The sequence below is a fragment of the Rhinolophus sinicus genome, linkage group LG15, assembly GCF_036562045.2.
Source record: "Rhinolophus sinicus isolate RSC01 linkage group LG15, ASM3656204v1, whole genome shotgun sequence".
Classification (NCBI taxonomy): domain Eukaryota; kingdom Metazoa; phylum Chordata; class Mammalia; order Chiroptera; family Rhinolophidae; genus Rhinolophus; species Rhinolophus sinicus.
In genome coordinates, this window is record NC_133764.1 from 37,787,548 (window position 1) to 37,896,028 (window position 108,481).

General features: G+C 52.5%; 1 protein-coding gene and 3 long non-coding RNA genes across 17 annotated transcripts; 1 reads left to right on the top strand and 3 right to left on the bottom strand.

The window, feature by feature from the left end:
- Positions 1-16,316: 16,316 nt before the first annotated feature.
- Positions 16,317-29,134, bottom strand: LOC109449337 (uncharacterized). Of its 3 annotated transcripts, none has more exons than XR_012492201.1 (7): positions 29,064-29,134; positions 28,917-28,987; positions 28,490-28,624; positions 27,427-28,346; positions 25,867-26,036; positions 25,410-25,493; positions 16,317-16,634 (listed from the first exon to the last, which is right to left on the bottom strand). It is a non-coding gene; the product is annotated as an uncharacterized LOC109449337 (long non-coding RNA). The 3 variants fall into 3 exon arrangements; XR_012492200.1 differs by having other exon boundaries at positions 25,396-25,493; XR_002137687.2 differs by lacking the exons at positions 16,317-16,634; positions 25,410-25,493 and having other exon boundaries at positions 25,507-26,036.
- A 3,012-nt stretch (positions 29,135-32,146) lies between these two features.
- LOC141568886 (uncharacterized) lies at positions 32,147-60,497 on the top strand. 11 transcript variants are annotated; one of them, XR_012492150.1, is made up of 6 exons: positions 32,147-32,520; positions 33,730-33,879; positions 34,390-34,444; positions 37,725-37,849; positions 45,993-46,183; positions 55,674-57,239. XR_012492150.1 is itself a non-coding variant. In XM_074319992.1 (6 exons), the coding sequence occupies exons 1-6, from the start codon at positions 32,281-32,283 to the stop codon at positions 40,571-40,573; spliced, it is 747 nt and encodes a 248-aa protein (XP_074176093.1). In that variant the 5' UTR covers positions 32,147-32,280; the 3' UTR covers positions 40,574-41,081. The 11 variants fall into 11 exon arrangements, 2 of the variants coding, with proteins under 2 accessions (XP_074176093.1, XP_074176094.1); XR_012492152.1 differs by lacking the exon at positions 55,674-57,239 and adding an exon at positions 46,299-49,409; XM_074319992.1 differs by lacking the exons at positions 34,390-34,444; positions 45,993-46,183; positions 55,674-57,239 and adding exons at positions 38,678-38,778; positions 40,283-40,406; positions 40,567-41,081.
- Positions 60,498-63,284: 2,787 nt separating this feature from the next.
- LOC141568906 (uncharacterized) lies at positions 63,285-87,010 on the bottom strand. 2 transcript variants are annotated; one of them, XR_012492207.1, is made up of 4 exons: positions 86,858-87,010; positions 69,987-70,345; positions 69,397-69,524; positions 63,285-69,214 (listed from the first exon to the last, which is right to left on the bottom strand). It is a non-coding gene; the product is annotated as an uncharacterized LOC141568906 (long non-coding RNA). The 2 variants fall into 2 exon arrangements; XR_012492208.1 differs by lacking the exon at positions 86,858-87,010 and adding an exon at positions 75,683-78,329.
- A 9,884-nt stretch (positions 87,011-96,894) lies between these two features.
- On the bottom strand, positions 96,895-99,864 carry LOC141568841 (uncharacterized). The gene is made up of 2 exons (XR_012492065.1): positions 99,732-99,864; positions 96,895-98,915 (listed from the first exon to the last, which is right to left on the bottom strand). It is a non-coding gene; the product is annotated as an uncharacterized LOC141568841 (long non-coding RNA).
- Between the last annotated feature and the right edge of the window lie 8,617 nt (positions 99,865-108,481).

Here is a 108,481-nt window from a genome sequence, read left to right on the forward strand (position 1 = left end):
TACAATGTGCAGTCCTTTGTGTCTATCTTTTTTCACTTCGTGCAATGCCTTGGAGATGCATCCGTGTGGCTGCGTGTAGCTGTTCATTTTCTCTTATCGCTGAGCAGTGTAGCAGTGTCTGAATATATGAGACTTTTTTACTCATTGGCCAGTTGATAGACACTTGGGTTAGTTCCAGTTTGGGGCCTTTTATGAATATTCACATACAAGTTTTCTGTGGGTGTGTATTTTCTCTTGGCGAATTGTTCCAGCACCATTTGTTGAAAAGATTATCCTTTCCCCTGTTGGATGTCTGGTACCTTTACTAAAAACCATTGCCCCTACGTACGGGGTCCGCTCCTGGGCTCGTCTCTATCACATGACCCCTATAGTTATCTCACGTCCATCCCACCCTGTCCTCATTGTGGCAGCTTTGGAATAAGTCTCACATAGGGAGTGTATGTCCTCAATTTTGTTCTTTTCCAAAAAAAAAATTTTTGTTATGCTAGCTATGTATCACTTCCATGTAAATTTTAGAATCAGCTTTTCACTTACTTTTTTTTTTTAAGGCCTGCTGAAGTTTTATTGGGATTTCTTTGAATCTATAGACCAATTTGGGCAGAATTGGGGAGTTTTGTGATAGGGGGCCTTCTGATCCAGGAATATGTTAGGTCTGTCTGTTTAGTTAGGCTTCTTTAATTTCTCACAACAAAATTCTGTTGTTTTCAGTGAATTAGGTATTGCTCCTTGTTTGTTCAATGTATTCCTCAGTATTTTGTTTTTAAAAGTTTTTGTAACTTATTTCTTAATTTTAATATTCAGTTTTTCACTGCAAGTATGTAGACATATAATTAATTTTTGTATATTTTTGTATGATGTGACCTTGCTAAACTCATTTATTTGGCTTAGTAGCTTTTTTGTACATGTCTAGGATTGTCTTCATAGGCAATTATGTCATCTGTAAAAAAAAAAAAATGAAGTTTCCATTTTTCTTTTCTAATCTATATGTCAGTCCTTTCTTTTATTTTTCTTGCTTTATGGCAGTGGCTAGGAGGGGATGGGGACGGGTGGAGTTCAGGGGCTTTCACTGGGTCTGTCCCCTCTACAATCGCTCTTACACCACAGGCCTAGAAACAGCTTGAAGGTCCCATCAGCTATCAAGAGTGTCCATTCCATTACACATTTGAGGACCAGAGAGATGGCCTGAGTGAGTCCACGGACCTTGGAGACCTGATTTAAGCTGGACGTGGCCAGGACTCCCTTGCTTATGTGAGCCCACATGCCATCGCTCTAACAGGAGGCAGTGGTCATGTATTGTCATCACCGTCATCATTGTGAATAGCTAACTGATGGGCACTTGTGTGCCTGGCATTACGGAGAGTTGGATGTGCACTATGTTTTCTATTCCTCGTGATTCTGTGCAACACCTTGCCCAGCGTCACATAGAAAGAAGGACCTGAACCCAGGCTGTGTGACTCTACTGACCATTCCAGTTCCAAGCATCATAGTAGCAATTCACACGTGCACAGGGCAGAATAACGCAGACAGTGTGGGGAGAGCAGCAGAGGGAAACGGGCATGGACCAGAGTCCAGCAGGAGTGCCCAGGTCTGTCCCATTAAACCACTGCAAAGGGAGCTGCTTGCTCCACGCAAAACGGGGCCTTGGGCACCTGGCCTCGTTCTGTAGACCTTAATCCAGCAGGTACTCTTTCCCACTCATTCTAAAACCTCTTGTTTCAGGCCTCACATCCAACTTCTCCCCATCCCTCCACCTGCTGTTCTGGCTAAGACTTTTTGTTCCTCTCCTAGACGATAATGTAAACCAGGGTCAGCATACCCTGAGTTTCCTGTGGCTACTATGCACCTGACGGTGGCACCAGTCAAGTGATCACAGCACTCTGGCCTCCTGAACCCTCCCAAGCCTTCTGGTCTTTCTCAGTAAAGGACTCAGGAAGTTTCTGGTGCTCATTCAGAATTGGCACAAGGGATGGAATTTGTGTTCCGTCCTGGTTCTAGCCTTCCCGTCTGGCTTTGCTGCTTTTGGTCATCCTGGGTGAATGTTTGGTCCAGTTCAGCCTGTGCCTTGGTGTGCTGCCATGATTGGGGCGTCCCTACCTGAGAGAGCCCTGAACAAAGTGGGTGCACGAGCTCTCCCTCCCCAAAGCCTGGCACAGTGGTCCTTTCAGAGACACAGTCTCTCTTGGTGTTATGTCTGCTTCCAGGGGTGACCCTGAAACCTGAAGAAGTCTGAGTTCTTTTCAATGTTTGAAAATGCCAATTGACAATCATAGTCTTGTGGGTCTGTCCTGAACCTCTACTTTAAACCTGCCCCCCGACTCCAATCTCCCTTACTTTGCTCAATCTGCCTCCATAGCATTTATAATCTTCTAACACACTGTCGACAGTATGCATATTTATTATATTTATTGTTCATTCTCTCCGCCCCCCCACCCCCTCTGGTACCTTGGTTTTGTCCCCTAACATACTCAAACCCCTCACACAGTGCCTGGCACTTAGGAGGTGCACAAAATCCTTAAGTGACCAGAGGTAACCACGCCTCTAAGTCAAAGCTCTTACGTCCCGGATTCTGCTTGGGGGCTGGAATCTATGCAGGTCCCTATGCCTTTGATTAATAAACCTGGGCAAACACATTCACAGTTACTTAACATATTCAGTTTTATTGGCAACGTATTTCAAACATTGCAGGGGGGCGGGCAGTGGGAGTGAGGACAATAATAGTTGGGACCACTAGCTCGGGAGCAGGACAGCAGCCAGCCCTGGCTTTGAGGCCCGTCCTGGGGCCCCACTTGCTAGCTGGAAGGCCTTCCACAGGTTCCGTCCCTCCTCACTTCCTTGTCTGTAAACAGGGATGACAGCCCTGCCCTCGGCACCTACAGAGGCCTTGTAAGGATTCAAGGAGCTAATCGGTGCCACAAGGTGTCAACTTTACAGAAAACTGTAAAGTCACTACATGTTAGTCAGCAGCGAAAAAACAATATCAAGGAAAGACTACGGATCGCGCTGCATTTGAAGCCAAACAAACTCTCCTTTAATGAACCTTGTAGCCCTGGGCAGGGTAGACTAATAATGATGCAAACACTCGGCCACGCCAGGCGCTGCGATGGGCATGGGGCAGGTAACACACGGAGGTTGTGGGGCCACAACAGTGCAGGGGGCCCAGTAAAGGTGTGTGAGTGAAATGCTTCCCCCCGAGCCTCGATGGATGTCCTCAGTTACAAACGCAGTGCTAAGAATGCCAATTGGACGTACACGGAAGTCCCTCTTCTCACAAAACGAGGAAGCAAGAAAGAGGGCAAGGCACAGGGACCTCGAGCTAACCAGACCTGAGTTCAGATCCTGCCCCACCACTTGACAGCTCCGTGCCTTTGGGCAAATGGCCACTGCTGGGCCTTCATTTCCTTGTCTGTCGGGCAAAGATGCAATGCCTGCAATGGTGGTTGGGGACCAGGCTCACAGCGGTGTCCTGGAATCCTCATCTCCATCCTCCTTTGAGAAATAAAACTGGCCAACGCCACTGGTCCTCTGAGGAGAGTGTGGCCTGTCACCTTGGGTCTCGCCGCTGTCACCTGGCAGCGTTGCCTGGAGCTCTACATGTTGTTCAAATTTTTCAAGTGTCAGGACTGGTCACCTCCATCCCCGACGAGGGCTCGTCAGCGGCCAGCCTGGGTGATTTCATTTGGAAATAGCACTGTTCCGACTTGTCAAACACCACAGCTCTTGCTGCTTTTGGCACACGCGGCCCAAGCTGCGAGTCTCCTGCCAAATACGCAATGCCCTCGTCAGAAGGCGTCTTTGTGCTCCTGTCTCCTGAGAACTGAGCAGCGAGTGAGTGGGGTGAGCCTTTCTCCCGTCGGAAAAGTACACAACGCACCCCCTGAGCGGCCCTGCCGTCTTTATCAACAAGGAGCCCTCTACAGCTGCTGACACAGCGCTTGGCTCGGCTCTCCAGCTCCAGTGTCTGCCATGAATCCTGCTGCCCTGCCAGGATTCTCTGAGTCAGTTGCCCACAGGGCTGCTGAACACCTTTCGGTGTTGGGGAGCCCTGGTTCCACTGGGAGAGGGTGCCCAGCATGCCCAAGAAGCTGGCAGCAGACTAAGCCCCCACCCCTGCTTGTGGACAGCCAGGCTGGCGATCCTGAGGTTCTGGGAACTTGAGTGGCTTGTCCTGAGTCGTACAGCCAGGACAGCACAGAGGAGGGGTCTGACCCCAGCGGTCTGCGTCCCAGGCTGCGCTTTAACCACCAGCCTGCCCAGCCTCCTCGTCCCACCTGTTAAAATTCCTCTTCCAACGAGAGCCAACCTTGTTGTTGAGAGCTCACGCTCTAACCAACTGAGTCATCTGGCCGGCCCTCTGGAAGCTCAGCGGCAGCTCGTTGTCCTCAATCAAACTAGTTGTGGAGGGCGCAGCTCACTGGCCCATGTGGGAATCGAACCAGCACCCGTGTTGTTCAGAGCTCGCGCTCTAACCAACTGAACTATCCGGCCGTCCCTCCCTCCCCTTCTTTATTACAGCAAACTGAACCGTGACAGATACAATGCCCAAGGGTCCCAGAGAAAGGGAACCTATCAAGCCCAGGGGCCGTCCCAACCAGACTGGGGTGCACGGCTCAGTGTCCAGCAGGCACGGGTCATGGCACAGAGCTGCAGGGACACTATGACACTAAAGGGTCGGTCCTACCACAACCTTTTCTATCCTAGTTATAGTCCTCACTGGTTGGCCTGGGAAAACAGCTGTGTTCCCAGGGCTTCCTGGAGCCTTCACCCCTCAGCTGGCAGAAGCAGCCTTGCCCACTCATGGCCTCTGCTACGCATTTACTGCCCTGGAGCTGGACAGTCAAAGTCCTAGACTCCAGAGTGTGATGGGCCTTCGCTTCTCTGAGTGATGCATCTAGAGCTCAATGCAAGGATAGTCTCTATTTTATTAGCCTGGGAAAGAAAAGAGAAAGGGGATCATGGCTGAGGTCCAGGATGGGTCCAGGGTCTCTTCATGGGAGGGTGGAGACATGCACATTTGTAGAAAGAGCACGGTGGAGAGAGAGAAGCAGGAAGGAGCATAACCAAGACCAATGACAGACGGGCTGATGGGGGAGTGCCTGGGAGGGGCTGGCAGCGTGGGGAACACACAGAGAAGCCGAGCTTTGCAAAGGGACGAACAGACTGCCCATCACTGGTTTTAGAAGCCTCTCGGAGCAGAGGTGCTCTCTAAGACCCTTATTGGCAGAGGAAGGAAAGCCCCCCTGATTTTCTCTCCACATTCCCTGTCCTCATGGGAACTTCTCGCCCCACCATCTCAGTGACTACTCCACCGCCTGCCTGCAGCCCAGCTCCACCCTTTCCACCTGCTCCTGGGTTCCCCCTTGCAGGCAGGTGTGCATGTAGGTGAGCTGTAGGGAAATCAGCACAAAAAGTGCAATCAGCACGGAAGCTGAGACTCCTGGGGGTGGGGGTGGGGATGGGGTGGGGTGGGGAGGAGAACCCTGAGTTGAATGGGGCAGGTCCTGGGTGGTCCAGGTCAAGGTGAAGCCCCCAGAGGTAAGTGGGGTCTGCTTTGCAGCATGAAAGGGAGGCCAGCGACAGGAACTCCACATCCAATTTAGCATCAAATGAAAGGCTTGGGCACACAGACGTGTGAATGCAGAACCTGGGGAGTAGCAGAATTCCGTGTGGGGCAGGTAGTCGGGGGCACTGCTGAGCCCCAGGCAGAATGGATGGGACAGGTCCTTCCCAGCCCAGAGTTCCAGTGACTTCTGCAGTCCACGTGTTCGATTGAGAAAACCTGGTTGCTTGGGTTGAACTTCAGACAGTGGCCCCACGTCCCACAAAATTGCTCCAGTAACATTGTGCTCAGAATGTGAAAGGGAGTCAGCAGGGCGTCTGTGCCGGCGTCCTGAGGCTCTGCGTTCATGGAGCCAGTCAGAACCCATTTGCTGTGGCTTTGATCAGCCTTGACTGGGAAACCTCTAGGAAAAAGCAAAAGCCCCCAAAAATCTCCGTTCCACGGAGTCAGTCCTTATTTCAATCAAGAAGCCTCAGTTTCATGTATTTATATTCAGGGCGGGGGAAGGGAGAGCTCTGGTTTTTCCTCTTAAAAATTAAGCTGCCAGATTGTCTCTCTGCATCGAAGACCGTTTTCCAAGGGGAGGGGATGGAAGGATGGAGGGGACCTGCTGAACCCCAGGGACCTGCGCTTGCAGGGCTAATCATTAATGGCTCCCCGTCTCCTGACCAAGGGAGACTTCCCCAAGATCCAGCTCCCCATGTGCAAGCCCTCTGCCCCTCCTCAGCTCCGGTTAGTGCTTGAGGCTGGGTCGCGGTAACCGGCCCCTTTGCATTGACCTGCCTGCCACCTGGGACAGGGCCTTTGCCTCCTGAGTGTCCTCCTCCCACAGAGTCCAGATTGGAACCCCCTTGACCTGTGCCTGCACCCTCCCCAGCCCTTTCTTCCCCTGGGCTCTTATGGGGGGGCAGGTGGAGGGTGCCTGCCCTTCCCCACTGCTCTGCCGCCCGCCCCGTTGTTATTGCTTGTGTTGATTTGCATGCCATTTTGCTTGTGGTCTCCATAGCAACAACTACCAAATGGCCTAAAGATAATCGAGGGGCTCCAGGGGCGGTGGGGGGAACCCAAAGAGGGGTTTTGACTGTTAACAATAAACACGGTGGTTCCACGGCACGCTTGGCACAGGCTGGCAGTTCCCCCACAGCCTCCTGGTCACTGCGGCCTCCTAGCGGCCCCCACCCAGGGGCCTGGTCCCTACCTTCCCGGGGGAGGGAGGCAGCCTCTGGAAAGGAGCAGCATGCGTGGCTCCAGAACAATGGAAAGAACTGAGGGAAGCAGAGGAGGCCAGGGAGGGGATGGGAGGGCCCACCAGGGGCACCCAGAGCCCAGAGCCCGCAGGGAGCCGCTCCACCTTAGGGTAAAAATCTCAGGCCAAACTGGTCTTGTTTCCATTGCCCGTCTTTGCCTCTCATCTCTCCATTTCCTTCCACCCTTCCCAGGCTCCTTTCTGCAAAAAAGACGAAGCGTTACTTCATGTCTCAGGGCCTAGCTTCTGGGTCCACAATCTGGAGAAATAATTTTCTAATTCCTTACATGTGTCCGGCTCGGAGCTGTTTACAAAATGCCTTCATAGCCACAAACCTCAAGCCTGGTGAGGCTGGAGGGCCAGGACTGGGTGTTGTCCCCACTTAAAGACGAGCACACTGAGCTCGGGGCTGAGGGGGGCAGGGGGAAGAGACGGGGGGCGCGGGTGGGGGGAAAGACCCGGCCACCCCTAGCCGTGTGCGTCTTTCCACACTGAACTGGAAATTCATTTCCTATTTTGAACACTTTACATTTGAGTTGGACTAGACTTACCCGGTTTTATTTATTTTCAGAGCATATTTCCAGATAATTTCTCACTTCCTATTCCCACAGCTCTGTGAGTTAAGGAGACCTACCCTGGACAGGGCTCCTGCCACCCCCTCAAACTCTGCGGGACTTGACCTTTGGCCCTGGCGCCTGGGGGATGTGGTGAGAGTGTGGTGGAGGGGAAAGAACCAGCCATAAAAAACAAAAGGCCAAAATAAAATGCATCGCTTGGGGAGCGGGAATAAACCCACACGCTGAGCATTCCCTTAACAGATTGCAAAAAACAAGGCCCTGGGAGGTTAAGCCAGTTTGTGGAGCATATGTGTGCACACTCACATACACACACAAACACGTCTGCACACACACAGACACATAAGCACAAGCACACAAACACACATGCACACAAAACACATACACAGAGTGTTTCTGTTGGGACCAGATATCACTAAAGGACAGGCCCCACCTGATGAAATCTTCCTACTACTTCCCCAGGGCCCTTGGCTCTCCCCTCGCTGTCTCCGGGATCACTCCCGCCCCACCCCCAACCAAGAGGAATTCTCAGGCTTATCACACTCAGTCTGGTAGTTAAAAGAAGTAACCATGTGAGGGGTGGGGGTTGGGGGGTCAGATTTTCAGGGCCCAGGCAGAGTTGATTATGAAGCAGGGACATGCAATGGGCCAAGCCAAGCCAGGCAGGCTTACTTCAGGGCAGGGGAAGGCAAACTGTGGCCTGCACGCCAAATCCAGCCCTCTGCCTGTTTTGTAAATAGTTATTGGGACACTGCATGCCCATTCGTTTGTGTGGAGTGTGCCGTGGCTGATGGGTTGCAGCAGAGACTGTGTGGCTTGCAAAGAACAGCTTTGTGACCCCTGCTTTAGGGGATTCGTCACAGGGATGTTCTCAGGTTCATTGTTTTCATTCCTGTACAACTGGGTCCTCTGGTTGTCCAATCACTATCTGTCAATCCTATCTGGGGAGAACCACTTACTTATTTAAGGAATGTTTATTGAACCTCTGCTATGTGCAGAGGTTCTAGAATAAGCCAGGATATACCTAGAAGGCAAACGTTGTTTTGTCCTCACCGGACTCACAGGATCCTAAGAGACTGTTACCAAAGACACAGCACAGGGTGGAATAGAGAAGGTGGCTGGTAGCCCAGTGCAGGCTGTGGCTGTGGCGGTGAAGGTCAGGAAAGGCTGGGAGAAGCTGGGAAAAGCTTTCTGATGGAAGTGACAAGGAGTTCAACCTCAAAGGACCACTAGCTAGCAACAGAGGAGAGTCTGAAGATACAGGACTCGGAAAGACACCCGGGTGCATTCAGTTTTGGAGTTTGAGGTGCTGGTGATATATCCAAGTGGATATGAACCCAACATCATTGCATGTATGAGGGTCCAGAATTCAGGAGAGAAAGTCTAGGATGACGATGTAGATTGGGGATCAGTAGTGAGAGGTTGGTGCAGTAGAGAGTGCTGCTTTCTCAGTGATAAAAGCCTTTAACTAACAGGTAGAAGCAGTCTCTTCCTTTGAGCAATCTTAGCACTTACCTTAAATATATTATGGCACTTTGCATTTCAATATGTATGTACCTGCTATCTCTCTCCATTAAACCGTAGCTTCCGAGACTTTGGCCATGATGGAGTAATCATTTACTCTCCTACCTTAACTAAGAATGACCAAATATATAAAACAACAGTTTTCAGACTGTGGACAACAGGCATCGTAGCAGACTGATCTCTGAGAGAGGAAAAGCAAATGAGGTGAGACCTCCAAGGGCCTCAGCTCATGACCTGGAGAGTTTCCAGGCCACAGTACAAGAAAGGGGGAAACACATAGCATCCAGCGAGCTCATTGAGTTACGGAAATAGTGTTGAGAGTTCGGGAAGGACAAGGCAGCTACAATTTGTGAGTAGAGCACTGGAATGGGGAGAGTTGCACACACACACACAAAGAACTCCAGGGATCTGTAGAGAATCCACCTGAAGCCTTTGGCTGAATACTGATCAGTGCCTGCCTGTGAAAAGATTATGAGGCCAGAGAAAAGGAAAAGTGCAAATGGAACAATCTCAGGAGCTCACAGGGGCCCAGGAATATTTTGTGAGTCCAATAGCCATTTGAAAGACTTCCTAATACAGGGAATATCAAACAGCATTCTCAGAAAGGTTTTGCTTCAGAAGAGGGTGCTAAATTAACCCTAGACTAAAGGCTGTTCTAAACTTGGGAAACAAAGCTTAAAAATAATCCTTGGAAAAAAATCAAGCTCTTTTCCAAGTAACTTAATATGAACCAGAAAAAGAGTCCAAAGGTACTTAAAGAAAGAAGCAATTAACAATGTCTGACATCCAATCAAAAATTATGAGACATGCTAAGAAGCAGGAAACAGGCCCCATAGCTAGGAAAAAAAGCAATTCATAGAAATAGACCCAGCAATTACACACCTAATGTATTTAGAAGGCAAGGATATTAAAGCAGCTACTATAAATGGAATTTATATGTTTAAGGGAGTAAAGGAAAACATGAGCAAGGTGGGGAGAAAAGTAGAAGATATCAATATCTGAGATGAAATACTCTAGATGGGATTAACAACAGATTAGTCACGGAAGAAAAGAATAGTAAACATAAATTCATAGGAATAGAAACTATTTAAAATGGAATTCAGAGAGAAAACTAATTAGAAAAAAATGAATAAAGCATCAGTGAGAAGCTGCAGGGTAACACCAAACAGTGTGCGATATGCATAATTGGGGTCCCAGAAGGAGCAGAGAGAGCGGAAAGGACATAAAAATTAGTTGAGAAAAATAAATGACCAAAAATTTCCAAAACTGAATGAAATCTATAAAATACAGAACACATGAAGAAAACCACACCAAGGCACATCATAATCAAATCGTAGAAAACCAGTGATTAAAAAAAAAATCTTAAAAGCAGCCGGAGAAAAAAGACACACGAAGTACACAGGATTAAACAGAAGGATGACTGCAGACTTCTCATCAGACACAATGCAAGCCAGAGGAGAGTGGAACAACATCTTTAAAGCACAGAAAAGAAAAAGAAATGCTGTCAACTTGAATTCTATACCCTGTGCAAATAGTTATGTTTTTATTTTTATATGAAGGTGAAATAATAACTTTTCCAGACATAAAAAGCTTAGAGAATTAACTACCAGCATACAAGCACTACAAGAAATTTTAGTGGAATTCCTTCAGGCAGAAGGAAAATGATCAGGTGGAAATCTACACGGAGGAATCAAAAACATCAGAAATGGAAAATAGATGCAAAATATAAAATAATAACAACTATTTTCTTATGTTTTAAATCCCTTTTAAAAATCATTGACTACTTAAAACAAAACAGTCACAGTGCATTGAAGGTTTGTTTATCACCTATGCTTTTGAAATTCATCCATGTTGCATGTAACCAATAGTTCACTATTTTTGTTGCTAAGTAGTATTCCATCCTATGAATATACTAGCATTTGTCCATTTACTAGTTGATGGAAGTTTGAGGTGTTTCCAGTTTGTGCTACAATAAATCAAGCTGCTATAAATATTCACATACAAAGCTTTGCGTGAGTGTATGTTTTTCCCCCCCTGGGTAATAACTGAGGAGTGGAACCGCCAGGTTATATGGTGATTGTGTGTTAACTTTATAAGAAACCACCAAATGGCAGCACCACTTTGCATTCCCCAGCAGTGCGTGAGAGTTGTTTCCCATTATCGCCTAAACTTGATATTATCACGCTTTTGAACTTTAGTCATTCTACCATGCGCATGATGTACTTGTATCATAGCTGGTTTAATGTTCTTGTCTCATTGTGGCTTTCATTTGCATTCCCATCTTTTCACACGCTTATTTGCCATTCATATATCTTCTTTGGTGAAGTGTCTGCTCAAATCTTTTCCACGTGTGTGGGGGAGGGAGTGTTTGTCTTCTTCCAACTGACTGTGCTCATACGCTGTGAGTTTCCACCAGTGTGGCCTGGATCTTCCTCCTCCGGGAAGTGCCTGCTGAGTGCTGGCCATGGGGACAGACTTCTCCCATCTGTTGCGTTGACAGGTGCAGGCAGGGAGAGGGGTGAGTTGACCTCCAAACAGCTGTCTTTGCTCTATGAGGAGTCCCATTCCCCCCTCCTCCCGCCCCCAGGACCTGGCATGTGGGCACTGCATTGGACACTTGGCACCGATGACCACTCGGCTTGCCAACTCCCACCCGCCTGCCTCCTCCCTCCTTAATTAACTCAGCAGCAGCAACTTTGTTTCCCTTTGCCAAGGTCAGTATCCTGGCATGCGCCAGCCCCGATGGAGTGGAGAGGAACAGGCCGGCACAGGCCTGGCATCGCTCTCTCGTTGGGGGGGCTCCCGATCCCACCATCCCTGCACTGCCCCCCTCCCACCTCAGGTCCCTGGGGAGCTGCTAGCTGGCTGCGTGACAGTCCCTGGGCTCAGGGATTTGCATGTTAGTCAAGTGGTGAGTTGAGTCACTGCTGGCTGTGTCCTGGCTCCCCCAGGACCAGGCTGCCTGAGAGATGTCTCCATCCCAGGAAGGCCTGGCAGTCAGCCCAGGGGGACGGGCTGAGTGGGAGCGGGAGCGGGAGGGGCCAGAGGCTCCTGGCCAGCTTGCGCCCTTCTCCTTCCCACTCTGCCCTCCACTCTCTGATGGGCAGAGAAGAGCTGAGCCTCCTCTCCAACTAATGGGGGGGGGGTTTCTCGGGGGTCCTTAGAGGTTTCCTACCAGCTCTGCCCAGCTAACCTCTGCTGCCCCTCCATACAAGGTCCTGCCATTGAGACATCTGGCTTCACCATCTTAGGCTCACCTGAGGGGGTGGGTAGACATGCAGAGTTCCAGGCCCCAAGCCCAGCTGTCCCACCCTGATATCTGGAACAGGCCTCGGAATCTACATTTAAACAATCCCCGAGTCTGGCGGTCCATGGGCCATGCTCTGGGAACCCCAGCCTAGATCTCCCAGCCAGGGAGTGACCAGGCTGGAAGAGACCCCTGTCTCAGCTCGGCCAGGCTCTGTGGTACAGACAGGTAAACAAAACCCAGACAGGTGAGGGACAACCCATGGGAGCAACTTAGAAGATGAAGAGAAGAAACAAGGCTCCTGGGTCTCCCCTTCTTCTCACAGCCAGGACAGAGTCCTGAGGTAGGAGGCACCCCAGGAGGAGTCATGTGGCCCCTCCCTGACCTTAAATGTCCAGAAGATGAGATGCCCTGCTTCGCCCCCCCCCACCCCCAAGGGATGATGTAGGGCAGCCATCTGACTTTGGCCCGTCCCAACCCTGCAGGTGACCTTTCCTGGCCCAGGCCCTGACTGGGTCCCGGAGGCCCTGCTCTAACAGGCACGTGCTCTCCAGGAGGCAGGGTTAGTGTGGATGGCAGGACCTCCCTTCCCCCACACCTCTTCACATGGCTCCTCCCTTGTCCCCTGAAATGGCCCCTGGTGGCTGTCTGCAAACTGGGGCTGAGTAATAAACACAATGGAGTACCTGACATCTGGAAGGTTCTCCAATATTTGTGGAAAGGGAAGGGGGGAGGAGGGAAGGGAGAGCGGGAGGGAGGAGCCATTTCGTAAAAAGCTGGTGGAGGACCAGAAAGAATACTGAGCTAAAAGAGAGAGGTCTCACATTTGGTTTTGCCCTGTCCTCAGCCAGCAGCGTAACCTTTGGCTTCTCTCTCTCTGGACCCTTTTGGGGACCCCTCCCTCCAGGCCTCAGCTTCTGCGCCTGTAAAGCATGGGGTGGGCCCAGATGTTCTGACATTAGCTTTGACATTGTAAGAGTCCAGCCTTCTTGCTGCCTGAGTCTCCTCTGGAAGTGGTGTTTACGGCGCCTGGGCCCCTCCCCAGCTCCCTAGGGGGCAGGAAGCTCCTGTGAACCATCCACCTCCCAGCCTCATGCAGGTGAGTCTCATTAATAACGACAGGAAAGGATGTCAGCCTGTGTCTGAATCCACCAGGGGCCCAGCAGCCTGCCATGCGCTTTGTCATAAAATATGTTGTCACCTGGGGAAGAATCATCACCGATGAAATATTTCAGGAGACAAAAACAAGAGGTGCATTGATTTTTCCACGAGGTCAGACAAGTTCTGGGAAGCCTCTTGTAACTCAGTTGTCACGGTATCTCTCCCTGAACATCCATTTAGCCGCGATGTCAGCAGCCTCTGACCCAGGTGGACACCCTTCCCCATCGCACGCTATTCTTTCCAGAGGCCAGAACCATCCCCTGGGCTTCCCAGATTCTGGGAACTAGGGGTGACCCGGATCCAGCAAAAATTTCTTCTCCAGATTCATCCAAACCGGCTTTGAGAAGAGTCTGCTCAGGTGTCTCCAGGACTCTGCTGACCAGCAAAGTTCGCCAGTTGTTAAGTTTGGAACATATGCAGAGAGACTGGCCAGATGCCCTGACCACCCCACCCCACCCCGTTTTTACTGGGGTTTCAGCACACAGGTATGGTTGTTAAATCATTGACTGTGAGATGAAACTCAATCTCCTGCACCCTCTCCCCTCGATGGACCTGGTGCTGGCCCAAAGTTCCAACCCTCTAATTGTGTGGTTGGTCTCTCTGGGGACCAGCTCCCATCCTGAAGTCATCTCATTAGCACAACAGACTTTCCTATCACTCAGAAAATTCCGAGAGCTTTTGAAGCCCTGTGCCAGGGACGGGACAAAACCCAGATATAATCTTGATTATACCACAGATGGGTTAGCGTTGTCACTTTACCAAGAATTGACTGAGGCTGAGAGAGTGAGGGATGGGCTCCCAGTCCAGGAGCTGGTCAGTGAAGGACGCAGAACCAGAGCTCAGACCTGTTGGGCGCCAAGTCTCTGAACTTACCCCTAAACTGTCCTATTGCCACCGTGTGAAGGAGAGTGTGAGAAACTCTCCCAAATGAGCAGTGATGAAAGCTTAATAAATACTCTGGACACCAAGTTCTCTACATACTGTGGGTATTATTCCCTTATCAGATCTGCGATTTGCACATAGCTTCTCCCATGGTATGCCTTTTTGCTCTGTTGATGTGTCTTCTGATATACAAAGGCTTGTAATTTTCATGAAGTCTAGTTTGTCTAGTTTTTCTTTTGTGGTCTGTGCCTTTGGCATCAGATCCAAAAATTAATTGCCAAGTCCATTGTTGGGAAGCTTTTGCCCTGTTTTCTTCCAAAAGTGTTATAGTCTTAAAACTTACATTTGGATCTCTGATCCATTGGGAGTTAATTTTTGCATATGGTGTTAGGTAAGGGTCCCACTTCATTCATTTGCATGAGGACAGCCAGTTGTCCCAGCACTATTTGTTGAAAAGACTGTCATTTCCCCATTGGATGGTCTTAGTGCCCTTGTGGAAAATCATTTGCCCATATGGGGAGGGCACTCTAGTGTATTCCATTGGTCTGCATGTCTGTCTTTATGCTGGTACCACACTGTTTTGATTACTGTAGCTTTATAGTAAGCTTTGAAGCTCAGTGGAGCTTCCCACTTGGATGTGCCAGGAGGGTGATACATTCTGGAAGTTTGTATCCAGGACCTTCCTAGACCTTGCCCTATGCATACCCTTTATGATAAAACTAATTGAAAGTACAGCATTGCCCTGAGCTCTGCGAGTCCTTATAGTGAATTGTCAAACCTAGAGGGTCAGAAGAACCCCTGAATTTGTAGACAGATGGTCAGACGTGAGGGTGGCGTGGGGACCCCTGGCTGGCTCTGAAGTGAGGACAGCCTTGTGAAGATCTCAGCCCTTCATTTGTGGGGGTCTGACGCTAACTCGGGGGTGGTGACTATCAGAACTAAGCTGAAGTCCCCCCAATTGGGATGGAAACAGAATATCCACATGAGGTTGTTGTAAAGAGTAAAGGAATAAATGGACAAAGTCAGCCGAGCCCCTTGCCCACACCCAAAACTCCACAGACGATAGCTCTTATATTTGATTATTTTAACAAATTTCTTCTCCCGCTTCAGCCAATTGAGAGCTGAGCACTAAGACCTGTCCTAGCATCTCAGTGACTACAAGGGCTTGACAGGGCCGAGTCACCTCTTAGTCCTCTGTCTCCCGTCTGTAATGTGATACCAGACAAGATGACATCTAAGGTGGCCTCAAGCTCTGAAATCTCACTCGGTGTGCCAAATTTTGTTTAAAAGTGTGCTTTTAAGTCTCAAAAGCGTCCCATTCCATGGTACTCTGGGCTTGCTCGTTAATAAAGAATTCTAGTTTAAGAAAGAGATCCATTCTGACGGAAAATCGTAATTGAATGGCCGTGCGTTCATCTTCTCTGTAACGGATGCTGCTGTTCAAACGGCAGGGGAGGCAGAAGCAGGGCCGTCCTCCAGGTGCGAGCTCACCCAAATTGCAGGCAAAGTACCTGGAAAATCCAATGTTACGCAGGTAGCTCCATTCTGAGAAGAGAAAGTGTCTGTTCTCACAGCCTTGAGATAGCCAGGCACCCAAGAAGCCAGGATCTGAGCAGAGCCCATCACTTGGGTCCACGGAGCCCAGCCTGACTTTCAAAGGCGGTGCAAATCGCCCAAGACTGAATTGGCCTCTGCTGAGTGTGTTAAATGTATTTCATCGCATTCTGATCCTTTTAAGTCCGTAACTGTGTGCTATTCAGACACAGAAGGCCTACGTGCTAGCTCCCCAGATGGTCCCTCACCCTCACGCTGTGTTGCGCCTCCTTTGCTGCCAGCCCCCAGCCAGGTCAGACCTTCCTCTTTCTCTTGTCTGGCTCCCTTGGGCCTGATGCCTCCAACTGTCCCTTGCTTCCGGTCCAGGTTCGTGTTTCCCTCGGAGGCCACTTCCCCGCACAGCCCCAGCTCTGACTTTCCCCGGACCAATCAAACATGGTTCTCTTAAGTTTCCCCACAGAAGATACAGGTTCTCACCTCCAGCAGCAGAATGCCAAGAAACAGGAAAGAAAAATGCGCCTGAGCAGGTGAAATTGGTATCACACAGTCACGTCCCGATGAGCCCCAAGCTCGCATGCCACTCGGTCTACTCACTTTATCGACTTACTCAGATAGTTTGAGTATAAACAGTTTGGTTTTACAATCCACAGCACGTGAATGACAGGGGGAGAGGGGAGAGCTGGGAGAGAGGACAGAAACAGCCACCAACAGCAAGAATTGAGAGCAGATGAGAGGGAGGAGGGAGTCAAAAAAATATATGAAAATTACTTGAGAAACCAAACACGACGTGTCTGGGACCATTCTGTGTAGGAGCAGAGAGTTTCTTACGATGCAGCCTCCCTGGGTAAGATGACGGAGTATGGTGAGTAATCTCCAGAGGCATAATTCCTGAAACATCAAGGAAAGGTTACGTGTGATTGGTCATTTAAGAAGGCATGAAAGCAGACCATGCTTTTTGGAGGTACGATGGCAAACTTGTAGTTAGTGGGAAATTCTTCAGCCTGGAGTAGCTACCTTCCCATGAGGGCTTCTTAAGAGCATTCCTGTGTTCGCTTGGTGGACACAAAATCCACCAAGAACTTGTTTCCTGAGCACCATCCACCTCCTAGGGTGGGCCCGCCTCGGCTCTTCCAGGATAGTGATAGTAAAGGTCTTTTCTGGCTATAGATGACCTCAGGGGCACTGGTGGTGGTGGTGGTGGTGGTGGTGCGGGGGGTGATTTAAAGATACACAAGGAGGGTCGGGTTCACAGAGCCACAGAATGGGGTGGGACCTGGAAATGCCTTCACCAGGCTCTAGGCCTTGTTCTAGGCCTGCCAGCAGCCAGCAGGAGGGGGATGGGTCGGGGTGGATACTCAAGCTCCAGAGAAGAGTGAAACTGCCCACGGGGGGACCAAGCCGAGCTTCTCACTTCACTCTGAAGCTCTGGGACTTTGAGTCTCTGAAACAGACCCAAAGCTTTTGGGGGTGACCTATACCTGAACCCAGCACAGGGACCGGCTAGAGAAAAACAGTCTGATGAAACCAGGACGGGCCATTGCCCTGCCCCTGGGAGAGTGAGTGAGGCCGTCTCCCATCTTGGCCGCAGCCTCACCCTCATTTTGTGTCTTCCTCCTACCCTCCAGCAACACTTCCTCCCTTGCTCCCCTCTTCTAAGCAGCCTCCCTTCCTCTCAGGCCTGGAATCTGCCCTGGCTTTGACCTCGTTGGCCTCTCGGCACCGGCCTCGCCCCACTCCATCCATGCTGCACCCCGAGAGGGCTGTGCTCTTCCTCCGCCTGTGGATCCGTAGCCAACCCCTCTGACAAACTCCCGCTCAACTTCCACTCCGTCTTAACCTTGTTTGGATCACGGACCATCATGAGAATCTGACGGACACCAGAGGCCAGAAAAGGGCCACATGCACAGCATTTCACGTGTGACCTTAGGGAGTCTCAGACTGCCCCAAAGTTCATCCCCGAAGCCCCTGGAGGTCTGTGGACCCAATCAAGGCCGAGAGTCCTGAATCCAGCTCAGAGGTCCTTTCCACAGGACGGTCTCTTTGGCCCGTTCCCTCATCTGCTAACTTTCATTGAGGGGCTGCTATGGGCCACGTCTTGGGGTCCCGTCTCCTCCAGGAGCTCTTGGCTCACGCCCTTATCATGGCATCTTCATCTGTACTGCACTTCAGATGTTCACATGACCATTTCCCCAGAGACGGCAAAGTCTTCCAGGCTCTCATGAAGGTGCGTCTAGGTCTTCACTCCCAGCACAGAGTCAGCACTCAACAAAAGTTTGTCAAGTGAGTGAAAGAAGGTGGTCAGGGAAGATGTCCTATCGGGATATTTGCAAGGCTAGTGCCTTGGAAGGAGTGATCCTTAAAAGGCCACGCCAGCACTTGGCCTGCCCACGACTCAGACACCAGTCGTCCTTAGAACCATGGAGGTCTGGCGCCTACGCCACCTTCATTTCTCACTTGTATGCTTTATACAAAAGTGTTCTTTATTATTGTTACCTCAGAGTGGATACGTAAATCATTTTCTCTTTATGTTACAGTGTGGCCAGGGAAATTGAGAATTTCCCCCACCTTTTAGCTGTTATTGTAATAATACCTTTGGAGGGTAACACGGCCCTTTTGCAAAGTTGACCTCATCCTAACCTCCGAACAGGTTTGTGAAATAAGTGGATAATGCCTCTTACCTCCACTGTTAAGACAGGGAACCGCAGCTCCCAAAGGTGAAATGACTTGCCCCGCATCTCATGGTCACTACGCAGCTGTCCCTACGGCCCCTGCTCAAGTTCAGGCAGCTCTCTGCCCACAGAAACCTGTGTCCTCTTTCCCTTTTTCTGCCCTGCCACCTTGAGGAACTGCTCATCCCATCCCCCCACCCTCGAGATCAGACCTCACCTGAGCTATTTCTGTGCATCGTTCCAACTCCAAGTTCAGCCACATCACTGTACGGAGTTTGAAATCAGCGATGGTGGGAGTATTTACACTGCGGAAATTGACAATGGTCTGGTGTCCACCCCTGGCCCTCTGTCCAGTTCCCTTTCCCCGCCCCTTTCCCCCAGCTGCTTCTGGTTAGTACCCTGAAGCTTTTTGTCTCTCAGAGAGAAATGCAATCTTTCCCGGAGCACCTTGGAGGAAGGGTGGTGCTGGGCTGTGTCAGGCATGGAGGGTGCTGCCGGCCCCAGGCAGAAAGCCCCTCTCTGGGAGGGGGCGGGAGTCGGGCGCCAGGACCTTAACCGTGATGAGCCCTGGAGCTCATTTTCCCCGGCTGGGCCTCCTTCAGAGCCTCCTTATAAATGCCAGTCAAGCCTCATGATGGTCTTCTTTCATTATTCAGCGAGGAGAAGGCAGATTAAAAATACATGATGGCATTTTCCAGGTCGGCTCACTCAGCATGGCAAGGGTGTTTATCAAGTGTCCTTGTTCCTGCTGTGACATTGGGGATATGAAGCTGGGCTCCCCGCCCTCTCAGCCGGCCCAGAGCCCTTCCGCCCCCCAGCTTCACTCGGACATCTGCTGTCTGGGATATGCAAGCCCGTCTCCTGCCAAAAGAGGCAAGTCCTTTGTGCTTTATTGAAAGAGACAGGATTTATTTTCATTTTCCTTTGCCTCCTGTGCTTTGAGGTTCCCTAAAGCCAGGGGATTCGGGCATAAGCAAAGAAATGAGATCCCCCATAAGAGTGGCTTTCTGGCTAATTGCCTGGGTGAGGATTAGCTGTGAATCCTCTCCTGCTTTGAAATCTACTTTCTCATTAGGCCTTTACTGATCCTCAGGTAGGACAATAATTGCCAGCCCCCCCTTTCATTTTAGGGACACTTCTAGGAATCTCGCCCTTTCTTTGTAGAGGCGTTCAGTGCAGGGGAAGGGAGAGGGGAGGCTATGCTACAGGACAGCCCCGTAGGTCGCCATGCTGGCTCTGTTCCCATCCCGGGCTCACCTTTGCCCCAGCCCTGCTCAGGCCTCCCTGACTGACAGACCCGACTCTGCTTCCCCTCCAAAGGCACTGGGAGGTGAAACAAAGGCCCCTTGTGCACAGGCAGGGGGGCCTGGAGAAGGTGTGGGTCTTCTGGAGCAGGGTTTCAGTCCTGGATACCCCATCTCTGTGTGCAGTGGGCTGGAGCCCACTCACATAAGCGCCAATCCTGCTCATCTCTTTCCAATTCCATGTTGAGTGATACAACGTTGGCAGCTTGATACTGGCTGTGGCGGGAGCCTTTGTACCACGGAAATGGGCAAACGCCACCATCGGGGCTTTTATTTTTCTGGAGAGCCAGTTGTTCAGGGTTTACCAGCACACCCCTCCTGTGTGTGCTGCCTCCCCAACCCGGGGCCAGGCAATCCAGCAGGGACTACAGGAAATGAGCTGCAATCCAGAAAAGCCAGTGGGTGCATGTGCTTTTCTAGGTAACAGAGCTGGGACCTAAATGCTCCTGACCGGCGAGCAGGCTTCTCTGTTTACCCCAACTGCTGTGAATGGGGCTCCTGAGTGAGGCTACATTAGAGCCCCCACTGCATGCAGAGGCCCCCGCGGGGGTGACACAGAGGACAGAGGCGAGGCCTGGAGAGACCTCTGTCTTCCCCCTTTGACCTCAGCTTTGGTCCAGGCTCTGTCCGTCACGAAAACGTGGTCTCTGCACTCGGGGTTTTGGAGCGTGAGGTGGAGGCTGTGATGGGGCACCTCTGCCAGTTGCTGCAGGTCCCACCTGGGGACATAGGGGCAGGATTACAGCATTTAGCTCCAGTTTCATCTTGCCCACCCTGGGCAGCCCAGGAAGGCTCAGCAGAGATTGGGACACACTCAGAAACTGGACCAGGCCAACTGGGCATCCAGGCCCCAAGAAGGAACAGGTAGTGTCTGGCTTTCCACCCGCTGTGGGCATACTGACCATGGAATTGTCCCACAGCAGCAAGTCACCAGCCACTTCCTGGACACAGCTGGCAGCCTGGTGCCAGGCCCGATGAGAGAACTTCCAAGGTTCCTTCCAATTAATAGAGGCTCTGGATTAGCTCCCAGGAGGGAGCAGCCCAGCAGAGTGACAACGTCTCTAACTGCCTCTGCCTGTCCCCCTCCAAATTAAAGGGACTCTAAAGTCCAATTATGGCAGGGAACACGTTACCTCTTTAAACCAGAGAGTCTGACTCTGCTCAAGGGATATTTGCAATTGCCTCCAGCCTCCCCTGAGCTAAAAAATTATATGCTTTTTCTCTTTGCTGAATTACCACATCCTCAGATTGGTGCTGAGGGGGTCCCTGCCGGAAAACCCAAGCGTCAACCTTCTTTGCAAACTCAGAGCCCATAATTGGTTTGGAAATACCGAGTGAATAGCTAAAAAGGCTTCAGGGGGATTAATGTCAAATAACGCGTCCCCTTGATGGCGTGGGGAGCCGTCGTGTGGGCATAGGTGGTGGCAGGCCCCATGAATTTCAGCTGTGTTGCAGAAATATCATTAGGACTCAGATTTGGGAGTCCCACTCTCAGAGCCCCAAACTAGCCTGCAAGGCCTACGGATGCTGTGCAGACAGCTTCCAGCCAGGCCCTCTCCCTTCCTCCAGAAGGGCTGGACCAGCCACAAGGGTGGGGACTCACGTGGCTCTTGGCAGGCCACACCTGCACCTGCCTCTGAGTGTCATTGGGCGGCTATTTCCTTTGCCCGCAGAGTATTCCCTAAGCGGAGTGTCTGTAAGCACACGGTTCTTTGTCGTCTCCCGCCTTGAGCTGGGGTCCACACATGCGCAGAAGAATGGGCTTCAGGTCAGACACTGGGAGGAGGCCTGCCTCAGCTGCTCGTCAGCCATGTGGCTCGAGGCAGATCGTTCTGAGCCTCAGTTTGCTCATTTGTCAAACCGGAAGAATGTTTCCAGTGAGTCCTTATGTGGGAGGATGAGATGATTCCTTAGACCTTCCCCCAAATCACCTAACCAAAGACCGTACTCTAGTAAAAGTTCGTTCTTCCTGATACTACAAAGTATAAACCCAAGCGGTTCAACTACAAAGGCATTCCTGCCGGTCTTTGGCTGGAGAACACTGACCCTAACAACCCTTCAGATGCTCAGTAGTCACATGTGGCTAGTAGACAGCACAGACGTGGAACAATTCCATCACTGTAGAAAGTTCTGTTGGGCATCACTGGTCTAAACCATCTGCTTGCAGACCATGGCTCTGCAGTTAACCAGCCGTGTGACCGTGGGCGCACCACGTGACCCCTCTGAGCTTTGTTTCCTCATCTGTAAAATGGGTACAATTGTTGTGAGGATTCCATGAAATAACACAGACTAAGCTCCTGACATTATGCCTGGTGTGGTGGTTTAATAACACACCCACAGAGCCTTTGACACTCCTCCTTTCAAGAGGTGGGATTTAATTTCCCTTTTCTTGAATGTGGCCTGAATGTAGTGACTCGCTCCTAACGAATAGAATATGGCAGAGGTGATGGCGTATGACTTACAAAACCAGGTCACGAAAGGCATTGTGACTTCCTCCTGGCCCTCCTCTTGGATCACTCACTCTGGAGGGAAGTTGGCCGCCATGTTGCGAGGACACTCAAGCAGCCTTAAGGAGGGGTCCACATGGTAGGGAACTGAGGCCTCCAGCCAACAGCCGGGTGAGTGAATAATCTTAGAAGCAGCTCCTTCTGCCCCAGTTAAACCTTCAGATGGCTGCAGCCATGGCTCACAGCTTGATAGCCTCGTGACAGACCTGGAGCCAGAACCACTCAGCTAAGGTGCTTGCAGATTCTTGACCCTCTGAAACTATGTGAGATAATAAATGTTTATTATTCTATTTTAAGCCACTAAGATTTGTTACACGGCAATAGGTAACTAATACACAGCGCCTACTGTAGAGCTTAATCACCGTTAGCCATTCTAGCCAACTGTCTACAGAGTTGGCCTAGAGGAAAAGAGCCCAGCTCCACCGGCCTGAGCAGCATGTTCTGCACAATAGCCCTCCTCATTGCAGAAGATGGACTTGGCCTCCTGGCCTTAGAAGTCAATCTGTGAATGCGGTCGATGTGGCCACTTTAAGTGTGGGCCTCTGAGTGGGGTTTTCTGACTTAACACAACAGCCAGCAAAGTAGTGAGTGCTGGCAAGTCAGGCGTCTGTGTGTCCAGGGCTTAGGACCAGTCCTTGGGCCCAGCCAACCTTGGGAGGCTCCTTCCAGCCCCACAGGGCCTTTCCAGTGGGACCTGCTGTCGCCCTGTGTCCACACTTCAGCCCAGAGCTGGCAGCAGGCTTCCTGGGGCCCGTGGCTGAATTCACACTTTGCAAGGAGAGGAACTATGAGGTTGGAATGGGAGAGGGAGGTCCGGTGTTCTCCAGCTTTGGCCGCAGCCCTTCCTGAGCTCCGCCCTCCCAAATTTTCACCAGTCCCAGCCTGGATCTCAGGCGCCATCACCTAGACGGCCTCCCTGCAGATTCCTGGGACACACCGAGTCCAGCCAGATGGACAATCAGAGACTGTGTGCCCTATGCCCACACCAGTCACGGACCTCAACCCCTCAGATTGAGCCAAAGTGCCCAGAACCTCTCCATGCACCACTGGGCTAGGACGCTAGAGGAAAGAAAAGAACACCTCCTACAATGAGAGGACAGGATGGGACCAGTGTGGCCCTCTGCCACGTGATTCTCAGAGAGCAGAGCATATCAATTCCTGAATTGATTGTACACACTGGTTCTCTCTCTCAGAGTCCCCCAGCTATGGAGGGAGGGTCATCCTGCCAGCAAGCACTTAACAAATTGGCCTGAAATGCCCCATCCTTGGCTCCCAGACCTCCAAGCTCCCGGGAGAGCCAAGAGGGGAAAGCCCAGAAGCCGGGCAAGCCAATTAATTGACGGTTAAGCCGGGTACTCAGAGGCAAGGCCCGTCCGTCCTCACTCTGCAGTAAGTGCACAGTCTAGAGGCTGCCACACACACACCAGGACCCTAATAGCTTTGCAAAGCAGGGGACCCTCTTTTGCAGTAAGTGAAAGTAAGCCGTCCACCCCAGGTTAACAATATATATTTATGAGATGTCGCCAGCTGCTCCTGTGTTTTCACATGTGTTTGTTAATGAAAGGTAACCTGAGGGTCAGGTTATTATGTAAATAACTGCTGTGGATTGGTGGTGGTAGAGGTGACCCCCCCCCCCAAAAGGAGCCGTCTCTGTAGTTTTCAGGAGGCGCTAATGAATATTGGATCCTGTCATTTGCCTGGCACTCAGGCCTCGCTTTACACAGCAAAGGGATAGAAAGGACAGGCCTGTCTCCATTTGAGCTCAAATGAGCCACTTCTCCCTCCCTTTCTGCATGACAGGAGTGAATTCACATGCCCCTGCCTCCTCCCTCCCTGCTCCGCCCTGAGCCTGCATGCATCCCCACACAGACAGGGGCCAGATGGGGACGCTGGCTGTAGGACCTTCTGGCTCTTTGCAGATGGCTGAGTAGAAATCACAAACTGTCTCCACCCAGCAGGCCTTAAAGCCATTAGCTTCATGCCTCTGGCCCAGAAACCATCATCCTGGGCCCCCCAGAAAAATAGAAACAAAAAGTTTAGCCAAGGAGGACAGTGGCCTTCCAGAGTCCATGCAGGAGGCTGACCACTGCATGGCAGACAGAGGTGGACAGAGGGAGCAGGTGAAGCCCCCGGCCCCCACTGGAAGGGTGGTGGGGCCACTGCAGGCCCCTGACACCCTCAGCCTACCTCAACAAGAGGCAGCCCGCCTCCTTGCACAGAGGCCAGGAGCAGTGCCAGGCCGTCCAGGGAGGGCCACCTGTGTGTGTCTGCCGTGAGCCACAGGAGCTGTGCGTCCAGGAAAGGCTGAGTGGAGGAAGCTGGCCTGTCGGAAGGTGGGCCAGCTAGCTGGCATTCATGGGGTTCCCAGCACCTCCTTCAAGCTGGAGCCCCACCAGCCCCTGCGTCACAGGCAGGCAGCAGCAGGTTACAACTGTGGCGGGCCCCTGCCTCCACCTCCCCACCCCCCACTGTCTGTGCAAAGCTCATTTAGAGCTCTGAGTAATGGAGTGTTGCCACTGGGATGTCTCCACAAACGCGATACTGCGATCCCCTAGACTTCCCCGGGTAAATAAAAGCTAAGTATAAATAATGGTCCCGTGTCGCCTACTGGTTCTGCCTTTGACTAGAGGGAACACACCGCAATGGTTGATTAAAAATAAATAAAATTAGGCCGTTCTAGTTCCTCCAAACAGAAAGCATGGCTCGCCTCTCTCTGGGTCGGCCTGAGATAGAGCAGCCCGGCCACCCTGGGAGCTCCCAGAGAGTTGGCGTGAGCTGGTTATGGCTGGTTTTACAGCCCCTGTATGATTTACACCCGCTCGCAGGCATGTAGCAGACAGATACATTTTTAACCACTAATTGTCATGTATATAGGGTCCTTGAGTGTCACAGAAACATCTCTCTAGAGGAAGGCGGATATTCCAGTGTTTTCTGTCAGGAGCAGGGGTGGTAAGAAGCAGGTAATTGGGGGTGGTTTGCAGGAGCCACCCCCATGAACCAAGAGGTCAGGGACACAAATAAGCCCAGCCTGGCCTTCCTCTGCTCCTTCTTGGACATGGTGACAAATGCCGATTGGGAGGCAGCCACTGTCACCCACCTTCCCCCACCACACCCTCCAGCCCGGCCTCTCCCACAGGAAGACCCTGGCACGGCTTTTTCAAAGTCGCACCTTTAGGAGCTGACCTCAGAGCAGGTACATGGCTCGTCCACGTGGCTGCCCTCACCAATGGGACGCAGACACCACCAGAAGGACGCAGCTTCCTTCCCCTGTAATGACAACGTGATGGTGTAATGGTAATAGAGCTGGCATTTATCACGCTTCCTACGCCAAGCGCTTTCCATGCATTGCCGCATTCGACCTCGGTCCCCCCCAACGCAGGCTCTGCTGGTGCGGCCACTTAATCAACGAGAAAAGAAGCTTTGGGGAAAAGAGAACTTGTCTAGAATCTCACTGCGAAGAAGTGTAAAAGCGTCTTCAGACTCACACCTTCCTTACACCAAAGCCTGTGCCTGGAGCCAGCCAAACCTGAAGCTCCCAGAAAGGAGGAATTCTCCCCAAGGCACTCAGCAGACACCCCAAAATGGTCCTGGAATGAGACGTTCAGTGTTTAGTCAGGGCACAGGTATTGCTTTTCCACACCTTACTTCTAAGTTCCAGATAACGTATGACATCCTCCACTTCCTTTCGACCTCGTGGCTGCCAATCCTGGCTCCCTTTCCTTTTGTTTTGGGGAAAGTTTGTTCCGTCTGTACAACAAGCTGTGCGAACTTGGACAGGTCACCTCACCTCGCAGGTCTCAGCCTTTCCCTCTGTAAGGCAAAGGGATCGTATGATGCTGATGACAGAAGATGCTGGGCTGGCTTCACGGGCTGAGGACTTGTGTCGCTGAGGGCCCATGTTCAGAGGGAGCCTGGGCTGGGTGAAAGCTCTGCTGTCACCGTCCTGAAATTCCCCACCATTTTTGAACAAGGGACCCATCATTTTCCCCTTGCGTGGGGCCTGCAAATTTTGTAGCCAGTCCTGGAGAGATGTTTTTAACAGTACAATTGAGATTATTGAGTGTTCGTACTATTTTGAGTTACTATTAGTGAGTTCTCTGTTACCGTGCACTGTCTGTGTCTTCCCAGAATTCACATGTGATGGTACTTGAAGGTGGGGCCTTTGGGAGGCGCTTTGGCCATGAGGGTGGAACCTTCCTTCGTACATGGAATCTGTGCTCTTATAAAAGAGACCCCAGAGAGCCCCCTCGCCCCAGCTACCCTGTGAGGACACAGGAGATGCCGTCTATGAACCAGGAAGAGAGCACTAAGTATGGAGTCACCTTGACCTTGGACTCCCAGCCTCCAGAACTGTGAGAAACAAATTTCTGGTATTTATAAGCCAGCTGGTCTATGGTCATTTGTTACAGCAGCACAAACAGACTAAGACATCTATGGATGTGTTCAAAACAACACTTCTTAGAGTAATACACATAGGGTTTGAAAAAATCAAAATGTATAAAACATTCAGTGTCCCAGGGCCGTGAGCCCCTCAAGGCTTCTAGCTCTATATCCGGCAGAACAGAGGTGAAAGGGGCAAGTGAGTGAATGAAGGAATCACAGACTGTTGGAGTGGCCTGAGTGTACATCTAAGCTCCATGGTTCTCAAACTCTGTTCCAGGAGCCCAGGGTGCGTGTTGGGTGGGGTGGGAGCTGGGTGTGCTGGAGGGGTCATGGTGAGGGAAGGTGCCAATCTCCTTCACTGCAATCAGAGAAGCTGTGGGGGTTTTGTCTATTTTGTGTATGGAGTTTCCAGCAAGAGTCGATTTGATAAAAGGGTACCACTGCAAATAATCAACTGCAACAAGCTGGCCCATTGTCCGACTTTGTAAATAAAGTTTTACTGGAACACAGCCATGTCCACTTTGTACGGATTTCCTATGGTGGCTTGTGCTATGCAACAGCACAGGCTACGAATTAACACAGAAGCTTTCTGGCTGCCAAAGCCTGAAATATTTATTATCTTGTTTTTTACAGACAAAGTGTGGACACCTTGATCTAGTCTAATCCTCCCATTTTATAGATGAGCCAACTGAGCCCCAGAGACATATTCAAGGCCTCAAGTTAAGACAACAGGAGAGCTGGGACTAAAACTCCAGTCCAGGGAATTCCTGTGCATAGAGATTTCCAAGAGCCACCCCCTCCACTCCTCACAGCTCACCTTCAGAAACAGCCAAGAAAAAGACCTAGTGTTGATCTTTTCCGAAAAAAAGTCTGCAGGTGTTCAACTCCAGCCCATTGTTGCCTCTCTCGTGAGTCTAGCTATACAGGAGGGCCATCTTCCATGGATGCGAGTAAGGCACAGGAAAGAGAGGAAGGGATAAGGCAGCACGTGGAAACCATCAGCCTCCCACTCCCCATCCCCCTCTTTCTCTTTCACATGGAAACAGCCTCAGTCTCTTGGGCTTGGAAATTGGATCTGCTGGGCCCTGCCTGTAAGCACAGGTGAGCAGGGGCTCAGGCATCATAAGTAATGAGCAGAGCGTGGATTTGCTGATGATGGAGAGACCTTCGGAGAAGTAAACCAACCAGAGGAAGAAGGAACCACATTTGCCCAACAACACAGATGATCAGAGTAAGCGGAGAGGACACGCCATTCACATCAGCACGGCGAATTGCATGCAAAGGGAACCTGTCAGCAAAACCAGAAAAGTAGTGCATGGTTTTAAGGAACATTGTGGATTGCCAAAGTCCACCAGCGTTTGTGCCCTGACGCCTGGGCAGACCAGGAGAAGGGATGGGTGTGCTGATGGGTGAGCAAACAGCACCGCTCTTGGGACAGAGTTGTGGACAGAGCTGTGTGGCATTGGACTAGTTACCAAGCCTCTCTGGGCATCGGTTTACTCATCTGTAGTATATATTTACCTCAAAGTGTTGTGGGCACAAGAAGTTACCATGGGCAGTTCGCTGCAAGGAATGGAAAACTTCAGTTCGAGTTAAAAGGGATACCTCTATCAGAAAGAATCATGATATAAAGTTTTCATAATCTGCTCTGAGGGAGCTCATCTTCCCATGGTCCATCCATTGCTGACATCTAGCACCTTCCTTACTCAGCTGGGCTCACCACCTGCAAGGTCATATCTGCACCAAAGGCAAAACACACCAGGCCCTCTCAGTACTGTGCCCCTCTGCTTCGCTGATTTCTTTGCCCAGAGTCTGCACCGGGCTGGGGAGCAGGCCCCGTCGGTCTCTCTCTCTCATGCTAGTCCCTCCTCCGGAAATACCTTTCCCTCCTCTGTCTGGCCCCAAACTGCACAAACTTCAAAACCCAGCACATCTGTCGTGTTCTGTGAAGTCTCCTTCAGCCTCCCTGTCTTCCCGTTTGCTGCATGCTGGCTGTGGGAGCGAGGATGCAGTCTCTGTGGGGACAGGGAACATTGTTTGGCCATCATTTTCACCCCACCACCCAGCACAGCCCTAAAAAGACCGGTGCCCAGTAAATATTTGTGGCATGCACAGATGGATAAATGGATGGACAGATGAACGGATGGGTAACCCACTAGAGTTAATTCTTAGCTCTGGCTGCCTGGCAAATGAGAGTAAGTCATCCCATCCCAAGGAGGTCCCGGGAACATTTGGGGGTCTCTCCTTCCATAGCCTCTCTGTCCCCATGCAGTGTCCTCCATTCCCCTGAAGACCATGGAAACTGACTTGACAACAGCCCAGAGGGACCTTGTCTCTTCAAGCTGCAGCTTTCAAAATCCTTCTCCCGTCATCAGAGCCTGCAAATAAAATAGTAACTATGCCTGGCAACCCCAGAGGATCAAAGGCAGCAAGAGAAAAACAAAATCAAATTACCCTGGAAGGCAGCAGCTCCTGGAAGAAATATGGCTTGTGAAACTGAAAGCCGAGAGACTGGAGCCTGGCCCCACCCCTCCTCTCCCACCCCCACCACCCGTCACTGGAGGTTTAGAGCAGGGATTACAAACTGCAGGGTGAAGGAGAAGCCAGCCCACGAAAGGCTTTGTTTGAGCCATACCGTGGTTTTTAATTTTAATATTTGAGTGCCGACATCGAAAATCATGCTTTCGTGTGAAAATCCAGCTTGTAAGTCCAACTCCTCCAGAAACACCAGATGCTCTGGGCGCCACCAGCACCACCCCCCTCCCCAGCCGTCATCTGGAGCTGAGCGGTCACTTCTCTGCACTGCGGCATTCTCCAGCTGATCCCAGGCCAGCTCATCCGTACCTGCCTGGCCCCTGAAGGTGGATGAATGTGCGACATTCACGGAAGCGCACACTCCCAAGGCACACACTTCCGAAGCTCCCAAATGTCCGGGCTTTGGAGGACTCTTCCTGGCCTTTCATAGGCTGGAGCCAACATGGCTTCTCTTCCGTCTGTCTTTCTCATGCATCGGAATTTTCCAGGAGACCCCAGACCAGGGTCAAGATGTCAATTCCATAATCTCTGTGATTTATCTGTCTACAGAGGGGAGGCCAGTGAGGGCAGCTGGGATTCCTTCCTGGCCTGTTCTCAGCTTTCAGACTCTGCTGATGCTGAGTTAGGGGCTGCTTGGGGACAAGTTGTGCCTCTGCAGTTTAAGGGACAAAAGGGAAACTGCAAGGGCCTCACTCAGCCACTACCCACTCCCGCAGGTGGACCAAGGGCCCCGCTTGCTCCCCCAACACTTGGCCTGCCTGTCCAACAGGCCAAAACCCACCAGCCCTGGACTCTGCTGATGGAAGACGAGTGGAGGGGAAGAGGGAGATGGCGAGAAGAGAGGAAATGTTGGGCATCCTCCCTGTTTGCACTTGGATAACGCGGTGGGGTTTGTGTGCAGGGAGGAGTGCGGTGCGCTGTTTGTTCTGGGAATGGTTAATCCTTGTTCAAATTTATATTCTGAATCTTTAATGCAACTCTGTCAAGGAAGTGTTGGCAGTGCCACTCCGACAGCTGGGCCTGACCTGCTCAGTAATTGACTCACAGTCGGGCAGGAGGACACAGGAGAGCAACTGCACGCCCACCCCCCACACTCACACTTCCGGGAACCCCTGGAACCTCCACCTTCCAGAAAGGTTGGCCCAGGGAGAGGAAGGCAGGAAAGCTGTGACGGACCATGCTGACCAGCTCTGTGTACAGAGACCGTGTTCTGCGACTCGATGTGGGGACCTCATTTTGCTCAGTTTGTTTACATGTGTTTGTTTTTTAAATAAGTGCCGGTGTTGGCTGGGAGTTGAGTAACCTCAAGCCCAGTTAAAGCAGTGTAGGCTGTGTGGACAGTTCAACCCCCACTTTCAGGGGAGGGGCAGTCTGTTCTCTGCAGACGCAGGAGAACAGAACAGCAGCCTGGCACCCTCTCAAAGCAGCCATCATAAATGTTTAACAACCAGCTCTACAAGGGGGGGAAAAAATCCCTGATTTGTCGCACTTGCCAATTCCTGTGGTGTAAATGCTCCCACCATAGCTGATTTCAAGCTACCGCTGTGAAGTCGCTAATCTGTGCAGACAGCTCCAGCACACCTCCAAAGCCTGGCACGCTGCTCTGAGCTTTCTTCTCTTTTCTGCTGAGCTGCAAACAGAAGCGATAGAAAACTTGGGACAATAAACAAGTAACGGAAACCTTTGTCTGCTAATGAAAGGGTAAGAGAACTGGCCAGTGGCCAAATGCAAAGATGAAACTAGCTGGGAGTCCCCCGCCCCCAAATACCAGCCCAAGGCAACAGGGCTGGAGGTGGCGGACAGAGCCCAGTCAAGGATGCTCGAGAGCCCCAGATGCAGGTGGGGGTGGGCCAAGGCACAGGGATCATTCTTGCAGGAGTGCAAAGCTGGTGGAAGCTCAGTTTCTTTATCTGTAAAATGGAGTGATCACATCACCCCCTGCAAAGTGCTATGAGAATTAAGTGAACATGTTGAATGTTTGAGGATTAACTAGAAAGTGCAGTTCTGGTGGATGAGACACCACCCAGCCAGGGACAGGGACACATCGGTCCCAGGCCATGGGCATCCACTCAAAGCTTGGAGAGTTTATCTCCAGCAAGAAGGGCAGGGAGGAAATCAGTCTTTGCACAGATGGGAGGACAGGAGGACCGAGACGTGCAAATACACAGAGGGAGTGGCTCTCTACAAGAGCAAATAAAACAGCAAAGACGTGTGGGACTGAAGAGCAGCACAGGTCCTCTGTGGGAGCTTTGTGACAGGCACTGCGCATCCTCACAGCCTGGGGCAAAGTCTTGACCACTTACTAGACCAGAATTTCCCAGACTGAGTTCCTTGGAAAACAGCGGTCTTCAATAGGGACCCACAAAAAGGGTTCCATGGCTGACACCAGCCTGCCTCCCGGCACGGCACAGCCTCTCCACCAGGCGCCCCAGCCCTTCTGAGTCTCAGAGGAGTGACGGGACTACTGGGACTTCTAATTCTCGCTAGAGTATGAATGGATGCTAGTGAATTAATGTATTGCCTTTCTCAGATATTACACTTTAAGTGGGGTCTCTCAGGGGCCTTGCCAGAAGGAACGAGAAGTTGGCAATATCAGGGAGGGTGACGCTCTGTGATGGGACCCAGTTTGGGGCAGAGTTTTCCTGATCACCTCCAAGTGTAACACCCAAGGATGTGGTCATGTTGGCCACCCAGGAAGCTGGCACTCACTTGCTCTCACTGTCGGTCCCAAGCAGAGGCTGGGGGAGAATTCCTTCTTACCCTCGGTGCAGACCCCACTGGACTGAGGACAGCAACCTGTCCTCTGCCCCTCACCCCGGGAGGAAGGGCTTCCTGCAGCCCCGCCTCTGCCCCTGCAGCCTGCCCAGCCCGCCACCAGCATGCAGTTTCCTCATCCCCTAGACACTGGCCCCACCCCCCTGGAGCTTAGCCCCGCCCAGTCATCTTGTTAGCGTGATTCAGTGCTAAATGATCTGATTAAATGGGGCTTTCTATGGCCCAGCTGGAGGTGATCATCTCCAGCAAGGAATTTGTTTTACCTCAAACTGGGCTGTTTAACCCCAGGAAGAGAAAAAAGACGTCCCATCTCCCTCCCATCCCGATTCACGCTCTCGCTGCCTGGGGATGGGCTGAGCTGATGGGCTATTTGCAGGGACGGTTGGATGGAACCAGATTCTGTGAAGGAAAATGGCATCTCTTGTGGCCACTTACGAGAAAGGAAAACGTGAGCAAGGCAGGGCTGGCCACCTTCCCCTGTGAGGAGGGCATCCTGCGTGCCAGTCGCAGCGGGAACCAGGCTGCTGCAGCTGAGCCCAGATCTCGGCTGCGGCTATGCTCCCTGTGGAGGCACCGTGCACGGCTCTGTCCTCATCCACAGGTCAGCCTGCATCTGGCCGCCTCTACTGTCCCACAGATGCACCCCAGAGTGCTGGGTGTTTGGGGGGGACGGCAGGGGGGCCTTGAGATCGAGGAATTTGTGCCAAACCATGGGATCTGGAGTCGACTCTGGCTCTGGTACTTACTAGCTGTGCAACCTTGGGCAAGTAACTTACCCTCTCTGAGTCTGAGGATCCTGGTCTGTAACATGGAGATAATAATATGACCTTCCTTACAGTGTGATTTTGAGAATTGAATGAGATACAAGTGATGTGTAAGGCCAGCACAGAAGCTGGTGGACAGCTGGGGCTCGGGAGACGGGAAAGATGCTAGTGAATAAGGACGAGGAAGAGAAATCATTCTGGATGTTCTTACGACCTATGACCCCGGCACCCCCTTCCAGAACATATGTTGAGGGGCCGTCTTGCACCCGCAGATCCAGGGACATACACAAGAATGTTTCTAGCTAGTGCTATATAAGAGCTGAACATCAGGGAGGAGGGTCCAAATGTCCATCAACAGGAGAATGGGTGAATAGCTTGCTGTATTCACCGGTGTGCTATTATGTGGATTTAACAAGGCATGGATTCCTGCCACCTGCAAAGGCCTGAGTGATTCCTTTGAAAGGGAATATTGGGTTAAAACAAAAACAAAAACAGAACGTGCAGCTTACCTTTCTAAGGAAGGTTAAAAACAAGCAAAATGAATATCACAGTGTTGACGATTGCACCTATAAGGATAAAATTCTTTTTGAAAAGGCTGGGAATGATGAACACAGAATTCCGGGCTGTGGCGGGTGGGGGTGGGGGGCGGGCAGGGGGCCAGAGGGCACGAGGGAGACCAGTAGGGTGGTGATGGTCCAGGTCTGGGGCTTTGCAGGCATTCGTGTCATTACCTTGCTCTTCCCTCACATGTATGTGACACGGATGTCTTCCCATGTGTTAAAATTACTTTTTTAATAATGAGAAAAGATTATTTGGAAAGCGCTCCTTCTGGCTGCCTGGTGAGGGAGTGGGGAGGGAGCAAATGGGAGCACAGTGTCCGTGGGAATGCAAAGAGGGTCAGCTGCTGGGGAAACCAATCTGGTCGTTTCTTACACAGTTTCCCACACATTTACTGCACGACCCAGCGACCCCATTTCTCGATAGTTACCCAAATGTCCCTACAGAGATTTGTATGTAAATATTCATAGCAGCTTTATTCATAATAGCCCCAAATTGGAACCAACCTGGCTGTCCATCAACAGGGGAACGATGAAGAAACGGGAATCTGTTCAGCAATACGAAGGCGTGAAGTGTCGTCGTGCCACACCATGGGTGTCCCAACCGCTGCACTGAGCGAAGGAAACCGGACTCAAACGGTACATCCTATATGATTCCATTTACAGAAAATCCCCAAAGGCTAATGAGACATAGCAGAGCAGTGTTGCCAGGGTGAACTTCCTGGGGATAGGAAAGGGCCAGTGGGGTCCCTTATCCAGATCTCGAGGCCCAGGATGACCCCGGCTGACATCCAAGCCCATCCCAGTCTGTCCAAGGTCCCTTGGGCTTGGTTCCACCAGAAGGCCCCAGGGGTTATCCTTCTAGTTGGAGCTACCCGCCCCCATCCTCCTACTCCCAGACCCTGTGGAAGAGCCCCCTCCACACTAGTCTCCCCTCACCCCACCAGCTGCAGCCTAGCCTCTCCCGCTAGACGGCAGCAACCAGCATGAGAGATGAGAGTTCGTTTCAGAATGGCCCTCTAGCCCCCTGCCCTTGGCATTCAGACCTTTCCTAGTCCTTGAAGGGTAGCCAGTCCTGCCGCCTGTCAGCTCTCACTCCCCTCACTCTGCTCCAGCAAGACCAGCTCCGTCCTTCTCGTGTTCTCTTAGCCTTGCCCTTCAGGCCTCCTCTGGCCGGCGGTCCTGGATCCTGCCCCTCAACTCGGTGAGTGGTGCTTCTCTGTCATCAAGGCTTGTGTGGAAGGTTCTGGAGTCAGACAGACAGACAGACAGACCTCAAAGCCTGCCTGGGTCACCTATGAGCTAAGTGGCCTCATGTCAGTCAGTCCTGCCTCTTCCGAGCTTCTGCTTCCAAACGTGTGAAACGGGAATTAGAAACTGGAGCTGTTATTAAGGGCCTCGTGCCGAGTAGGGTTTCAATGAACTGATGTAATTATGACCCTGTTGGGCAGATACCTCCCCGATACCCCAACACAAAAATGCTCGTTGGGGGTTGCACCAGCTCTCTCCTGAGGCGCACTGCCCCTGGGGCCACCTCTTTGTCTGTGCAATCGGTCTTGTTCATCCAATGCCATTTCAGCCTCACCAGCTTTCCCTCTCATGCACTGGGGCCAGTCAGGGTGTTTTCAGGGATCTTGAAGGAGGAAACGGGACATTTGTGAGATGTGGTGGGGCCATCAGCATCCGAATCAGGAGGCTGGGCGGGTTGCTATGTAACACACGCTCTGCCTCTTGGTGGAACGCACACTGGCTGCTGCCACATTAGCCCCTTGCTTCGGGGAACAGCACGTCAGTGATGGATGAGACTTTAATTAAAGTAATGAGACGTTTATAACGGTGGTTATCTCCAAAATTAGGCCTTTTAGCAATTATTCCTGGGGAATGTTCCCTGGGTAGATGGCTCCCTTTTTAGAACAAGCATGGGGTGGGGGAGGGGTCTTTGCACCTGAGCACGATTTTTCCAGCATCACCTGGGCTGTGATGGGTCAATGATGGGACACGGTTCTTTTGGAGAACAGGACTTGGCTTCTGCCTGAGATTTCTTCCCAAAGGAGCAAAGTTTCGATGACCTTCGGGCCCTGGCCAGGTCGTAGGATGCTAGATCTCAGAGAGGGCACCTTTCGGCTTAGAGCCCAGAGATCTTGGTGCAAGTCTGGCCTTTACAATACTTACTGGTCCTGGGAGTTTGGGTAAACCCCTGTGTCTTGAGCCTCATTTGCATCTGTAAAGTGGGATGAAAACCTCATAGGTTATTGGGAAGAACAGAAATAAAGTGAGCAAGTCCTTTGTAACCTCTCAGGCACCAGAACCGTGGTGCATGGCCATAATGTGATCATAATAGCCCAATCTAGAACATTCCTATGTAAGCTTCAGGTCCACCCCCTCCCTGGGATTATCTGGGCTGCCAGCACTGTCGATGGCTATGTGTAAACAAACAAACAAATAAACAGGCCTCAGAGGCCCAGCCTAGCATGAGGACACAGGAACTCTGAGCAGAGCTCAGAGACGTGGGCTCTGGCCCTCCTTGACTGGGAAGGTGTGATTCTGGCCAAGTTACTAACTACCTGCGCCTCTGGTTTTCCTCACCCAAAATGCGATGCTCATGGTCACTGGCCCATTTACAGCCCAGAGAAGGAACGAAGGTGGCAGGTGATTGCCCTTGGAGAGGTGTCCCACAAGCCTAAGTCCTCTTATCACCTGACACAGAAAGGTCCCCAGACAAAGTCAGGAGCCCGGTGGCCGCCCGCCCTCCCTAACTGACAGGGGCGTGGTCCTGAGACCAGTGTTTCCAGTTGTGGTTGTGTGGTGTGAAACCCAGGCCTCTTGTTTTCTAAGACTTTCGTCAACATCCCTGCTTTGGCTATTATTATTGCTGGCAACTTTTCACTAACATTTATTTAAAATGTATCATGTGCCAGGCACTGTTTTAAGCCCTTCTCATACATCAGCACATTGTCTCCTCATAACAACCCTGTGAAGCTCATTATTATTGCTGTCGTTCCTATTTAACAGATGGGGAAACAGGCACAGAGAGGTTGAGAGATGTCCCCAAGGTCACCCAGAAATATGGACCCAGGTCTGTGTCCCTGCAAAGCCTGTGCTCTACCCACTAGACACACTGTCTCCTACCCTAACTACCCTCGTGGCCACAGGCTGGCCCGTCCAGCTACTCTGGCTGGAGGCAGGAGACCTGATGAGTGGAGGGCACTGCTGACCCAGTCTTCCTGGAGTTCTCCAGGGTCTGTCCTCACTGCCCTGTCTCTCCGGCCCCTCAGCCTCTGCCATTTATCCCACCACGCCAGCTCAGTTTTCCTGCCACCACACAGCCACTTCACCCCGTATCTGCTCCTTCTCTCCTGGGGCCCCGAGGCCTCCCAGAAATCAAGTTCTGTTCCCAGGGGAAGGGCACACACTGGCCAATTCTGGCTGGGAAAGCGATGTGGTATTGTTACCGCTCGTATAATTCTCTATTCGTCAGTGTGTCCTAAGCCCCTGCTCTATGCCAGGTGCTGTCTGGGTGCTGAATGTACAGCCGAGAAGAAGTCAGCGGGGCCTGCCCTCAGGGAGCTGGCATTCCATAAGGGTGCACAGCCTGAGAGAGACCCTGGCTGTCTGTGGTGCCGGGCACAGCACTCCAGGAGACAGGATGGTGGGAGAGCTAGGGCCAGGGTGCCCACCTGCTCTTCCATCAAAAACAGAGTCCTGGGAAGGGGTGAGGCCCTGGGTGGGTGAAGAGGAGGGCGAGCCACGCAGGCAGCAGGCAGGATACGTGATGCTGCAGCTGCCATACAGTGATGTGGCTGGTCCCTCTGCTTCGGTCTCTCTGTGCAGGGCTCGCCAGGATGGCGCTGGCCTCGGAGTTGGGGGAGCACCTAAGCTGGTGGTCATGGCCTCCACCGGGCAGCCTGGGTGATGGAGTGGACCAGGGCCCTGGGAGCGGGCAGCACTCCCCACTCTGCCCAGAAGAGGGAGTAGGACCAATGGCAGACTTGGGGGTGGATTCTTGCCCAGCAACAGCTGCCGAGACGGAAGCTGCCCCTCCCACATCCTCTCAGTGCCCTGACTTTGCAAATGCAGGAAACCACCAGCGCCAGGGGAGGCTCAGCAGATCCCTCAGAAAGAGCCAGCTCCGGGCCTTGGATCGCCATGGGAGAGCTGGAGCACAGGGCTGTCCTGCTGGCAGTGGCATCCTGAGTCCAGCTGGGAGATGCCCACTTACCAGTCCCATGGGGTGGAGGGTGGGAAAGTAGGACTGCCTGGCATCCCGGAAGACAGGCAGTGGCGTCACTCTCGCCAAGCCACAGCAGCAGAAGCCCACCCACGGGCTCTCCTCAAGACCCTCCCCAGGAAAGACTCCCTCTGCAGGCAGGGCGCTGCCCAGGGACCCCAGGGCGGGGTCTGTCCCAATTGCCTTCCTCCAAACCCCGAAGATGTTTCCTAGCACATGTTCCCCACCTAAAGGAACCCTCCTCTCGCCCTTGCAGGGCCTGAGGACACAGATAAAACTCTCCAAGGAGACCAGAGGGCCAAGAGCAGGGACCCAGCACCCCATGACACGGTGTCTGGGGCAGCAGACCAGTAAAAAGCCCTCCTCTCCACCCCGTGCCAGGTGGGCACGGCGGGCACCGCGGGCTTGCGCTGGGCAATGGGGTGGGGAGCTGACTCAGTCATACATTCCAGAACCTGATTTATCATTGAACTAGGGATGCACAGGGCCAGCTAGTGACGGGTTTAGAAACAAGAAACCCATTCATTCCTTCCCCCGGGGCCCACAGAACAATCTAGAGCATGCCTTGTGCCACTCAGCATATCCCTTCTCTGGAAATGCATCCAGCGCAGAAGACCACAGGGGGAGCCAGGGTCAGTCAGCACACGGAAGCATGAGGGATGTTGTCATCAGTTTTGTTACCTGGAGGGACCTTCACGCCCCCCCCCCCATCAACATGCTTTTCAAATCAGAAATTGAGGTGCATCGGTCCTCATGGGGCTTGATCTGAGGTGAAAAGCACTAGAAAGGCTATGCAGTTGAGGAAAACATTCACTGAAAACAATGCAGTTACGTGAGAGCAGTGTGCACTGGAAGCCTGCTTCTGGGGAACCCTAGGAGCCCACAGAGGGGACCCCACACACAGCTTAGATGGTCCAGGATCGATGGGACCACAAGGGATAGAGCCCCTGACGGAGGCTTCTCTCCCTGGACGCTATGTAGCCCCTCCCCCGTCTGCCTTTGTCACCAGACACACAGGCCCCTCCTCTATTGTTCGCACTCAGGTTGGCTCTGACTCTGCTCCAGAAAGCGGTTTGAAATGGGACCCTCAGCCAGCTCCCCCAAATGCAGGTAGAAGGGAGGAGGTGGCGAGGGTCCCCCAGGGACCTCACCTGCCATCAGCACCCCAGCCTCCCTCGTTTTCCCTCACTGACCCCTGTCCCCCCACAGGGTCCGTGGGGAGCCTCCTGCGTGCACGCCTGCCCCAAACCCCTGGCTCCGGGCCCCTTGCCTGCTCTCCCCAGAGCGCTCTGCCTTGCTGACTTACAATGGTAATAGCACAGAGCGGGTTTTTCTTTCTCTTTTAGTCAAAATCAATGACAATGACAGTTATAAAGCAAGCCGTGGGGAGGAAGAAGAAAGAGCCTGGTGTCAAAATTGATGCAGGAGGCAGTTAGAGGAACCTATTAGGATTTCAGTTGCCTGAGGGTGTGTTGCTGGGCACAGAGCGGTGTGATGTCAGCGAAAGCACTGGCAGCAGGCAGCCTTCTTCCACCGCACACCTGTCATTAGTGTGGAAGGTGGAACAGCGCAGTGATTAGTCTGGGGGCACACGGTGGGGACGTCTCAGTCACAGGAGGGGCACCGGAGAGCTCCACGGGGAGCCTTCCAAAGGCGCTCTCCAGGGCTGGGGGCGAAGGGGGAGCGCCAGGGTCAGTGGTGAATCTGGAGGCCTCTGGGGGTACTTGTGGGTGTCCTGGGGTGTCTGAAGGGAGAGAGTCCACTTCAGTGCCAAGCACACGGCTGAGCCTTGCGGGCTGAGGGGAGCCTGGATGGACACAGGTTGGACAGAAGATGCCCAGTGGCCAGGTGGGGGATCCCTTTGTTTTTCTGTTATTCTGGCTGGCAGGTAGCCAGCACCTGGGCATGGCACCGCCTTCCACAGGCCTCAACACGTTGCTCCCCAAGCTGCACAGGCTTCCATACTCCCCCAAAGAGGAAGGCAAATGGGGGTGGGGGTATATGAGTCCCCAGCATTGGTCTGGCAGAGATTGGGGTAGCTCCCGTCCTTGTCACTTTGCCAGAGTCCCTTTACAACATACAGTTGATGTGATGGGCTGGTGTAATATAGTGTTGGCACCTGCCACCTCCCCAGAGAGTGAAACAAATCAGAGAGAGTGTGTTCCCCGCCATCGGGCAAAGCAGCTGATATGGCAAAAACTCAGAGGTTTGGACCCTCATTACCCGATGTTGTTGGGCAGCTGCCTGTTTTGTTGTCTGTAAGATGGGGTGCTGATATGTGCATGTGGGGTTGTCAGAGGCTGAATGCAGGGCCAGCTACCCAATCTGCTGGCCCAGTGCAGGTGACAAAGGGGACCCGCAGTCAAAACGTGGGAAGGACTTCAGGACGGCGATCAGTATCACTAAGTATTTCAAGAGCAAGAAGCTGAGTGCAGAGCCCTTCGAAGCAAGGGTCCTGGGTCGAGGGCAAGGCCACCAGAGGCCGCTCGCTGTCGAGGTGGAGAAGCTTCCTTTTGCCCCTGAGCCCATGCTGTGTGGATGAGTGAGGGAAAGAATCAGTGAATTGGGAAAGTTGCTGAGTGCTTCCCCAGGATGGTGGCTGGGAATGGCTAGAAGTTGGGGAGGGGACTCCAGGACCCTGAGTCAGCGCAGGTTCCTGCTGCCTTGACAGTGATGGTCCAAGGGGAACCACTGAGTTTGCCCACTTTGCAAGGCCGGCTGCCATGCGTGTAATCAGGGATGGGAACACCCAGCACCAGGGTGGAGGGAGTTGGGAGTGAGGTGGTGAGTCTTGGTGCAAACATTCCTGTACAGGCTCGTCCTCCCCAGGACCCACCACACCCCCTTCACCAGGTGCCTCCTGGAAGCCCCATGGGATGCCGGTAACCATGACAACGGATGTCGATGGCAGTGCCATGTGGCAGCATCTGTCCTTGAGGTAGCTGGGAGTGGGCCCTGGTCTTTGAAGACAACAGAATTGGGTGGTCAGAGAGAAGGTTGCACGCTGCCCGCCGTGTAGCCAGCACCAGCCAGGTTTCCCTCACTGTCTTGTCGAATGGTCACCCTGCGAGGAGGGGTTTCTTGTCTCCATTTCACAGAAAATAAGGAAACTGGGAGGCAACTAAGGTCAAGAACTTGCCCAGGATACAGAGCTCGAAGTGAGTGGCAGAGCTGCAGTTGGAACCCCGTGCCATCTGATTTCACTCTGTTCCCACTGGGCCATCCTGTCTCAGCACCAAACATCTGTAACTGCAGGACTCACCCCATTATAGCCACCCCTGCACCCCCTCCCCACCCTTGACGTGGGCTGCCTCACTCTCCTTTGATGTTTCCTGTGCTCACGCAAGTCCCTTCCCACGGGGAAATGCTTCAAGAGTGGGGAAGGCGGACACAACTTGGTGTGGAGTGGCCACTGGCTAATATTCCCATTAAATAGATACATTGTGCTAATTGGATTACTCGGACAGTATAATATACTACTGGATTTCCAACATGATGCTAATGAATCGTGTGAACAGCTTAATCATGTTAGTTTCCTGAAAGCTTGTAAGAGATGAAATTAGAAAACCAGACAAAGTTGACATCCAGCTTTCCTTAGGTTTTCAGACTCCAAGCTCCCTGGGCCGGATCTGTGAAACTGAACCTGTGGCTATGTGTTGGGTGCACGGAAGGGGATGGTGGGGAAGGAGAAGGGACAAGGGGGCATATTCAGACGGGAAGTGAGAGTCACTGCGTGGGGAGCCATCCCTGGGAGGGGCCCATGGGGAAGAGGAGTAAGGCTGAGGAAGGCTCCTTGGCAGCGAGAGCCTCGCTTCTGCCCTTGTAGGCCATCCTCATCCACCAAAAGCCCGCCAGGTGAGGGCAGAGCAGGCCAGGCGGCTGTGGCTCCCATGAGGTCCATGCAAATGACACCAGGGCCCTGCCTGCAAAGCTGTCCTTGCTGCTCACTGTGCTCCTCTCCTCAGCAGAGACCCACCCTCTACCTGGTGGCTTTTAAGGTGTGTTTGCACCCAGGGTTCCTTCATACAGGGAGACGCTGGGCCCACACAGCCACGAAGTGGTTGTGGGACGGGCCTGCAGTTTTTTGTTTTTGTTTTTTTTTTTAAAGATTTTATTGGGGAAGGGGAACAGGACTTTATTGGGGAACACTGTGTACTTCCAGGACTTTTTCCAAGTTGTTGTCCTTTCAATCTTAGTTGTGCAGGGCGCAGCTCAGCTCCAGGTCCAGTTGCCGTTGCTAGTTGAAGGGGGCACAGCCCACCATCCCTTGTGGGAGTCGAACCAGCAACCCTGTGGTTGAGAGGATGCACTCCAACCAACTGAGCCATCCGGGAGCTCAGCGGCAGCTCAGCTCAAGGTGCTGTGTTCAATCTTTAGTTGCAGGAGACGCTGCCCACCATACCTTGTGGGAGTCAAGGAGTCGAACTGGCAACCTTGTGGTTGAGAGCCCACTGGCCCATGTGGGAATCGAACCGGCAGCCTTCGGAGTTAGGAGCACGGAGCTCTAAATGCCTGAGCCACTGGGCCGGCCCAGGCCTGCGGTTTTGAGGAGGGAAAGGATAAGGGCTGAGCCAGGTGGCTGACAAGGCCCTGTCCCCTTCATTAATCCCCTTCCTGGGGGCTCTTTCCCTTTCCAATCTGGAAAATGGGGCGGGGGGTGAAGTTTAATTAATGTTGATACTACTGTGTTTCCCTGAAAATAAGACCTGACTGGAAAATAAGCCCTAGCAGGATTTTTCAGGATGACATCCCCTGATCATAAGCCCCTAATGCGTCTTTTGGAGCAAACATGAATACAAGATCTGGTCTTATTTTGGGGGAAACACGGTAGACCTGAAAAGTGAAGACCAGAATCCAAGAGCTCATGACTTCTCCTGCCTCCATGCCGTAGCCCCTGGCCACCCAGGAGTTGGTGAGTGACGCAGATTTGTGCTGGAGAGGCAGTGGGACTTGCCGCCTCACCAAGCCTGCAAGTGTCAAAACACAAGGCAGGCCCTTCCAACAGCACGCAGGCAAATGTGCACACACACCGGAGCAGCTCTTCCATGACCAGAAAGAACCTCATTAATAGAATAACTGGCTTGGACGGCAGCTTCCCAGGTATTCGTGCAAATGTTTCTCTAACTCTCCAGGTTCAAGAGCAACAGCTTCTACAATTCTAATTAGCATAACAGTTAAAGGGTAGAAAAAAAAATCTCGTTTGATGCTTCTTGGTAATTAACAAGAACAATTACTGCAGCATCAGGAATTTCTAGCCCCAAAGATGCCAGGGCCCCACCTGAGACCATGGGGAGTTGAGTTGATTTAGAAAAGCCAAAATAAGGCTGCTACGAGGGACACTTGCCCCACGCCCGACGTGTATGCTTGCAAGCAAGAAGCACACACCTGCCTGTACGCCGCCCCTACACCCAGGCGGCCCATTCCTCACTCCCACACGCGTCCACACGGACACGCCTGCCCACACACGCCTCGCCCACTCACTCACCCACCCAGCCACCCATTCATTCAGCAAATGCCAGGAGGTGCCCTCCGGGGAGAAGGCCTTCTGCTGTGTGCCCTGTCCCCAAAAAGTCTTGTTCAGTTTATTCAAGGTGCATCAGCGCTGGCCTTGTGTGTGCGTGCACTAAGTGATGACGCAGCAAGGACAAGAACGAGACAGTCCTGTCACATCAAATATGGCATGGGACACATCCTAGGTGACCTGAAAAGTGAGGGTGCAGAGAGGGGGTGCTTGTCTCTTCTGGGTGGTCAAGGTATTAGGGCAAACCTCCTGAACCAGGCGACGATACAGCTGGGTGAAAGGATACAAAGGAGTTGGCCAGGTGGGCACAGGTAGGAAGAGCAGAAAGAACACTGGTGGAGGCACCATGAGATAAAGCCCCCAAAGCAAGAAATAGCAGGGGGACATGCGCGCATCGCAGTGGCACCAAAAAAGCAAGGACACACAGCAGGAGATGGGGCGGAGCCAGCATGCGGCCTTGGTGCAAACAGTCCTTCTGCCAAAAGGGAGTCCGAGGAGTCTCCACAGCACCCCCAGACCACCCGCTCCGAGGCTCTGCTGTGGACCTCTCCTGTCTGGCCCAAATCCATCACCTTGTGCTGAAGCGGGTCCTAGCCAGTGCCCAGTGGACACAGCTGGACTCTACTGCCCCCTAAGAGCCTTGAACCGTGAGTGAGTCTCCCTGCTGTTCCGTCCCTTTGTCCACACGGCACAGCACCTTTCCTGGACGCGCCCTCCCGGTTCCCACAGGCTTTGTCTCGGGGCTGTCCGAGAGCCTCCATCTCATGCCCAGCCTTCCAATCAGGGAAGATGGAGTTAATGGGATAATTTACATAATTAACTTCCAAAGTGAAGGTTAGAACTTAAAATGAGGTTTCCCTGTGTCCTTCGTATTCTAGGCTGCTTTCTCCTAGCTCTGTTCCCTGGAGAGATGGGAGGGCAGACCCATGGTCCTTCAGTGGAAAGAAGCAGACAGTTCATCCTGGGGTCCTTCTCAGAGCCTAACACGTGGCTCCCAAGTGTGTTGAATGAATGAACGAGTGAGTGAACGAATGAATGAACTAACAAACCAACTAGACCAACTAGTCCCCTACCTCCTCTCATCCCAGTAATGAAGCCTGTTCTGCACGTGCTCAGTAATAAGCGTTTCGGTTCCGTCACCACTGGCAATCATCTAGAATGGAGATATAGAAAACCCTAGTTTCCTTAGACTTCTTAGTAATCCATCGGGCACTTCTGTTACTGTCTTCTAAGATTTACGTTTTTGACGTGACCTTCTGATAACACGTTTGTTGAGTGGGAAAGGGAACCAGGAAGCCATTCAAATGCCGTTTTTGTGTTTGGCCTGCAACCCAGCCCCTGCTGCACAGGGTGGCTGGAGGGGCAGAGGCAGGGCACACGCCTGGCCAACTCGGCTGATTCTCTTTGTCTGCACACTGCCCGCTTGGCTGCTCAGCGAGGGCAGTAGGAATCCAGGGGTACATGTAGACAGGTCTCAGCAACAACTACAGATAATAGGCAGTGATGTTATTTGCTGCAGGTGGAGGTAAGATAATAATGTGAGGAATTTAAACCCCGGGCTCCAGGTTGGAATCTACAGGCAGTGAAAAAGGGAAGGATGGGAACGGAGGGAAAGAGGAGGGGAGGCAGAGGTGTCCCAGCAAAGGGACAAGAAGAGGAGCGTTCCAGACAGAGGAAACAGTGTGTGTAAACCTCAGGGGGCAGGGACAACTCAAAGGAACCCAGTGAGACCCGAGGAGAGGGTGATATCCTGAGTGAACATGAGAAGCAGCCAAGGCAGCTTGCACAGGCCGGGGCAGGGGTATGCTGGAACTAACTTCTACCTGCTTGCGAGATCCAATTAGTAGATCTTCAGGAGTCTTGTGAACTGGTTGTTAAACCCCACCGTTTAAAAAAAAACAAAAACGTTATATAAACTCACAATTAAATTTTATTAAAAACAGTGGTAATAAAAACTCAGGACTCTACATTTCCCAATTAGTTCACTGTATTTTATTATAAGCTACACGCGTGAGATTATTTCTATTTCTTGGTGGAAATATTCTATACGGGTGGCTACCACACATCTCTTTCCAACTTTGTGGTTTGAAAGTGCCCATAACAGGAGGATTTACACCACAGAAATCGGTGAACTACAAATCAAGACTTTATTTGTATAGTTTTGTTGATTGTCTAGACTTAAGAAAGTGATAGACTGTTAATAATATAGATTCAAATTAAAACGGGCTCATTGTCATTACACTGAATGTCACACACACACACAAGATTGTCAAATTAGGGTTGAACTGCAACCACAGGTTGGCTACAGATATGAGTTCAGCAAAAATCAACAAAAACACCTTGTGTTTATCAATTGGCTGTATGGAATTTATAATAAGGAATACCGTATTTTATTATTTGTAAACGAGCATATTATTTGTAAACATGTGCTACACATTCTTTATATCAGTAAAATTTATGATAAATACACACATTTGTTTTTCAGAGAGCTGGCTGTCAAACATTTAGCAGCACACCACTGCCCAAAAGCCACATTTCAGCATGTGGATTTTATCCTAGGTTACCAGGCTATGACCAATCACCAGCACTGCACCCGGTGTCCCCTCACACAGGGCTCGGGGAATGTGAGCCATCCCCCCGATCACGGCCGATCAGCCTTGTGCCATGAGTTACTGAGACCAAGGGTTCTCCCATAGCCCCCGAACATGGCCTCCCCCCTGTGCAGGTAGACCAGTTGTCCAGTCATCTGCCTTCCATACTCTCAGGCATTTTCTCACTCAGCCCGTGCTTATGGAGAAGACAGGGCCACTCCCGAAACCCTGCGGAGACCACTGTGACAGAGCCAAGCAGCAGACTGGGCAGCAGAGCCCCGAGATGAGCATGGCTCCCTCCTGACCCCAACCTGAGGGGGCGGCCCCTCCAAAACCATCCAGAGGATGTCAAAGCTGGCAGGAGCAGCTGCCGATAGTCAGAAAACTTTCTTTTCTCGGCTGCTTTTCACAGGCTGTGGGGCCTCATGCCCTGTGCCCCACACACAGCGAGAGGCCGGCAGACAAGTCACTGTATTGTCTGAAGCCCCTGCGTGGTGCCACGGCCGCGGTCTCTTGTCCCTTCTGGCAAAGAATCGGCGCCCTCGGCCCCTCTGAGGCACAGGAGATGGATGGCTGACCCACCGAGGAATCCTGCTCTACAAGGTTAGGCGTGTTTGCCCAAGAAATATGGATAATGCTCTTATCACATATGACCTTTACTATGTGTGGAACACTGTCCATGATAAAAGTGCCATTTTTTAAATGGTTTTCACACCAGGGTATCCAGCCATTAATCATGAAGCTTGGGAAGACTGTTGTCGCTGCCTGGGAAATCCTGGAATCCCGGGTTAGATCCTGGGCAGGCTGCTGGCGGTGTGCGAGCGTTACTTCGTCACAATGGGCATGACCCCGATGACATCCTGGGCCAGGCTCTCCCGCAGGGCTCCGGAAAGGGTCTGCCTCGTCAGCACCCTCGGCCATCCTGTCCGTGGGGTCCTAATGGCAAGCGTCTTTGCGTCCCAGACCTGATAAATAACTCATTCTCGATGCTTCTGCTGAGGTTGGATATTTAGTGTCCACTGTATACTTAGACACTGGGGCCTCTACACCCCCTCACCCCCACCCCTCTGCTTTGGCCCTGATATTGTTTGGTGGGGTATGGCTGATGCTGTCTGCCCCCGCCTCCACCTGCACGCCTGAGGAATGGCGAGTGATAGAATTCAGGATAATCCCTTCTATCTGCAGCTGGTGAACACTTGCACTGTCCACTCAGGTAGCCACCCCCCGCCCCCATGTGGTTTGTGAGCACTTGAAACAAGGCGAGTTCAAATTGAGAGGGGCTGTGGGTGTAAAATACACACTGGATTTCAAAAGCTGGGGACAGAAACACATGCAACATATCGTTTTAACAATTTTTATACTGATTACATGTTGCAATGATAATGTTTTTGATATATTAGGTTACATAAAATGTATTGTTACATTTCATTTCCCCTGTTTCTTCTTTACTCATTTAACGTGGTTACTAGAAAATTTAACATTTCAGATGTGGCTTGTATTATACTGCTCTTGAGCCAAACGTCGGCCCCACCCCTGGCCCCACACCACACCTAGATGTGAGCAAAGCAGTGGGAGGACAGTATAGAAAGGTGGGTCTCTGCCTTCGGGGTGCCCTCCTGACCTTATGGGGGATGGAGGACAGTTGCCACACAATCTGTGCAAACCAGCACCCTTTGGGGGCTGTTTGTGCTTTTCAAACCTGATGCTTGGGCAGGGATGGGTTGCAACACACTCCACTTTATGAATAGATACTTCCTGGTATACTTGGGCATAAATGGGCAGAGGCAGCCGGGGCCTCCTGCGTCCCTCCTTGGAATGGAACTGGGGTGACCTCAGAGGTCATCCACCTGAACCAGCAGTGTCCCCTCCCCTGTGGTCTGATGCCTGGATCTGTCCTGGGCCAGTTCTTAAAACGATTGGGTGACACACTCCAAGGAGGTGCCCCCAGAAGGCAGTTCCCAAAGCATTCTGGGTGGTTTCCAGGACACATGCAACTGTAACCTAATTTCCACCACTGTCCAAAGAAGCACCTGGAAAGTGTGGGTACCTGCCCTGTGACTGGAATATGTCCCCATCAGGGCCCTCGTGAGTCTAACTCCTGTACCAATGAAGAGTAAGAGTGTCCTAGGGCCAAGGGCAGCAGAGTGAGGACACACACAGAGGGCCAGGAAGCAGACCCTGTGGGATCTGCCTGTCGGACTTTTGGGGGCGTCCCTGTATGCCAGACTCTGCTGGGTGCTGTGGGCTTAGAGATAGATGTGAGTCACCCCTCAACAGGCACTTAAACCCATCCTCCTAAATACATCGTGAGTGAGTCCACAGGATTCCTGGGGGCGCTTAGCCCCACCTGAGGATTTGGAAAGTCACAGGGAGGAGTGGAGGGACTGATGCCTGTGCTTTGAAGGACAAATTACAGCTACACCAGAAAATAGAGGCAGGAAGGACATGCTAGGCCAGGACGTTACGTAAGCAAGTCTCCGTGGAATGTGGCAGGACGAAGGTGGGAACTGCGCAGGCAGGGGCCTGGGGGACCCCAGACTGTTTGTTCTCATGAACTGTAAAGGTCAAGGCGAAGAGTGACAGGCAACAAAGCTGGAAGAGTCGATGGGGGTGGGCGGGAATGAATGCCACGCCCAGGAATGGATCTTCCCCCCACACACCCCCACAGACAGTGGGGCTCTGAAGGGCCCTCAGCTGGGCCACACGAGGCCAGGTTTAGTTTTTCCTTAAGTTGTTCTGGCAGCCAGGGCATGAAGCTGGAGTCACACCAAATGGACAAGGTCTGGGGCCTGGGCTCAGACACTGGTGTTAAGAATGGAAAAGAGGCAAAGATCCAAGAAATATTTCAAAGACATAATTGGCCAGACTTGGTGTCAGATTCAATGTAGGGGTCCAGGCAGACCCCTTGGGGTCAAGTGTGTGTCTCCCACATGCTGGCTCTGATCTCCAGATATGACAAAACCACAGGCCGGCCTCAAATAGATTCTGGAGGCGGTAACAATATCCATCAACACTGCACCCATGGGCCCAAGCAGCCTCGCAGCCACCCACCGGTTTCCTGCTGACCTCTGGCAGTGGTCAGGACAGTGGAGGCCACAGGGGGGACGCCCCAGCTGCCCAAGGCAGCAGGTCAAACACAGCTAAGTAACTAAATAAAGATGTGATTGTAATGATGATTTAATTGAAGCACCTCATTAGTTTCATGTGAGAGGTGGGAAAACACGATAGCACTTCCCGAAACTCATTGTTTGCCTGGCTCTCAGACATCCCCACGCGACGTCTGGTTGGGTCGAATTTAAGTATGTAAATTTAATGGTTCAGTAAGTAAAACTGCCTTATTGTTTGGAATGGTCTGCGCAATAATTTATGGACTTGGCTGTTTCCTTTGATGGGTCTCCATGATGGAGTAGGTGATGGCCGTGAAGGAGGTATTTATATAAAGCGCTCAGGGAAAGTGTGGAGAAAAATGCAGCCCAGAACATTGTATTCCTGGCCAGCAAGAGCAGACTGGTGGCCGCCACAGAGCAACGACACATGGTCTGACCCGGAAGAGACCTAATCAAACAGCCAGGACAGCTCCAACCTTGGGCGCTCTGGAGGGTCAGGGAGCAGGAGCCTTCATTCCCTCCTAAATCCCTAAATCCCTCCTCCTTGGTTCTAAAGTGCACTGAGTCAACGTGGCACGCAGAAATTGGGAAGAACTGGGAACACTCTAAATGGGCACAAATCTAGATATTTTGGCATTTCATCCACCACCTACTTTCTGACCCAGTCCTAAATATACATACACTCTCCACCCCATGCCTGCTGGGGGCAGCTAGTGACATTGGGGTGGGGGACAGTGGGCAGGGATGAGTGGAGATGACCAGGTACAGGTCACCGGGGCAGAGGTCAGCCGGAGGACCAGGATGAAGGGCCACATGGGACCCAGTTTCTGTCTCACCATGGACGGTGCAAACATGTAGCAATGAGAAGGTGGAGGTCTGGCAGCCAGGGGCTGAGGCTCTTCCACACGTAATGGATGCAGGTGGGAGGACAGAGCTGGTTGTCATAGAAACCTGATCCTCTTTATTTTTGCCTAAGATAATTGGAAAGTACCTGTGAGCACTTGCCAACTGGTGGTAAGGAGAGAGCGGGCAGGGGCTGCAGGCCGACCTGTGTCCTTGGTCAGTTCCTTGCTCATTGCTGTCTCTTTGTCCTCTGTCCCACCTCCCCCAGTCCCGGGGAGGGGGGGAATCCAGTATTGAAAACTGGGTACAGAGAGAACCATTTATCACTCCGCTTTGATTGTATGACTTCTATCCTGGGCTAATGGTGAGAAAATCTGATGGAAAATGGCATTTGGGGAGCCCTGTTAAAGAATAGTCCATCTTTAACAGGTGGAGACATTTTAATTCAGGTCCTAAGGATTCTGCACTTAACATATGATGGTGGATCAGGGCTCGTGAAGGGAGGATGCAGTCTGTGAGTGAAAGCAACACATCCCTTCCAGCAGGCATCTGTGGCCGGCAGCCCCCTCATTCTGAAGAGGCACTGCTGAGGACCCTGCTGAGCTGAGGGCTTCGTGCTCTGTCAAGGTTCTGGCTCATTCCATCATCAAGTGTCAGCCCCCCCCCCCAAGCTTTCCCCCGCCCCATATCAGCTTGGGTATAAATAAGCATGACCACCTCCCACCTTTGCACAGCTGATTATCCACTTTGTGGATTATCTACAGCCATTTTTTGCATCCAGACCAGCATTATCACCTTCAACGGCTCTCCCCACCCCACCTGAGTGGAGAAGCCTGCTCATTTGCGATTCGGCCTCGGAAAAACACAAGCCTGAGAGGAAAACAAACCGCTATCAAAGCGGGGTGCTAGCCTCATAAGATAAAGGCCCAAGATTTTGTATCATGCGCCTTGTTAATAGAATAAGAAAACTATGCTGAAATCAAGAAGCCTCCATGTTTGTTTCCAGTTCACTTCTCCCCGTAGGGAGACGAGTTCCCCAAAACAGACTGATAATTACAAACAGCTATTAACCATTCTAACAGTGACAAGAACCACTGATCTCCACTGAGGGCTCACCCCATGCCCCGCACCAAGTCAGGTCAGGTGGATCCTGTGGGGACAGAGCCCCAGAAAGCAGTTTCCAGGCTCTCAGCCTCATATAGAAAGGTGTTGGCTCAAGTAGTAAATGGTCATCAACTGTGACTGGATGGCCGTCAGCTGTGGCTAGTTGGCCATCAGCTGTAACCAGTGAGCCATTGGCCACTAATATAACTGCTGTGGCTACGCTAGCAGAAAGAAATGGGGGCTAGCAAGAAGATGGTGGCTGGGCTGGCAAGCGCAGATTACAGTTAGGATGGCGGGTTGCGGACAGTGTGGATCCAGCCTCCAGTGAGACTATAGTGCCGCCAGAGAGAATATACTACTATGACTCCCCTACTTATGGTTCCGTGGGTGTTCCTTTTTGGCCTCACCATGTCCTGAGTTCTTATGTGGGGAGCAGGAGCAGAGAACCCGCAGGCCTCCCTGCATGACAGATCCCCTCCCCACAGGTCATGGCTGGGTCCCCAGGAAGTGGACTCGGAGGCCAGGATCAGAGTACAATTAATGCTTTAATCGGGAAGGAAATGCAGCAAGCTCCAGTCAGGGTGTGGGAAGTGAGGTAGGGACAGGAGACAGCCAATAAAAGCGCCTCATTCATGTAATTATTTCCGTGGGCAAATGGCACTCCCTCCCTGTGGGGACTCTGGGAGACAGAGACCCGCCCCAGAGCTGGGCAGCTGTCCACCAACTCCCTCCTTGTCCACTGTTTGGTTAGGGCTCCTCCTGGGGGCACAGCGCGTCAGCACGTGTCCGGCACTTCTACCCCGGGGGACGGACCCCGCACAGGAAGTGAGTCCAGGTGTCAGGGTGAACAGCGGGAATGTCCAGGAGCCATGGGTGTGGCATCAGCAGGTTCGGTGACACCATTTTAAGACAGGAAAGGAAAGCTCAACAAGGTGACTTGCCCAAGGCCATACAGCTAATGGCAGAAAGGGGTGCTCCCCAAAGCCCAAATCCTCCATGACTCTGCCAAAGGGGCCTTGGTGAGCCTGCCCCTGGGCTCCCCAAAGCACCCGGCTACCAGGTCAGAGGACATCGCAGCCCCCCTTTTACTGCCCCCCCATTACCTCTCTGTGGGGACAGAGCCAGGAGTGCAGTTTCCAGGCTCTCGGCCTCACGTGGAAAGGTGCTCACTTGGGTAGTAAATGGCCATCAACTGTGATTAGACGGCCCTCAGCTGTGGCTAGTTGGCCGTCAGCTGTAACCAGTGAGCCATTGGCCACTAATATAACTGCCGTGGCTACGCCAGCAGCAAAATGGGCAGGGCAGGGGGGGGGCTAGCAAGAAGATGGCGGCTGGGCTAGCAGGGCGGATTGCAGAGAAGTGGACGGCAGGTTGCGGATAGTGTGGCTCCTGCTTCCTGTGTCTCCAACCCAGCCGCCAGCAAGAATATAGTGGTGTGACTCCCCTATCTATGGCTCCGTGGGTGTTCCCTTTCGGCCTCGCCATATCCTGCGTTCTTGTGTGGGGAGCGGGAGCAGAGACCCCGCATGACACCCTGCATGACACTCCCACTAGAACAGCACCACAGAATGAAACTCTGACCGTGGCACCAAGGCCAAAGGCTAGGGAAGTGGTAGGAGCATGACCTTGAAAATCCTCTTTTCTCCACTGACACAAAGGAGAGTTAACTGGGCAAAACATCCAGCTGACAAGAGTTGGAGGGGAGAAGTCAGAATCCTCACCCACTGCTGGTGGGCACATAAAGTGGTTCAGCTCCTCCGTCAATGAAACAGAATTGCCATGTGTGGGGGCTGAGCCCCAGAAAGTAGTTTCCAGGCTCTCGGCCTCACATAGACAGGTGCTGGCTCAGGTAGTAAATGGCCATCAACTGTGATTGCATGGCCATCAGCTGTGGCTAGTTGGCCGTCAGCTGTAACCAGTGAGCCATTGGCCACTAATATAACTGCTGTGGCTACGCTAGAAGAGAGAGGAAAAAAAGAGAATGGGGGCTAGCAAGAAGATGGTGGCTGGGCTGGCAAGCGTGGATGGTGGTTTGCGGACAGTGTGGATCCAGCCTCCAGTGAGACTATAGTGCCGCCAGAGAGAATATAGTGGTATGACTCCCCTACCTATGGCTCCGTGGGTGTTCCTTTTTGGCCTCACCATGTCCTGCGTTCTTATGTGGGGAGCGGGAGCAGAGACCCCGCAGGCCTCCCCGCATGACACCATGTAACCCAGCAATTCCACTCCTAGAAATAGACCCTGGGAATTAAAGGCAGGTGTCCAAACAAACACTTGAACACAGATGTTCACAGCAACACTATTGGCAATGGCCCAAAGGCGAAAACAGCCCAACTGTCCATCTACGGATGCACAGGGAAACAAAACACGGTGTGCACGCACAATGGAGTATTACTCAGCCATAAGAAGGAATGAAGTTCTCGCACAGGCTACCGCATGGATGAACCTTGAAAACATTATGATAAGTAACAAGCCAGACACAAGAGGCCACATATTGCATGATTGCATTTCGATGAAGTGTCCAGAACAGGCAAACGTGTAGCGACAGAAAGCAGGCTGCTGGTTGCCAGGGGCTGGGGGAGAGGAGGAATGGGGCGTAACTGCTTACTGCGGGGACTCCTTTTGGGATGATGGCATTGTTTTGGAACTAGATAGTGAAGCAGCTGTACAACTTTGTGAGTATACTAAATGGCACTGAATTGTATTTAAAATAGTGAAAATGGTCAATTTTATGGTCTGCGTATTTTACCACAATGAAAAAAAAATAGCCGCCCACCCTAGAAGAAGGAAGAAGTGATATGGAGATTATAAACGTTTACTGCACATAATTCAAAGGGTGCACTTGTAAAACATAAGAAATCATGACTTTTTCATGCCCCAAATGGAGCCTGGGGACAAACCTAAACCAAGAATAATAAAGTAATAAGCCCTAACAGCTGTGAGAATAAAAATCCTCTCTTTGGCTCACATGTGGATAATCGAGAGTTAACTCTTAATAAAATGATAAAACACAGGAGCAGTGAGAATAAAGATTACCTCCTCAGCCAACTGCCAGAGACCATAGTCATAAAATAATGACTCCCTTTTTTATTTCCCTCGTTTTATTGTACAAGATGTAATTGTAACCGGGCTGTTCCCCAACTTCCAGGGAAAGGTAATTGTCAATCAAGATGAAACATGTCATAATTTCAGTCTGTCCCAGCCTGAGAAGGTCCATATGGTCTTTAAGTGAAGTATGTGAAGCAGTGATTTACAGTGTCTCTAGCAGCTTTTTGTGACATTCAGGGACTTCCTGGACCATCACTTTCAGTGGCCACCAGGTCACACTCCGCTCTCAGGTGCTGAGAGTGTTCTGACCAGATGACACCACCACTGTGGGGTCCTTGGTCAGTCCCCCGAGCCCTGGAAGAAAGATGGAGGAAAGGGGCAGGGCCCCCGCCCAGGTGACCCTGGGAAGAGAGCCGGCAGTGAGAGGGGACAGAAAGTAGTTGAGTCCCATTTTCCCCTCCTGCTGCTGCCTAAAACTTACGTCTTTAGAGCAAATAATAAAGTCTAAAAGTCTGGAGTCAATGGTTTTGCTGTTGTGTTGTTGCAGGGTTTTTGTTTTGTTTTTGTCTTCTATTTGGAGGTTTTATGTCCTTTGCAAGAATGCTTATGTGGGACGCGGGCGGGGAGCATAGTAAAGGGCCATATGTGGATAAGGAGGCTCCTGTACCCTCCCTGCCCTTGAGGAGGCAGTGCCCTCCTATTGCCCAAGGCCAGTGTCGTTTCAATCACAAGTGCCTGGGCTTGGAGAGATCCTTGAAGCAGGGCCATCCCCGGAACCTCTGAAGTCTAGCCTTGCAGACATAACCCCCACTGGTGCCCCCCCCCCCCCAGTACCCAGCACGAGATTTAACAACTCTCCTTTGCCCTTTCCTGGACCCCTCAGCTGGGGCTTAAACCCTGCCTTCTCCGGAAGAGGAGACCCAATCCTGGGCCCTCCTTCTTTTGAGCTGCCATCACCCGCCCAGGCTGCTGTTTTTCATGTTAAATCAACAGCATCTGATTAGCAATGCAAGCACTTAGTGGGGACAGCAGCCTGTCTCCCCCCCACCACCACCTACCACCACTCTTTCTTGGGTCCCCTGGGCCCAGGAGGCTGGAGTTTCTCTGGGGAAACCAGGAGGTTGGGGAGGCTCCTGGAGTTTCTGAGGAGAGCAGCAGAGAGCGCATGCCCACCACTCTCTCACACACACTCACACACACATTCCCATGCTCACACTCTCACAGACTCCCTGCTCACACTCACACGCTCACAGACTCACGTGCCCTCCCAACTTTCAGGAGGCCCCCCCACACCTCATTGGCAACCAGTGTCATTAACTGATAGCTTCTCCCCATCCTCATAATAGTCTAGGCTGTTCAGCAAACCTCCTTTTGTTTCCTTTTGAGAGGGACCCGTTTTGATTAATATTAACTCTCTGTCTGATCCTCTTTCCCAACCATTTTAAAGGGCACCTCCTCTTGGGCAACGACATTGATCAATTTTGATACAAAGCAAAGCACTGGGATCAATACGGAGAGTGGAGGGAGCAGACTCCATTCCCGAATGGCCAAGATTTGTATCTTTTTCCTCCCCTGACCTCTTCCTGCCACCCAGACTGAGCTTCAGACACAGCTGGAGGGGCTGCTAGGGCTCACCCTCTGTGTCCAAAACCAACTAAATTACCTCTGAAACAATGTGATAATCAGCTGGGCAGAGGATGGCGCCTGGGCACCGGCAGGGTCCTGCTCATCCTGTGTGCCAGTCTCCTCCCCGCCCTTCCCCGGCCCTCCCCTCCCCACTGCTCACGGCCCTGCTCTGGGCGCAGCCCCCTCATTCAAGAAGATAGCCTCCCTGCCCACTAGCTGCCCTGGGCCACGGCACCAACCTGGGGTGGGCGGTGAGGTGAGCCCTGCCGTCCCCCCACCTCCCCCTTCCTCTCCCCTTCCCTCCACCCCACCCCTTCTTTCCTCTTCCCCCAGATCTGCTGTAACTGACATTTTCCATCTGACAGGTTCTGTTTTCCTGCCTCCGGTTGCCAGGGAAACACACGGAGAGGACCGCAGCCAGAGAGTCGTCAGCTGCCTTTTTAAGGTGCCTTGGACATAAACAGCACTTTCCATAATGGGAGCCGGGCATAGAGGGTTTAAAAAAAAACACAAAACAATACAATACAGAAGACGAGGCTAGAGTGGGGAAAAAAGTCAGGGGAAGAGCCCCCCCACCGGGTTAATGGCAAAGAGAAGGAAGAAAGGCAGAGCCAGGAAGCCCCACACTGGGCAAAACCAGGCACCTTTCTGAAAAAAAAAAAATGATTCTCTCCCTGATGTGAAAAAAAGCAGACACCTAGCCCCAGCCCTCAGCCAACTCCTAAGGTCTGCAGAGACAGCAGGCTCTGCAGGCAAGTCTTAGCACCCCCCTGGGGACTTTAGCCCCACTGAGCTGCAGGGGGCTGTTAAGATAGAAGCCACCTCAGGTAAAAGGGTGTTCTCCCTGAAGTGACAGGGAGCAGCCGGCCTCTCCTCTCACCCGCGCACACCCACCCCAGGTCTGTCAGTAGAACTCTGGATTCTGCCTTTGCGCATCCTGACAGCCCTCTCCCTCTCCTCCCCGTTGCCAAGGTGGGCTCCACCATTTTCCCTGAGCTGTGCAATTGCCTCCCAATCAGTCCCGCCCCCCCCACCCCTTTCCCATCCTAGGCTGCTGCCAGCAGTGACCTTTCCTTACACAAGCCTGACCGACTGTGGAACCCCCGTGACTTCCACTTGAGAGCACCTGCTACAAAGTGCTTACCCTCGAGCCCAACACCCCTAGCACCACCTGACCTCTGGCTGACTTAGTTTTCCAGCTCCTTCTCACATCTGCCCATTGCAAGCCACTGGAGTCCTGCAGTGTACTTGTGCTTCCACACCCCAGTTCTCCAACCTGGAAGGGTCTTCTTTCTTATCCCTGCTCAGTTAACAAATGCCCACCCATGATCCAGTTGAAATGTCACCTCCGGGCAGAACCCTGCCTGCCCTCCCTGGCCAAATTGGTCCCCCCTCCATTTTACTCTCACCTCTTCTGTTCAGCACCCACCTTGGGTTTGGTTACAGGACTGTTGCCCTCGCAGGTCTGAGGACTCTGGAGAATTTGTCTGCACTTGGCATGGTCCATTGCATACAACAGGTGCTCAACAAATGTTATTTCTTTGTCCTCATGGTGGGCTCCGTGAGGGGAAAGACAGGTCTCCTTGCAATAGAGAGGGCCTGTGGTAACACACAGTGGTGGCCATCCTGAACCACACCTGCACAGCAGACACACCTGGTGGCCGGTAGGACAACATCCCTGCCTGCTGGGAGGAACCGGCAGGTTGAGAGGAAGAACTTCCTTTAAATGGGTTCATTGAAAATCTTCACGATGAAATGTCGGAGAAACCAGAAAGGATAAAAAGGATAAAAAATGGAGTGAACTGTCTTTAATAATCAAAAAGTATAAAGAAGAAAATAAAAAGTTGTTCATAATCTCACAGCCCAGATAACTCTTTTTGACATTTTTAAAAACTCTTACAAGCTGAGCCCATTCCCTTTAAAAGCCTAACTCCCAGCACGTGTTAAGAGATGGTCAGTCTCTCAAGGTCGAGGAAATGAACTGGGGTTGTTTGGGAAGCACCACAGAGGAGGGTGCCTGGGGCCGGGCTGCACAGGCTGGACTGCACCATGAGAGGAAGGCAGGGGGGGCCCAGAGGAAGGAGTGTCCTGGAACAGCAAGCTGACTGGGTCTGGAAGAAGACAGGCACAAGCGGGGAGGGGGGACTCACCGTCGGGAGACAGGTCAGGAAGATCTGAGTGCTAAGGCTTCTGTCTCATATCAGAGGGACTGGAGCTGGAACAGCCTGGTCTCCATACACCCCTCCCGCTTGACCATGGTGTGGTCTTCAGTGACCAGCCCTTAGCTCCTGCCTCCTTCTCTCCTCTGGGAACGCAGGTCATGCCTGGCCAAGGGGTGGGCAATTAGCAGCTGCTCCGGCCTTGCCATGCCCAATACTGTTGAGTAACAGAGTGAATGAACTTTGGGTTGGTGGCTTGGGGTAACTGGGAGGGTCTCTGGGGACATAGCTATCCTCTCCAGGGGGCCTGCTCCTTGGACAAAGGCTGGCTGCAGGGGGCCAGCTTGGACTTGGAGCAGCTCCCAGCTCAGGTGCTGTTGATGTCTGTGAGGGGATGTCTCCGCACAAGGCTTGCTCCCCTTCTGTGTGTTGTCCTGTGCCCCCACCCCACCCCCTCCCCCAGAGTACCAGGCAGCCAGAGAGAGTGTGGAACAGCTCTGAGCTGAGAAAAACAGGGGATAGAAGGAGCCACCTGTCTGCATGACACCGACGCTAAGAAATCTGCTTTTCTTTCCAGGAGCAAAGGGAACTGGAGCAAAGGGAACTGATCTGTTATGAATGGCAAGTTCATCTCCAGAAGTTCAGGCCCACCCAGTGTCCAGGGGGCCATATCCTAGACAATGAGAATTATCATGCACCTCATTTGCATCACGCTTTTTAATTTCCCAGAGTGCTTCCCCATCTTCATTTCATTTTGTCCTCTCCACAACCCTGTAAGATAAATGGGAAAGACACAGATTTAACCTTCCTTTATATGTGTAATGGTTGGCCAGTTCATCCCATGGATTATCAAATGATGATATAGGGAAACTGAGGCCCAGAAACGTTAGATCAGCCGCCCAAGGGGTCAGAGGAGACTCAGAAAGAGTGGTTTGTAGCTTCTGAGTTAGGACTCCTCTTGGACAACAGTGCCTCCCAGAAATGGTCCTTAATAACGATGGTGGCAAAGATGACGCTAGTGACATGTATCGGATTCATGTCTTATCAGTTCACAGTATATGATAAAGTTTGAGAGGGGATCAGAACCAGACTGAAGAGGATCTTGGTTGCCAAGGTCAAAAGTTTCAACTTTCTCCAGGAGCAGCAGCGATTCAGCATGTTTCTAGGCGGTGTGTGTGGTGGGTTGAATGGTTGTCCCCGAAAGATCTGTCCCGTCCTAATCCCAGGAATCTGTAAATGTGAATTTACTTGGAAAAAGCGTCTTTGCAGATGTGATTCAGTGGAGGATGTCATGATGAGGAGATCATTCTGGATTATCTGGGTGGGACCTAAATCCAACCACAAGCGTCCTTCTAAGAGGGAGGCAGAGGAGATTAGAGCCGGCAGGGTTGCACTTATTTGTTACAGCAGCCACAGCAGGCTGATGCCGGGTGAGCAGTGCAGTGCCAGGGGCACAGGCTCTGTCTCACTTGCTGCTCCCTCCACAGGGGGCTCAGGCCTGGCCCGTCATCTAGACTGAAGAGCAGGCACCCTCACCTGAGGACCCATGGTTGGCGAGCACGGAGGCAGGACCAGGTCCTGAGTGTCCTGCCCCATCCCAGGGTCTCCCTCAGATCCCAGATAACTGAAGACTGTGTCCCCACCCCCCACACAGCCCCTGTTTGTTCCCTACACAGACCCCACTCCTCAGGTGAAAGATATTTTCACCTGATTTGCATCAATTAGGTAAGACTCAAAAAAAATCTCTGCCTTTGTTCAAAGAGTTTACCTCCAAAATAAATCAGAGGGTGAGCTGGGAGGCAGTCTCTAGACGCTGAGAATGCCCCTCCTATTCTCTAGCCAGGCTTGTTGGTCGCCCCTCAGAGGCCATGACTGAAACCGGGGACCAGGGAACCCTTGGGCTTGACTCCCATTCTCAGGATTGCCCTCTTTGGAGTCAAACCCTAATCTCTCCAGTCTTCAGTTTACTCATCTGAAAAATGGGATTGTTTTCATGGCTCCTTCCCAGGGTGGTTGCAAAGATAAATCCAATAAGAGAACACATGTGATGTGTTCAACAGACGCGTCAGGCTCTCCATGGATGACGATGGTGGTGGTCGTGATAGTGTGTAAGTGGGCAGGGCTCCTAGGCAGCTGGGCGGCATGTTTGGAGCCTGAGGACTTCACAGGAATGAAGAGCCCACACTGACCTTTCCAGGAGGAGCAAGCCTGGCCTGAGCCAGGCCAGCATCCACAACGCCCAGGGCTCCGGGACCTGGCCAGCTGCCCACCTGGAGAGGCAGCTCCACTTTGCTGCCCAGAGAAAGCCCTGGGCGCCTCCAGCCCTGTTGCTTGGATCTAAATTAATTGCCTTTGTTGCGTTAATCATGCAAGTGTTCACTGCGATTCTTTTTCAAGAGGCAGATCCTTGCGTTGCTAAAAATAAAAATGCATGACTCACAGCTTCTGAGGACCTAAACGAGGGAACCCAGCGTGGCCTTTCTGCTTCTTGGAGCTGGGCCAGGGTGCCAGCGGGCTGAGGGGCTGAGAAGGAGCCCCGAGCTTGCACCCGGCTGCAGAAGGCCAGAGAGAGGTTCCAGAGAGAGCAGAGGGCTCCCAGCTGCTGGCCGTGTCTCATCACATCACATGACACCACAGTCGTTCAGAAACCTTTTGCACCATTTCTGTGAGCGCTTCCTCTGCCCTGCTGTTTGGGGCAGTATCTTTGAAAGGCTGAGATCTCGGGTCTCGTTTCTGATCTGTATTGCAGCTCACTGCTGCTCACACCAAGCCTGGGGAAGCAGTGAGAGTCTCCCTCATATGCCCTGATGTGTTCACTGTCCCTGGGCCGTCCACAACCTTGCCCCGTGAAGGGCAGGCGGCTGAGTAGATTCACAGGGCACCAACCTAACCCAAATGAGCCAGACGACCCATTCCCACCCCTTCCCTCTGATGCCCCAGCAGTCCTGCTCTGGGAATGCCTTGTGCAGTCCTCCCAAGCTCTGTGAAATCCACCTTCATTTGCTTCAAGGACAGACCTTGGGGCCAAGAGGCAGCATCTTGTGACCTTGACAAGAGGGGATTCTGGAATCGGAGACTCGGGCTCAGGCAACCTCTGCTTCCTCCTCATCCAGATGGGGGTGTTAGCAGACACCCCTCAGTGGGTGATGTAAGGAGTGAGGGAGGGCACGCATGCAAAATCCTCAGCCAATGCCTGGCCCAGAGAAAGCTTCAATGCATGTCATCACCGATTAACACATATTGTTAGTTTCTGTGTTCACGCTCCCTCTCTGCTCTCACAAACGTGGGACCCCTGCTGACCCCATCCTCACCCCACATCTCGGTCTTCAGCCCCTCTCCTTCCTGGGCGTCTCAGCCTCTGAGTCACGGACAGTTGGCCGAAAAGCAAACACTGTGGGTCCCCACCCGCCCCTGGGAAGCTGCAGCTGAAGAAAGGAAAGCCGTCAAAAGAATTTTCTTGGCAGCCAAAGCCCCTCCGATGAATCAGGGTTCTTTTCCGATTACTTACTTTATTCCAGGTGACCTGCTGGGTCATCTCCACTCCCCTCCTGGGTGCAGAGTGGGCAGGACCAGGCATGCGGGGCGGGGATGGGGGGCAGAGGTGGATCTGTGCTCAGAAATAAGGTGCTGACAAATCCCTCTCAGCACCCCCACCCCAAAATCGCCCTGCTGTGGCTGGAGCCCAGAGAGTGGACATTCCTTCCTGTGCATAAAGTCCCCTGCAGTGGCGACCACCTCCTTCCCCCTGAGGTGTCCCCTTCCTGAAAATCATCTACTCGGCTGTGGGCAGTGTGGGGCGAGGGATTCGGAAAGAGCTTTGGGGTGGAGTGGGGCCCTAATCAACTCTAAAATGAGAATGTGACTGAAGGTTTGAGGCAGATGGCCTGCGACTGCTCTCTCCGCCGTGGGCCAGGGGCAGTGTTAGGGCACACCTCCCCTGCCAGCACCCTAGGACCCTCCAGCCCTGAATGGGCAGCAGTGAAAGCCATCAGGTGTCAGGTTAGAGCTGGCGGCTGGGGCTATACCCACGCCTACCTCCTCTTTGTTCTCCGTATTCAGAGAGCAGGACAGCTGGGAAGGGGTCCCCTCTACACACAGGGATGCCTGTTCCCCAGGAGTCTCCATCATAGCAGGGACTTAATGACCAACTATTTCCTGGTGCCTCCAAATGCACGGGAAAAGCTTAAAGGTGGCAGTTAGCAGTGAACCACATTAAACAGCAAAAGGATCCAGCAGGAGATCTGGGTGTGTGTGCTCTGTGCCCCCAACACCACCACATGCACCCCCTTTATGAGTGCAGGTCCCAGCCACACTGATCTGTAGGCAGCTATTATGCCGCAGCCAAGCTGGGGTGGGGGTGGGGGAAGGTGGAGAGTGGGAAGAAAAACCCGTAATTAAACCTTTGAGTGCAAAAGGTTCTTTCTACATGGGAGCCTGAGTGAACCAGAAAGAGGGTCCTCTCAAAAGGTCTATTCCCAAATTGACCACCCCTGGCTAACTTGGGAATTAAGAAGGACATTTTTTTAAATGAAGATGGTGGCCTGTGGTGGACTGTTGGCATTTTATTTTTATTATATTGCCAAAGTAGTTTCCACCTTCTTGCCGCTCTAAGGTAGCTTGTTCTAGAAATGGCCCCAGCTCATGCCTGCCTGCATCCATGCCAGTGAGTACCCCCTCTAATGCTGATTCTGAACTTGGCCATGTGACCAGTTTTGTCAATGAAAGAATAGCAAATGTGACACAGCAGAGGATTGGAAAGTATTGTGCACGTTGGAACTCTGAGACACCATGTGAAGAAGTCAGATCTCACCTCCTGGAGGATGAGAGGCCACATGGAGCGGAGATGGGATCCCTGGACCAACCAGCCGGCCACCTGCCAGAATGTAAGTGAGGCCGTCCCGGAGTCTCCAGCCCCAGCTGAGCCACCAGCTGACCATGTAGACCAGCCAAACCTGCCAGAAAAGAATTGCCCAGCTGACCCACAGCAAACCGAGAAATAATAGATATGGTTTTAAGGCACTGCATTTGGGGATGGTTTATTACTGGTACCCCCTCAACCCCCACCATGAGTCACTGGAGTAAAAGACTGTTTCATGTGAATGTGTATTTCCGTGCCTGGAACAGTTTAGTGGAGACACTCAGTACCATGAGTGTATGGAATGAACTTAGGTGTGACTGGAATTTCTCACATGTGAGAGACTTTCTTCACAACCTGTGTTGTGGTCTGAGCCTGACAAATAGCAGCCCCCCCCACCCCCCCATGTCAACAGGGCTCCCACCTCACCTGCCTCTACATATAAATGATAGTCTTGAGAGCATCACAGAGTTTATGGGGTTCGAGGTCAGGTTTTCTTTCCAAAGCAGGCCAGCGTTCAAGGCTGCTCAGCACACACAGGCTAGTTTGACAGAGCCTGCCAGGATCCAGGCTCTGGGATCACCCAGGTTTGGGGCCTTACCTCCAACCCCCTCCACACCACTCACTTCCCCCTGCCACTTAGGCCTGGTGGCTGGTCATGTGGCAGCCTCCCTCCTGCCCTGGGAGCACCTGGGACCTAGAGTTACTCCACTTCCTCTCAGCCCCAAAGGCCCTACCCAATTCCGTGAGAAGCGCTCAGAAACCAGCCAGCTTAATAAAGTGTTGCCCATGGCTACTGTCATTGCCATTTGAGGAGTGCAAATTGCTACAAGCTTTATGGGGGCAATTTAGCAACATATTTAAAATTTTTAAGTGGCTATACCCGTCAACAAAGCACTTCTCCAAGTTTATCCTCAAGTATACAAAGTTTAAGAATGTTTATTTTAGAATTGTCTGTAAGAGCAAAAGAAATTGTGAGCAACAGACCGTCACACCCCATACAAGGTAAACCCAAAGATCAAGGCACAAAAGTGCTGGAGGGCTTGGGGCGGGGGAGAGGGGTACCGGTGAGAGTACATACTTTTCAGGGTTAGAATAAAATACTCAAATCTTACCTATTATATTTATTTTACTGGTTTTGTTAGATATTTGAAAACGTGTTCTATGAAATAGTAATTTAGAAATAGGGCTTTTTTCCCCCCACCCATGATTTTGTGAAACCATCTCTTCCCATTCACACCTACATTCTGTGTTGGTTTGTTGCACAATTTTCATAAAGCGTCATTGGAAATTTTATTCCAGGCCACAGGGTCCCATTCACTAAATGTGAATCCAGTGTTTCATTTTGTTTGGTTTTATTTGTCTGTCTTGTAGAGGCCCATTTATAGTTTGTACAAGGTAGCCACTCATGGTGTTGCATTTTAAATTGATATTTAAAATGTTGCTTGCAACAGCATTGATTAAAGTCTAATAGAACAAATATAAAATAATTCCTATTTTCTGAGGGAATTATTTTTAGATCTTGCCTTATATGAAATCATATACAATAAATGTCTATCGATAAGGGGTTGCCTTAATCGGCCATGGCACCTCCCTACGATGAAAGACTGTATAACCTTTAAAAAGAACGAAACAGATCTTCAACACAGAACGACATCTGCAATATATTTCTGAATGAAAAGAGCAAACTGTGGAATAATATGTACAGTATGATCCTATTTTTAAATACATTTATAGGTTAGTAATTGCATACAATGATGTAAATTAAAACAGGTCATGTTATTAACAGTTACTCTCTAGGCAAGTAGGATTGCCACCGTGTTCACTTTTCCTTTATACATTTCTGCCGACATTTTTAATAAATGAGTGTGTGTTCCTTTTATAATCAGAAAAATAACTGAAGATTGAAAATAAAGAAATATGTTGTGCCAATCCCCAAATCACCAGGCATAAGGGGTTAATCGGGTTTATGGGATAGATTCCATCATGCTTAATAGTTGTGGCTACATAAAAAAATTCAGCTGTGTCGACAATGCCCACTTCATGAACCGACAGGAAATCCAGTGCAGCTCCAAAATCAGAAGTAGACTCTCCCGGGAAATGGCATCTTAAAGCAGACATTGAAGGCCCTGGTTATCACTCTTGGAAACAAATGTTTCCATCACAAGCTCCTGAACTGTTCCACGAGGACATGCAAACTTCAGGGCTTAGATGCTCTTGCAGGGGCCCCTGGGACTGTAACTAGATCCAGTGACACCCCCTTCTAACGAGCCCACCTGCCCCCAGGGACCCCTGCTGTGTTAGTCGAGGTGTGCTAGAGTAGTGGCAGTACACTTCCCTGAAGGTCTAGGGGACAGACTCGTTTACAGATGACCAGTCCTCCCACTGAGAACAGCCGAAAAGGCTGCTTACTGGTTTTTCAAGACGTGGAGTGCTGACAAGGCAGCCGCCCTTGAGTAGACAGGCCACACACCCAAAGAGCAGGGAAACTGAGGTTACCGTGGACCCTACACTTCTTTCCCTCCCGAGGCAGCCGTCTGCTAGCCTGGCCCCTAAACCTTAGGTCTCTCACAGGTGGTGACCGGGTGCCAAGAGGGAGTAAACACTCAGAAGCAAACACTCCAGGGGACCAGACGGCAGCTGCCTGGCCTTCTCTGACTCGTCTCAGAAGTCATGTGCTGTCACCTCCATACACTCTATTGATGACAGGGAGTCACTAAGGCCAGCCCGGACTCACGGGGAGGGGAAGTGGATCCCCGCTCTTGCCAGGGGAGTGGCAGGTCACGAGGCAGAAGCGCCCGTGGGGAGGAGTGGGAGACGTGCACGTGGCCGACGTTGGCCCGGGAGCCATCAGCACATGGCGGTATCTGGGACCATGGAATCAACGTGTAGCATGAGAAGAAGGGCCTGCAGGGCAGAGGGAGAGAAGCCCTAGGGAGACCGGGCGCCCGCACAGTGGGAAGCCAGAGTGCGCCATGTTTCCTGGTCACCGGCGAGTCCTGTGAGCGGGTTACGGGCGGGCTCTGCCCCACCCATTTGGGAAGCAGTATAGAGAGGCCTTCTGGAAGTTTAAGGTGCTGGCCGCTTTGACTCTTGTTCCCATAGACTGTCATTTAAGTCATAGTCAGGAGATGGGAGGAGGATGGCGAAGGAAGCCCTCACTGAAAGGCAAAGAGCCCTGAACTGAGTTTACAGGGGGGCTCCCAGTTCCAGCTCTGGCACTAAGATGGTGTGACCCCCACGGAACTGTTGTAAGGAAAGCAGAATGCCATGCCTGCTCCTGGGGGCTCGTGCCTCTCTGTGGACCCCACCCCCTCCATCCCAAGTAAGGACAGACTTGGGGTGCTCCGGAGCCCTTAGGCACAGGCCTCACTGCCCTCTGGAGAGACCCCAGTCCCTGCTGCCCTCTGCCCTCACCTGTACACACACCAACACACACACACACACACACACACACACACACACACACACACACACACTCACCCTTCCACACAGGCATGACCTCTTGCTCAATAGACTTGGAAGCTTTTCCCAGATCAAAGGACAAGCAACAAAAAGCACAGGATGGGGCCTTCTTCATCCAGTTACCACCCCTGCTGGGCCCAGGATGCTCCCTGCAGAGGAGAGGGCGGGAGGCTGATGAAATCTCACAGTGAAGCTAGTGGAAGACCCAGCCAGGAATTTCCCGCCTGTAGGAGCAGCCCCTCTGCCCCCTTCTGTGGGATGGTGTGTCACCAGGGTTTCCCATTTGGAGAGGGAGTTCAGGGAAGGTCACCCCTCCCTCCCTCCCTCCTAATGGGGGAAGGAGAGTGTCCTGCTCTGGGGAGTTGGGATCACACCTGCCTGGGTCCTGGCCACACTTCTGACCTCTCTGTGCTACCAGTCACTTACTGCAAGCCTTGGTTCCCACATCTGTAAAATGGGAATTTTAATGTCAGAAACCTTCAAAGGTTATTTTGAGAGAAGTCCACAGCAGTGCTCATGAAAGCATTTTGCCAATTGTCAATGTACGCGTTGTAAAATGGTGTGTCATTAAAAAACTATTTTCTGTTGATGGAGAGGGAGAGATGACAGATTCAGGGAACCAGGAGTGTAAGCTGAGATCTTCAAGCACGGCGTGGAAGTGATTTCTGTGGTCTAAGGAAGCAGGGAGAGAACCACGGGAGGGAGGCCCCGAGGCAGGGTGGTGGCGAAAAGGAGAGCAGGTTATCGGGCGGCCCCGCAATTTCCGCCTGGCCCCGCAGAGCCGGAGCCGGTCCCTCTCCTCGTGCCTTCGCCTCCAAATGGTTTCCAGGAAAGGCATTGGTTGCCATGGGAACACATGTCCAATTATTCTACTTGCAGAAAATCACTTATCAGCCAACTTGGCTGGAACACATCCCTTCCACAAAGCAAAACTGCCTCTTGGTTTTTTGCCTCCTCCCTGACCAGATCTTCACGTGAAGAGGTGGAGAAGCAGGCCGGGGACTCAGGCCACGAGAGAGGGAGTCTCTGGGCCGGAGAGCCCTTTAATAGACCATGAACGGGCTCCCTGGTGTCTACGAGTTAATGGACAAGTCGGAGCCTCCGGGAGGCGCTACGGGGTAGCAGGGTGGGGAAGGACTGAGGCCATTCGATTCCACTCCGCCAGCATCACTGAGCGCCTGCTCTGAGCCAGGTTCTGCTAGGTACTGGGCACGCAGAGGTGCTCCCAACACCTCCTTACACCGTTGATGGGGGGCTTGGAGTCAAGAGGGGGTGGAGACCGGTGAGCAGGTCATTAACGATAAGTGATAAGGACGATGATAGGGTATGTTCAGGGTGGTAAGAAGTAGCTCAAAGGAGAAGAAAGAATGGGGGAAGATAACTGCGCGCTGGGTTTTGAGGTATGCATAGGAGCCTGCCAGACAAGGGTGAGGGCGGGTGCTCTGGGCAGAGGAAATATGATTAAGGAGCGGAGTCTTGGAACAACAAAGTGTATCATGGGAACAAAAGGTTGTGAGCTCTGACCCTGTGGGGAGCACCGTCGCGGGGGGGTGGATTATGAGACTGGGAGTCACATATGCCCTGCAAGGAGTGTGGCCTTTGGCCTGTGTACAATGGGAAGAACTCAGTTAAGATTGGCATTTGGCAAATGCAGGATGGATGGAAATCTGGAAGACCACCCAGGAGGCAGTGGCCACAGCCCAGGGGAGAGGTGAGGAGGCCTGAATTGGTGTCAACGGCAAAAGGAATAGACAGCCAATCGCAGGTTTGGGTCACGGAGGTGGACGGTGGGACCAGAACTCCACCCAGTCCTCAGCTCCAAGAGACGAAGTTTAGAAACACCCTTCACCAAAATGGTGAACAGAGGAGGGGCAGGTCTGGAGGGAGGAACAAGGCCAGATGGGGTCACGCTGAGAGGAAGGGCCACACGGAACACGGGGAGGCAGGGAGAAGGTCAAGGGCTCTGGAGCCAGACGGCCTGAGTTCGAATCCTGAGGCTGCTGCTTCTTGGTTATCTGTGTGGCCTCAGCGAATCCCTAACCATCTCAGAGAGTCAGTGTCGTCCTCTGTAAAATGACGCCCACTTCACTGGGTCCTTACGAGAATTCACTGAGGTGAGTATGAAAGTACCCAGGATTCTAGCTGATGTGAGCTCATGATGGCCAGCGTTCCTGGTCACACAGCCCAGGAAATGGAGCTGAGTTTAGGATTCCCTTTGGCCAGACCAATGAGACCATGTGGGTCCCTTCAGGGAAAAGGCCACCTTCTCCCCTGTCCCTCCTCGACATAACCAAGGCACGGCAGAGTTAAGATGCAGCTTCCCACGGAAGCAGCCAAAGTTACAAAGAGAAACGTGAAATGACAAACCGCCTGGAAAACACACTGCCTGTGGGAATCCCAGGCTCCCTCCAGTTCCCCACGGTACACACATCCCTCAGGAGCACCAGGTGACAGGCGAGGGGGGAAAGGGGCGTCACAGACTGAACCTGAACTCTAGTTAGCGCTCTCCAACTAAATGCAAACCCGTTGGTACCTGCACACACGACAACACGCCCATATGCGCGTCCCTGGGTTCTTTCTGACATTTTAGATTTATACACATGAGCACCTGTCCCCCCTGGATTGTGTCCTCCTGGGCCCTGCATGGGAAGCTCACTGTCCTGCATACTCTTAGACATTGGGCCCTGCCATGTCACTTTGGGCACGTTGACTCGGCATTCACCCTGGGATAGGTGTCCTGCCTCACCAGGGTGACATGACTTCTTGGAGACAGAAGCATCTCCCCAGCTGTCCCACTTTGTAGATATTGCATGATCTCATGTGGCCACTTCCCCTGAGGACCTGGGATGGAACAGTTCAGTCTCTGTACCCGCTTCTCGTGTCTTGCAGAAGTCCAAGGAAATGACTTCCCCTCACTGACCTTGACCACTCCGCACCTCTCAGCCAGATACAGGGCCAACTCCCACCAGCGAAGCAACACTCAGGGGACTCTGGTGTCGGGAGCTTCCCAGCAGGCTCCGAGCTCCTCAAGGGCGCTGCCCGGCTCGCTGGCTGCTTCCAAGTGCTCCTCCTGTGCCTAGCCCAGTGCCACACGTCTCGGTAAATGCACGGTAAAAACTAAGTGTAAAATCCCATCTCCAAGGTGGTGAACCCTGGTGGCCAGCGCTCATCTGCACAGTAGCAAGGAAGCTGGTGGGTGTCTGGGCTGCAAGACCCCAGCTAAGACCTGGGAGGGCCATCTGGCTGTGGCAGGGCAAAGTGGAATACCTGGGCAAAGTGCAGGAGGAGGCAGGGCGAGCCCAGCCTCAGGAGCACGCAGGTGGGGCAGCTGGAGGCACCGGAGGAGCCTGGGGGAAGCCTAGGCAGACAGGCTCACCATGGCCTTGACCACAAGACGCAGAGGAGCGGCTGAGGCAGCAGGACCCTCCTGTGGGAACAGACAGCCCAGGGTCACCCCTGTAGGGTGAGTGGTCAGTGCTCTAGGGGGCATTACACTGGACTCCATGGGGTCATCCCCACCCCACCCCCACACGTCTGGGACCACCCAGGGAGCAAACACTAACTTCTCCAATGCAAGAATTCCTAAATGCCCAGAAGGGCTGGGATCACCTTTATCTGTTCCTCCCTGCAACCAGGACAGGATCTCACTGCTGACCTCTTGGGACCTTTCGTTGTTGGCACCTGCTAGGGATGCCCCCGGGTTTCCATCCACAGTGGTGGTCTTCCTGAGAGCCATCCTGGTGGGGAGGAAAATCGTGAACTTCGGGGCTTTGCAGACCTCTATTTGAAAGCTACCACTTATAGCTAAGTGACTATAGCTAAGTGGACAAGTCAGCCTCCTAGGCGAGATTTCCTCGTCTGTTCATTGGAGGGGCTGATACCTAAGCCCCTTGCTCTGTGGGTCTACCGAGCAAAGCTTCTGAATCCAAAAACGGAACAGGTACTTTGATTAAAGGATTTTTGTGTTCTTGCTTAGACATACAGGGGAGCCTGAAGGATTGGGTTTGAATGTCAAAGCAAAGGGAAACTCAAATTCTGCAGGGAAAGCAGGTGCTGAAAGCAGCGCTGTCCTGGGAATCCAGACTGAGTTCCCTGGACAGACACCTGAGTCAATGCCTCCCTGACCCCAGGTGCCCACCCTCCTGCCTCACCTGTTACCTGGGCCACCACCCATCCTTGACACAGCAACATCCACTGACCTGAACGTGGGTGGCTCAGCGTTGAGCCGGTGCCAACAGCAGCCCCTGAAAAGATCAAAGCCCCATCCCCACCCCAGAAACAAAATGAGAAGGGCAAACCCTCGGGGTACAGCCAACAGAGGGTAATACCCCCCAGGTCTTGGGGTTTGGTTACAAATTACACTGTTTTTTAAAAGGAGAGAAATCTTCATAATGAAAAATCATGGTTCATTTGTTTGTTTTTTAGGGCAAAGCTTTCAGTTCTGTGGAACCATCCCAGCTTCCTTGTGATTTTATCAAAAACTTGGTCTATTTTGTCCCCCGCGAAGTAGCACCATTTTGCAGATATTCAGCTCCAACGAGAATGAATCTCTTCCTTTCTGAAACAATAAAAAAAGTGGATAATTAGCATGTAACTGCTAATGATGATTTTAGAGGGGGTGAGCCGAGTTCATAACACTATTCTGAATATATTTGCATTTCACTGAACTCTTTTTTTTCTCTCTTCTGTAATTTTTTGTTGTAACTGTAATTATTTTAATTGAGATCTTCCCTAATGAAAACAAAGAACAATGGCTGCGGGAGGGCCTGCTCCTTGGGGTAACATGGATCCTGGCAGTGCCCCCTTTCCCGGGTCAGCCTCCAGGTCCCCGGGCCCCTCAGTCTCCGGTGGCTCTGCCCGCCTTCCAGCAGCAGGAGTGGGGGGGGCTGTGTGTGCACGTATGTGCGTCTTGTATTTCTCTTCGTTCATTTACTCCCCTGCTCCAGCAGGACAGCACTGTGCACGGGGGAAAATACGGACCAAGAGATCTGGATTTTTATTCCAATTCTCTACCATTGACCAGGAGAGTGACCTTTGGCGCCTTTCCCTCTCTGTGCCTCAGTTTCCCATAAAATGCTGAGGTTGCATGTGGCCTCTCAGACCTCAGCTCAGTCTAGCCATGAGTCCCCCACCCCGTTCTCAGCGACTCCACTACGGTTGTGGGGGGGTGTACTCGATGTGTCAAAGGGGGAGCACATCCTGTGTCCCCATCCTCCAAAATCCGCTTTCTAGAAGCTTCTACTGCACATGGCACACAAAGAGGAGGATGCTGGCGTGACCTGCCCTCTGGGCACTTAACTTCAGGACTCCAAGGAGCAGCACAGGGTGCCAGGCAAACGCTAGTGTGCAGCCAGGAGTTCTGGGCCCTCAGACGGCCCCACCCATCTTGCTTTGTGCCGGAGACTCTCCTCTGGTAAGTGACCTCTTCCAGGCAGCTCTGGGCACTTTGGCCACTTAATTCTGGCTCAGTTCAGCCCAGTTCTCATCTCACACGTTCCTAACCAGCGTCCACACTGCTGAGTCGTGTCACTCAAGGCCCCGGTCCCCAGGTTTCTATCCCCACCCACAGCTGCTCATGGGCCCCCAATTCTTGCAGGCATCTTTCATTCAATGGATTTTACCCTGAGCCTTCCCTGATGGCTGTTCAGGTCTCTCTCTCTCTCTCTCTCTCTCTCTCTCTCTCCAAGCACAGGAACCCAGGTGAGCACAGAGATCTTCATTCAGACCCATGTAGGGGCCTCCTGGGAGGGAGGGAGGCCCGGTCCCCACCTCCAGGGACCAGACATTTAACTGGTTCTTTCGAATGGGCGAATGGGCGAGCTGCTGTGCCAAGGTGTGAGGTAAATGCCCAGGAAACTCACAGGGAGGCCGGTGGTCTGTGGAAGAGGCAGCTGCAAGCTGGGTCCCAGGGACGTGGGCAAGAGCGAGCCCTAAGATACACATGACGTGTCTCCCAGCCTCAGGTTTGGGGTCCTAGAGTTCGGTGAGGTGTGCCTGCTTGGAGAAACATTTCCTTCCTGACACAAAGGGTGGCTGTCTCTATTACCCTGGTTCCCTGCCTCCTCTGCATGGGCCCAGCCTGCCCCTCCCCAAGGTCACCAGAACCTTTGCCACTATGGCCAGTCCCTGGGAGGGAACTTGAGCTTCACAGAATGGAACCATGGCGGAGGCCGCAATATGTCCATCCACGCGCCTGGCAGGCCTCCGGTCAGCAGAAAATGCAGACGGGCAGCAGGGCCAGGAAGTTTCTGGAAGAACTGGTCCAGAGGGCCCACCCTGCCTCCCAGCCCCAGTGGGGCACCTCCCTCAGGAGCAAGGCCCCTCTCTCCCTCCCAGGCCACAAACCTCTCCTCCCAGGGGCGCTCAGTGACTCAAGAGAGGAAACTCCACCCTGATTTTTCATTGTTTTTGAAGAAAAGTTAGTTTCTGCCAAAAGGAAAAAATTAAAATGAGAACAGCCTTTCCCCACCCCCAACCCCCACCGGGAATTGTAATTCTCTTCATTAAATCTTCTGGTCTGGCCTGGCCTGGCCTGGCCATGGATCCTGGGCCTGGCGGGCTTTTTCTCCTCCTAGGCTGAGGAAGGCTCCGCCCCCTCCCTCTTTGGGTCAAAAGCAAGAAAAGAGGCGGGCCATCCAGGAGGGTCGCCAGTGGGAGGCGAAAAGAAACACAGCACCAGAGAGAGAGGGAGAGGCCAGACCACTCCAGACCCCAGCCACCCCCGCCACAAGGCCACCACCACTCTGGACACATGAGTGAGGGTTCCAATTTTGAAAACCCAGCAGTGCGTTTCTGTGACCCCCCAAGGTCCTGCTGGCATCCCTCTTTCCTGGGAGAAATCTACCGGAGCCCACAAGCCCTGTCAGCCACCTGGTTCCCCACTAATCCCTGTCCTCATGTCACAGGGTCTTTCCTCTGTGTGCACATCCTCGGAGGGTCCAAACGTCCTCTTCTTGTAAGTGAGTCAGATTGCATGAGGGCCCAGCCTGAGGGCCTCGTTTTAATTTTATCACCCCTTCAAAGACCCTCTTTCCAAGGAAGTCACAGTCTAGGTACTGGGGGCCAAGGCTTCAACATATGAATTTAGGGGGAGACACACTTCAGCCCCTTACACATGGTATGTGAATTACATCTCCTTAAAGCTGTTTAAAGAGAAGAGTGAAGGGTCCCCACAGCTTTTGCCAAAGAAGGGGGTCTGATTTTCCTCCAAAGGAGCCACAATGGAACTTCCTCCATTACTTCTCTGGATGCTGAAACACAATGGGCAGACCAGGCCACAGGAGGGTGTGACAGTTTGGAATCTAACACACCTGGCTTCAACCTAGCTGGGCAGGGGGACTCGATGGGGCTGACGCATGTCCAGGAGGGACAGCTGTCCCTCTAAACATCGTCCAGAACATCTAATGAGGCCCATAGACATCTCCTGAGCTCTGCAGGGGGGAGTAGCAGGAGAAGCAGTGGTCAGCAAGTGAACACGCGGCCCAACTCAGGCAGCTCTGCCCTGTGGCACCGCCCCCCACAGGCTGGACGGTGAGCGTGAGGAAGCCGCTTCAGCCAGGGACTGAGCTCCATGGTCCCCTCCCCTCCCCGCATACCCAGGCGCTGATGGCTCCACAGAGATGAACGCACTGGTGACTGACACAAGCCCCCAGAGGGCTCAGCTCCCTCTCCACAGAGGTGCCACCCACCAGGCTGCCCGGCAGAGCCTGCAGTCCCCCAGTGACGTGCAAAAAGGGTGATGGCCTCAGATTTGGGCCGTCTCTTATTTTATGAGGAATCTCGGCACCTCCAAAGCCTCTGTGGATAGTAACTAATTAATGTAAATCCAAGAACAGGGAGATTGCCGATTAGCTGGCTGCTGTTGGCATTGGGTCATTAGAGGTGGTGAAAACCTTCCTTGAGCGCCCCTCCTGGGCTTGGCTCCAACTTATTCCATGCAAGTCTGGTGTCAGGGCCAAGACAGGTATAATGAGGTGAGAGTCCGGTGAATGTGGAGTGGGAAGAAAAAGCAGTTTTCTGTCCCCTGCAGTGGACTCTATGGTAATGGCTGGTCAAGAGGAAATCTGGGCCTGGACTATTGGAAGCGAGAGATATGGACCAGTTTGTGACGGCCACTGGGTGCCCAGGGAACCTACGACTCGAGGAGTGTCCACAGGTCAGCGCTCATCTGGCACCAGGGAGGACCCTCGTCCTTGGGGCCTTAGGAAGACAGCTGTGGGGCAGGGCAGGTCATGGGAGCCAGGAGGCTACTTCTAGGCCCTGCTGCACTACTGATCCGCTTGGCATCTCTTCTTCAAAGTCACCACATTCATTCATTCACTCAGTCCATTTTCCAAGGCATTAAAAGCAGATTCTCATCCCATCAGCACATCCTGGCAGCTCGACTTCTCCAGAGTCAGCCACTTCTTACCTTCTCCAACCTGTCACTGTGCTCCAAGCCAACTAAGTTACTGCAGGACTAGCTTTCCCCTGCGTGTGCGTGCGCGTGCACACACACACACACACACACACACACACACTGTAGTGTCAGCACAGCAGCCTCTCCTTGGTTCCCATTCCTGCCAGAATAAGAGCCCAAATCCTCAAAACCCCCCACTTCACTCACTCCCACTGGCCTCCTTGCTGTCCTTAGCCACACCTGGCACATCTGCTGTCAGGGCCATGGCACCTGCCTTTCCCGGGCCTTGACCCCTCTTCCCACACACACTGCTCAGCTCCTCCTCCCCTTGCCCGAGAGTCTTCCCCGAGCATGCCACCTCCACAAGGATCAGCAAACCTTTTCTATAAAGGGCCAGATGGTCCATAATTTTCAGCTTTGCGAGCCAGACAGTTTCTGCAGAAACTATTCCACTTGAAAGGCAGCCATAGACAGCACAGAAGGGGAAAAGCATGGCTGTGTTCCAATAAAACTTTATTTATAAATAAAATACAGGCGACAGTGAGCGGGGTTGGCTGATCTAGTCTCTAGTCTCTCCCCCGCCTGATTCTGCTTGGTAGCACTTGCCACCGTTGGACGACACGTATATCTGTCTACTTCCTTGTCATCTGCCTGCCCCGTGGAATGCCAGTACCACGAGCACAGGACTCTTTTACTCATTGATGTGTCTCCAAATCCTAAAACAATGCCTGGCACATAATAGGTACTCAATGTATTAAAAACAGATAAATAAAAGGGTTTCAAACTGTTAAAAATGCAATGAAAGCAACAGAAAAGTATAGCTAACATATATAAATATATTGATATGTACTTCTAAATGAATATATATACAGAGGGTGCCAAAAACATGTATACACATTTTAAGAAAGGAAAACTATATTAAAACTGTAATACTCAGTATATACCGACAACAGAAGATGAATACAAGCCACGTTTGACCTCTGCAATGACAAGTGGTGTTCAAGTGTCCAGACACTTCTGATTATGGTGAACTACTGCTTGAGCAACATTGACCAAAGTGTCCACTTGTGTACACTTTTCTGGCACCTCTGGTATATTATGTGAATTCTATATATTATATATGTATTATGTATATATATATTGTGTGTGTGTGTGTCACACTTATACGCCAGGCTTATATGTCAAGCCGATAAGGAAACAGCCAAGAAGGGGTTCAGTAACTCATTCAAGGTCACAGGGCTAGGAGTGGCAGAGCCACACAAACCCAGTTCCAGAACCTGTCTCGACCCCATTCCCGTGAAATGAAGGGGTCGGAATGGATCGGGATACGCACACAGGCACCCATGCATCACTTGCCCATCTCAGGCGGCAGACACCCTACTTGATGACAACACTCCCCTGTGAGTCTGCACTCTGCTGGGATCTCCAGCCTGGCCCTCTCGGCGGCCAGCGCCAATGAATGACACAGGTACTCAGGTACTTCTCTCCCCCACTTACCCAGAAAACAAAGCAGTCTTCACCCCTCAACCCTGGACCACTGGGGCTGCCAGCACTCAGTATCTGATTGCTCCCTGGGGTCTTCTGACTCTGCCGGAAGCCCCTGGAAAGTCATGAGAACTTCAGCTCAGAAACAGGAAAGAGTGCTGGCGGCTTTCAAAGCAACCTTGCCACTGAGAGTGGGAACAGAAGTTTTGATATTAAAGATGATGTGCTTATACAGGGTGGTGAATAAATGTGAGAAGATATTGCCCTCCAAAATCCTGGCACGAAAATTGTTTGTTTACTGGTTACTCTTCTGCCATCTTCCTCTCTGTCTCTTTACCCAGGAACCAGCGCACGGTTGTCACCTGTATTTCTGAAGGCAAGTGTGTGATACCCTTCCCCCTGCCGAGTGCCGAGAAGTCCATCATCATCAGGGAGATTGTCTACTGATTTCAACAAAGACTCGGGCCCATAATCCGTCTCTTCGGGTGGGTTTCTCTGACATGAGGAGAGGAGGGACAGGTGGGATTAGCAAGGCCTTTAGCGGCTCCCAAGGGTTCAGATTCAAACTAGAAGCTCCGTCCGAGCCTTATTTGGAAGAGAAACTCTCCACATCTCTGAGCCTCATGAGTCACCCAGCAGGAATGCTTGTGACATTTCATAACAAATAATAACAGTTCCTTACCTCTGTGGCCTCTTAATAGGCTGTCATATTAGCTCATGGGACCTACACAAATCTGAGAGGCCAGGTCCGATATTCTATCGACAAGGTGCACAAAGCCCAGGCAGCGTTGCCTGAGGTCACACTGAGATAGAGCCGCCGGAGTGAGCAGAGAATCCAGGCTTCTGGCTTCCGCCCAGTACTGCTCAGGCACTTCCTCCTCAAAGGCCAGGCCTCCTGTTTCTCTGATGCAAAAACCAGTACTAAGGCAACATATCTCTTAACAAATGTGCGTCGGGTCCGTATTTCATGCAAGAAGCGAAACTAAGCACAATGCAGGAGAAGAATAAGACCTGACTATGAAATCTCCAGGGTGGAAGGGACCTTACAGGAGAACCATCGGCCTTCTGGGCGACGCAAACATCTTCTCACTACGTCATGTATTGGTTATCAATTATTGCTGCGTAACTATCACCACGGCTTAGCTGCTTAAAACAGCACTCACTGATGGTTTCACGTCTCTGTGGGTCAAAGGTCCAGCATGGCTTAGCTCGGTCCTCGACTTCAGTCTCATCCGAAAGCTGCAGTCGAGGTCAAGGCTGTGGTCTCATCTGAGGCTCAACTGGGGAAGAGTCCACTTCCGAATTCCCAGCGTCATTGGCAGGACTCAGTTGTTTGTGGCCTGTTCAACGGAGGGCCTCAGTTTCCTGCTGCTGTTGGCCAGGGATCCCCTTCAAGTCTTAGCTGGTAGCTGGCCAGAGGTTGCCTTCAGCTCCTTGCTGTGTGGACCACCCCAAAATGGCCACTTGCTCCATCAAAACCAGCAAGACAGAGTTTCTTGGTAAGAGAAACGTCACATCTTACACAACATAACCACAGAAGTGACATCTCATCCCCTTTGCTGCATTCTATTGGTCAGAAGCAAGTCAAAGGTCCCGCCCACACTTAAGGCCATGGGGACCAGTGTAGTCTGTCCCCCAGGACTCCTGTGTCTTCCATCTTTTTCTGAACATCTCCAGAGACAGGTTGCTTACCAGCTCACAAGGAAGCCCTTTCCATTCTGATGTCACTCGAAAGTCCTTCCTAGGATCAAACCTAAACCCACTTCCCTGTAACTTTTACTCATTGGTCACGGCCCTGCCATGTGGAACAACACAGAAAAAGCCCAATCTGGCAGAAGTTGACCTCCAAGAGGGCAGGGATTTGCTGTCTCTTCAGAGAGCAGGATTGCCAGAGAGTCCCAGGCACACAAAAGGTATTTAGTAAATATGTAGTAACTAGAGGACACAGGGCAGTTCAGTGGGGTTGTCCCAGTGGCTTGCTGGCTGGTGTCTGATGCAAAGGCAGCTGTGCATGGGAGCTCGCTCAGCCACAGGGCTTGGAGGACAGACCTTCACAGTCTTCCCGCGGACCCAGAAACCTGACACTTGAAGACAATCCAGTTCAATCGTACCACTAGAAAAAACACGACACACTCAGGTCACACGGCTGGTAAGTGGCAGAGCCAATAGCGGGAGTGGCCTCTTGTCTCCCAGCATCTCTCTGCCTCTATCTTTGCACGTGACCAACCGGGGCCCAGGACACCACACAGGCCTGCACATTGCATCCTGGGAGTCTGCACCCAAGGCGATTTCTCCCCTTTCTATGAACTGTCTTGATCCCTGGCCAGGCAAACCAGATGTGGCCTATCACATCCTCCCAGGCGACAGCAGGTTAGCAGAGGGCCTCTGCGGGCTGGACAGGGATCTGAGGACTGACGCACCTGCTCTGCATTCCAGAACGTGGCCTCTCCCCCAGGAACGACCACAACCCAGTGAGTTTCCTGGGGGGCTGGGGCCGTCCTGACACTGAGAACCTCACCCAGCACGGTCTCCCAGGCCTCCAGGCTCCATCTGCTCTGCAGCTTCTCAAGGGGGTCCCAGGTGCTTCCTCCCTGCCCCACACCTCTCAGCACAGGCTGTGAGCTGTGGGGGGTGCTCGCAAGTGTTGACTGGATGATTGAGCAGGAGGGGCTCAAAAGCCTGGCTGGGAATCTCAGCTGGCCGCCCCACCCACGAGAGGACAGGCAGAGAGCGACCCCAGGAGACTCCTGCTGTGGCCGGGACCTCCGAGCCTCGAGCTAAGGCTGCACCTAAACTGTTCTGGAAACGGAGATGTCACGAGGAGAAGCAGGACCCGCAAGCCTGTTTCCTTCCTTGGAAATGTCCCGGTCACCCCGTTACTCCTAGCCCTCTCTGCTCTGCTCTCCTGACTCTGAAGGCTCTCCTGCCTCCCCTCAGGTGGGCTCCTTCCTCCCTGTCATGTGCCTTCAACTTCTCCCTCTGCAGCTAGTACATAACACGTGCTCAATAAATAGTCCTAATTAAGTGATTGTGGTTCTAACTGCTCCTTTCCCCTCCATGTATTAACATGCTCAAGGTTCTGTCATCTAAAAGAAACATAAAACCTTCAAAATCATTTCACGTGGTAGGCCAGAGGTGACTTGTATTTATGCCTTTGAATTTTTACACTTCAGTCTTCTCTATCATGAGTGCATATTAAAAATGATTAAAATTGATAACAGCTGACATTCCCTGAGCAGGGACCCGGTGCCAAGCTTTCCAAGCCGGTTTTAGTTCATCCCTGCCCCCAGCAGCTCCATGCAGGGTGACAACTGTCCCAGTTTTCCCACACCGAGGGACTTCCTGGGACGGCAAAGAACAGGGCAGTCTCTGGTATACAGAAACGGTTGGTCTCCGTTCCATGCGGGAGACTCTAGTATGTTCCCCATTCTACCGATGAGGAAATTGAGGTTTAAAGAGGCCTAAAACTCCACCTCAGAACTTTTTCCAAAACTGAGCAAAGGACTTAAATCAACATTTCTTCAGAGAAAATATGTTAATGGCCAAAAAACACCTGAAGAGATAGACAGTCACCGTCATCGTCATCAGGGAAATGCAAATCAAAAACACAAGGAGCTACCACTCCACAGCCATAGGGATGGCTGGAATTTTTTAAAAAATGGAAAATAAGTGTTGGTGAGGATGTATAGAAATGGGAACCCTCACACATGACTGGTGGAAATGTGCAATGTCTCTGCCACTGCGGGAAACAGTTTTGCAGCTCTTCAAAAAGTGAACCATAAAATGACCACATGAGCCAGGATGCCACTCCTAGGTGTAGACCCAAAAGAATTGAAAGCAGAGACTCAAACAAAGCCTTGTGCACACACGTCCAGAGCAGCACTGTCCACAATAGCCCTAAGGTGGAAACGACCCAAGTGTCCACCAGCAAGGAGCAGAGAGACACACACACACAGTGGTCCAGGCACACCACGGACCATTTTTCAGCCCTTCAAAGGGAATGCAGCACTGACACACATGCTGCAGCACGGACGGCCCTCAGACGTGGCCTCATGGAAGGAAGTCAGTCAGGGAAGACCACATGCTAGAAAGTTCTATTCGTATGAAATATCCAGAATGGGGGAGTCTCTGCAGATGGAAAGTGGTTGCCAGAGGCTAGGAGGAGGGGATTGGGCACCAGGCAATGAAAATGTTTGGAACTAACAGAGGTGATGACTGCACAAATGCCCCTGAATTGTTCACGTTGAAATGATTCATTTTAAGTCACATGAATCTCACCTTAAAAAAAGAAAAACCAAACCTGTGCCTCAGGCCACGCAGCCGATGGACATGAGCGTGGCATTGAGTGTGGTCTGCCAGCCCTGTGAGCCCGTGCCCGTGCCCCAGCTCCCCTGGCCACGGCCGGCCGACCAGCTGCCCCCTCTCACCTTCCCTTCCAGACACACTTCTCCAGAACCTACTCCACGCGCTCATCGCCACGGCCAGGCTTCCTTCCCGCCGCGCTGCGTGGTTCTCCCGTGGCCTGCCACTGGGCCGTCCCCAATGAACACCATTTGGGGGTATTTGCCATTTTTTCCAACTAGTACAATAGTTGCATAAAAGTTTTCATAAAATTGCTGAGTAAAGCCCCGCTGGCTGCCCCCGGGGAGGGCAGAACCCACCCAGACGGCCTCTGTAGGTCACTCACATGAACCTCTGAGCCCATCACCCGGGTCCATATTCCGGTTCCTCTCTCTTTACCCCCAGTCAGCCCCGCGACCCTGCTTGGCACTGTCCTCTCCTTCCCTTTGCTTCCCTTATGTTTCATGGGGCCGTCGTCCTGGGGCTGGAGAACCATTGTCATTCCCTGCCTGTGCTCTGCCCTGCAACGTGAGTCTGCGGTCGGAAACAACGTTGCTATCCCCAGAAGGCCTGTGGAAGAGATTCTGATGGATTTCACGCCATGGCCTCCTCAGCCCAGCCCTGAGGAGAATGGTGAGGCTGATCTTGCAAGGGAGCCTCCTGCCTTCTGTTTGTAAATATGTCACCAAGAAATAGGCGGTGGGAGAGAAGTCACAAACCTGTGGGAAGGAGGCTGTCCCTCTCAGGCAGAACGTGGAGAACAGGTGGAGGACAGGGCCTCTGGCAGCCTGCTTCCTGGGGGACCCCGGGGGCCCACCAGGGACACACAACCTGCCTTTCGGCTGCGGGACCCAGGGTCCCCTGGTTCACTCTCCTCACCTCCATCCAGAGTGTCCAGAAAGCAGTGAGCAGAAACCGGCAGGGGAAATAGGTCCTGTCCACACACCCGTGGGGCTTCAAGGATGAGTAGGATGGAGCGATGGGGAGGAAAACACACAGGTGACTAGGATTGTGGATGGAGCCCACCTGCCCGAGAATCACCAGTGGAGTTTGGAAAAATGCAGAGTCCCGGGCAGGCCCCTGACCTACCTGAACAGGAGACCTTCTGGGGATGGGCCCAGGACGCTGCCCGGAGGGCTGAGTCCCTCTCTCGCTGGTCTCTGAGGTGGCCAGGCCTCCACACATTGCTCCTCACTCACCCTTCTTGCCCACCGTTGCTCATAAGGAACCCACCCCGCCCAGGGCTCCGGTGGCCTTCCTCAGGGCCAGCCCTCTGCCTGCCCTGCATGCACTGACAGCACCGACAGCCAGCGGAGGGAAGCCGGCCGGGGCACGAGTCAGTTGGACCCTGGTGCATGCACAGGATCACTCAGCCAGGGGGGATGGAGACGTCAAAGTGCACCAGCAGGGGACAGTCACTACCCCCAGGGAGAGCCACCAGATGATGGGCTCCCAAAATGAGCACGGGGCAGGGGTCTCGAGCGACCTGGATGAGGCCTGTGGATTTCCCATGGGGCTCCACTTCCTCCTCTACAGAGTGAGGCTTTGGAAATGACTCCCTCTGAGGTCCTTTGTAGCTGTGACGTTCCGTGGCTGTGGCCACCTGTGGCCTCTGTCCCCTTGGGGGTGGGCTTCCCAACATGTAAATGCAAACCCAGAGTGGACACCCTCAGCTGGGCCCCACACCTCCTTCTCAGCAGGCCCTGGGGAGGCTTCTGTTGGACACAACACCTTTTTCAAAGAAATGTTTTATTAAAGTATTACATGCATAAAGAAAGGCGTAATACTATGTATCCAACGTCAGGAATTTTCACAAATGAGCACACCCATGTCATCAAAACCCAGCTCAAGAAGAGGACATTGCCAACACCCAGAGTCCCCTCCCGCCTCTTCCCATCACTAACCCCCACCTGGACAGCCACATCCTAACGTGTACATCAGTCATCTTGCCCCTTTCTTTACCTTCATATACATGGAATCACACAACATGTACACTTTGTATCTGCTTCTGCCTCCCGCACCTTATCTGTGGGCCTCGCCATCTGGGCGTGGAGTACTTCATTGCCTCTCGTTGCTCGTCTTTCTTGGGAACAAATCACAATTCACCACCAACCCCATCCCCCGCCAGTCCTCTGAGGCTGCAGGTGGGGTCAGTGTCAGGGGGGCTATTATGAAAAGTGCTGATGGGAATGGGCTGTGGTGACCATTTGTACACATTTGTTTGAGGCGTATACCTGGGGATGGAACCGCTGGGTCATATGGCAGGCGTACATTCGGTTTGAATAGGTATTGCCCATTTTCAAAGTGGTTGTGCCAATCTACACCCCCACCACCAGTGTGAGAAGCTCCAGGCAGCGCCCCCGCCCCCGCCAGCCTCACCAACACGTGGGAGGTCAATCTTTCTTGTTGTAGCCACTCTGTTCCCCATGTAATGGCATCTTGTGATTTTAATTTGTATTCCCATGATGCTTAATGAAATTGAGCACCTTTGTATATGCTCATCATGTCTTTTTAACATTGATTTGCTGATGTTCTTCATATAGTCTGGGCGCTAAACATAGATATAGATATGGATTCAACATAGATATGGGTGAGAATAGAGAAAGAGACAGAGACAGAGATAAATATCGATTGCAAATGTCCCTCTGACTCTATGCCGGTGATTTTTATCCTCTATTCTGTTAATTCAATGAGTTACACTGATAGAATTTGAGTTGTTAAACCGATTCTGTATTCCTGGGATTCTGTATTCCTGTGAGGTTTGGGCATCAAGATTAGACGCAGAGCCGGGAAGTGTCCCTCTCTGTCTATCCTGTGAGAGTTAGTGGAAGGTTGGTTCCAGGGCACTCTCGGGGTTCATCTGAGGAAAGACCCACTCAGCTCATCTTTGCTGGGCCTGGGGCCTGTGTCTGGGGTCCTGTGTGTGTGGCCTCATCTGCCTTCTGAGCACGCGGGAGGGGGACGTGGGGTCTCACCTGACAAACGCCCCTGAAGGGCTTGAGCAGGAGGTAGGAGCTGCACCCAGGGCCCCTCCTGGGGCTTTGCTCTTTCTTCTCCTCCTTATTCCTTCTCAGCTTCTCTCTCTCTCTCTCTCTCTCTCTCTCTGCCTGGCAGGACTGCCCACAAACTCCTCCCCAATCCTGCACACGCATGTGTGTGTGTGTGCGTGTGTGTGTGTCCCCGCATGTGCATGTGGCCAGCGGCATGCCCGCTGCTGGGAGATCCTGGAAGCTACTTGGTCACAGTCACTCACCTGCTGTGGCCTGGACTCCCGCTTGAGCCTCCTTCGTGCCCCTCCCGCCCCCCACCCCACCCCCATTGCTGCTGCCTCCGCCTCCGCCATTTGCTGGCTCTGCTGCTGGAGCCGGCAGCCTGCAGTGGTCCCGTGGCGTGTGCTTGCACATTCTTCTGGAGTGCCATGAAAGATTCATGAGGGCCGATGTGAGGCTGTGCTGACTGGGTAAAGGCTGGCTGCAGGGCAAGCCCTGGTGGTGGGCAGGGGGCTGGGACGGGCAGCCTGGCACCAGTCCTGGCCACAGAGGAGGGGTACCTCACTGCGGTGCCCTCCAAGTCAGCACATTGTCACCAAGAGAGGAGGGGGAGGGGCACCCAGTCGCTGAAAATCAGGCTAGTGTTCCATTAGCACAGACACAAGACCTAAAGCACGCACAGTCCTGGCCAGGAGCTGCCTGGCTGTCCTGGATGGGGGTTGCCCGGGCAGCCCACTGCCTCTTGGCGGGGTGGAGGGAGTTGCTCCTTAATGCCACGTAAAGGTTAGCGAGCTGGTGTGTACAGTCTCCCGAATGCCTGCGTGTGTCTGATAAAAATGCAGCTCTGCTGTCTCAAGGATGTGCTGAGGGCAGGAGGCGAAACGAGTGGGTGGGTGGCTCCTCCAGGAACAAGGAGCCTAGAAAAGGGCACGCGTTCCAGAACCTTCCATATTGAATTCAGTGAGCTGTGCTGACAACTGACAGCCTGATGGAACGGTCCTCCTGCCTCTCCCCCTCCATCCTCATCCAGCCAAACATTTTCAACCTAGCTCTGGCCTCAGGGCCTCAGCCCTGCTCCCACTGGCCCTGCCTGGGAGCTGAACCCACAGCCCTGGAGGCTCCTGAAGCCTCCGCAAGACCCCCGGCAGAGGCTGGGGAGGATGAGCGTGCCCTGCCCCTGATTGGAGCCCCCTGCCCTGAGTGGGGGGCCATGGGAGGAAGGTCATCCAGCCCAGGCACTGCAGCTAACTCATGTGATGATTTTAGGCCCATCCCTTCCCTTCCTAGACCCCATGGCTTCTTCTGTGAAGGGACAGAATTGCCCCTGGAGACCTGGACCGGCCTTCCCGAACCCAGTAGCCCACAGCTCCATGGAGTCTGGGAGAGGTGAATGAGGCTTACGGCACTGGAGCCCCCCAGGGACACAGGGCATGGTGGGATGTTGACCTTGGGCTCTAGGGACCCTTCCATCCTAGAGAAGGGTATCTGTGGGCCTCCCCCAAGCCAGGGGCTTTGTGGGCTCTCAGCGGAAGTTGCACGCGTCGTCCCCATTACGTAGTCTCCATATCGAGAATAATAGCAATCACCCTAATCACAGCCTAGCCCAGTGGGCTGGTAGCTGCCTGAAGGGAATTATGACCACAGAGGAGAGGGATAGTCGTAGAAACTAGAGGAATCCCCCAGCCTTCTGGCCATTGGGGAAGTGACGGGGAAGAAGCAAACCTTGCCACCTGGGCTGTGAGCAGTGGCTGTGGGTGGGCACCTGTGCAGGGAGGCTGTGGTGAGGGCACCAGTAGACAGGATTACTTCCTGCCCGAGGCTTCCAGTCTGGGCCCAGGAGGCGGGACCTGCCCTGGCCCATGTTCTCATCGATAGAAATAACATGTGTCTCCGGATCCCCAAGACCAGTTTATCCCCTGCACCCCCAAGAGCACACCTCTTACCAGCCTCTTTCTTGGGCACCTGATTTCAAAAGAGACACTAACAGACTAGAGTTTGCCCCAGTTGGAGGTGGAGAGAGGGAAGGAGGTCAGGACACGGAGGGAGAGAAGATACTGGTGAAGCATTGGTTTCAAGGAAGGAAACAGCTTACACAGGGGCGTGGGTTGGTTTGGGGTGCCCCACAGAACCCACGGGCAGAGGAGCACAGGGCCTCGGGGAGGGTACGAAGCAGGGCTAGCCAGTGTCAGACGTGCCGGGGTGCCCGCTCCACCTCTCCTCCCTGCCTCCTACTGCCTAGTGGCTGTGTCTTGCTCCCTCCTACCCAGTCCTCCTGGCAGGAGGAAGGGCTGCCCTCAGCAGCTCTTCCCCAAAGCTCAGTCCGACCCAGGGGCAATTTCCTAACAGCAGTCCCAAATGCCCAAGAGAGAAAAGCTGATGGGCTCAACCTCGGTCCAGTTCATCCCTCACCTGGGCGCCTGTGACTGGGGGGAAGGTACAAAATCAACATGGCATAGGCAAGTGGTTAAAGGGTGCCCCCCATTACAGGCTGGGCCATTCCCCCCAAAACTGTGCCACAGATCAAATCCTGTGAGGTGTGGTAGGAGTCAGGCACGAGAAGCAAAGGGGAGACTGGCAGGGGACAGTGGAAGGGCAAAAATGGGGACATGAGTTCTGTGGCCCCAGGACCCTTGGAGGGGCAGAGAGGGGAGGTGGCCCTGAAGGAAACAGGCTGTGGCCTGGTGTCAGGAGCCTTCTAATGACTAGGTGAGCTGACTCACAGAAGGGCTGCCTCATCAAGGAGACAGTCTGCATCCCTGAGAACACCGGCTGGACTCCTGCCCACCTGCCGGGGACAGTGCACAGCAGGGTCAAGCATGGAGAGAAAGAGATACACAAAGAGTTCCCCTCCCTCCACCTTGTTTTTCTACCCAGGCCCTCAACACACTGCATGGTGCCCCCCCACACTCGGGGAGTGCGGGAGCAATTTGCTTTACTCAGTCCACCGACTCACACGCTAGTCTTTTCTAGAAATACCCTCATAGACACCCAGAAATAGCATTTAACCAGCTATCTGGGCATCCTGTGACCCAGTCAGGTTGACACATACCATCAACCATCACAGCCTCTAAGGGCCACCTCACGGCAAACTCGTGTCCTTCATTCAGGCCGTGTGTGACCAGGCTCCTGCTTATCACTCCAGCTTCCTTGGGGGCGTCCTCCTTCCAGACGCCGCCCAGTGTCCCTCAGAGCCACATTCTCTCCCTTTCCGGGCTGGGTACCTGTGCCTCTCTCCTGTGCATCCTTCTCTCTTCTCACCAAAGCTCCTGCTTCCAGGGAGCCTCCCTGCTAGGCATGGAGACCGTTCTGTCCCTCCTCACACCGAACCTACCTCAGGTGCAACTAACTGCAAACTGTGAGGTGTGCTGGAAAGAAAAGAAGCAGGAGCTGCGAGGGAAACCCCGTGGGGAGTCATCCAGTCTGGGTAGGAGGGACGTCGGCTCCTCAGAGCATCTGGTATGAACACAGCATCCAGCAAAATCAAACCTGTATTTTCAATCCTCCCTTATCAAAACAATCCTGAAATCATTCCATACATGGTCTACAAGACCCCAAGTCAAACTCCATCTCACATTAAAGCACCAGGCAGGCCCTGCCTAGCTCCCGGCAAAGGGTCACGCAGCTGGCCAGAGGTGGCTGGAGGCGAGGAGCAGACAGCCGCCCTTCCCGGCCCCCTTTGCCGGCAGCTGCGTCATGGGCTGAGCCCCTGAGCCAGCAGGGAGGGGGAGACGAACAGAGGGAGGGAGGCAGTGCAGCGCTCTGCTTCTCACTCTCCAGCGAGGCCAGAACGCTGCTGTACGCAGTCAACCCAAATCTAATCTCCCAGAGGAACAATGAGGAAAAGGAAAGGTCTAACCTGTTTCCAGCCTTTTGCATTTTCTGTTTGGGGATCTACGAGGAAGCTGGGCACTTGAGAAATGGTTCCGGCTCTGTGGTGGGAACCCCTCCACCCCTCTGCTCCTGTGCCCACGGAGTGATGGACCTGGAAGGCACTGGCCACCCTGTGGGTCTCCTCCCGGGGAGCTCACAGACCGCTCGCCCCTCCCGTTTCTGTCTTGTTTGCAGTCAACAACTTCCATCCAGGGTTTCTGCTCACAGTCCTGTCTGTTCTGTCTTTTCCTACTGCCATCCAAGGGAGGTGGGGGAGCAGAAGTTGATAGCTTTGTGGAATATAGAATGTAGAACTGGAAGGGACCCATGTGTCCTGACCCCTGGAGGGCCACAGAGTCTTCCTGCCCAGACCAAGGGCCACACATCGAACATGCAGGTGCAGGCTGAATAAGTAATGCCCAGATCGGGGTTATTTTGCAGAGGCAGACACATGCAGTTGCAAATAATCAAATACAAATTGATTTTAAACCACTACTGAATTCAAAGTAGCCTTTTGTCATTGTGAGCTTTCTCAACCAATGAATCCTAAAAATAAAAGCACCAGCACGTGAAGAGATCCTCAGCAAGTCTGACATTAAAATGCGGTTCACAGACTTGAAAAGATGGGGAGCCTCAATACCACGGCAAATCCATCTTTTCAGTTGAAGAACATGCACTCTGGGGAGATTAAAAGCTTGGTCAGGGCGCCTGGACCAGCCCCGTCTCTGACCTCAGGCCAGGGCGGGAACTTTCATTGCTTTGAATCTCCATTCCACTCTGTAAAATGGGATTGCTGAGAGGAGTCAATGAAAGCATCCAGGCACTGGGGCAGACACAGTGCCTGGCACATAGTAGGCACTCATTAAGTGATAAAGATAGAGAGATTACCATTGTCATTATTGCTATTGCAGCCTGTGGTCTTGTGCATTCTCCGTTTGCATCTAAGCCACTCCGGCCCTGTGGATTACGGGGCTATACACACACATCAGAGTTGGGGAGGCACCATAGTCAGATAGCACAGCCACTTTGTGCTACTCCATTCCTGCCTACAACTGACAGTTAAGAAATACACATCCGTCAGCTCAGAGCCCATGCTGTGAGCTCCCGTAACAAGCAGTACTTTTTCTCCCACGGCTTGGCTCTTTCTGCATTGTCTTTGCCTGGGTAAAGGTCTGGGTCTCACATCAAAAAGCATCAAAAAGCAAGCAAAGTGTGATCGCAAGTCAGATGAACAGTTCACTGTTTAGCACCAGCGTTTAACAGTGATTGATGGATAGATGGTGGAAGGGTGGAAGGATGGGAGGGTGGGTGGGTGGGTGGATGGATGGATGGATGGACCATTTCTTGGGATGGGAGAAAAGCAAGATAGTGGAGACACCAGGTGCAATGCTTCATAGAGACTCTAGATGACATTTGCAGAGAGTTTAACATCAATCAGCTGCCCAGAATCCTAGCATCTCTGCCACCCCTGCCGAGATGAGGATTGGGAGCTGAGTGGGGAATAGAAAAAACCCCGAAAACCTCAACCCAGCCAGAGGAGCAAATCACCTTCCGTCCTAATTCCTGAGCACAGAAGCACACGCAGAGAGGCCAGGCCTGCTTGGCCGAGGAAGGGGGAGGGGACTTTACTAGTGGCTGAATGAAGGCAGCAGGCAGCAGTGGGAGGAAGGGTTTCCTCTGAGAAGGACCTCCAGGCCCTGGCCCTGGCTCTGCATGAAGGTCGGGGGTGGACCCCTCGTTCCCCCAGCCCAGGGCCAAGGGCAGCCATCTAGGGCTGCAGAACTGGCCCTTTGCAGCTGCTCCCACTTGGGGAGGGAGTGGGTGGCTGCCTGCGAGCTCCTCAAGCCTGCGTCTATTTATAGCCAAGCTGCTTGTTTTATTTACTTGTGGGTTTTTGTTTCTTTTTTGCTGCTGCGTCTCAAGATCCCATGTGCCTTGTTCTGCTGAAAGGAACATGGCTGCACAGCCTTGGAAGCTGTCACTGCCGAGGACCCCCACCTGTGTGGTGACTACAGGAAGCCACACATACAGACACACACACACACACACACACAAACATGCACACACACTCACACACACACACACTCAATAGTCAGGGGCCTCCTGTCCCTCCACCCCATCATTTGCAGCCCCTAACACATCGCTCACCTCTGCTGACAGACACATCTCTTACTTTACACAAAAACTTGTCTCTGAAATGCCTACACTTGACGCCTGACTGTGGAAATCAAACCCCTTTCCTTCTGCAAAGGAAGCCTTGGAGCAGGTCCTGGGGGAAAGTTACAACCTTTCTATGAGCAAAGAACTGGAGTCAGAACCTGTAGAGAACCCATGATGGAGACATCAGAGTTCCGTCATCACCTCACAGAAACTGTTTTGTGAGTGAAGAGTTTGGGAACCTTGAGTTTTTACCACCAGCCCAGAGGGGTCAGTTTTGGGGGTTTGTATTTGGGCTCACTGGGACACCTGGGAGCCAGTCCCCATTTCTCTCCCTCAGAGGAGATTTAACTGATCCAGCCAGGCTCCACCTTCAGGGACCTGGGCAGGACCTGGTCCCCACCTGCCCGGAGCTGTCACTCCTTTGTGGGAAATAAAAGGAGGAAGAAGGGAATCTGCCACCCAGCAGTGGGCAGTGGCCCTGGGAGTGGTGGCCACAGGGCAGCATTTAAGCCATTATGTGGTAACCAGGCTCATTTTTCCTTAGGTTCTCTTATTACGATCCAGAGCACTGTACGTGTGCACGTGTGTGCGTGCGTATGTGCATGTATGTGCACGTGTGTGTGCGTGTATGCGTGTGTGTATGTGTGTGTTCTACACTGTTTTTGATCATCTTGTCCTCTAAAGAGAAGAAAAATACCAAGATAAATGACCACCCAAGCTTAGCCCCTCTGGCCAGAGCTCCCACTAAAACAACGGAACACCTGGAGATGAGTGCCCCCCACCCACCACCCACCTAAGTCCCCAGGGGCCCCCTCCCCACCCTCTTGGTGGCGGGCTGTGCCAGCCTGACAGCCGGGCCCAGGCCGGACCCTGGAGAGGCACTACAGGGGCAGATTGAAGCTCAAAGTGGAATCTTTACGGATAAACCAGCTATAGCCCGCTTGCTGGGCTCCCCAGCTCAGCCTCCTCCCAAGGGGCCCTGAAGGAGAGCTATTCAGTGCAAGTCCCTCCAGGCCTTTTACTGTTGATTAAAAGACAGCGTCACTTAAAGGCTAAGAGCCAGGACTTTGGCTCTGATAGGCCTGGGTTCAAATTCTGTTCTGCCACTTGTGAGCTGTGTGATGCTGGGCAAGTTACTTAACCTCTCTGGGCACTGCTGTCTTTGGTCTATAGACTGACGATACTGCCAGTGCCAGCTCCTTGGGTTCTTGTGCAGAACAAATGGGAGAACACACATAAAGCCACTAACACACAGCCCAATAGTGAAGATGTGATTGCCATTTTTATTTACAGTTTACTAAATAGCAAACAATATGATTCTATTCACTGCAAACTGTAACGAACAGATGACGTGGGCCCAATGCCAGCTTCCAGCCCCGTTCACTAAGCTGCAGTTAGCCTGCCTTGAAGTAGGGCTAAGGGGAGGCAAGGCCTCTGTTCTGGCCGGGTCCGCCCCTCACCTTCTTCCTCCACAACCTCAGCAGCTACCGCATGCCACGGTAGGCTGGGCACGCTCCCCGCTCCACCTCTACCCGGAGTTCCCCGGGCTCAGGCACGTATTCCTCAGGACATGTGCTGAACTTAAGTTGATAAGTGCCCTGGGTCTGCCCACATGCCCCTGGAATAGGTTGTCTCTCTGTCATGCAGGATGTCATGCGGGGTCTCAGCTCCTGCTCCCTGCATAAGAACGCAGGACATGGTGAGGCCAAAAATGAACACCCATGGAGCCATAGATAGGGGGTTCATACCACTATATTCTCGCTGGCAGCTGGGTTGGAGACACAGGAAGCAGATCTGCAACCTGCCATCTGCTTCTCTGCCAACCAAGCAACTCCCTTGCTAACTGCAATCCGCACTTGCTAGCTTAACCACGGCAGTTATATTAGTGGCCAGTGGCTAACTGGTTACAGTTGATGACCAACTAGTCACAGTTGATGGCCATCTACTACCCGAGCCAGCACCTTTCTACGTAAGGCCGACAGCCTGGACACTGCTCTTTCCAGGCCAAGAGCCTGGATACTGGCTCTGTCCCCACACTCTCCATGGAAAGAACAAAGGAAACACTTGTCAGCCCTCTAGTCCTTCTGTCTCCATTTACTGATTAGTCCAGAGAGGGTAAGCAACTTGCCCCAAAACACACAGCAAGGCAGTGGCAGAAGATTCTCAGGGTTCTGCATTCCACCTTTTAGTCTCCTCCACCAGACTAGCTTACAACTAAACTGTGTCATGTCCCAAAGACCTGGAGAGGGTAAAATGAGCCGTCAGTAAATATTAAAGGCCCCCTCCTCCCTCCTGAAGCCTCCTGGGAACTGCTTACACACTTCCTGCTATCTTCACACTGTGGTCAAAGGCTGATCTCTCTTCACCTTGCAGGAAGAGAAGCGACTGCTGGAGAAGACATTAAACCACGTCGGGGAGAGGGGAGGTCAGGAGGCTGCAAACCTCCCCGAGCAGCTGTGAAAGCAAGAAGCATCGTAGCCCGGATGTGAAGGTCAGGCGGCACCCAGCCAGGCCTGGGGCCCTCTGCAGGCAAGCGTCTTCAGCAAGCCTGCCTCTCCCCCCACAGCGGGTGGGGGCTCAGATCTAACCTGCACTGCTTCAAGAAGCTTCCGAGGCCTGAGCTTCTCTCTGCTTAGCAGGCAGCCTCCTGCCTGCACAGCCTCAGCAAATAAAAACAACAGAGTGGATACTTCTACTCAGCCCTTCCCTGGCACCCCCTGTGGTTCCAAACCCGCAGAAGAAACTCAGGTGATGCGGCTAATCCAGTCCCCTGGTTTCTTCTCTCTTTCGACCAGTGAGAAAACAGGAGCTCATTAGCCAGAAGCGCTTTCAGGAGCCTACTCTCATTCAGCCCACAATAGCCCATGGGGGAGGCAAGGGTGGGCGTTCCCATCCCACCTGTCAAATGAAGCGATGACTTGCGTGCTGCTTACAGCACCCTGTCCTGGACACACCGGGGGCTGAGGAAACAGCCTGCTGAGGCAAGTGTCAGCAGCATTGATGCCCTCTTCTCCCTCCTTCCTCGAGGACAAGGTCAGCCAACAGAGCACCTGGGCAGGCATGTGATGGAAGAACAGGTAGGGAGCATATAGGAACAGGCAGAGGCCCTCTTACCAGCTGAAGGGTTAGGTAAAAGTGTCAGGTTTGCGTGGAATCAGGTTTGCATGGAATCAGGGCTGTCTTCCTGGAAGAGGAGGACTGTGAACCGGGTTTGGGAAGAAAGGCACTAGGACTAACCTGTTAAAGCATGTCCACAGTCCCGCCCGCGTGCTTGGTTAGCAGGGCAACCACCTTCTGGATGTTGTTCCCATGGCCGTGACCTGCAAGAGTTGATGTCAAATGCAGCCCAGGCTGGGGCTAGAAACTGTGCTTTGGTTGATTTCTGTGGTGTATCTGAGTGTCATGGGTTAGATGAAATGAGCTGTCTTTTTCATTGACTCATTGCCACTTTTCCACTGTGACCTTCCTGTTGCCCTGAGTAGTTTTGAGACTCCAGGAGCTGGGGACACATCAGAGGCTATAAGTAGGTGGAGCAGCCCCCCTGCCTGCTGTAAGCTGGACATGGCAGGAAATCAGGGGTGTCCCAGGCTGGGCACCCCCCTCTGTTAGTCCTTGCCAGGAGTGTGGATTTTCCCATGGACCTCTGGATCAGACCCATCGTTCTGCGGAGCAGAGGCTGTACACAGCACCACTAGCCTTTACACACACACACACACACACACACACACACACACACACACACACACACACACTGGGTGCGACTGGCCTGCCAGCACAGTGCCTTGGCTGAGGAGAAAGGGGAGGGCAGACACCCTGTCTAGGAGTCAATCGGCCAGGAGCCTGCATGAGCTCCGCAAACGCTATTCCAGACGCTGGGTGGACCTCATTTAGGCCTGCAAAGAAAAGGGATTCCAGGAGGGCAGGAGAAGGCAGTGGCCGCAGGGCAGGGGGCCCACGGCAGCTCCCACAGCAGCTCCCACAGCCCACAGCTCATCATATGGGCCAGAAGCTCAGCGGTCCTGGCCCCAGCTGCCAGGGAGGCTATGTTCCATGGAGAGGGCCTTGGGGAGACCGGGAGCTTCCTCCTGGCCCAGCAGCGTCTTTCTCTTGCATGTTTAGCTTCTCAGAGCTGTTTACTGTTTACCAGGTCCTCAGACTGTGTTGAATCTCAAAGCGGCTGGGCTGGTCAACCTAGAAACCCACTTGCCCCATGGAGGAGGGTGACACCACCACATAGAAGGCTTCCCTGAGAAAGAGCCAGAGTCAGGCAGCTAGCTCTCTGTGCGAGTCCCCTGAAGAGCAGAACGAAAACAATCACCAAGTGGTGCGAGCCCAGAAGTGCCCTCGTGCCTCCATCGCCAGCCCTCAGCCCAGAGCACCGAGATCATTGGCTCACTGGGCCCCCACCTGGGGCTGTCAACACACCTGCAAGCCTTCCAGCGAAGACCACTGCTTTTCTTTAAAGAATGGTAACAATGCATAAACATCATATTTAAATTGTGGTCCATACAGACAAGGGAATATTATTCAGCGCCAAAAAGAAAAGAGCTGTCAAGCAAGGAAAAGACAGGGAGGAACTTTAAATGCATATTCTTAAGTGAAAGACGCCAATGTGAAAAGGCTGCAACTGTGTGATTCCAAGTATCTGACATTCTGGAAAAGGCAGAACCAAGGAGACAATGAAAGGATCGGGGGCTGCCAGGGGTTGAGGGAGAAGGGAGGGTGGGATGAATAGCCGGAACACATTGGATTTTTAGAGCAATGAAACTACTCTGTATGACACTCTAACTGTGGATACATGTCATGATACATTTGTCCAAACCCATAGAAAGTACAATACCAAAATGAACCCTCATGTAAACTGTGGACCCTGGGTGATAATAATGTATCCACATTGATTCAATTGTAACAAATGTGCCACATTAATGTAAGATGTTGATAACAGGGGAAACTCTGTGTGTATGTTGGGTGTGGGGGGCATATGCAAACTCTAGTCCAGCCTCCATATGCCCTGGTGGGCATCATGTGCCCCCGGGACCTTTCCCCTGACTGGTTCCCAACTTGGGGTGGTCAATTCCACCTTCTCAAGATCCAGATGGATGTGTCTACTTTGCAGATGTTTCAGAATTTGGAGCAAGAAATCCAGAATTAAGCAGCATGACCTGCCACAATGGCACCTAAAATACAGATTTCCCAGGCCCTGCCCAGGCAAGGCTACTGGGCAAGCAGGTTCAGAAACCACAAAAGAGGCAGAGGAAATGTTTGCATTGGGACCACAAAGCCAGCAGAACTCCCAACTCACTAATCCCTGCTCTGACATTGACCTGCTATGTGAACTTGGGTGAGCCCCTTAACTGTTCCGTCTCAGGTCCCCTTCCCCCCCATATAACACGGGAATCACAGTTTCGGCTCTGCCAGCCTGCAGGGCTGTAGGCAGATCAGGTGAGAAAATGGGATGTGAAAGCACTTCTATAAACCATCCAGCACTGAACAAATACAAGATGCTATTGTTATTATGTCACTTCCCCTGTGCTGTGAACACACGGCCACACCCGTGTCAGCCTCTGGCCAGCCCTGCCCACCCGCAGTGCCGGGCTTCCCAGCCTGCCTCCCAAGTCTGCATTGCTCGAGTATCCCCAGCCTCTTGCTTGCATTTATCCAGCTCTGTGGTCCTTGTCGCAGCAGCCAATCATGGTAATAATGACAGTAGCTGACCTTCCTTGAGCACGTTGCCTGCACCAGAACGTTTCGCTCTCCAGCAAGCCCATTTTTCAGATAAGGAAACTGAGGCTTAGAGAAGATAAGAAATCGTCCAAAGTCGGTGAGGGTGAGTCTCTACCTCAGATCTGTCTGGTGGCTGCTGTGCCAGGTTTCATGGGCATTTGCCCTCCACCTTCCTGAGTTTTGCCAGATGTATGTCCCTCCTGTACTGTTATATATGATCGTTCACGTAAGTAGATTATGTACAGTCATTCATTTGGCACATTTTTATTGAGGACCTAATATATGCCAGGCACCAGAGACAGCATGAACAAAACAGACAAAAATACTTACCTGTGTTGGGTTTACCTTCTAATCTGGTATCTATATCCTTAGTGGTTTTTAACCACTTTTCAAAGAAAAGTTGGTTTTGGAAGAAAAGTTTATGTCGCTACTGTAGATGCAAAACCCAGTCTTGGATTTTCTGATCCCGTAAACATAAAAACCGTACCAATCAAGGTCGTCAGAGGTTAGCTGAGTGCTCTCACCAGCTGAAGGTTTGGATCCTTCTTTTGTTGGCTTGAACAGGATGATTTCTGGTCTTCAAAAAGGTAAACATAGAATGAATATGACCCAGGAATTCCACTCCTAGGTATATGCCCCAAAAGAACTGAAAACAGATTTCCAGACAAATACTTGCACACAAATGTTGATAACGGCAGTCGTGACAACAGCCCAAATGTCCATCAACAGAAGAATGGCTAAACATGTGGCCTGTCCCTGCAATGGGATATTTTCAGCCACAAAAAGGAATGAGGTACTGCACGCCACAACACAGGTGGACTTTGAAAACCTCGCGCTCGATGAAAGAAGCCACGCACAAAAAGTCAATTACAATATAATTGCTTTTCTAGGAAATATCCAGAAATAGTAAGTCCACAGAGACAGAAAGCAAACTAGTGGTTCCAGGGATGGGGGACAGGGGCAGTTGGGGAGGGGCGATGGGAGCGCAGACTTTCCTTTGGGGGAGATAAAAGTGTCTTAGACCTGGACAGAGGTGGTATGGCACATCACGATGGAGGTACTACATGCCACGGAAACATACACCAAAACAGTTCATGGTTAATATTACATTATGGAAATTTTACCCCCATTTTTTTTTTTTTAAAGGGAGATTTCTAAGTGTTAACAAGGCAGGAAAGCCATATCTTCGCCAAATGAGATTTTCTCCTTAACGGAATAAAAAGGAAAGAGATTGCATTTTGCCCACTAATCTCCATGCTTTTTTGCCTGCAGTATCTCATTGGGTCCTCACCATGACCTTGGGCAATAGACAGCAAGGTGATGGGGTCTGCTGCCATAACAAAGCACCACAGACTGGGCGGCTTAAACAACAGATATTTATTTTCTCACAGCTCTGGAGTCTGGAAGTCTGAGATCCGGGTGTCGGGTGTCAGCAAGTTTGGCATCTCCGGAGGCCTCTCCCCTTGGCTTGCAGGGGGCCGCTTCCTGCTGTGTCCTCACACATCCCTTCATCTGTGCACCCCCATCCCTGGTGCCTCTTGGTGGGTCCAAATGTCTTCTTCTTGTAAGGACACCATTCAGATTGGATTACGGCCTGTTGTGAGGGCCTGATTTTAGCTTCATCGCCTCTTGAAAGTCCCTATCTCCAAATGCGGTCACATTCTAAGGTATTGGGGATTAGGGCTTCGACATACAGGCTTTATGGGACACAATTCAACCCATAGCAGTGTCCCAGTTAACTGAGGAGAAATCAGCTCAAGTCACAGAGCTCTGGGAGTGGGTGGGTGGGGGAGCCGAGCAGGCCAAGAACCCAGGTGGTGAGCCCCCTATACCCGCCACATCAAGTGGTGTGGATGACCACACATGGCACCACTGACGTCCCTGAACCTGGGAGTGAAGTCACCACACACAGATCTTGTCTCAACAGTCACGTTGGCCCCAGCTCCCCTCACCATCATAGATCCCCAAGGAATTCCCCTCTCTGTCCAACAACCAGGCAGGACTTCCGGAAGGATCTGACTAGTGTCTGGGACGATTGCATGTCCACAAACCTGGTGGGAAGGTGCCGTGCAGAGGGCGCATGCCGGGAGCCCCGCATTATACCTGGAGAGATTGATAACCACAGGCAAGCACTCAGAATTCAGAGTTGGGTCTTTGTTTAATAGGCATCTTTCTTCTCCAGGCAGCAAAGAGATTAATTTGATGGAGTAAACAGACTTCAAAACAGGATTTAGTCCCTGAGAGTCTGTACCTGATTTGGCGGCTCTGGCTTGAACGGCCCCAAGCCTTAATCATTTTGCAAGTGGATGAAAGAGATGGCAGATAGTGGAGGGGCGGAGGGAGGGGAAAGACGATGCCCACGGAACTGCCATGCGTACTGGTTCTCTTCCTGCAACTGAAGCTGAGGCTGTTGGAGCCAAAAACTATGCAAAGGAGACCAGCTCCCCCTCCCCACACCCCGCCTTACAGGGGCCCTGTCTCCTGGCCAAATACCTCAAAGGCTGTGCCCACTGCGTTCCAGTCTTTCTTAAGGACCCCCTGAAAAGAGGATCCCCTGGAAAAGCTCGTTTTCTCCTGATCAGCCGGTCGGCTCCCCGCCCCCAAGCAGCCCTTCTTGGGAGTGGCTCCTCCACTCTGTTCAAACCAGGAACTGGAGCCCCTCTGGAGAATTCTGTGCCCCTCGTCCCTGCAGCCAGCCACGGGTCCCACGGAGCACACCCCTCAGAAACCCTTCGTTCATGTCATAACATGGGGCCCCTGTTCAAATGCATCTTTAAATTATTAGAGGGAGAGGGGAAGTCACACACTCTTGAAAAAGCAGTCTAGGGCAGATATTTGGGAGGGACCAGGTTGTAAAACCCAAGGTGCTTCCACAAGCCAGTGCTGAGTTCCTGCCAGCCTGGTGCTGGGGGAGAGGAGAAAGGGGTAGACAGGTACACACATCTCCAACTGCGCTGAGAACTGGTAAGGAAGAGGGGGCACACCACGTTATGGGGAACCCCAGCTCAGCCATGCTGGCTGAGGTCATCCCTGTCCTTTTGGCTTTGAGTCCGTCCCATTTTAGACCCCAGGCATCTTCTGGGCCGCCTTGCCTCTCCCCACCAGAGGGCAGGAACCACTGTGCCAGGTAAGCGGTGTCGAGGGGCACACGCACACCCCAGCAAAACTGGCAGACTCCCTGCCCTTCCTCTGTGACATCGGGGGCGTGCTTTTAACCTCCCTGAGCCTGTCTCCTCTCACGAAGAATGAAGACGAGAACCAAAAGGAACACACTGTGGGAAACACCCCACAGAGAGCTGGCACTCGGCCATCCCCCTGCTCCTTTCTCTCTCCCCCTGCACTTTCCTCCGCCCCTCGGCTCCTGGGGAAGCAGGGAGCTGCTGAGGGGTCCAGGGCCCTATACCTCGTTCAGGCCAAACTGCAGCCCGCTGGTCATCTCACTGTGCAGCTTCCGGGGTGACCCTCAGCTCCTGGGTGCCACATGCTCCCCCGAATCCCAGCCCCCCTTGGCGCTGAGGGAGCTCAGACTGCGGAAGCATCCGGGCTGGCTCCAGCCTGGCCACCCTGACCACACGCTCACGCTAATTCTGCCAGAAAGACCAGCCTGTGGTTAGGAGGAGAAGCCATTATGGTTTCCAGAAAATTCCTTCGAGCGGGGAGAAACTGTTTGCCATTCCTGTGGCCTGTAGGATTGCGGTTTTCCAATTAAGCTGGGGCTGCTCCCACAGCTCGACTTTAAACAGCCATCGATCTGCTTTTCTTCTCAAGAAACAAAAAAATCCTCCAGCCATGGACCCTCCTTGCTCTTATTTTTTAAGATGACTTCTGGCTATTTTTTTCTGATTCCCCAAGTCATGTCTGTTCTACCTCCAGGAATGTCGCAGGGGCCCAGCGAGGGTGGGCAGTCTGGGCAATGAGCTGGGGGCCATTCAAGGAGAGATGAGCTTGGAGGAAGCATGACGAGTTCCTCTCTGGGTGGGATGAGCAAGACGCACGTTGAAATTCTCCATTCTACCTCCAGGCAGGGACTTCTGCGTGAGGGTTTGCTACCCGGGGCTGGCTCTCAGGCCCTCGGTCGGCCTCCAGGACTGGATGAGTTCCGGAACAACGTGGAAGGTCGGGTGAGAAAAGAGCCAAGTGTGAAACAAGAACGCAGGAACCTGAAGAAGAGAAATCATCAGAAAGGCCTAGAAGGGAATGGAGAGGAAGAGACCCAGGAGAGGTGTGTGCCATGGAGCTCAGGGGAGAGACTCAGGGGGGTGGGCCAGCCAAGTCACGCGGCCACAGGAGTCCGTTTAGAGGAGGCCTCAATGGTTCATTGAATTTGTTACTGAGGATGTCACTGGACACCCCCAAAGGTGCTGTGTCAGTTCTGGTCTAGTCTTTAAGAAGACTGACAGCTTCCACTGCCTCCTTCTTGAAATGACCTCTCTTGGGACACTCCCTCAAAGAACCCAGCCACCATGCTGTGAGAAGCCCAGCCCAGGATGCGTGTGGCCTCTCCAATCAATAGCCCCTGGGCTGAGTAATTGGCCCAGAGGCGGCATCAAATGCCAGTCACATGAGTGAGACATCTGGGGGGCTCTGATATAGTTACGTTTACACATGACCGTGGCCCAGCCGAAGAGCCTCCCTGCTGAGCCCAGTCAATTCACACAATCAGGAGACTTTAAAAATATATCATCAGAGACTTTACCAGAATAAGTTTAATGGACCCCTAACCAAGAGGAATTAAGCATGAACAGGGATGTGTGTGTGTGTGTGTGTGTGTGTGTGTGTGTGTGTGTGTACCAGAAGTAGAGACAGTGTTTAGAAGCTCTTCACAGAGGAACTTGACCATGGAAGGAAGAGAGGGACGGGATCTGTCTATTGTCCTGACTACTTAAAAGGTCTCTTCTTCACCAGGTCTCAGGCCATGAGCCCACCGAGAAAAGCAACCCACAGCTCCAGCATTTGGATCAACCAGACATACCGACCTGTGTGATCAAACAGTCCTTGCAGACAGGGGTGGGGGCTCGAGCCCCAGTCCCAGCCCTGCCACCTAAACTCGTGGGTCTGTTTCCTTTCCTCTCCAGTGGGGTTAATGATACTGGGCCTGCCCAGTTTTCAGGGCTACTGCTGGAAAGAAATAAAATGAAAGATATATAAGCTCTCCATGCAGAGGCCAATGTAAGGAATTATTATTGCTATTACTAATACTATTACTAATACTATTCAAGGAAGGAGGAGGTTGGGTTCATCCAAGTGCTCACAACCTACGTCAGTCTACACAGCACGTCTATGTGCCGAGGCTGAGGAAGGTCAAGGGTGCCCACGGGGCTTTGAATCTCACCACCAGCCTGAAGACAGTCCCCCACTGGGCTCAAACTGTATATTGAGAGCCTGCCTAGCCCTTGGCCCACGTGATGGCTTCTCAGATTTGCAGGTGAATTGAGAGCTGCTTCTGCAGCCAAAAATGACAGCCGTTTCTAGAGTATCGGCCGGGGGAGCTGGCAACCTCTGTTTATCATAATCCCATTTTCTGCCTCCAACATCTGTAGCTTAAAAATCAATGCTGCCTCCTGGGGTGGAGGAGTGAGCAGCAGGAAATGAGGCTGAAAACAACATAAAGTTAACACAAATCATCAGCACCTTTACCCTACTGACCTGCAGGCAGCTCTCGGCACTGAGGCTGTGCGTCACCTGGGAGAGAATGGGAGAGGGGATGAGACACCAAAGCAGGGAAATAAATAAAAGTCACACATCACGTTCTCGGGAGAAGGTCCAAATGGCCGACCAATGGCGGCAGAGCAGCCTCTCCTGATGGCTGTAGCTTTCGGGGCTTTCCAGGTGGTTTCCATGACACCCGTCCCTTCATAATCTTCACCCAAACAGCTCCCCTTCTGCTCACCTTGTGTCACCAAGCCAGAGGAGAAAGGGAGCAGATGTGACAAAGATGCTGACATGGAGAAAGTCATTAGTGTGAGAGAGAGAGAGAGAGAGAGAGAGAGAGAGAGAATGATAGAATGAGAGAGATAGAGAGTGCCAGGGTTTTCCTCCAGAATCAGTGACCTGGGTCCCTGCCTGGGGGCTCTGAAAGCATTTCTGGGGCTGAGCCTGACCAAACTGACCTAGAAAAGTCCGTGGACCCAAATACTCACAGGGTTTGGAGGGGAAGGTGATCAGGCCCCTTGCCGTGGATGGTCAGGTCTTACACACAGGTCACATTTCTGCACAGACCCTGAGCCTTTCTCAACCTTAGACCCCCTCAGAAAAGGAGGTGTGGGAGGTCCCCCAGAGGAGCCTAACCACCTCCATCCATTGATATTTTTCTCTTTTATTCATTCCACAATTATTGAGCACCTGTGTGGGCCGGGCATGGGACGGGTTTGCGGGCAGAGTTCCCGTCCAGACAGACGTCCCATCACCTCTCCCTAGGTTCCAGGGCTCAGCTGACAGGTAGGTTTGAAATGAAATCTCTCCCCTGTGCGTCCTCCAATTTCCTGCTATTCAGATCAACCCAGGGCAGCAGCAGGCAAGTGAAAGGGATTTCCAGGTGCTGCGCTCTCCTTTTATCCTTCTTTTCTCGCTCCCTTTTTTGTCTCCTTTTTAAAAATGCTCTTTAACAGTGGGAAAGTTCACATGAAAGGAGAGAAAATGAGGCTCAGAAAGAATGTGTCTGATGTGCACTGAGTTTTTAACCTGCGAGAAGTCTTCCTCTCCAAGCCGTGATGCTGGAGGGTCCAGCGCTGCCTGCAGCCAAAGAGGGAAGCGGCAGGGGGACCAGCCTCCTTCCCCCCTCCTCAGAGCAGAGGCAGGAGACCTGTCAAGGGAGGCAGTGGTCAGGACCAGAGCCGGCCAGGGCCTGTTGCCAGGTCCCTGCTGACATCTGTTGCAGCCACACTGGGGCCCGGAAGAGTCAGCATTGTCCTTCTCTGTCCAAGGCCAAGAGCCTGGTATCAGGGGATGGTCGGGAAGGGGAGGGGGCCCTTGATGCAGGGCATAGCATCCCTGTGGAGCAGTGTCAGAGTTCCAAACTGACCAGGTCATTCCAAGGACTCAGGCCACCACTGCCCCCTCCTTCCAGCCTGGCACCTGGCCATGTGTCCCACTGCCCCCTGGAAAAGCCAGTCGGACACCTGCCATGAGCTCCCCCAGGACCCCAGCTGGGCACTCCTTCCTGGACTGACCCTCCTGCCCTCTCCCCTACCCACATGAAAACACCAGGACCATGTCTATAAAGCAGCAGGTGGAGAAAACCCCTACCTGCTGCTCTGCTTTCTAGAGAGGAGGCTGGCTGCCCATCGTGCAAGGCTGGGGTCTGAGCCAAAGTGCCCACAGGGTGAGGGTTTACTGAAGCTTATTTCCCTGGGAAACAAGGGAGGGTGGGATGCAGGTGAGCCTCGAGCCTGGACAGGGTTTGGATGGGCCAGTGATTAGAGCGTGGGCTCTGGCACCAGCCTGCCTGGGTTCAAATCAAATCGCGTCAGCTTCCCACTTATTAGCTCTGTGACCAGAACTGGGTCTCCAGCATCCTGCCCGTAACCTGGGGCCAGTAACAGCATCATCTCTGAATCGTTGCATGAGTTACCACTTGAAAATACTAGAACAGTGCCTGACACACAGTCGGTACACAGCAAAGACATGGGGACAGAGGCACACAGCATGTCCTGAGCTCAGCACTATCAGTCAGCCAGGCCCTAAGGCTCCGTCCCCTCCCTTCCAGGCAAGGTGCCCTCACTGGCAGGACACGAGGATGGAGAATGTGTATTTCCCTCCATAACCAGACTCAGGGAGCAGCCCCTCCCAGACCCTCCCTGGCCCTGGAGCCGCAGACTGTGACAGAGGCAGAGCTGGGCGGAAGAACCAAAGTGGACTGCGGGACTAGGGGTGGAGCTGCTTCTTGGGGGTCACCCCATCTGCACAGCTCCAGGGACACCATTATGCAGTGGCCCCTGCAGCCCAGGATGCTCCTGAGGGCCGTTTGCCCCACTACGGCTGTTTAAGGGCCTGGAGGATGAGCCCAGAAGGGAGAGGGCAGGTGCGGGGGGAGCACTGCCCGGGAGACCCCTGCGCCACCGGCCCAGCCTGGGGGGACAGGGAGCTCCTTCTGGAGCCCGTGGCCTAGTTGTCCCTGAGACTTAAAAGGAACTGGGAGAAACAGCTTCCACACTCCTTCTGCCAAGGCCACCTCAGGCAGCGCCCGCGGCCACAGACAGGCAGGCAGGTGGGGCCACGGCCAGGCCCCTTCCAATGGAGGGGCCGCAGGTACGGGATCACAGGAGAGAATAGCAGCTGGGGAGCTGATACAGGGGTGTGTGCAAGTGCTCGTGTGTAAGACTGTGTGCACATGAGCATGTGTGCAAGGGTGCACACAAGTGTTTGAGTGTGCAAAATGCACAAATGTGTGTGCAAATGTGCATGTGTGTGCAAATGTGCACTGTGTGAGTGTGCGCACGAATGGACATGTGTGAGGTGTGTGCAAATGTGCACGTGTGTGCCTGTGCAAGTGTATGTGAGTGTGCACAAATGGACGTGTACATGTATGTGTAGGTCCTGGGGAGAGAGGAAGGGAGAGCAGAGCAGAAAGACCCACAGTGAATGTCAGTACTGCGCAGCAGCCACGCAGACAGAAAGCCCTGGCAGCACACACGTCACACTCACTGTTGTCACTGCTGGTCCCCATCTCAGATCCAGGTGCATGATGGGTGTGCGGTGATTAGTTGTTGCCTGCCCGACAGACCACACAGGTCACAGATGCCTGCCCTGTGCAGGACGCAGTCCCCACACTCCCTCCTAACATCACTTCTCCCTGTCACCTTCACCAGCCAGCCCCTGCCTCTGGCCACCAGCCAGGCCAGCAGTCCCACGCCCTGACCCCTGAGGGAACCCAGGGGCGTATCTGCTCAGTGTCTTCACTCCATATGGGCCCATTCTCCTTACCCAGGAACAAGGGGATTTCCTGACCGTTTCTTCAGGCGGGGTGATGTAAGCTGTTTTTCTAGTGTTCAGCCAAAGAATTTTCCAGGCCTTCATTCATCTAATTGCGGGGGCCTTGGGGAACGAACTTAGCTGGCTTTTTCCCACCCAGCATCCTGGATCAGTGCAGACTAGTGCTGCCTTCTCATCACTGGGACATAAGACACAGGGCCCTGCAAAGGACTAAGGAGGCGAGATGCTTCCTCAGACCCTGCCCCCACTCCCCCACACCCCTGCACCCCCAGCCCCTGAGCAGATGGTGTTTCCATCTGTGACATGCGCCTGGAACGGAGCCTGCAGAGGCTGAGACCCCAGAGCCCCAGCCCGGCCGCCTCCTCTGTGTGGATCTGTGGATTTCTCTTCACCGGCTGACTCTTTCATCCTTCACAACACCACCTAAACAGTCTTCTCTCCTGCATCTTTTCCTCCCGCAAGTCTGGGTGGGCTGCCTCTCCTGGGGGGCTTACATTGTGCCCCAAACTCCCACTGTCAGCTTCAGGCACAGTGACCTGGAATTGCCCAACCACCTACCCCTGGCATATAATCTCCTCGAGAACAAGACTGGGTCCCGCAGCCAGTTGTATACCTAGTGCCAGTACACAGTGGATGTCCACAAAATACGTGTGGCATGGACGAGCTCTCCCAGCCTGCAGAGCAGAAACCCACTCCGGAACCAATGATGCAGCTGAGATGGGACTTGCATCTACTGAGTGGCTGCTGGGAGGGCAGCGCATCTCGCGCCCCCACCCCCGACGCCTCTACGCCTCTCCCCGGAAGTCCCTGCCGTCTATCGAAGCCCAGCTCCCACTCCAAGGCAGCCTCAGGATGGCAGCCCTGCAACCTGCTGATGCAGACTCATCAGCTGTTGCCATGGAGACCAGCCTGCAATCAGCCAGCACCCTCCTGCTGCACAAGGCGGGCAGAGCAAAGGTGGCAGCCAGCTGTGCACAGACAGAACCACCAAAGCAAGCGCCTGGCTCTGGACTCAGACAAGTCTGGTGCACAGCTGCCTCTCTCCTCCCCACAGCGGTGTGACCTGGGGTGAGTCACTTCACCTTCCAGAGACACACAGGTTTTGAGGGATGAAATGAACCATGGAGGGCAAGGGCCGTCACCGAGTCATTTTGGTGTGCAGGCCTCAAGGTCCACACTCTGGGGGCTATTTCCTGAGTTTCTGTCCCTTTATGTTTAATCCTCCCAAGTTTAGGTGGGGCTGGAGGAAGGACAGAATCCACTACCATCTAGCAGGAAAATATTTCCTGTGACACTTGAAGACAAAGAGGAAGCCCACTGGGCAACTAACGTGGTCTGGCCTGAGGCCACCAAAGTGTGCCACACTGGCCACTTGCTGAGCAAACCCGCCAAGGGCAGTGGCCTCTGCTTGCAAAGGACTTAAGGTGGCGTCGTACTGGCCTGACAGCCTGTCACTGGCGTGGGGTGGGTGGCATCACCCTAGCTCCTTATTGCTTTAAATGGTGCCTGTTTCTGGGGACAGCAAAACGTCCCCATCCCTGCTGAGTACCTGGGGGCAGGGACATGCCGAGATATTGATCCGGCCCCTGGCACCAAGGAAGTGAGCTCTCCACGGCCGGCCTGGAGCTGGGCAGGGCACTGCATCTCAGACAGGTCTGGTCCCTGATGCAAAATACGCCTGCCCACCCACCTTCCCTCCCCAACACGTCAGCCCAGCCCAGGTTCTGGCCTTGGTTACTAGTGGGAACAAGCTTGGCTATGTTCCAATAGTAGGAAACAGGAAGTGTTCCCTTTCATTAAAGGATGGATGGATGGATGGATGGATGGATGGATGGATGGATGGATGGATGCATGCATGCATGCATGCATGCATGCCTAGGAAGAAGGGAGGAAAGGAGAGAACAAATGAGCTCTTCTTGGAGCAAAGGCCTACAGAGACCGTGGGACCATCTTTCAAACTCCCTTCTTCTCCTCACTCCCCAGCTGGGGTAAGAGTTTGGGGGCCCTGGGAACCAGAATCACAGAGCCACTGGATTCTAGAGCCTAGTTCTCTGAACACTTCTATGGTGGGGCATTCTGGGGGTAGAGACAGAGAAGGAGGGCACCCGCAGCTCCGCTGTCTGTTCCCCTTCCCCTTGAACTGTCCACATTCCAAAAGGCAGGACCATAACCCTCAACCCCAGGAAGGAACCAGCCCTCACCATGACCCCACTTATTAGCCAGTATCTGTCAGAAGAGACGCAGGGTGGTGTGCTAACCTCGTTGCCAGAGCAATCGGGACAGACCAAGTGAGGAAGGTTGCCAAGGGATCGCCCCAGACGGGTCTCCCATTTACAAACGTCAAAAATGCCAAGAAGTGCCTTTAAAAGGAGATAGAGAGAGAATTAAAGAGTCTTTCTTATACGTCATTGCTCTGAAAAACACTGAACAAAAAGTGAGAGAAAATTTAGAGAAATTTAGAGAAATGATTCCCTATAATTTTTTGGTGAGGATAATAAAAGTAAACCATGCCCTAAACTCTAGAAGACCTGAGCATTTTCTAAGCGCCTTATTTATCCCACCGTGAGTCCTGCGCAGGATCTGATCACCCCATTTCACAGAGCAGGACACTGAGGCAAGAGCAGCTGAGATGTGCCTGTAATGCGGGCATGTGAAAGGCAACATGAGTGGGTTCACCAGAGAAGTCTGGGCCTTGGAGCTCAGTGTCTTTTTAATCATTTCATGTGACGCTGCCCCATCTGTTTGACGATGAGAAAACGTCGATTTTCAGCAGGACTGACAGGCGGCATTTGCAATTGGCTTATGTCCTAAACAGTGGACAATCTGGCAAGTTTTCATTTTAACTCCTCTCAAGGCACTTGCAGACCCTACCGGCAAAGAGAAGTTACAAAGGAAAGCGACAATCCTAGTTTCCATCAGTGTGTGACCCGGGGAAGACTCAGCTGACACACTGGTCTTCACATCAGCAAAGCACGTATCCAGCCTTTGTCTCCCAGGACAGAGGAGGGCTATGCAACCGAGGGGAGACAGGGTCCATTGAGGCCTCACCCTGTGGCCGAGGGGTCCTGGGCCAGTCCCCTCACCTCTCTCTCTTCAACAGTGAAAAAATGAAGAGGTGGTTGGACTAGATGGGTCTTAAGATGTTGTCCAGATCTGGTGTTTGAAGAAAAGGAGAAAAAAGTTGCTGCTCACCCCTCCTTCCCTGTGAGGCCTGAGTTTCAAGGGCAGGAGAATCATCTGGACCCCAATACATAACACAGAGTATAAGGAGTGTAGTTTCAGGTGAGCAGTGGAGCTTCCTGCCTGCGCAGGTACCCATTCCCATCCTGTCCACCCCAAACTCTGCAGAACCCCAGGCTACGAGGGACAGACTTTCTCTTGTCTCCCCACAGCCTGAAAGCCGTGGCTCTGTTATACAGGAGGCCCCTTGAGGCCAAGGGCTATCTAGGAACAGCGTCTTTCCATCTCCCGCTTCTAGCCACATTCCTAACCCATAGCAGCCACTTGGCGTCTGTTGAGTGAATGACCAGCAAACTAGTCAGCTGTCGCTACGATAATGCTGTGTAACAGGCAACCCCCCCAAATCTCGATGACTTACAATAATAAACATTGACTTTTTTCTTATTTGTGGGTAAGGTCAGCAGGTCTAATGGCAGGATCAGGTGTCTCCTTTTAGGACCAGCAGCCACAGGGGGCCCGTTCTGCTCATGGTAAATGGTGGAAATGCCAGAGCTAACCATGCAAGCACATTTAAAGGCTCTGCCTGTGTCACATCCACAGACATTCCATGTATAGCCACACCCAGTGGGGTACGGGGAAATTTTTCACCTACCCTAGTGAGGGGTGCAATAAAGCCACCTGGAAAAAGACGTATGTGTGAAATAACGTACCAGGGACACGTGCACACAGACACTCTCTCTCCCACGGCTCCCCAAAGGGATTCATTTCAAAGGTGTAAATACACTGAGATTACCTACCTCGGAGCTGCTGTGAGTGTCAGATGAGAAAATACCCGGGACAGTGACCCGAAACCAGAACACACTCAAGTATGAAGTGTCACTCAGATCCCAATTCTGCTCTCGGGCGAGGCCTCTCCTGCAAGCTCTGCGTGTGTGCAGAAGTTTGTCAGTTTTCTAGTTTCCTTTTTTTCCGTTCCAAAGCTCCTCTCACCCAAGAGAATAATGTAAACACTTATGATGGCATTTTAATCGTCCCAGGGGCATTGACCATTATTATGAATCTGAAAAGAGCTGAGTTATTATGTGTGACAGTGCAATCATGCAGGGTTCGATGTCGCAAAACCCTCACTGCTGAATGCTACTTTTATTTTCCAAGCACTTTTTCATCTGTTGTCTCAAAGGGGAGGAGTTGTTCTCCCAATTAGGGTGATTGGAAAACCAGGGTCATGAAAGGTCAGACCACCTGCCATGGGAGACGGCTGGGGGCCCAAGGGATCAGGACCCCACAGCCAGCTCTTCTTCCCTCTGGTATCCTCACCACCAGCTCCTGGCAAGTGTGAGGCTTCCTTCATTGGCTCCTCCAAACGCCTCCATGTCTCCGTCCTCCACGTCCCCACCTTGATCCCCAGGTGTGTATCCTGGCCCCTGGGATTGGCTCAACCAAATCTCTCTCCAATTAGCTCTTTCGCATCTCCCGCCTCACCTTCTGTGTGGCTACCGTGCGGTGTCTGTGTACAGATGTGTTCATGTCTCACCCTCCCAAACAATCTGCTCTCCATATAGGTCCCCAAGCAAACACACAGTTTCCCCCTGCAAACACACAGTTCCCCCTGCAA

What these genes read in the sequence shown, in the direction of transcription:
- LOC141568886 (XM_074319992.1), top strand. Translation starts at nt 32,281, where the DNA reads ATGGGCTATTTGCAGGGACGGTTGGATGGAACCAGATTCTGTGAAGGA. An exon ending in AAGGAAACCGGACTCAAACG is followed by an intron (nt 33,880 to 37,724) that starts GTACATCCTATA and finishes TCGCCCTTGCAG; the next exon opens with GGCCTGAGGACACAGATAAA. An exon ending in TCCTCTCCACCCCGTGCCAG is followed by an intron (nt 37,850 to 38,677) that starts GTGGGCACGGCG and finishes GTCCCCCCACAG; the next exon opens with GGTCCGTGGGGAGCCTCCTG.